This window comes from Salvia hispanica, chromosome 3 (assembly GCF_023119035.1).
Source record: "Salvia hispanica cultivar TCC Black 2014 chromosome 3, UniMelb_Shisp_WGS_1.0, whole genome shotgun sequence".
Lineage (NCBI taxonomy): Eukaryota > Viridiplantae > Streptophyta > Magnoliopsida > Lamiales > Lamiaceae > Salvia > Salvia hispanica.
In genome coordinates, this window is record NC_062967.1 from 28206529 (window position 1) to 28321083 (window position 114555).

The 114555-nt window shown below is 35.7% G+C and overlaps 14 protein-coding genes and 1 non-coding gene across 20 annotated transcripts in view; 8 read left to right on the forward strand and 7 right to left on the reverse strand.

Annotated features, from left to right (window-relative positions):
* Positions 1 to 3787: 3787 nt before the first annotated feature.
* On the forward strand, positions 3788 to 6448 carry LOC125214510 (ADP-ribosylation factor GTPase-activating protein AGD7-like). The gene is made up of 3 exons (XM_048115567.1): positions 3788 to 4810; positions 4903 to 4992; positions 5637 to 6448. Exons 1-3 carry the CDS (start codon positions 4019 to 4021, stop codon positions 6159 to 6161), a joined length of 1407 nt encoding a protein of 468 aa, XP_047971524.1. The 5' UTR covers positions 3788 to 4018; the 3' UTR covers positions 6162 to 6448.
* A 2046-nt stretch (positions 6449 to 8494) lies between these two features.
* Positions 8495 to 12041, reverse strand: LOC125214004 (transcription factor bHLH145-like). 2 transcript variants are annotated; one of them, XM_048114837.1, is made up of 4 exons: positions 11885 to 12041; positions 10392 to 10994; positions 10175 to 10309; positions 8495 to 10090 (listed from the first exon to the last, which is right to left on the reverse strand). In XM_048114837.1, exon 4 carries the CDS (start codon positions 10071 to 10073, stop codon positions 9054 to 9056), a length of 1020 nt encoding a protein of 339 aa, XP_047970794.1. In that variant the 5' UTR covers positions 10074 to 10090; positions 10175 to 10309; positions 10392 to 10994; positions 11885 to 12041; the 3' UTR covers positions 8495 to 9053. The 2 variants fall into 2 exon arrangements, with proteins under 2 accessions (XP_047970794.1, XP_047970795.1); XM_048114838.1 differs by having other exon boundaries at positions 10392 to 10991; positions 11885 to 12024.
* Positions 12042 to 24938: 12897 nt separating this feature from the next.
* On the forward strand, positions 24939 to 25428 carry LOC125216686 (histone H4). The gene has a single exon (XM_048118446.1). It carries the CDS (start codon positions 24988 to 24990, stop codon positions 25297 to 25299), a length of 312 nt encoding a protein of 103 aa, XP_047974403.1. The 5' UTR covers positions 24939 to 24987; the 3' UTR covers positions 25300 to 25428.
* A 197-nt stretch (positions 25429 to 25625) lies between these two features.
* Positions 25626 to 29812, reverse strand: LOC125216685. Its single transcript, XM_048118445.1, has 3 exons — positions 29194 to 29812; positions 27396 to 27563; positions 25626 to 27308 (listed from the first exon to the last, which is right to left on the reverse strand). Exons 1-3 carry the CDS (start codon positions 29746 to 29748, stop codon positions 25785 to 25787), a joined length of 2247 nt encoding a protein of 748 aa, XP_047974402.1. The 5' UTR covers positions 29749 to 29812; the 3' UTR covers positions 25626 to 25784.
* Positions 29813 to 37237: 7425 nt separating this feature from the next.
* Positions 37238 to 40190, forward strand: LOC125214275 (heat shock cognate 70 kDa protein 2-like). Its single transcript, XM_048115218.1, has 2 exons — positions 37238 to 37517; positions 38322 to 40190. Exons 1-2 carry the CDS (start codon positions 37304 to 37306, stop codon positions 40052 to 40054), a joined length of 1947 nt encoding a protein of 648 aa, XP_047971175.1. The 5' UTR covers positions 37238 to 37303; the 3' UTR covers positions 40055 to 40190.
* A 954-nt stretch (positions 40191 to 41144) lies between these two features.
* LOC125213681 lies at positions 41145 to 43654 on the reverse strand. The gene has a single exon (XM_048114351.1). It carries the CDS (start codon positions 42763 to 42765, stop codon positions 41263 to 41265), a length of 1503 nt encoding a protein of 500 aa, XP_047970308.1. The 5' UTR covers positions 42766 to 43654; the 3' UTR covers positions 41145 to 41262.
* Positions 43655 to 53608: 9954 nt separating this feature from the next.
* LOC125211177 (dof zinc finger protein DOF2.4-like) lies at positions 53609 to 55198 on the forward strand. Of its 2 annotated transcripts, XM_048110883.1 has the most exons (3): positions 53609 to 53764; positions 53954 to 54873; positions 55000 to 55198. In XM_048110883.1, exons 1-2 carry the CDS (start codon positions 53714 to 53716, stop codon positions 54833 to 54835), a joined length of 933 nt encoding a protein of 310 aa, XP_047966840.1. In that variant the 5' UTR covers positions 53609 to 53713; the 3' UTR covers positions 54836 to 54873; positions 55000 to 55198. The 2 variants fall into 2 exon arrangements, with proteins under 2 accessions (XP_047966840.1, XP_047966838.1); XM_048110881.1 differs by having other exon boundaries at positions 53954 to 55023.
* Positions 55199 to 60803: 5605 nt separating this feature from the next.
* TRNAL-AAG lies at positions 60804 to 60884 on the forward strand. The gene has a single exon. It is a non-coding gene; the product is annotated as a tRNA-Leu (tRNA).
* Positions 60885 to 62267: 1383 nt separating this feature from the next.
* Positions 62268 to 64386, reverse strand: LOC125216165 (transcription factor MTB1-like). Its single transcript, XM_048117806.1, has one exon. The coding sequence runs from the start codon at positions 64145 to 64147 to the stop codon at positions 62492 to 62494; it is 1656 nt and encodes a 551-aa protein (XP_047973763.1). The 5' UTR covers positions 64148 to 64386; the 3' UTR covers positions 62268 to 62491.
* A 7878-nt stretch (positions 64387 to 72264) lies between these two features.
* LOC125216166 (ethylene-responsive transcription factor ERF023-like) lies at positions 72265 to 72978 on the forward strand. The gene has a single exon (XM_048117807.1). It carries the CDS (start codon positions 72349 to 72351, stop codon positions 72853 to 72855), a length of 507 nt encoding a protein of 168 aa, XP_047973764.1. The 5' UTR covers positions 72265 to 72348; the 3' UTR covers positions 72856 to 72978.
* Positions 72979 to 77581: 4603 nt separating this feature from the next.
* LOC125209498 (serine/arginine-rich splicing factor RS31-like) lies at positions 77582 to 80483 on the reverse strand. Of its 3 annotated transcripts, none has more exons than XM_048109096.1 (6): positions 80198 to 80483; positions 79180 to 79778; positions 78866 to 79089; positions 78595 to 78792; positions 78209 to 78455; positions 77582 to 77839 (listed from the first exon to the last, which is right to left on the reverse strand). In XM_048109096.1, the coding sequence occupies exons 2-6, from the start codon at positions 79195 to 79197 to the stop codon at positions 77735 to 77737; spliced, it is 792 nt and encodes a 263-aa protein (XP_047965053.1). In that variant the 5' UTR covers positions 79198 to 79778; positions 80198 to 80483; the 3' UTR covers positions 77582 to 77734. The 3 variants fall into 3 exon arrangements, with proteins under 3 accessions (XP_047965053.1, XP_047965054.1, XP_047965055.1); XM_048109097.1 differs by lacking the exon at positions 77582 to 77839 and adding an exon at positions 77991 to 78055; XM_048109098.1 differs by lacking the exon at positions 77582 to 77839 and adding an exon at positions 77991 to 78058.
* Positions 80484 to 81028: 545 nt separating this feature from the next.
* Positions 81029 to 83074, reverse strand: LOC125215695 (serine/arginine-rich splicing factor RS31-like). 2 transcript variants are annotated; one of them, XM_048117199.1, is made up of 5 exons: positions 82809 to 83074; positions 82348 to 82465; positions 81966 to 82091; positions 81632 to 81855; positions 81029 to 81542 (listed from the first exon to the last, which is right to left on the reverse strand). In XM_048117199.1, exons 2-5 carry the CDS (start codon positions 82453 to 82455, stop codon positions 81227 to 81229), a joined length of 774 nt encoding a protein of 257 aa, XP_047973156.1. In that variant the 5' UTR covers positions 82456 to 82465; positions 82809 to 83074; the 3' UTR covers positions 81029 to 81226. The 2 variants fall into 2 exon arrangements, with proteins under 2 accessions (XP_047973156.1, XP_047973157.1); XM_048117200.1 differs by lacking the exon at positions 82348 to 82465 and having other exon boundaries at positions 81966 to 82078.
* A 752-nt stretch (positions 83075 to 83826) lies between these two features.
* LOC125216863 (serine/arginine-rich splicing factor RS31-like) lies at positions 83827 to 86745 on the reverse strand. Its single transcript, XM_048118637.1, has 7 exons — positions 86660 to 86745; positions 86417 to 86545; positions 85446 to 85578; positions 85057 to 85178; positions 84739 to 84947; positions 84238 to 84655; positions 83827 to 84059 (listed from the first exon to the last, which is right to left on the reverse strand). Exons 3-6 carry the CDS (start codon positions 85477 to 85479, stop codon positions 84280 to 84282), a joined length of 741 nt encoding a protein of 246 aa, XP_047974594.1. The 5' UTR covers positions 85480 to 85578; positions 86417 to 86545; positions 86660 to 86745; the 3' UTR covers positions 83827 to 84059; positions 84238 to 84279.
* A 22023-nt stretch (positions 86746 to 108768) lies between these two features.
* LOC125209769 lies at positions 108769 to 109536 on the forward strand. Its single transcript, XM_048109354.1, has one exon. It carries the CDS (start codon positions 108769 to 108771, stop codon positions 109534 to 109536), a length of 768 nt encoding a protein of 255 aa, XP_047965311.1.
* A 34-nt stretch (positions 109537 to 109570) lies between these two features.
* The window catches only part of LOC125209770 (protein FAR1-RELATED SEQUENCE 5-like), a 10924-nt gene continuing 5939 nt past the window's right edge, over positions 109571 to 114555 (forward strand). Inside the window, exon 1 of the mRNA XM_048109355.1 lies at positions 109571 to 109892. Coding sequence (XP_047965312.1) covers positions 109571 to 109892 — 322 coding nt within the window. The remainder of the gene's footprint in view (positions 109893 to 114555) is intronic.

The window sequence follows — 114555 nt, forward strand, 5'->3', positions numbered from 1 at the left end:
CTCGGTAGTTTGGCGAGCACAAGTGAAGGTGCTCGGTATTTCCCGAGCACAATTTTCTGTGCTCGGTATTTCCCTAGCACAATTTTCTGTGCTCGGTCTTTTTGGTCGGGAAACAGTGATTTTTTTGTAGTGAACTCCAAGTCGATGGGGCACAACAATGGAGAGTTTAATATAATGTGGTTGAATTATTTGCTAAGTGAATTGAAAAAATTGATAAAATTCATGAACAGTCTCATCTTCATATAATTTTTCGGATGTCACGTTAGGTCATCCACAACCCTATCTCTTGTACATCTCTTAACTTCACTATTCATCGAGCTCTGGGGAATTCTAATTGGGCTTAGAGTCGCCTGGGGAGAGAATTATCGCCAATGGAACTTGAGTCTGACTCATGTCTTTAGTTGATATGATTAGAAAGGGACTTAATGCGCAACATCCTTTGAGAGATTTAATTCATGCAATACATCGGATGATGCAATTAGACTGGGAGTGCAATATCAAACATACCAAGGGAAAAGAATTAGGTAGATGACTGGTTTGCTAAACATAGTCTTAGTTTACATACATATTTTCTTTTATTTCAATTTCCACCTAGAGAGGTAGTTAAACTGCTTTTAGCAGATGTTATTGGTTTTTCTTTTTCAAGATTTGTTATACATTCGTAATTTAATTTAAAGGGCTAAAAAATAAATAAATAAGGGATAACACCTCCAACCCTCCATATCTTATCCATCTTTTCCCTTCACTATTCCTGAACCCTTATACACAATTTTGTTTCATTAAACTCTATGAGAAAATTGAGAAAATATTTAAATTAATAATTATTCTGGTAATTTGTCCTTTTTAATAAACTTGTATTAAAGAAATAGGTTCTACTAAAAACGGACTTAATTGACCGAAGTATTGATGGATTATGCTTTCTTATTATTTACTGTTGGAATTTTCCGTTGGCAATAAACTAATGCTGATTTCAATAAAGGAAATAATGTTATAGACTGAATATACTAACCATGAACATTTTATACACTTGTAATGAACATTGTATGACTATCCCTTCTGACAAACATTATATGCATACACCACAACAACAAAACCGTTGTGGACATTTTTTAATACAATTAAAGACATTAATTTGTATTTCTAAATATATCACCAACGCTTCGAAAAGCGTCCATATTGTTAATGCCTCAACTAAAATTAAATGACACAAATGGAAGCGTCCTAAAAAACAACAGATTAAGTTAATTTGTCCAACATTTAGGGACGCTTTCTTTTGCATCCTTAATATTTTTTAAAAACCTTCTAACGCAAGTAATTGTGTCCCAATTTTTGTGTCCATATGTAGTGATAATGTGTATTATAAGAGGGCACTTCATTACAAGTTATATAAAAATTCATTGTTTGTAATTCTGCAATAAGAATTGTTTTTCTATTTAATACACTCCATCTTCGTTCCGTATAATTTTCTTCATAATGTTCCGTATATCATTGTCGGCTTCCTAGTTGTGAAAATTATTTTTTTTTCCAATTAACATATATTTAAAAATATTTAAAATATCCCAAATCAATGATCAGCCATAGAACATGGAGTAACATGCAACCTAGCAAAAGGGTTGTTCGAAGCGAATAAAACCATCATCACAAAAATTAATTTTATGATGTTAACCTCATAATGCTAATTCATTTTTAACATATAGTAGTATGTCTCACATTTCTGTTTTTTTTTTTAATTGGTGAAACCGAAATAACAGTGTATTAGAATACATAACTTCTGTAGAGAAAAAGGTATATCGCCTTGTCAGAAGACATCAAGTCATCAACGATGCGGCAACCATTTCGGAGGTTTGGTGCAAAGCTACCAAAGCCCGAATTCGATGGAGTTTCCAGCCTTAATTGGCCAACGGTAGTCAGCTTATTTGAAGACTCACTGCTAATTTGCTACTACTAGATACGATAAGAGTCCATAACTCAATTCATAAGATATTTTCTTGCTACCACCATATTTAGAGGTGTATTTATTATACTTCATGACTAATTCAGTGTATATGAGTTGTAACTTTAATAAAAGAAAAAGGTTGATATTACATAAATGTGAGAGGGTGAGGGGGCCATAAATAATCCAATACATAAACAACACAATTAACACATGCATATGAATTTAACAATGTATTTATTGATGTAGCTATTATTATACATAATCAAATAGTAAAATAAAAAAATATTCCGAAAAATGGAATGTTAATCATGATTTAAGATTTATGTCGTTGTACAGTAGTAATGTACCGTACGTCGTCGGTAGCGCCCAATATTTTACTAAAATGTGATTAATTCCAAAATAAATAATGAAAATAAAATGCACCATAATGAATGGAAATTTTTTAAAAAGATTAGTTATGATGATTGATTTTTTAAGATTTCGACATTTTATTTTGAATTTACTCCTGTGCTTTAAAATTTGAAATTTGATAGTAAAAAAATTTAAAAAGCATCAATAAATTGTTGGATATTATCAGCAGGTACTGAAGGTAATCAATGTCCAATTAATAATTTGAAGATGTGATGCTAAATTTTTTGTTTGATCGATTTTTTATTTAGAAAAAAATTAATAAGAATCCTGAAATGGAAAGAAGTATTACTTCTCCATAGCTTGACTTACATATTTGTAGTATAATTGTATTCTTGATTCTTACTTACTTGCATATTTGATATTATTATTTATATTATCTTATTAAAATATAAACAATTACTTATTACTATAATTATTGATACCACCTTCAATTTTTTTATTATCATTATTACTATTAGAATAGAAATAGTAGTAATTGTTTTTTTGTTCTTATGAATGAAATGCTCACATGCAGTATTTAGTTTTGGCCCATTACACAAGAATGAAAAACAAATTAATTGGGCCTGGGCTCCATTTAAGATACCTAACCAAATTAGCCCACAATTTAATTGGGATTGAGCTCCATTTAGCCCAAAGTTTCATTAGATCAAACCCTACACTTCGGCTTACAATTATAAATGGGTTTTCAGTGGATCATCGTATATAATAATAAAAAATTGAATGAGCTCAAAAAGACAAAGTCCAATTCTAAAATTCCATCAATTGTTATTAGGTTTTCAATCAAATATTTATTTCATAGAATGACTTAAATGATGGAAATAAATCGAAGTATCAAACGTTATTAAGAGCACATAAAATCAATGAAAAATGATTGAGCATGAATCCAATACTCAAACTCGAAACTAACTCTCGGTTCAAACTCAGTCTGAAACGAACCCTTGGCTCTACCAAAACCACATTACCCCTAACTCAACTTGTCCTAACCCAATCCAAATTTGACTCAATCTTAATGCATGCCCTATTTTATTAAAATAGCACTTGTTATAAATGAAATTAGTCATTACAATGCCATTATATTGTTATGGAAAAAAAATACTCATTTTTAGAATATGCTAATAAATGAAAGTTATAATTTTAAAAAGATAGAAATAAGTCAAGTGAAGTACGTCTAGGCACGCGCACGAAGCAAAATGTGCCTTATTTTTCATTATATACCAACCCCAAAAAAAGGGGTGAAAATCTGTAGAAATAATGTGACACTAGTACCTTATGCCAAAATTGTACCCATATACAGATATCCACCATGAAATCATAGTTATTTGACTTACATTCAAAATCCATGGATTTCCATATCTCCTATTAAATCAATTACAAATAGTAATATCACTATTTGTTAAATGGAGTAAATAACAGAAATAAATAATTCCCATATTTATATTCTTTATTTAATTTCCTGTCAGCTCTCTCTCCCCCATTTGCATCCGCCATTTTCCCTTCAATTGCTTAGACAAAATTGCTTAGATCCGATTTTTTTTCCCTCTCTCTCAACCTGTCAATCACGTTTTCGATTGCGTGCGGTGGCATCAACAATCACCGATTCAATTTTCCCTAAATCAATCCGCACCGTCAATTTTCCGTGAATCAATCCGCACCGACACCTCCAATCATTGTATGGCGGCGTCACGGCGGCTCCGGGAGCTCCAATCGCAATCCGGCAACAAGATCTGCGTCGATTGCTCCCAGAAGAACCCGCAATGGGCGTCGGTCTCCTACGGCATCTTCATGTGCCTCGAGTGCTCCGGCAAGCACCGCGGCCTCGGCGTCCACATCTCCTTCGTCCGATCCGTCACCATGGACTCCTGGTCCGAGATCCAGCTGAAGAAGATGGAGCTCGGCGGCAACGACAAATTCAACAGCTTCGCCTCGCAGTACGGGATCCCCAAGGAGACCGACATCGTCGCCAAGTACAACACCAAGGCCGCCGCCGTCTACCGCGATCGGATCCAAGCCCTAGCCGAGGGCAAGCCGTGGCGCGATCCCCCAATTGTGAAGGAATCGCTCGATTCCAATCGGAACGGGCACAGTAGTAGTAAGCCCCCTTTGAGCGGAGGCAACGGCAATGGCAATTCCGGGTGGGATGATTGGGATAGCTTCGACGACGGAGGGAATGGTAATAATATCAGGAGGAATAACACGGTTGGGGATTTCAGGAGCGGGGGGAGCGGCGGCAGCACGCCGTCGCGGTCGAAGTCGTCGGAGAATATGTATTCGCGGGCGGAGCTGGAGGCGTCTGCGGCGAATAAGGGGGATTTCTTTGCGAGGAAGATTTCGGAGAATCAGTCGAGGCCGGAGGGGCTCCCGCCCTCGCAAGGTGGGAAGTATGTGGGGTTTGGATCCACTCCGTCGCCGGCGCCTGTGAGGAACAACGGCGGCGATGGGGATGTGCTTTCGGTTGTTACTCAGGTTTGGTTATGGGGAGTTTTGCTGATTATGTGTTGTGTTTTAATTGTGGTGTGGATGTGATTGTGATGATTGATTTGTTTTTGCATATGCAGGGATTTGGCATGTTGTCAATGGTGGCTGCATCGGCAGCGCAGTCGGCCGTGAATGTTGTGCAAGCTGGAACTAAGGAGATCTCTTCCAAGGTAGCTCTTTTTTTGCTTTATAGTACTGATTTTGATTGAATATGTAAGCTTTTATTTGTTTGTTTGACTAATTCGATGTGCGTTTGAGCTAGAGGAATGACAAACTAAGAAGATTTAAAAATTCTCAATTGTGTATTTATTGGTGCAAATGCGATGATAAATTGGTGCATACCTGTAAACTTTTGGTGATGTTGATGAATAATGATGTAACTGTGTCTTCATGTGCGGATGTGAACCGACGTTGTTTTGAGCCTAAGAACCTAAGAAAATGACGTGAAACTTTTGGTGATGTTGATGAATAATGACGTACTAACTGTGTATTCTTTGTGATTTTACATGCAATGGACCATTTTTGTTTTATGGAGTAGTATGTATTTTGATTGAATATGTAGCTTTTACTTGTGTATATGACTCACTAGGTGTGCATTTGAGCTAGAGGAATATGTAGCTTTTGATTGTGTCCATTTGTAGAGAAGCTTAATTACAGTTATAGTTTCATTTGAATAGGGAGTACTATAATTGAAAAATAATGCACCAGAAATTGGATGTTTGGGGTATATTTACCTTGTGCCAAAGGTGATTATGTAAAGACAAGGTTAAAGGTGAGTGAGTTGTATATTAAATTATTGATATCTGTTTAACAGGTAAGAGATGGGGGTTATGATCACAAGGTGAATGAAACTGTCAATGTTGTTACCGCAAAGACATCGGAGATAGGGCAGAAAACATGGGGGATGTTTAAAGGGGTGATGGCTCTGGCCTCCCAGAAGGTTGAGGAGTATACAAAAGAAGGCTCGGGCTCGGGATTTGGCTCTGGTTCTGGTTCTGGCTGGCCACGGAATGATACCGAAAACAATGGTTATCATCAGGATTTTGGACAGGGGGCTAAGGGATACAATTCTTCAGTTGGAGTGCAATCATCATCGAGTCAGCAGTTTAACAAAGTTAGCTCTGGTTCATGGGATGATTGGGATGCCAAAGACAGCAAGAAAGAGGAGTCACCAAAGGGGACGACCTTCCAGAATGGAGATAGCTGGGCCGGCTGGGGGGACGACGGAAAAGATGATGGATTTGATGATTTTTATCAGAGTGCGCCTGCGCCCGATAAGAAGACAGGGGGTTATAATGGGAAGTCGGACAGCAACTGGTCCGAGGGTGGGTTTATATGAGGTAAGAATATCTCATTCCTCTCCCCCCCGTTTGTTTGGTTTTTCATATTATTCACTATAAACCATCTGTGGTGGGTTTGTGGATGAAAATGGTCTATAATTGTAAAACTTCCTGTAGTGTACCTGCAGTGCCCAAGATACTGTACGGATCACTTATTTGTGTTACAAGGACAAAAATTTTCCAATTCTAAGATTTATTTTAGACTGCATTTATGATAGTTGGGTCTGTACTTATAATGATTTATGCTAGCTACATTGAATTCTATATATCTTGCTTTATTTCTCAATAATGAGCTGCTTGTTATAAGTTTAGGTTATTGGCCTACCATTTGCCCTTTTGATGTATTGATGGGCTTTCTTTTTGCGAAATTTTTATTTGTTTGAATGACTAGTGGTAAGGAGCTTTTCCTTTCTGTTGGATCTGGAATTATATAGCTGATGTTTTTGGTGTTCCAGTAGATTGTTCTCTGATAAGTACATTAGATGATCCATAGGTTGAATTGCTAGGTAAGTTGGTACACTTTTATCAATTGGCTGCCTCTCTTCGTTACTGCTTTCACATCTAACTCTATGGCTTTTGGATTTGTAATTTGCTTGAAATTGCAGACACCGATGAGCTCATGGTGTCTTCTTAAATTAGGTGTACGTATAGAGTTTAATTGTGTAACTGGTTTTTATCAAAGCTGAAATATGGTTAGAGCTCTGAGATCCCTCTGTTAGAAAATGTTCAGTTCTTATTTCTATCTGTTGCTCTAATTTAGGTATGATTCATTGTTAATTGCACATATTGTTCTGGCAATTTTATCTGTGGTCTGGATCTGTTGAAATTTGAAAATATAGAGACAAGCGCATTCTTTAGTATAATGGTTACTGAATGTATTTGGAGAAGTTGCAGTTTTTTCAAGGGGAAAATGAATTTCTCTGTGAAGAATAGAGTGGGGATTTTGGTGGGAAGTGGAATGTTATCAAGATTTAGAATTGCTTCCCACTTTTGGTACTTCTAGAATTTCTTCTTCTCCTCCCAGCTATCCGGCCCACCTAGAAAAGCAATGCACACCCTCGTTACCTGCTCATCCCCACTGCAGCCCGACCCGAATCTGCAGTTGACAAGTAGGGTAACTGAGTTGGGTGCATTAGCCACCACCCTTTCATTCTCCAATCCCTGCCCTAAACTAATCTCCACATCCTCCCTTTTCCTCAGCTCCTTCCTTTTCTGCAATATGGCAGATATCTCTGTCCGTTATGGGCAGCACGTGGGTGGCCGGAACTTCACCTTCTCCAGGGGAGGCCGTTTCTGCGAGTGCGTTGGACGGTTTCAGGGAGACGCATCATAACATGGTGGTGGTGGTGGATGGTTTGGCCGAGAAGCGATATGTTGATGAGGGCTGTGAGAGAGGGTAAAAACTCCCCAGGCCCTCTGACACCAGTTCTAAATTCTGGTTAGGTTTTGTTGGGTGGGTGACACGTGCGATGAGATGTGGTGGTCCGGCCGGTATATGGCCATTAGTATGGATATTGTCGTCCATGAGGGGTGGAATATGTTAGTTGGGGTTTTAGAGTCTCAACACAAGTCACGTAAATGACGGATTTAGAAAACGGAACTCGTTGAGTCAGATATGGTGAATAAGGTAGTTACTGTCGATGGAAAGGCAGAGGCGATGAAGCTACCGTTGCTAGAAACCAATGGAGCAATTGACAAACAAGGATACAATAATAAGTGTGCATATAATCTATATAACCCATTTAATGATTTAATGGAGTTCGTCCTAAATTTCAATCACCATGGCATAGTTGTTGACTTGGATTTATATCATGAAACGCAAGCCACCACAAGAAATACAGAATAGCACAAGAAAATGTGTTGTCCACATGTTATTACTTTTGTTTAAAAAACTCATTATTAGTCTCTTTTTCTATCCCTCTCACAATTTTGGGGGAGTATTCCGATTTCAGATAAAGATATCTGCTAAATTCAATTTTGAGAAAATATGAATTTGAATCGATCCGAAAATCCTAACCCTAATTCGAAAATACAAAATATTTATAATTAAAATTTGAGTCGGAAAATCCAAGACATCTGTAATGATATGATTTTATTGCTATAAGTTAATAAATTAACTTAGAAATATAGAAATAAAATATTTATTAACTATAATTTGAATTTTTTCAGTTTCAATCATTACCAAACCAAAAGTTCAAATTTCGAAGAAAAAGAATATGATCCAAACCAAAATGTGAGTGGAATGTTATAAATGGAGGATGAACACTAGCAATCACACATCCTTCATCTTTGACTTTGCACAACCAGACAAACAATCGAAACAAGAAGCAAAAATACAAATGATTTTAAAATTACAAAATAGACTTCTCATTGTTTCAGACAAATACAAACACAAGCACGCTGCATTACAACACCCGAATAAAAACAACACAAACTTCACATTTACATCCCAACAAATGCAACAAAAATATTCTCACACAACGGAACAATAATAGACACACACAGACAGAGAGATGGAGCTTCATTTTCGGCCACGAACGAAGACCCCGAACACGCGATGCAGAAGCTCAGCTCGACTCGACTCCACCCCAAGGCCGTGAAGAGCCGAAGAGGAGAAAACGGAGGCTCGGAGACATCAAGAAAACATGGCTGCTGCTGCTTTTTCCAAATCAATCATATCGGAGAAGACTTCAAATATGATCGTCTTTCAAGACGCGATTTTTCACACGCTACCCCTTTCAAGACTCGATTTTTCACACGATGTGCCTTTCAAGATTCGATTTTTCACACAAGCTCTAAGGCTACCTTTGCTAGAAACAACGACTAGTTTATAGACAACGGAAGTTACTACGACGACCTGTTATTTTCGAGGAACGGACAGTAGGCGAAGTTTATAGGGCGTCGAGGGACTCGAGCCCCAAGGCCTTGGCTTTCGCCTTCAACGATCTCAAGTAATGGATTGCTTGATCAATCACAAAGATTGCATCTTTCCCGTTCGAATCAGGGATTATGCTCTGCAGAATGCTCACAGTGTCGAGTATTTCGTCTTTCCTCGACCTTTTGCAGGTTGATGCCTCCTTACGACTACCACAGCTCGACTCAGCATCACTCTCTACTTGTTCGGAGTAGGCAAAGGTTTTCACAGAGCTTGCGTCGTACATGCTTGATGGGATGTCGCCGTTTCCATCCAAAAGCTTTCGCCTTTTCAATGGTACGGAAAAGCTATCGACTTCTTCACCGGTTTCCTCTGCCAGTTTTGGCGCACCGTTGTCAGTCATGGTGCTAGGGGAATGGCCGGTGCTCGTCTCCTCATCCTCGGAGAAATCGCTGTCGTAGTCAGAGCAGAGGAGGGCATCCAGTTCTTCTGTGTCTTCACGCATTTCGCCTTCCGTGACATCTTTAGAGTTTTCTTCGAAACTCTCGTCTTTCAAATCCCTCATCTCGACACCCAAATTGTAGGCGGATGGGAGATTCGGCGGCTGACAAGCTCCAAACTGAACAGGAGCGTGGACCCCAGAGCTGTATAAGAGAGTGGTTTTATCACCGGATTGATCGAATACGAGAAACCTCTTTTGACCGGGTATGGTAGGGGTTCTGAGGCGTTCGACATCAGAAAGGCCCAAAGGGAACTTCTGTCCGGATGCAGAGTCTGGCGCAGGAATGAAGGCTTGGTGGAATTGTTGCTTATGGTATAACCAATTCTGCAACCGATTTGGTTCACTTGCCTTCGACTGTAGGAAACCTGAGCCAGGTACGGGAGGAAGATTTCTCAATGTGGAATCTTCGACGGGGTAAGGGTACCTATGAACTGGCTCAGTATTCAGATAGCCGTTCGTGAAGGGAAATCCCGACAGATTCAGTGTAGATGACAGTAGGTGCTGATCATACCCGGACCCGAAATGCCTTTCCATTTAAGCACACCAATAACCTGATAGAAACGAGCAGAAGTGAGCGATGAGACCACTGAAAACGAAGAAATCCGAGTTATGAAGAGAGGGTAGATAAAACATACCTAAGAATTAACTGATTTCTTGTTGAATCTTCGAGCTAAAATAGAAATATATAAAACAAAATCCAGCTTAACTTGAACGCGTGAAAAGAAACGAATCTACGTGACAGGTTTAAGTAGATGTCTGAAATATTCGGCCTGAAATGCACATGAGAAAGCTAGTTAGCGTTTTTGGAGAAGCACGCAGAGAGTTATGGTCGCGAAATTTTGCGTTACTAACCTGACAATCTTGAAGAGGTTGAAAGCATGCTATTACTCTAACTATAATGGTTGCACTCCCGTCAATTCCACTCTCGTGTTTCAATGCTCGAAATCTTGTCTGACTAGCTGCTTGGCTTACCATAACTACTTCCCCAAAACTTTTTAACTCAAATTCGCAGAAAACTGTCGCGGAAGAGAGTGACTACCAATCCAACGATTCGAATTCCTTATCTCGAGAACTTGCACCACACAAGGAAATGACAAAGGGAAATGACTAAAATCACTAAACTTAGTCGAAAGAAACAGTTCAGATGGCAAGAGAGCTTTATAACGGTATAGAGGTGGGACGAGAGAAGAAAGATCAGCTAATCCAACGTACGTAGCAAGGGATAACGACGAAGCAAGTGGATCCCATGGCAATAAGACTCTATGCTAGGATGAATGTGGGAAAGAAAGAGAGATAAAAAAAAGTATTTGGTGAAACGAAACGAAGGCTTTATAGAATCACACGGCAATACAAGTTCAAAGAGATGACTTTCTGGAAAACATCAATCGAAAGACTATACCACCGCATGCTGTTTCTTCAGTTTGATTGATTGCCACTTTTTTTTACCAACACCTGCTGAAATTTCGAAACACAAGTTCAAAACCAAGTCGGGACATTCAAGAAAAGCTATTCAACGTTCTCTACACATAAATAAACGTATGATGCGGCTAAGTTTTTATACGAATTTGCAACCAATGAGTTCAACAATACAAAACAAGGATAATTAGCCACACCCATTAAATTTCTTGAATACTACTACCTTACAAAAACATGATACAAACACCAAAAATCTCATCTTTACCACTTAATTAACAAAAAGAACAGATCTTATAAACAATTGGCTACAAAAATCTTCTCTAATTTGGTTTTTATAGATCAATGATGAAATATAAACAGATCCCATTATGAAAAATAGAGATTGCAGTGTAACAACATTCTATTCTTTTCAATTCTTTGACCCATGAAATAGGAAAACAGTTCTAATCAAGATAGGTTCTTTTTAATTCAAGAATACAAAACAAGGATAATTAGCCACATCCATTAAATTTCTTAATACTAACCTTACAAAAACATGATATAAACACCAAAAATCTCATCTTTACCTCTTAATTAACAAAAAAAGAAGAGATTTTTATACACAATTGGCTACAAAAATCTTCTCCAATCACCCTAGCTGTATGCAAAAACACCTTCATCACTAAACTTCTTCACACGCTGAAACTAAGCATTAAGACTGCATAAACAAATGGATCTAAAAGTAGACAAATTCTTACAAAAGAATCACAAAACCCAACCTTATTATCCATTCCCACTTCCCATTAATTTTTTCTTTATTGCTCCAAAGGAAAACCCCAATAAACCAGATCTAAAAATTAAGCCAAGCAAGATTCAAACCACAGGCACATCACAAAATAACAGTTCACAAAAACCTTAAACAATGAAGAAATAGTGAGAAGAAAACTCACAGCCCACAAAAGAAGACAGCACCCAAAAAAGACTTATCCTTCCAAAGAGACAATCTACCAAGAAAAATCCCAAATCCAGAAAACAGCTGAATTTCTTTTTTAGAGAGAGAGGAAAGCAAGAGTGTGTGTGTGTTTAAGTCAGTGAATAGAGGAGAATTGAGACTATATAGACACACAGTTTAACAGGGAAAACTGCAATTGGTAAATTTGGTTGTGGGTTTTTACTTTTTTAAAATTAATTTTAGTACTATAATAATTGAATTTTATGAATTAATGTGCCAAACGTGTGAACAATCATGGACTTGTTTGGCTTTGTGTGCGTGCGTGAGGGGTCTTGTGGTGGGGCCCGCGGGTGGTTGTAGAGAGAGAAGAGCAAAGCATGATTCCGCCAATTGTTTGATGTGATAATTAACAATAATTAATCACTATGCTTTGGGCGTTTTCTTTGGGCAATTAAGAGCAATCAATTTATCTTTTCTCATGGCGTGTGATTCTTGTTCTTGCTTTTCCTTTTTTTTGGTGTGCATGTTTTTGGGTTGGAAGGAAGTTATAGTACTAGCTGATACTAATTTGTGAAGTCGGACACAGTGAAAAACATTATTGTGTGCATCGAAAGATAAAGGATGGTTGTAGTTGACAAGTGCAAAATGACCGTGGCTTAAGACCGAATGTGAATCTCAATTTGTTGTTGCGTTGGAATCGGTTGCAACTCTGAAGGCCGGTGGCAAGGATCAACTCCTCTATTCTACATGTATATGTAAGTCTTAATGTCGATTATATTGTAATAATAGTCATATTATTCATCGAAGTAGTACTACTTTATTATCTACAAACGAAATGGTTGTCCGTGATAAACTATGGTTACGTGGCAGTGCATGTAACACTATCACGTGATAGATTTTTTGATGTATAATGAACATTCGCATAAATCCAGCACAAGTGCACAACATCACAACAAACAAAGTAGCAATAAAACCACAATCACATAAACTCAACATCGGCCAATAAATAAAGACAGTGAGCAAACGACGAAACATAAAAGAGGGAAGAAGCAATCAAAAACGCCTGTAAAACTAGATATCTGGTCTGAACTTTCGGACTCTTTGTTTCTTCGTCTCTCTTAGCCCACTATCGTGTGATAAATAAACTTTAATGTCTGTATTTTCCATAAAAATATCATGACAAAAATAAAATGGCCATGAATAATTTTTATGTTGCAAAAAAGTATAGCTGTTTGACAGGTTGTGTTAGATAATGTATATATTATGTTTTATTTATTTTTGTAACTTTCAAAGTTATAGTTTACCTTATTAAGAGCATTAAATTTTACTAATTTTTCTTTGGTGTATGGTAGTTATAGTTGGGCTTAAAATTCTTTTAGTTTAACCGTAACACAAATCTCAATTTTTTATCTTCCGACTCAAAAAAATAATGTAAAATCAAAGTTTATTTTTCTTATGTGTGTGATAAAAAGGGTTGCAACAACCTCTTGTAAATTATCCACATATTTCCTAATGGATTATCTGTTTCTACACATTCATTTAGATAATAAAGTAAATTATTATAAGCTTCGATGATTGAGAAAAAGGGAACACGAATTGTTGATATTATCTGAATTGTCTACAATTGTCTTAATCAAACCCAAATGTGTTTGATATTCCACTATATATCATCGTCATCATCATTGAGAATTTGATAATTTCTTGTTGCTTTTTTTAATGCAATTCCAATGTAAGTTTTGGATAGCCTATATATGTACAATCACATAATTTACATAGTTTTTTTATTACTTGAAAAATCAGACCGATAATTAAATTAGTGAAACTATCAATTCATGCATTAACTGATCGAATAGGTCTATTGATTAGACCAGATATTATACAGTAGTAGATATTAAATATATATTATAAAAATATTACTATAGTTTTATGAAATACAGTAACAAGAAGAAAATGTTAGAGTGCAATTTGTTTAATCTTAATTACAAATCATTTCAAATATCAAATAATAAACAAAATGTTTTTAATGAAATATCTTAAACATAACAAGAAAATGAATAATTTAGAAAAAAAATTGGTTTAATGTAATCTTTTGACAATTAGTTGCTGACACAATTGATAAATTGAACAATTTTTTCATAGTACTACACAATCCAAACCCCATCTACTTAATCAAATTGAATCATCTCAAACGGAATATTAATTAAACAAAAGACTATTATATTGCAATAAAAAACCGACATTCAATTGTCTAGCTCTACTCTCAAATAACCCTATCTCTCAAAAAAGAAAAACAACAAATTAAATACTACTACTATGTTATAGTAGTACTATATTTTAGCATAAGCAATGAGATCGAACAATCTAGGCAATAATACAAAGCCCAGAAAAGGGAATGAGGATAAGGCATCCTATGAAGACCAAATCATCTATTCTTGACCATTCAAACCATTAATCATAAATTTTAAAAAAATAAAGAAGAAAAGAAAAATAAAGTGTAACTTTATTTTCTTTTTCATTTTATTTTTGTGGGATATAATATTCTGGTCCAGTTTTAAGGGTATTGTTAAAGCTATTTTATTGAAATTCGTCATCAATTACATCTTACTTTGTAGACTACATCAATATTTGGAAAGGGAAAATCCAAATTGGCCAATGAATTAATACTACTTTCCATTGATGTGATTTATGGCCTTGTTTGAACCATCGAGTTAGTCATCAATTTCGTGTCCCAAATTAGCAACACTTTATTCAAATGTGTATCATGGTCGATCTTTTAGCATCCCATTATATTTTACTATTAAATTGAAATTTATTAGTATGAGAGATATATATTATATTCGTATTACATCCAAAGATATATGGATTGAATTATGATATATTAAATTTAGTTAATTAAGATTGAACCATTAATTTCAAACACAATAAGTTCGAAACAAAATTACTTTGTTAAACAAAAGACACACTCTTGAATTCCTATCTTTCTTTGTAAGAAGTGTTGTTGTATTGGAAATTATTTTTGGAACATTTTGACATATACGGAAATACAGAAAGAATTAGGTTCATCTATAGGATTCGATCAAGTTTAGAAAACGATTTACGTAAAATGTAAGTTTTTGTGTTGTTGTGTTTATCTACTCAGCATATTACCTGTTATAAATCCAGATCTTATTCTTATTCGTTTTTTGCTACGCCTAGTGAGTAGTGACAAAAAAAGAATCTTGACATTGGATAATGTTGATTGCATGTTTCAAATTGTTTCAAATTGTGAAGTGAAGATCAAATGTAGATTTTTTTTTTATTTCTTTGAAAGTAAATATGGATTTTTTTTTCTCCTACTTTTTCTTTATAAAAAACTCGATGGAGGTTTCCAATTTGATCAAAACCAACTTCAAACAATAGGGATCATATTATTGCTCGTTAATTTTTGTTTAAGTATGTCAATTAAAATGTCGACATTGGATAAAGTGACATCAAATATTAATTATCACGGTCATATAAAACAAGAAAATGTAATAATAATTGGTTTATAGTAGGCTGCGGTTAGCTAAATTCTAGAACCTAATTTGATGTGTTCACTTGACTAATCCCAATTTTTTTTAATAACAATTTGGGAAAAGAGCAGATTCTCTTTCAATTGGCTTTGACCATTAAAAAATTACTATTTTACTCTCAATTAATATTTGTTTATTCATATATGTTAAGTACATACTAATGATCTCATAGTATACGTACGAAAAATAAATAAAATATAGAAATCAAATCCAATTGAAATACAAGATTCCATGAATTTTACAATAATGACATAATTATCATAATGTGGTAGGTTTAATCGACAATGATAGTCAAATGTGATTTTTGACTACTCCCTAAATAATACCCAAATAAGGTCACCAAATACCAAGTGACACATACACAAACATTTTTTAGGAAAATAAAAATAAATCCAGCAATTAGGTGATGGTATGGTGCGACACACTAGTGGAAATAGGGTTTTAAATAATTCCCAAACAATAACAAATAAAATATTTAATAGGGTTAGTGAACCAAATGGGCCATCCATTAACTAAAGTTTGGAAAAAAAAGATCATTAATATAAATATAGATCAAGGTTTAAATTAATGCAAAGGACAATTGTCCAAGAAATTAAATAATTAAGACGACCATGATTCATCACCTGAAAGGAAAATCTTTTGTACAGAGTAGAAGATCTTGGGGCAGAAATAATAATTATTATATTTGTGGAGGCCTATTGGGGTAAAGTGTTGGGTGGAAAATATAATATTGGAAAATAAATATAAAAATATAAAAATGTGTATTTAATATCGAGAAATTCAGGCCTTGTTGTTTGGAGTGGAGGGAACAATACAATCAAGTTCATAGTGTTGATAAAGTGCTCCACATTTATAGATTCGCGAGATGTTTTTTTGTTAATTGTTATATACATACATATAAACTATGGTACTAATATATAAAAGGAAAAGGGCAAAAGGGATTCCTCTAGAGTCTAGGACCATGTCTTATATATTTGAGTCTTATTAAGAGATAATTATTTATTATTTATATTAATACCAACTAGCCAATCGCATCGATAAACATTAAGTACTTTTTTTAGATAAAAAGAAAAGCTCGAATCACTTCAAGAACGACGAGCAAAGAAAAATAAAGTCCAATACAAGCAAATCAGACACACATGAACAATGATACAATAAAAGCGAGCAAAATCATACAAAACTAAATGTGATGCAACTAATCTAACAAGTTCAAGACGGACACCATATACACAAAATATTGAACTTAAAACAAAACGTCGCATCATCAGATGCCTCACCACAATTTGCCAGAGGTCAACAACTTGCTAGAACAAGAAAGATTGTATCAAAATAACACCTTTGCATCAACCAACAAGAAGAGAATTGATTCTTCAATTTTGATATCGAAATTATTTGCGTTGATTGGTATATTTGTTGATAGAAGCTCTTCAATTAGTCTCCAAAGAGTTTTTTTTTCCCCACAAATTGCATATTTTTATTAATTTGTGCAATAGTTGGATTTTATTTCTCGTTTCCCACAACCGTTGAAGTCACTTTCAAATTCACTAGCATTTTTAGTGTTTGATGTACGTAAATTAAAAAAGCACAATATATAAGTATATTCTATCTGAACATCTATACAGTTTTCATGCAATATAAAAGGGCCAAAAAGAATTTGTCATATTAACTCCACCAATTTTTGCACTTTATCATCTTTAACTTTTTTGCAACATTATTTAATCATCTAATAATGAAAGTAGCGTAAAACACTCGTAGTTTACATGACAAAGTGCTATTAACAAAATATACCAATTTTCAGTTTTGTGTAACACCTTTGTGAGATTGTTTTCATTGATGAGTTAAATATTTCTTAGTGTCTAACTTATTTTGCAAGTTAAGTAATTTATATACATTGAGAACCCATTTAGTATAGATGGAAGACTTGACTTGAGGAAAAACTCAACAAGAGTTACAGGACCACGAGGTTTATCATGCACAACTTCAAGTCTGATTTATCTTTCAAGAAAGGCTCAACACAAAGTTTCTATGGACTTGTCGACGATGAAATTAGGAATGATAAATACTCCTATGTATTTTGCCAAACAGAATCGAATACTTCCGACATATATTTCCCTTTTCATTGGGATCAATGATCAATAATTTGAGTGACCTTTGGAAATGGACTAAGTTTAAGATGACTGGACTCACTTCTATTAATGTTAGACACTTAGACTAGACGATGAGCTCGTGTTCTTTGTTGTTCATTTTTTGCATATAATACTTTTTTTCTTATTGGTTTTGTGTTGAGATTAACGTCAATACATCAGTCTAAACCACCATATATTCCTTGTTCAATTAATTAATTCAATATATAGATTTGATCATATTTTTTTAAAATAAAATGATAAAAAAAAGTTAGTTGGAATATGGTAAAGAGTCACAACATATGCTTAGCTTAGCCACCAAGAACACAGGAACATGGCCCCTCTCAAGCCATTATTATTGACTTGAATTTATTTCTTTTTTCCCTTTTTAAGAAAAAAAGTCATATTTCAAATCAAAATTAGCACAATTGGTCATATTTCAAATCAAAATGAGCACAATTATATCAAATTATCATTCTAATCATCTCAAATTTTGTTAATTACTGCACGAACTAATTATTCTAGTACTATTACTTTTTGCTATATGCAGTTGTTATTCAATCAAGACTTAGGTGATGAACCCAAAACATAATGTAAAAATCTAAATTAGTTGGCATGTACAACCAAAAAAAGTTATCATAATAACAACACTATTGAAAATATCCCTTTTCAATTTGCAATTTTTTAAAAAAAACATATATGTGAGGATTATGTATATGTTTGATTTTTTCCAACATATGTTATATTTTCTCTACAAAATAATCCAAATGGTATGAGTTATGTTTGGAAGACAAAAACAAATTTCACACAAAGTTGTTCAGGGATTCAATTACCATAGTGTTTCTACCTATTCAACTATATTCCGTTATAATGTTCAATATATTCAACTAATATCAATAAATCTCCTTCTTTAATTATATGTAAATAAACAACTCAAACTATCAAAGAGAGTAAGCAAGAGTTCAACAAGACAATCAACAAGGATATGCTACATCAAAATAAATCCCTACAAAGTTCTACGCAGATCGAGGAGCACCCCTGATAGTGCCAAATACACTAAGTATGAAACGAAACAAAACAAAATATACAACATAAACTTAGGAAAAATAACAAACGCATAATCGATCAAAAATCCAATCAAAGGGTAGGACTCATACATATACATATATGTTCTCTTGGTCTATATAAAAAAAATTAACTTCATATTGAAACAATGGTTATGCAAATATAAATTCCACTAACACCACTATATACTCATGAAATATCTTTTACATATAATATAAATAATAAATGTATATAAACATGCACGCGTGGAGTGGGGTTGGGTGTGTTTGAGTAGTGGATTGGATTCATTGGAAGTAAATGGGAAAATTAGTTGTTTGGCAAGAGAAGAAAAATACTAAAGTTGGGGGGTGGGGCATTAATCCATGGAGCCATTTTGTTTGTGGATTCTCCAACAAAAACATCCACGCTTGGAAAGCAATTTAAACCCATTTATATAAATATATTATATCCATATATGTGTGTGGGTGGGAGAGATAATTAAAATATTAAATAATTTGCTTACTAATTATTTAATATATTCACCACGATTAAAGCACCGGAAAAAGTGCCAATTCATCCGCTGATTGCTTATTATTAGTATATTAATTATTAATACTACTAATAATTAATTTCACTATTCCATCCACTTGGTCTAGCCTTTTTTTTTATGTCGTTGAATTGCTAAAGAAGCCATTTCATTGGGTAGAACAATCAAGTCGTTTTACACTTTTTACAAAATTAAATGAGAATTTTTAGTTTGAACAAATATCATATGACTATTTTACAAGTTTTGCTCTAGAGAGACAAATAATAATTCTAACTCTAGTGGTATACTATAACAATATGTTTAACAAATGAACAAAATATTACAAAAGTAAAATAAAAATAACTTAATAGTATAAACTAGAAAATTTACTATTGGTAGTGCTAGAGATATATGTCACACTAAAGAAACTCATTTTTTGTCGGTTTTATAATAAATTCAAATTAGGCATATATTCAATTAAATAATCACATTTAAGAGGCAAATTCCTTAGATAGAAAAAAAAATGACAAAATTCTTTAATGACATTTAATGTTGAAAAGATACATCAGCCTCCTCATATTTTCTTATTGAGTGAACATATCATGATTTTTTTGTTATTAAAATAGATGATGAAATTGTTTAATAAACAACCCAGAAATAAAACTCTCAATTTGAATTTGGATATAAATGGGTAAAGTCGAAATAGATTGGCCCATATATCTTCAGCTACATACGAAGGCCCAACAAGAAAGCATATGTCTCCAACTGGAGTATTCACAAGTTGGGCTCATTTGTACATTTTTGAGAATCCTAAGATTAAAAAATTGAGATAAACAGCTAAGATAATAGTATAATAGATTCTTTTGTGTTTAATTACTTATATTAATAGAGAAAATAGAATGTGATGTATTCATGTGTATATTGTTTAATATATAAAAGTAATGAAGTACTGTATTTGTTTTTTCTTAAACTTTGCATATAAAAAATCGAAATCAACACAAATATCAATGGAAGAGTATAAGACCATCATGAGCAATCTGAATGGGCAACGTCCTATAGTGATCCACTTTATCAATGCAACAATGGCAGATAATCATAAGAAAAAAAAAATTACTGTCCAAAAACCAACAACAATTATTAATAATCTGGGTTAGACGGTGAACAATAATGGATCGTTTTATCATTCCAAAAATGATGAATAATTAAAGGGTCAACAAACGACAACAATCATCAACACCAGTCAGACTACGTCAAAGAAGAGTCAAAAATCAACATCAATCATCAACAATCCAACCTGATGACGTCCAATAAAAGGCCATGGAGTGCATAGGCATAACATGGGTGAATACTATTGTTGGGGACATCTAGTAGAGGACCATTGTTGTCGGCGATGCATAGTCCGCCTTCGACATGGGTCGTGGCAGCAATGTCGACACGTAAGAAAGTGATGACCATCGAGAGTAATAATTTGTCATTACGAAAATGACAACAATGGAGTGCACACGAGGAAAAGCGAACAAATAGAAACCCCCTACCACTACCACAACTCCCTTTCCTCTGTCCTTCTGTCCACCTCCTACCACCCACTCCACTTTATTGCCACCTACCTCTATTATAGAAATGAGATACAATGAATCGCACATGGAGGTGTAGATCAATAAGCCTGCAGAGAACAATGCCCGAAGATGGAATGAAGTGCGAGTCTTAGAGCATCTCCAATGGTCGGCTAGCGACCGACTAGCCGATTTTTCGCGCTGGCCGATCGGCTAGCCGAACCATTGGAGGCGGCCAGCGCGAAATCGGCGAGCGAACCGGCGTGGGCTGGCCGATCGCTCGGCGCTGGCCGATTTTTGTTTTTTGTTTTTTTTTTTTAAAACCTATATAAACGCGATTTTCATTTCATTTTCATTTGCACCACTTGTTTTAAAGAGTTTTCTCTCTCTCTAACTTTCCGTACAAGAGCATCATCGAGCGATGAGTAACGCGGGTGGTAGTGGTGGGGATGCCGAGGAGTACGAACGGAGGATGAACGAGGCTATGAATGCCTACATGAACCGCGAGATGGAGCGGTACATGCGTATGGTGGAACAAATAGGCGATACCTCGCCCTCCACGGGTTATCCACCGCCGAGCAGTTGATTGATCGGGATCACACCGCCGCACATCAGCCGGCCGTACGACGACTACTTTTCGTGAGAACCCGCGGTTTCCCGCCAACTTGTTCCGGCGGCGTAGAATGCGCATGGAGTTGTTTATGCGCACGTTGGCGCATTAGAGCGTCGATATCCGTGTTTCCGCTTTGTGTGCACGATGCGGCTGGCAGACCCGGCCACACCCCTATTCAAAAGTGCACGGCGGCAATCAGGCAGTTGGCCTACGGAGGCGCGGCAGACATGTGGGATGAGTACCTCCACATCGGTAAGTCGACGGCCCTGGAATGTCTGAAGGATTTATGTGGGGGCGTGATAAGCGTGCTGGTGAGCAGCACCTTCAAGCCCTACTCCCGAAGATTGTCAAATTTGATGCGATGCACGGGGAGAAGCATGGGTTCCCTGGATGTTAGATAAAGATAGATTGTATGCATTGGGAGCTGGAAGAACCGTCCGACCGTCGGGGAAGGGGCCTACACGACCGGCTATTCAAAGAATCCCACGATAATCCTCGAGGTCGTAGCTGATTACACGGCCGTGGATCCGGCATGCGTATTTTGGGGTAGCCGAGTCGAACAACGACCTCAACGTCCTGAACTTGTCTCCCCTCTTCAACGAGAAGTGCCGGGGCGCTCGGTCCAGCCATCTCATTTGTGGCCAACGGCAACCGGCATGATATGGGATACTACTTGGCGGATGGGATATACCCGGTGGGCCGGTCTTTGTGAAGATGATCAGGCAAACAAGTGATGAAAAGAAGGCCTACTTTGCGGAACGACAGGAGTCGGCGCGCAAGGACGTGGAGCGCGCATTTGGTGTGCTCCGGTCTCGATGGGCGGCAATTAAGAGTCCAACGCGTTTGTGGGATGTCGGATGTGTTTCCTGAGATAATGTACGCCCGCATTATCCTCGCACAACATGATCGTCGAAGACGAAGGCGTACAACCGACTAGTTGGGCCAATGATGATGAAGCCGGTCCAAGCCACGGAACGGCCACCCCTAGTGTACGACGTGGGTACCTCTCGATGAAGCCGGCCGCCTCAAGGAATTTGCCAACATGCGCCAAGTGGATGCTCATATTCAACTCCAAAAGGATATAATTGAAGGGTTGTGGGCACGGAGGATTGCACGGCGATAGTTTTTTTTTCTTTATTATGTACCTTTTTAAATGTAATTTTTTTTTTATCTATGTACCTTTTTTAAATGCAATTAATGAATTTTCCCGTATATGTCTCGTAAATTTAATTCCGTAATTTAATCGTAATTTTAATTCCGTAAATGTAGTATTTTTTGAATTATTTTTATTGGGCTCGGCCTATGGCTGGCCTAAATCTGATGTGGCAGTGGATTGTTAGTGATGCTGACGTGGCAGGGGGAGAAACTGCCGGCCGATTTCTGGCCGAAGTACCATTGGAGATGCTCTTACTTGAGTAATGAGCATGCGTGAATATTTAACCCATCCACCAAACAACTTGATATTACTGTTGAGCCATTAGAGCATCCCCATCCGTGCTCTTAGCTAAGAGCACGGAGGTGGGCCCAAACCCACTTTTACTCTTTGTCCTTAGCTAAGAGCACAACACCCACATCCGTGCTCTTAGGTAAGGACAAGCTCAAGGGTCCCACCATTATATTATTCAATTTAAATAAAAATATTTCCACAATATTAAAATGCATTAAAAATACCCGAAATACTATTACAAATTACAAAATAATTAAAAATTACATAATTAAAATCCTAAAAATTAAAAATTACACAATAAAAATCAATAAAATTAAAAAGACGCACTACTCGTTGCCGAATTTCGCCCAAATGTGATTGATTAGATCTTTTTGTAGCTCAGTGTGGGCTCTTGTATCGCGCATTGTGTGTCTTCTTTCGATCCTCTCGTTCACCGTCGTATGCACACCTCGACGTGGGGGAGACCTCGCGGTTGAGCTTCCGGCTTCATCCTCATCGTAAAAGTTTGTCGCCATCGGTCTTTCGTCAGCTATAATCATGTTGTGCAAGATAATATACGTGTACATGATGTCAGCGATATTCTTAACATACCAAAGCCGAGAAGGGGACTTCACAATGTTGAATCGGCCTTGAAGGACACCACAAGCTCTTTCGACGTCTTTCCGAGCAGACTCTTGACGCTGCGCTAAAAGAATCCGTCTTTGCTCTTGTGGATTGCTGAACGACTTCACAAAAGTCGACCACCTTGGGTAGATACCATCGGCGAGATAGTAACCCATGTGGTATGCATTTCCGTTGACGGTGAAGTCGATCGTCGGTGCTACACCATTCAAAACATCATCGAAGAGTGCTGAAGAATATAACACGTTCAAGTCGTTGTTGGATCCGGCAACACCGAAATATGCATGCCAAATCCATAGGCGGTGGTCGGCGACCGCTTCAAGGATAAGCGTTGGGCCGCCACCTTTGTGGTCGCTTAAGTGTTTCCCCCTCCAAGCAGTCGGGCAATTCTTCCACTTCCAATGCATGCAGTCAATGCTGCCTAGCATACCGGGAAAACCGTGGACTGTTTCGTGAAGACGAAGCAACCGTTGACAATCGTCGGTGGTGGGTGCCCAAAGGAATTCCTCGCCGAAAGAAGAACGAACGCCGTCACAAAAATTCTTGAGGCATAGGATTCCAGTTGGTTGTCGGATGGCACTAGTACACTTTTGCAACGCCGTGAGACTTTGCCGACCGGTTGCATCTGCACCTTCTTGAAAGTATTCAACGCGGGTGGACAATGTGTTGACAATACGCATAAACAACCGTTTTGACATGCGAAAACGGTGCCGAAAGTAATCTTCTGGATACCGCGGCTGGTCGGAAAAATAGTCGGCAACGAGCCTTTCATGGGCTCCCTCTCGATCACGAGGGATGTAGCGACGTTTTGCTCTAGTTAGTCGAGGAGGAGGGGCGGGGGTATTGGCGGCGACATAGGCTTCATAGGCGGCACGATATTGTTCATAATATTCTTGTTCTTCGCGCTCCGCTTCCGCAATGAGATTGGCGAAATCCATTTTTGAATTTTTTAGAGAGAGCTTGGGTGAGAGGAAGATGTAGATGATTTAGTATGAAAAAGTAAGTGGATGATGAATGTGTGTATTTATAGATGATTTTGGGATTAAAATAAATCATAAAAATCCAAAAAAAAAGGTCCGTAAATGACTCTATTTTTTTGGAATCCAAAATATTTTAATTTTATTTTTTGGTATTATTTTAAATTATTTATGAATTTTTGAAAAAAAAAAGAAAATCAATTCATACAATCTCAAACTAATTAACTTGGTAGACGAAACAGGCGAAAATCACCAGCATGTAGAAATAATAAATGGAACAATTGTTGTGGATTCAAGTACCCAATAAAGTCGCAATTGAATTTGACAAAACTTAAATTAAAAAAAAACCAATTTAGAAATTATGGAGTAGTAATAATTTATTGTTTAACCATGGCAATAGTGACAAAATCAGTTAAAAATTATAGTTTAAAAAACCGAATCCGAGTCATCTAGTGGGAACGTCAGATCTAGTCTTATCCACGGTCAACAATAGATAACTAATCATCACACAGATCGACGATTAAAACCTCAAGATCCACGGTCCCAATCCCTTACCCCCACACTCCATCTCCCTATAAAATCAATATTCCATCAAAATTTCAAAACTAATTCATTCCCTCTTTTTCTCAAACACAAATCGAAAAAAATGTCGGGCCGCGGCAAAGGAGGCAAGGGATTGGGCAAGGGAGGCGCGAAACGGCACCGCAAGGTGCTCCGCGACAACATCCAGGGGATCACGAAGCCGGCGATCCGCCGCCTGGCTCGCAGGGGCGGCGTCAAGCGCATCAGCGGCCTCATCTACGAGGAGACTCGCGGCGTGCTCAAGATCTTCCTCGAGAACGTCATCCGCGACGCCGTCACCTACACCGAGCACGCTCGCCGGAAAACTGTCACGGCGATGGATGTCGTCTACGCTCTCAAGAGGCAGGGACGCACTCTCTACGGATTCGGCGGTTAGGTTTTAGGCTTAATTGATGTATAGATGAATCCAATCGGAAGGTTAGGGTTTGTGTTTTCCGAATTAGGGGTTTATGTTTGTGCCGCTTTGATTCCGCAAAAGCTAATGAAATTTCAACGTTTTCAATGACCTTGTGCCTCCTCATTGCTATAATTCTATGCATTTTTTTGTTATCGAATCACATTTCCAGTCAATGTTTGATTTTCGTTGATTCAATTCGATTTATTCGGCTCAGATCTGGAGCTGTGTAGAATGTTGAGACGTTCAATTTTGTTGTTTTGATAAAGGATTTGAATGTGCTAATGATTTGCATCAGTATCATTTTAAGCTGTGGAGATGTGAAATTGTTTGATATTTATATGCAAATGGAAAATGTATGAATGTTTGTTTCATATAAAATATTTGAATCTTGGCATCATAACTGCACCAAGTGTTGCACACATATATACTAAATTATTGAATTTTATCTAGATAAATATGTTGAGTTAATCTACCAATGATCCTATATCTCTCAAGCAAAACGTGATATCCTCCATCTCTTTCATCAATGAAGAGATGCAAAATCTTGTTGCATTCAGATACCGAATCACCATTTCCCTTTGATTTTTATCGTCTTCTCCTTCGTCCTCTCGAGCAAGGGAGGCCTCTGTATGTTCTGTCAACGGAACACCTGGTTTTTCTCGACTGCATAGCTTCCCGGCCTCCATGTCTTCTAAGACTGCTTCCGGCTTAGTGACGATCCCTTGCTCGAGATGTGTATACGCAGAGCTTAAAGTCTCCTCGAATAGTTGCACCTCGTTATTTATCTGCTCCTGAAATTTGCTTCCTGATTCAGTCTCAGCTAGCTTGGAAAGCAGCTCAAGATTGTGGGTAATGAAGCACAGCATATCCACGGCGTTGGTGAAGGTTCGAACGAGCTTCTTGTAGCAAGAAGCCCGGAAGGGGAGGAACCAGAAACTGGGCTCCGTCTCTGCATCTGCTACTAACCCTTTCAGCTGAGAGACTAGTTGATTCAGATGCTTTTCCCTCTCTTTCATATCAAGAAACTCATCACTTGTTTGGTTTTTCTGCATTCTTGTTCCTTTTACGCAGTCTTGCAGGGCGGAAGCTGTTAAATACGCGTGGTTCCTGGCTAGCGTGGCTGCTGTGGTCGGCTGCAGGAAGAGGTCCACGACAATGAAGGCCGTTATGCCTATAAAAACCTCTGTGAGGCGAGCGATAGCAAATTCAGTGGGAACACCGTAGTTCTTCCTCCCGAGTATCACCAACGCTCCTATGGCTGCTGACACTCCGCCTGTTTGCCCGAACATCCTGCTGTGTCGCAGAGAGGTTGTGACGATGATCCACGGAACAAGCGCCAGAAGCCTCAGCACTTCGTAATGGAAGAGAAAACAGCATATCACTCCATACACCGATCCCAGAGCCGTCCCCTGCAGTCTTGAGTTAGCCACCGTGAATATCGCCTGCCTTCCTTCAACGAAGCTGATGGCGATCGTGAGGCCCGCCCAGCATCCGTTCTCCTTGTCGAATAGCAGCCCCAGCAGCACTGCAAGGCTGAGGCTGAGCGAGCATTTTGTCGCGAACATCAGCCTCTCGTGGCTGGGAATACATCGCTTGAATCCTGTTTCTGTCTTCGTTGGAGGCTCAGCATTGCAGCACGCAGCCTCGTTGAGGAACATGTGTATGCACGAGAGGTGGAACGAGAGCCATCCGTGGTTCGGGGATGGGAGCTTTGGATCGGGCAAGGATGATGAGTTTGGCACGAGTTCTGTTTCGACTTTGGAATTGAAAGGAGAGTAGCAACGAAGCTGCTCGATTCTCTCCTCGATGCGTGTGGATATAGCTTGCGTGAATTCGGAGATTTGTTGCTGCTCTGCTCCTTGAAATGGAGTGGCTGTAGCTGAAGAAATCAAGGAGTATTCTATTCCTCTCATCTCAAGCTCCATGTTTTGGAGTCTCTCTCCTAGCTTGGTTGGTTTCCTCCATGGCCTTTCCCACCATAATCCATCCTAAAGAGAGAATGGTTGAGTTGATGATTCTTGAATATGAAGGAGTAATTTTGGGAGAGGTAGTTATTTAGTTAGTTAGTTAGTTACCTCGGAGATTTTGATACTTTGGAAAAGCTTGGATCCGGTTTCGGACAAGGGCTTGGATTGTGAGATGAGTTCGATCTTGGTTAGCTTGTCCGTTGCGGTTAGAGCGCGTAGGTATAGGTTCATTCTCTGTGAAGCATTCTCGGCGTACAATCGGCACAACTCTTGCACCTGTAGTCAAAGAAAAAAATATTGTTCGCTTAAGATTGTCTAACGAGTTAAATGTAATTTGCTATTTTGACTCAATAATAAACAAGTTTTGTAACTAGTAAGTAGCAAGAAATTTTTTTTCTTTAGCTACCTTGGGATATGTACAATTTGACTAGGATTGTAAAAAAATTATTCTATTTTAATTAATGAAAATATAAAAATTAAATAAATTATTTATGTATATATATGTTGAAGAAATTGAATTATAATAGTAAGATTCATTGATTACTAAAATAAGGTACTTCATAATTTCGAAAATTAATTTAGTTACTAATGACACATGCGTAACTGAAATTTTATCATTAGATAAAGACCTTAGGAAAGCAAATTTAGATTCTAAATAAAATCATACGTAGTATTTTGGAATCATGCTCTAACACGTCAAAGTGGACAACATGGCCGAATAGAATAACTGACTTTTTAAGAACGACAAATAAATTAAACGAATTACTATTTAATTTGGTTTGATTTTGTATATTAAATTATTATATATTTCAATTCTTAAATATATTAATCTTATCTTAAAATGATGTCAAGATTAGAAGAAAAATAATATTTCCCCCGTCTACCAACTTTAGTCTCATTAGTGGACAACACGAGTTTTATTGAAAAATTGGTAAAAATATAAGACAGAAATAGATAAAAAAAAATTGGATAAAAAAATAGATAAAGTGGACAAAGTAGAAGAGAGAAAGAGAAAGTGGCAAAAAAATAATGAGACGGATATATAAAAAGTTAATAATAAATTGAGAGTAATTTTCTATAATTTGTACTCACTCCTTTAAAAAATAACTTTTTATATATTAAATATAGAGAATATATTTTCTAAGTATATATTAGGAGAACTTAAAAAAAATGAAATTTGAATTTTTTTTGAGATAAATTATAAAGAAAATGTAATATTTATCTTCGAACAAGAGAATATTAAAAAACTAATTTATGGGAGTACTATTTTTTATGAGAGGAGAAAAGGTATATATATTGTATGTACCTACTTGCATACATACCACATAAATGATATACTCATATATTGTGTTTTCACGTCTTGTTAACCATAGTGTAAAATCCAAAATTTAAGATTCCATTATTAAGGTAAATCGAAGAACTACGAATTAATGAAAAAAAGAATGTGATCAAATGAAAACTCTAAATATTGTACTAATTCAAAATTATGATATGAATCATTAAAAAATGTCAACAGATTACAAAAAAGCATCAATAGGAAAATGTCAACAGAATTTCAACGGTAGTCAATGATTGAGATGTTGTGTTGAAATTGTGTTGATATTGGGTTGACATTAAAATCTTGAAATTTTATGCTGTGTTGATGTTGTATTGAAATTGTGTTGAAGAGTTTTGAGTTTGTACAATATATAAGTTTGTATTTTATCAATATCCAATGAAAAAAATATGGATCATTTTATTCAATTAGTTCACTTTCCGTTAGTAAATTCAACAACAATTTTAAGTAAGAACAACTCCTACTATATTCAATCAAAATAATAAATACTCCTACAATATTTTATAGTGACGAATTGTGACTTGGATATCTTTTATTCATAACACACAAACATACCAAAAACCACCATACCTTACTAGAGGCTCGGCTCGGGTACGGCAGGAGCAAAGCGAAGAGCGCCGCCACTGCTCCCAGCGCCGTGCTCGCGCCGAGGTACACCGGGTGCATGTACCCCCCCGTGGACCCATCGCCGAGCACGGCCGCGCAGCTGACCAGCACGATCTGCCCGAACGCGATCTTCTTCGCGGTCAGGTGCGTGCGTTCCGGCAGCGCCACCGCGAAGGCGGCCGCGGCCACGACCGCCCCCGCGGCCAGGGGCGGCATCTGGGCCGCAGGTCCCAGCAGCCAGCGCCACAGCACGGCCAGCGGCACGACCTGCGCCGTGGCGCAGAGCGCGTGCCAGCACCCGCGCAGCGCCTCCCCGGCCGTGGCGTCCGAGATGATCGTCACGGCCGTCAGGTAGGAGAATGCCGCGAACTTTATGTGGCGGGCCCGGAGGAACTCCGGGCCGTAGAGCGTGGTCACGCCCACCGCGGCGCAGGCTGCGGCGGTGCGTGACGCGGAGCGCAGCCGCATGCGCCACGCGGCACGGCGGCGCTCCGACACTGTGCAGGTGGTGCTTCCCATTTGGGTTATGATCTTTTTTCTTTTCCTCTTTACTTTTTGGGTTTTGTTAAGAAGTAACGTAGTGTTTTTTGGAAGGGAAAAGGATGGAGTGATTCTACCAAGAAAAACATGGATGGACTTATTATTTATAAACGTGGTTGCTGCGATGCGGTTGGACAAGTCTGACAAAATTGTTTGCTGGCAGTAATAGTGTAAATATTTATGTATAAATTAAAGGAGAATATTAAAAATACTTTCTACCATTTTCGCCACCTAAACTATTAATAATATTCAAATAATCATAGGTGAATTGTCGGAAAACTATGAATTTTGGTCAAATGTTAGTGAGTCTTGCAACATTGAGAATTAACTATAAAAACTGACGTTTTTCTTGATTTTTCTACGTGGTTTAATTTGGGTGAAATTTTATTTAGTGTAAATTGCTGGAAAATTATTGACCAAAATTCATGAATTTTTCGCAATTAACCTAATCAGTCATAATTAGATATTTTGATATCTAGTCGCACCACCCATCCGGGTTTACCCCACATGCGGTGCTGATTGGGTGACGGGGTAGAGTCGCGTGGTATGCTCTCCTCAATAACCCGCAACGATGTAATAACAATTGATTAGTTCAAATCATCGCCCTAAACCCCATTTCAATAATCAGAATATTTTTTTTTATGAAAAAATCATCTTCATTTTAGTTTCAAAAAGAATATAAGTATGTACATGAGTGCCATTTGGCTGCTACCGAGCCAAAATAATTAACAGTTTTGCCACCCAATTATATTATGATACACATGTGAAAATGAAAACTCTAAATATTGTACAAAACTTAAAACTCTGATTTGGATTATTAAAAAATATTAGCAGATCACAAAAAAACATCAATATGAAAATGTCAACAGAATTTCAACTGTAGTCAATGATTGATGCTTGTGTTGATCTTGTGTGTTGACATTAAAATCTTGAAATTTTACACTTGTGTTGATATTGTATTGAAACTGTGTTGAACTTGTGTTGAGAAGTTTTGAGTTTGTATAATATATAAGTTTGCATTTTATCACTATCCTATGAAATTATGTGTATTATGTGGATATTATTGATAGTACAAGATAGGCCTGTCAAAATGGATATTGGGTATTGGATACCCGATATCCAAACCCGAAAAAGTCGGGTAATTGGATATCCGAAACCCGATTTTTCGGGTATCGGATCGGGATCGGGTAGTGAGATTTTTGGATTATCGGGTATCGGGTAAGGGTTTAGGGTTTAGGGCCCGATACCCGATCGGGTATACCCGAATTATCCGATTTTTTTAAAAATTTAATAAATTATGTATTTATTTGGATTTTTAAAAATATAAGCAATTAAATATACTTTCTTTATTGTCTTTTTATGATCAAAGTGTTGAACATTATTCAACAACACTATGTTTACTTAACAAAGTGATAAATTCATTATAAATTTTTATGATCAAAGTGTTGAAAATTAAATTGTTCATAATTTTTATTATTATAAGATGTGAATCTGTGATTTTATTTTAGTTAATGGTGGTAAGGCTCATTATATCAAAGTGGCAATGGCGCATTGCTCAGTTAATATATGTAGCTACTAAGTTTAAAAATAGTGGCGTTATATAAATTCCGTTCAATTTTGCGTAAATAGATAGTTTTATTTAAATTTATTTTAATTTTATTTTTAAAAGTTTAAAGTTATTTTCTCTTAAATACTACTTCAAGTTTGTATGTTTGTATTTCTATAAGTTTGTAGATAAAATTCTTAAAAAAATTAAAATTAAAATTAAAATCAAAATTGGGACTGGATACTCGATTTTTCGGTACTGGATACCCGAAATAAAATTCGGATCGGGTATCGGGTATTAATTTTAGGGAAATTCGGGATCGGGTACCCGAAATTTTCAGATCGGGTATCCATGGATACCCGATTTGACAGGCCTAGTACAAGATATTTTTGAGAGATGATTTTACATGTATAACAATTAAAAAACGGTCACATTATTGGAAAAAAGTTGCATCATTTTTACTCGTGTGATTTCGACATATTCAATATTTAATATGCTTCAGAATCAGATTGGTAATTAATTTACTAGATCGACAAGAGTTGGTTTGAGGATATATTGAATCTAAACAGCAATATTCCAATGAAATGGGACAAGATGCTCTTGTTTTGCAATATAGTTTTGTTTTTTCTAATATTTAAGATTTCTTTACTTTTACTTATAATTCTTTTAGGAATGGTCGTATCATCATTCTCCACCAACCCCAATTCTTCATAGCTATTATTCTATATTCCATCATTTTAATTGGGTGAAAATCAGTATATATTTTCAACTAAGAAGGAATATTCCTCAACTATTTGGTTCATTTTTTTTATTCTGAAAAAATCCTAAATATTCATTCCTCAAAGTTTTATTTGATTTTTCAATTATTTTTACTCTACATCGCACACCCACAAACACAAAAATAAATAAATAAATAAATACTGTATATAAATATGTAGCATAATAAAGACCGTTGGTCACAGTGCACACATTTGGCAATAAAATTACAACTCAAAAGAAGTCTGGGGCTTAGTTTATGCTAAGCAGTTGACAATATATTTTTTAACCTTTTAATAAAATATTACTACGAACTTATAGTATTTCAAAATAAGTTAAATGATTGAGCTTAGTTTATGTGATTGGAAGAGCTTATATAACTAATAAAACACGGTTTGTCATATGCATTAATTATATGTTCAATTCGGATGTCTTTTATGTTTTAAGTGTTACGTAACATTTCAAAAATTATATTATAAATATCTACATCCCGTTGTTTGGTAAAATTAAGTATAATTAAAAGTTTCTATCTCGACCTTGAATATTTGAAAGAGTATCGTCAGCCCATGAGAGCAGGAAAACTCAATGATACTCCCTCCACCTTTGATGGAGTTACTTCTAGTTCCATTATAATTATTTATTTTGTTCTCGTTAGTCAACCATTGTTATCGAAACCGCCGCACGTATTCTCCCATCAGATATCGACGGCAACCTTCTTCAATGTATCTCACCCCACAAGTGTTTCTTGAACTCGCCATTCTTGACTCATACCGAGCTAACGAAGTGCGACACAAATGCTCACATTGTAGTGCATTAAGCTTGAGTTGTAGATACATTATGCTTGAATTGTAATTTGTAGATACATTAAGCTTGATTTAAATACATATATGAACTTAATTTTGTTGTATTAAACCAAAAATTAAGGATGTAGCTAGCTAAAAGAAAGTGTTACTTGGATCTAGAGCACAATGGGATGATCTCGAAATTTCTCGATCAATCAAATAATAGTAGTAATAGTTAATATCAATAGTACTAGTATTATATAGTATGAAGATTGCCTTGTCGGTACGTTATTCTAAAATTGTATTGAATCGTACAACTGTTTGGATATTAGTATGCCAATGATAATTACCATGATCATCATTGTACTAGATATTTCTTTTATGATAAATGGATAAAATATTTATTATTTGCATGAAAAGTTTGGAATGCTGATATTTAGCTAACATTCACGTCATAAATCATGTGTGAAGAAATTAAAGTATTTTCTTATTCAACTTCAAGTTAGGATTTTACAATTGAAGGTATCAAAAGATTCAAAACACATGAAAAATGTTACGATTCCCCCTAAACGATTTTCATAATATATGATCCACGAAACTCAAAGCCGATGCTACCTTTCACTTGATTTTTCAAATATATCGATACTTTCTTCTGGCAAAATAAACACAAATAATAGCGAATATAAACGAAATAAACAAAGAATTGTTTATGCAATTTAATATAGTGTAATTACGCCAAAGGACGATGTTAAGCCATATATATCACTATATAATTTTGGGATGCAATTTGTAGTGAAAGATGATGTACATTGGAAATTGAGTAATGCCTAAATATGCAAATTTATAAACTTGTTTTCAGGCTCCATACTGAAATACAATTTCGTCTAAGAATATTCAGTGTGATTATTTAGTATGCATTGGAATACACACATAGAAGCAAGCTAAACAAATATTTAATTCGTATAACATCTAATTAAATGTATTTTCTATGAACCGTAATACGTATATTATTTTATTCAGTGCGACAGAGGCAATCCATACTTATGATTTATTCAAAATAAAAAAGTATATATGAACTTATGTACGGATATAATTCATATGAGTGTCTCGGTCTTGCTATTAAATCATTAATTAAGGTCCACTAAAAATAAACAACTCTCACAATAATATTTATTGAAGTGAAGTCGAAATTAAGTTGTCAGAATATAAAAAGATGTGGTTGTGGGTGCGTTCACTTGATCCAAGCATAGTTGTGCTTCAATATAATAATCTACTAATAATATACAATCTCATATCATTTATGTAAAAGATTTAAAACATATCAATTGAAATTGATTAGCAACATCAAGTGCAATGTTCAAGAACAACAACAGCTTAACAAATTACACGAATAAACACAATAACTAAGAGTGAAAAAGGAACAAAGGCAAAGGATATGACATATATACCTACCATCAACACATAAAGCATGGAGTAAAAGAAACGAGCAACTACACAGTCAGCAAAGATCGAAAGAAATCACACCACCACAAGTTAGTCCACCAAACACCCCCCCCCCCCCCGCACCCCTAAATCCGCTACTATTGATATCCATGTATCTTACATGGATAATAATTTCAAATATTAATTGAACTAATTTCTCTAAAGGGAAGAGGATCTTGATTTAATGCATGATTTGGAAATGTGGATTGCCTCTGTCACAAGGAAACAATGATTTCCACAAATTCTTCAACTAGAGAGAATTTAAATGAATAGTTTGATTGGACAGTATATGTAAGTTGGGATGAGTTACTTGGCTATGAGTACATCAAAATGATCATATCCTCTCATTCAAAATAAAATTCGTGCACCTACATTTATTACATAAGTCTATGTGGCAGCTTCGCGTTGATCGTGCGGCATATCTTGTCAGAACATCAGCAATGCAACTACTCTGTACACTCTATACACTACTCTGTACACTCTACGGTGTTATTCGATTTTCTAGATAAAATAATACCAAAATATATAATATAGGTTGAATTGTGAGATTATTTTAATTAGAGAGGATTAGCTTAGACTAATTATCTCATGATTATCCATCCATAATTAAGTTGTGAGATTGAATCTCATGAACCAAACACACTTACATACTACATATTTAATTCTGATATACAATCTTGCAAAACGAACACCTCTCCTTACATTTCGTAATCGTATTTTGTGTTCATGAGTTGCAGGAGAATAAGTGTGAGTGTATGCAATATGCATTCTTTGCGTCCATATTGGAGGAGAATAAATACTTGGTAATGTGTAGAATTGATTTTATACATAAAAATTGAATAGTGTGAGTAAAATAATTTTAAATATTTTTATTGTATGTACCGATGATAGATGTTAAGTGAAATGCTTGAAATAGCTGGTATACCACCATAATGAAACTGCCTTTTATTTTTTTTATTCGGATCGGATTTATGTTGGCTTCGTTGGGAGGCTGGCATAGTTTGTTACGTCAGCTCCAAAAGGAGTTGTTGCCTTGGAATTGATAAAGTTCCGTGGAGTTCATAATTGCATAAAAGAAGTCAAAGTAGTGGCTGCGGCTAAACTCCTCTTCATAGGAGAACAAGCCGACCCGACCCTGAACTACAGTATTTCCTAAAACCAATATGTCCGCACTTGGTTTCTTTCCTTTCTTGAACAACAGTAGCTTTCCTTGTCTTTTTAATCCGATAAAGTTTGTTTTGTTCCTGTAGCTAAAGGCTTCAAAGGCATAGCTGCTCAAGGCATGAGTTCCCGAGACTGCTGCTAAAGCATGACATGAATAACAAATAGACGGGAGGCGTGAGGAAATTGAACATTTTGCCAAAGGGCCATGGCCACAACTATTATATAAGGCAAGGCTTGGAAGCAAGCATTCCAGCGAAACGATCCTTTTTTGTATCATAAAAATAATTTTTTTTATTTAGTAACCTTATATCTCTAATGAGATGAATTTTTCAATAACTATACTTTAATTATATTTTATTTATGTCCCTTCTATTTTATCAATTATGGATTATAGTCCATGATACAAGTAACACTCATCAAATATGTCAAGTTTCTCCGATCATGACATGCCTACTAGCTACTACATGGTTTCTCCACTAATTAGGGGTGAACAATTAGATTTCAGATAGATTCGATCCGATCCCGAAATTCAATATTTTATGAAAAATGAGTATGATCTGATCTGAATTATATAAATATTCAAATCCGATCCGAAAAATCTGAAATTGCATAAAAACCAAGAGTGTAAAATTACGAAAATCCAAAACAAAAAGTTAAACTTTTTTGAAAACTTATACCAAAATATGAAAATCTAATATACCAAACACGATTGGGCATATAGTAATAAATTTTATACTAATATATAGATAAATATATTTCAGATTACAGGAATTTAAACCACTCAATATGTGATCTGAACATTCGAAATTTTGAAAAAAAATCAATTAGTATAGAAAATTCAAACTAATTTTTTATTATGATTTAAATCAAACCAAAGTAGTATTGTCAGAGGTTAAGCTTCAATGCCAGACTTATGATATCATTCATTGTAATTTTGGCCATCGAGTAAGTTGTATAACAAAGAAATGTTTCTAATTTTAGAAACATCACTCTGAAATGAACATCCAAAAAAAAATAAGTGCGATGAAGAAGTATTGTTTTTCGAATAAGATCTCTGTTAATACTCCCTTTGTTTCTGAAAGTATAAATATTTGGTTAGACACGAGTTCTTATGTATATTTGGTAAATAAGTGAGAAATATAATGTAATATAAGTAGTGTTAGTGGAGATTGATTAATGTAGGTATAAGAGTAGTTTATGTAGTACTACTTTTTATGAATGGAGTAAATACTACTCCCTCCGTCCCAGATAATTCGTCCCAGTTTTCCATTTCGGTCCGTCCCACATAATTTGTCCCACTTCACTTTTACCATTTTTGGTAGTGGATCTCATATTCCACTAACTCATTCCTACTTCACATTTTATTATAAAACTAATATATAAAGGTAGGACCCACATTCCACTAACTTTTTCAACCCATTTTTCATTACAATTCTTAAAACTCTTGCCCGATCAAAGTGACCCGAATTATCCGAGACGGAGGGAGTAATTATTTAAAGGAAAATATAAAATAAAAAAGTTTCTAAAATAAGAAAAAAGAAGAAAACAAAAAATGAAGCGCGGCTATGTTCAAACCGTTCAAACCTAGCACTCTCTACGCGCAAAACCGCAGCCCATCTCCCACCGTTCGATTTCCAATCCGACGGCTCTCAGCAATTAGGGTTTGTTTCAGAACATTCTAGAATGTCAAACCCAGCTCCCTCCCTCACATACAAATACCAGCTCTTTTCTGTAGCCCAGCCTCTCAATTCAAATCTAGTCTTCCTTCACATCTCTCTCCCAATTAGATCTGTAAACTGCTACTATGTCTGGAAAGGGAGAGGGTCCGGCCATCGGGATAGATCTCGGCACCACCTACTCCTGCGTCGGTGTGTGGCAGCACGACCGTGTTGAGATCATCGCCAATGACCAGGGAAACAGAACCACGCCGTCCTATGTCGGCTTCACAGACTCCGAGCGCCTCATCGGTGACGCTGCTAAGAATCAAGTCGCCATGAACCCTATCAACACTGTTTTTGGTACGGATTTTTTATTTTTTTTATTGATTTGTCCGCTAGATCTTATTTGGATTGTGATTTAGTTGATTTATCGCGTTTCCTTGAATTTCTAGTAGTTTTCTATTGTCTACATATATATGTTCGTCGATTAGTAGAATTATCTTAGTAAGCATGATGCTGAGCATGATTTTGTCTGTTAGATCTGTTTTGGATTGTGATTTAGTTGATTTATCTTGTTTACTATGATTTGGAGTGGTTTTGGATCGGTAACATGCGTATCTGCGTCGATCTGCTTTGTTTGTTTAGTATGCCAAGGATTTAATAGCTGCAAGTAGAATTTATCTTAATGGGTATAATGCTGAGCATGAATCTTTGTTTTTATTAAATCGCCTTAGATCTGATTCAGTAGGATGTCGATTTTCATCTGACGCATATGCTATTGTAGTTTTTAGTAGTGACTATGCCGCGATTTTCAGCTGCAACTATGTTTTGTGAGGGTGTAAATTAATGTAAATCCAACATAAACCATCTGTTCACAACCATAACATCAAAACTAGATATTTTACATAGGCTTAATATAGTGCTTTGTTTATAGCTTGTGACCTTGGATTAATCGGATATCTAAGATTATTGCTACTGTCAGTTATAGTTAGTTTGTATTCATTCTGTTAGTATGCACGATTGTTAATGAATGCTTGAATGAACGTACGATCTATGTTGGATTGTATTGTATGAGAAGGGTTTCAATTTTTCAGTGTTTTATGTAGCAGAAGTTTCCTTGCTTATGTATAGGATGTTGATTGTTCCATTTTCGTTGTTTTTCAGATGCTAAGAGGTTGATTGGAAGGCGTTTTACCGATGCCTCTGTTCAGAGCGACATTAAATTGTGGCCATTCAAGGTGTTTGCCGGACCTGCTGAGAAGCCCATGATCAGTGTACAATACAAGGGCGAGGAGAAACACTTTGCTGCCGAGGAGATCTCCTCCATGGTTTTGATGAAAATGAGGGAGATTGCTGAGGCATACCTAGGTTCAGCAGTGAAGAACGCTGTCGTCACTGTCCCAGCTTACTTCAACGACTCCCAGCGTCAAGCCACCAAGGATGCTGGAGTTATTGCTGGCCTCAATGTGATGCGTATCATCAACGAGCCCACTGCCGCTGCCATTGCCTATGGTCTTGACAAGAAGGCGACCAGCGTTGGCGAGAAGAACGTGTTGATCTTTGATCTTGGAGGTGGCACTTTTGATGTCTCTCTTCTGACCATCGAGGAGGGTATCTTCGAGGTGAAGGCTACTGCTGGTGACACTCACTTGGGTGGTGAGGACTTCGACAACAGAATGGTGAACCACTTTGTTCAGGAGTTTAAGAGGAAGAACAAGAAGGATATCAGCGGTAACCCAAGGGCTCTGAGGAGGTTGAGGACAGCTTGTGAGAGGGCGAAGAGGACTCTTTCGTCCACTGCTCAGACCACCATTGAGATCGACTCTCTGTACGAGGGTATTGATTTCTACGCCCCCATCACCCGTGCTAGGTTCGAGGAGCTCAACATGGACTTGTTCAGGAAGTGTATGGAGCCAGTCGAGAAGTGCCTAAGGGATGCCAAGATGGACAAGAGCACTGTGCATGATGTTGTCCTTGTTGGAGGATCCACTAGGATTCCCAAAGTTCAGCAGTTGTTGCAGGATTTCTTCAACGGCAAGGAGCTCTGCAAGAGCATTAACCCCGATGAGGCTGTTGCCTATGGTGCTGCAGTCCAGGCTGCTATCTTGAGCGGTGAGGGTAACGAGAAGGTCCAGGATCTCTTGCTTCTTGACGTCACACCCCTTTCCCTTGGATTGGAAACCGCTGGAGGTGTCATGACTGTCTTGATCCCAAGAAACACCACCATTCCCACAAAGAAGGAACAGGTCTTCTCGACCTACTCCGACAACCAGCCTGGTGTGTTGATCCAGGTCTATGAAGGTGAGAGAACGAGGACACGTGACAACAATCTCCTTGGTAAGTTTGAGCTCTCTGGCATCCCACCTGCTCCCCGTGGAGTCCCCCAGATCACTGTCTGCTTTGACATTGATGCCAACGGTATCCTCAATGTCTCGGCTGAGGACAAGACCACCGGCCAGAAGAACAAGATCACAATCACCAACGACAAGGGCAGGCTCTCCAAGGACGACATCGAGAAGATGGTCCAGGAGGCGGAGAAGTACAAGTCTGAGGACGAGGAGCACAAGAAGAAGGTCGAGGCTAAGAATGCGTTGGAGAACTACGCCTACAACATGAGGAACACCGTGAAGGACGAGAAGATTGCCTCCAAGCTGCCTGCTGATGACAAGAAGAAGATCGAGGATGCCATTGAGTCTTGCATCCAGTGGCTCGATGGGAACCAGCTGGGTGAGGCTGATGAGTTTGAGGACAAGATGAAGGAGCTCGAGAGCGTCTGCAACCCCATCATCGCCAAGATGTACCAGGGAGCCGGAGGTGAGGCGCCGATGGACGATGATGATGTGCCGGCCCCCAGCGGCGGCAGCAGTGCCGGACCCAAGATCGAGGAGGTCGACTAAGTGGTGGTGGCTGAGCCATGTGTTTGAATATCCCCTATCCTTTTAAAATTTTTGCTGGACAATATTATATTTTTATGCTGCTTTTTTTGTAAGAATCATGTTAATGCTCTTTTAATGAGTATCATATTTTGGATTCTATGCTGTTGACTTTTAGTTTTCCATATCTTGCCTCGTAACTTATTGTTTAGATTTTTATATGCTGCTTGAAATATGCTTTTCCAATTGGTTTATCTTATTTTCTGCTTATAGTAATTATAAGCCTCTGTTGAGTACACTTCGAAACTAAATATAAATTAGCGTTACCATGAATCTGTTTATTGGAATATTAGCTTTGTACTTAGCTTAATGAAACAATTCCAACTTTGATACACGTATAAAGGAAAATGTCAATATTTGAAAATTATGTACTATTTTTGTTAAATTTTGCATTTTTTTCTGTAATTAAATATCATCGGTAAGGTTAATAGTAATATTTATAATTTTATTAATAATTTTTAAATATTGCTGAATAAATCAAGATTCATATTTATTATGATAATTTTGTATAATGAGAAAACACTAAAAAAAACTGTTTGTTCTATGAAAAAGACCACAAAGTATGAACCATGTATATTATTCAGAAAGAAGATATTTCAATAAATGCATTGACTCAGCCTCCATAATTGGCCTTCTCATACAAAGTGAGAAAGAGAAATGCATCTTTTGCTCTCCCCTTTAATTATTCTTTTCCTTGCAGTTTCTCCAACCAACCAACTTTGAATTATTGAAGAAAGTGGAATATGATTTATAATTTCAGGGCCCCACACACATCCAATACGACAGGTGGAACTCACAAATAACAAGACTCCCTTATCATGTCATACACATGTTTTTCTCAACATTTGAATTTAATTTTTTTTGATATTATCTCTCAATATCTAGGATGGAACTTCCACCACTAGCATTCTCCCAAGTGTCAACACCATCTCTCTATCTTTTCTCATCACAAATATTCTACTAAAATATATGGAGTATACTCATCAAACTAGTCTAGTTAAAGAATGTATACATAAGTGTAGACACAAAAATCACAGAGAAATGAGAGCTGATAAATTCAAATATAATTTTCCATAACAAAAACAAATTACAACTTAAATCAAACTAGATTTCAAGAGCTTCAAAAACCGAATATATAACAAATCATAATATAAAGCATATTCCATTCGATTTCAGGTCAGTTTGAGATCACTACCTCCTCTGTGGTGAGGACGAAGACAGACGCGCACCTCGTGCTCCTCGTGCCCCTCGCGCAGCTTAGGCACCAATATCTCGAGCACTGTCCCCGGGCCATCGTAGTACGCTTCTATGTTGGCGTCTTCGGGGATCCGAGTCAAGAGCGGGATTTCTCGAACAAACTCCCCGGGCGGGCAGTGCTCTGACGACGGATCCGTCAGCTTGAACGTCCGGTTGTGCCTCTTGACGAATGGCGCGCGGGAGGTGCTCGTGCACGAGACCTTGATGATCCCGTGGGTCAGGGTGTTCCTCCAGGAGACCTTCACGCTCGGGAGATCCACGAAGGGCAGGCTGATGACGATGAGATAGCCCTCCGCGTCCTCGTAGACGGTCTTGGCGGCTGTGACCGGGCCACAGGCGCTCCTCAGCACCCCGCTGAACTCGTGCAGCCAGTGAGGCCCGTTCGGGTGAGCTTCGGGATCCGGGGCGCGGTCGGGAGGATTCACGGCAAGGAAGCAGTCTTCGTCGTTCCCCTGTGGGAAAAAGTCTTTCTTCCTCTTGTTGTTGACGGGCGAGAGGTCGAGGACATCCCCGTTGCTATGGTTGTTGATTGGCTGAGTCGACAGATTCAGCACGGATCCGTTGAGGAGCTTCTTCGCGTGGGAATGCGGATTCGCCTTTACGGGAGCGGATCTCTCAAGCTCGAACTCAGTGTTAGGCAGATTTCTCCACGAGCCATAGTCGCTAGCTTCGGGTGGAATGGTGAGGTTGGGTTCCCTCCCGGTGAGCTCGTTCCATCTCTTCCGATCCTCTTCGTCCAGAGCCATGAGATTCGGGGAGTGAACAACCTCAATGCCGTGAACGCACTGAGGGTTCGAAAGACCCCTATAATGCTTACGCTGCATCCTGTGAGACCGAACAAAGCCCTTATCGACGCTAAACGGGAAGGGACGCTCTCCTTGACGAGAATGTCCGTTCATATAACTGCGCAGCTGCATCTTGCCAAGCGCGTTCTCGGGCCTCTCCTTGAACACCCACATATACATGTTTTCCATATCATGCTGAACCATGAAAGTATCAAGCTGCAGATCAGACTTATCAAAACCCGAAACCCCATTACTGTCCCTCACTATCTTCGCCTTCGATTTCTCATTCAAAACAGGCTTAAAGTAGAAGCTGAAGAAGAACCAAGCACCCCAGATGCTATCGACCCTCTTCGCACATTTCCTCCCGACCTTGGGGGCAACAAGGAAGCTCTCTGTCTCGTACATTTGAGTACCTAGGCCGACATCAAGAATGTCGCACGCCTCAGGGTTCCAAGGCTGTGGAGGCTCGGCCGAAAGGGGCAAGTTGATGTCAGGGGCCCCGGTCAACAAGACTTGCCGATTCATCTCAAGGTCGATTTCCTCGTGGGAAGACGAGGCGCTCGAATCCATGGACAGGATGGTTGAAGGGTGATGATTCTCCATTGACAAACCAGTTAGAAGTGCATCTCCCATCACATAAAAACACAAAAAGAAGCCTTTTTTCGAGAGATTCAAGGCGCTGGATCGACTAATTTCACCCCCAAATAAGAATCTTAACAAAATTCAATCCTTATATGATGTCAATCCCAGCTGCAAACTCCCACCTCCATTAAAACCCTAAACTTGTTCATATCTAAAACTCAAGCAAAAAGGCGACTCGTCCCAATTTTGGATTGCACAGAGCTAGAAAAATCAAGAACAAGCTCCCAGAAAATAACAAGAAATCAGAAACTACTAAAAACCCCTAATTTATATCAAGAGAAATCAAATGAAATCCAACCAATCTCCTCAAACCCTCCAAACACAGGCCGGAGACACTGAATCAAGCCCATCAAATCCATATTCTACCTTGTAAATATCAAATATACGAAGAGAGAGAGAGAGAGAAAGGGGGAAATCTCTAAATTGAAACTATATCTATAAAAATTGAGATGTATATTACCAATCTATGAAGCCCAGGCCCAGGAAAAGGACCAAATCGGAAGGGATCTTGGAAGAATACCTCTTGGGATAAGCTTCCACAACCAAAAATCCACAACAATTAGGGCACGAGGAGGAATCAATTGTACTCAAAATCCTCATCTTTTTTTCTCTCCTACCAATAATTCAACCTATCACCCTTCAACGAGGAGCTAATTGGAGCAATTTTCACGAGAATTAGCGATGTAGCTTGAGCAAGTTTGGTGCAGAAACAGTGAAATAGTGGAACATGGGGAAAAGGGGGGGCGTAAAAAGAGGTGATTTTGGAGAGGGAGAAAATGTAAAAGGTGAAATGAGAGTGGTATTTATAGAAGGAAGAGTGAGGTAAAAGCCGGCACCGAATATCGCCGGGCTGAATCGCGACGGCGCCGTTTGGACGTTGTTAAGGTAGATGACTTTTGCCTTTTCCTTATCTATTTTGTTATTTTCTATTCTCATTTGTATACTTTATTATTCCTTTATTTCCATTTAATTTTTCATAAATTAAGATGTTTGATAGTGAAATTGAAAGAAAAAATGGTTGAAGAATTAATAGAGAGAGGGAACATCTTTTTTGGTCCACGAACTTTGCCAAAGTATTATTTTAGGTCTGTGAACTTTGAAAATACCATTTCAGGTCCATCAACTACGAGTTAATATCATTTGAAGTACTTTTTTACTATTTCCAAGTATTTTTAGACAAAAATACCCTTGATACCTTAAAGAGTATATATTTTTAATAAACTTATCCTATACTCATATTTTTTTATAAATATCTTTACTATATATTTTTGATGAATTTTCTAAATATAATTTGACCTTCAATATTATCACTTAATTTTGTGATATGCAAGAAAAGATCCTTATTCAATTTTTTTTATTATTGAAGAAAAGTTCTTTATTCTATTTTAAAATTCTTTAATATAAAAAATGGCAAAACACATTCTTAGGTCCTTATACTTTAATCAAATTGTTCATTAGGTCCTCGTACAATTTTTTCGATTTAATAGGTCCTTATACTTTGATTATAAATTTTATTAGGTCCTTATACAATTTTTTATTTTAAGATATTTTTTACTTTTATCTTAGATAATAATTTATATTTAATTAATTAAATTTAATGAACCTTTTAATTTTATTATTTAACTTATCTTATGATTATGAATATTCAGGGAAACGTATTTTTCAATATAAAATAAATAATCAATTGAAAATTCGGATAGTTATACTAAAAAAACACTTCGATTTTAATCTTCAATCATCACGGTTAATCTTTTTATTATTCTCTACAACTTATTGAGATTATTGGATAACAAGATGATATTATCTTTATAGACTATGCTAAGTTAAATAATGGAATATTAAAAAGTTCATTAAGTTTAATTAAATATATATTATTATCCAAGATAAATGTAAAAAAGTCCCTAAAATAAAAGATTGTACAAGGACCTAATGAAATTTATGATAAAAGTATAAGGACCTACTAAAACGAAAAATCGTACGAGGACCTGATAAAAATATTGTGAAAAGTATAAGGACCCAGTAAAACGAAAAAATTGTACAAGGACCTAATTAACATTTTGACTAAAGTATAAGGACCTAAGAATGTGTTTTGCCTATAAAAAATTGAAGAAAAGCAATTTTACTTGCATGTCACATAATTAAATGATAGTAGTAATATTGAAGGTCAAATTATATTTAGAAAATTCATCAAAAATATATTGTAAAGATATTTATAAAAAATATGAGTATATGATAAGTTTATTAAAAATATATACCTTTTAAGTTATCGAGGGTATTTTCGTCCTATAAAACTTGGAAGTAGTAAAAAAGTACTTCAAATGATAATAACCCATAGTTGATGGACCTGAAATGATATTTTCAAAGTTCACGGATTTAAAATGATACTTTGGCAAAGTTCATAGACTAAAAAAGATGTTCCCTCTAATAGATAATGGTCACACTTTATAAGTTTTTAAAAAAAAAAATTAAAAATCGAAGTAGACCAAATTTGTAGAGTGAAAAAAAGAAATTAGTATTTTTATGGAACGAAATACTATATGAGATCAGATTGTCATATGAATCAAGAAACTTAAAACGATGTTTACATTCGTATTTAGATTATATTTCGAGCATGTTTGGTAGCTTTCATGGATTCTAATGTATGGTCTAACTAGAGATCGTGTTTATACTTGCTTATTGTTTGGTTTATTTTTCTTGCTGAAGTATTGATATGTGATACTTAAATTCAGCATGTGTTTGTCTTTATTTGCAGTGCCAAGATTACTTTGTTTTTGGCTAATCATCCATTACACCTCAACTTGATGATTTCTTATCTATCTCTTAAGGTCGATTGATTTTGGCCGCTATCTTTTCAGGTCGATTGATTTTGGCTGAAAATATCTTCAGTGAATGAAAATTAATGTTTATATATGTTAATTAAATATTTTATTTGTCTCTCATTCTTAGACAAATAGTTTTTCAAACAATAACATTAAATTCAATAGTAATTTAATTTTTTTTTAAAACCCCATCTTAATTTGTTCAATACAACATCATTCTATTTTCTTATCTGATAAATCAAATACAACCATAAATAGTCATCTTAATCACATGTTATGGATTGTAATCTTATTTTATTCCATACTCCATAAATACAATTAGTTGTCAAACCGACACCAACTAATTTTGTTTTTCCCAAAATAAAAAACCGAAAATGTAATATTGTAAACGTTCATGCATCTGTTTAATTGTTTGAAAATTCACATGTCAATCCCCATCATACTGTTTTTCCTATTTGGCGCATATGATGGTCCATATACTAATTGGCCATTTCACATAATTTATCATTACATATATATTTCGTGTCGAGATATGAATGCACCTAGTATCCATCAGAGTTGTTTTTATATTAATAGAAAAAAAAGATCGAACCGGCGTGCGGTGAGCAAGGTTAAAGACAAGTGGTAAAAACCCAACCCGCTAAATCAAAAATGAAAAAACACAACATTCCGACCAAACAATAAAAGGTAAACCAACATGTGCTGAAGAATTGTGGATACTTTTACCGTACCACATGAATACGATACAATTATATTGATATAATGTAGAAAAAGAGTAACGATATCCAACCATAATGTGACTCGACCATGATTCTAATTCAAATAAAATTGATTCACTTGAGTTCACCTTAAAAAACATAATTTTTCTTGACTATTATTTCCTTTGGCTTAGGAATGAATGTAAGGGTCTTACCTTTGAATTGGTTTGCTGACGAAAAGTATTTTCTTAATCGGAATTGGAGTATCTTCGACTTGCTTAGGACTTATACGCCATTCTTTTTTCCCTTTTGTTGTTGGTTCTCAATTAATGGAGTACAAATTTTTTTTTTTTTTATGTTATTGTACCATATATTTGCCTACGTACTTTCTAAATTCATGGTCACCACTTTTTTATAGTTTAAATATTTTCTTTTACATATATAAGCCATCTCTCTATAATAAATAGAATATTTGAGGGACTTGATTATGCCACTCGTTCTCAATAGCATAATCTTTAATTATTTAACCAAAGGTAGGGAAATAGATAATAAAATATACCAGACGGCAAACTGCACTAATACACATAAAAAAGTAAAAAGTATACAAACCAATTATAAACAAGTCACATGAAACGAATAAAATATACAAATCAAATTATTAGTTGGACAAAAAAATCGTGTGCGTGATACCCAACCCATTATTAAATAGACAAATTATAAATATATATTAGGTTGCAATAATTAAGGTGAGTAGTGTTATTCAAGCAGTACACGTCTCTATGAATGAACCTTGATGGGCAACATTTGATGGTTTCTAATACTCATTGCCGTAGATAAGACTCTTTTTGATTTTTCTCTCTTTTTGAAAAGTGGATTGGCTTTTCTATAATGCTTGGCTCTTATTGATTGGTGATACTAATAATATACAAGTAAGATAACAAGGAAAATAATGTCTACCTTTTTTGGATCCCCTTTTATCAAGATATATATTATCGTATTCTATTCATCCATTAAAATAGAAATTTTAAAGAAAACATAAGTCTTAATGCAAATTTAATAAAATAGAAGAGAGTTAAAAATAAAAGGTAAATTGAAGTATTATTAATTTTATGATTATAGGTATATTGAATATATGTTTGGAGTTGATCTCATCTATCAATATTGTGCTTATTTCTCTTCTTTCAAGCATAGAAAATGATATTCCTCCTATACTATAGTCCAAGTGCTTTACAAGTGTTAGAGATTTAAATTGTCAGCTAAAAGAACTTGGTACAGTAACACCTTAGGCTTTAATAATAAACCACGATCCATATATAATGTTTTAGAAGTGTGACATAGCATTGAGCTTAAAAAAAATTGTAATAATACTATTTATTTAATTTCTGAACTTTTATATGTGTGTCGAGCAATATAATATAATACCTATGTACGTGGATCATTGGCCGATCTAGGTGGGGCTGAAAGGATTGATTGATCTAGAGAACCTATATCACCGATCCACAATGCGACAATTCTGCCTCAATCTTTAATTAAGAGTTAGGTTCATTTTTAATCTTTGTCCATCATCCATTGTTAACAATGACTGCCACACTGCCCTACATTCCGGTCCTAACAATGACTTTTGTTACTGTTTCAGGTTCCAACACAAGGGTTTCATTTTTTTATCCGTTATTGCCTTGGATATCTCGATTAAAGAGTCATTATAAGGTTAAAACTGAATGTGTTAATTAATAAGTAATATAGACTCTTTTATACAAAGTGACATATTTTTATTTTTAGAATAAACACGCGAATCAAAATGATACATTTTTAAAAACAAAAACATACCATTCTCTTTATTATCCACCTAACATAATAAAATAATGTAGTATAAAATCTTATATGCCAAAAATAAAAAATTTAGACGAAGGGGCAAGGGCAAACTAATCTAACTCCACCAAGGAGCCAAGTGCCCAACTCTTCACTATAAATAGATTTACCCTATAGTGACAAATATCTGATAAAAGATTTATGTGACGTCAACTAATTTGAGATTGTTACACTTGTAACATAAAATGGATCAATAATTACAATTTACAAATGTGCTGACAATCACACACTGACAACTTAATACACATAAAATATCCATTATCTATTGGTATTATATTATAGTAATTAAGATGTACTTGCTTACGAAAGTCCAATATTCATTAACCAATGAAACCAAAAAGCACCATATTAATTTCCATTAAATAGCCATTAATTTCACGTGAAATTACTATATTTCTCATTAAAAAAAGCAGAAAAGCACAATGGGACGTTTGAAAAGTGCAGTCTTATTAGGATTAACACTTAATTAGTTGCTAATTACTCATTCCTTTTGTCATTTTGAGGTGATAATTACATTTAGTAGTTATCTATAGTTAGTCTTTGATTGTAATCGTGTCATTTGGCGACAGCCCCATTAATAATACATTAATTAATTAATTTCTCCACATGCTTAGTTTGTGGAAAAGACATGATCTGAAGCTGTAAGATCGCACTGGAATTATTGTTAATTTTTAATGATTAATTATTAATCAAGTTGATTAAACTAATTGCAACTAGATTCCCAAAATTTAGGATAATCAGATATCACCTCTTCTTCAGATTCAGGTGTTTTCTCCACATAACATGTTTCCTACTTTCCTATGACTTTCATTTAGGTCAACTAGTCGATATAACTATATTGAACGGGGAGTCATGTTTGAGATTGTTTCGTTACGAGATTGATCAAGATCTAGATCCAAATCCAAGTGCTATATACTTTATTTACTAATGAAGTTAACAATATGGACAAGAGAAATACTCCCTCCGTCCCATTAAATATGCAACATTTGGAAATCGGCATGGGTTTTTATGTAGTGTTATTTTGTAAGTTAATGAAGAGAGAGAAATGAAAAAGAGATGAAAAAGTAGAGATAGAGATGTTTTTATTTTAGAAAACGTTTCATTTTTAATGGGACAAACTAAAAAGGAAAATGTTTCATTTCTAATGGGACAGAGGGAGTATGAGTTTGGATTGAAATTTGACCCGTCAGATGATGAGATAATCTGACATAAGTTTTTCACACGATAAATAATGTATAGCTCTTGAACGTGGTGTCGACGACGTACACATGCTACCGGCCTAAGTATGGATTTTCATCCTGATCCATTGAGCCGAATCGACTTCTCGGGGCCGGCCTAAGTATGGATTTTCATCCTGATCCATTGAGCCGAATCAACTTCTCGGGGCCCGGTGGCTCGGATTCAGCCAGACGCTTTACAAATATACCCTTGGTATAGATGGACTAATAATAGTCGTCTTTACAATTATTTTGTTTTTGGTGTTATCCGAATATAATAATTTCAATGAATTGATGAAGCTAAAAAGTCAATCGAGTCATTATTTATTTTGAAATAGGATATGTTTATTACATTAAATGAGAATTGTGTATGAGGACAAAAAAAAATTCTAAATGAGAACGGTTAAGAGCGTGTTAGTTTCGGCCCACCTTCGGCCGGCCCATAAAGGGATATCACTATATGGGCTCAAAAATCAATATTTTACCCTCAAAATTTCAAAATAATACTGTAGTATTATTTTCAGGAATGCTGTTCGAATCTATCATGTCATCTTATGATTTAGCTTATCAATTTCAATTTCAATTCAAAATTTAAAAACTATCAATTTATATATTCAATATTTAGTGGTTGTATTGATTCTATCACAGATTTTTCAACTATATGCTAATCTTTGCAATTTGTATTAATTTAGTCCATTATTTTCAGATAATTGTTTCTAAAAATAAAATATTTAATATATTTCCACACAAAATTTATCTTTGTGGGTGAAAAGTATCAAATTTGTGACAAGTCGCCATCGGGGCCATATTACACAATTATAAAAAGCCAAATTATGTTTATTTTTTATACGTTTATATACCAAGACACAAGACAATTTGGAAAAAAAAATTATCTTTTTTCTTTATCCCTTTTAGCCAACATAGGTGAATAATTCGTACAAATTTGGAGACCACATAAAAATGTGCATGTTCCATAGTGATTGTGACAAAAGCAATTTTGGAGTCCACTTGTTTAAATAATGTATTGTTGATAAGCCCAATTATTTATTTTGGTGGGACTCCCATACGCGGCGACAGCCTATTTGTGGAGCAAGAACCATTGTGAAAGCGATTGGTGGATTTTTGTACTATTTTATCATAATGTTTTGTAATAATAATAATTCCACGGACAATAGAAGAGGCTCTAAAGTTGAAATATTGGAGGGATGCGATGAGAGCATAAATGAAAATGTTGAGAAAAATGTCAAACTTCCATGAAGGGTAAAAGTGTCATTTCCTGTTGACGGATATTTACTGTCAAACGAAGGCTCGATGAATCAAATAAGAGATTTACGATTGGTGTAAAAAGGATATGCGAGGTAGGATTATTTTAGAAAACTTTACTCATGTAGCAAAGGTGATTGTTCTGGAGTTAATATCTGTTCCAATACATAAAGAATGAGCCATTCACCAATTCGATATCATGAACGCTTTCTTATACGACGAGTTGAATAAGGAATTATATATGAGGCATCATTGAATTTTGGAAGTAGAGAGATATGTGGATCGAGGAGGAACAAATTAAGTCGTTTTAACATAATTGTACTAAACACGTCGAGGCAAATATATAACTTATCAAATGAAGATAGATTTTGACATGCTTTGTTTGATCTGAAGGTCTATCAGCAAATAACGACCAAATCAGTGAACTCTGAAAGTTTTTAATTTTTTTGTGACAAGTATCGATAACAATTGCATCAACTTAACCCAAATGAGTTGGGGAATTGGAACAAATGTACTCCCTCCGTTCCATAGTAATGGATGCGTTTCTTTTCGGCACGGAGATTAAGAAAAATTGTGTTTGGTGAGTTAAGTAAAGGGAGAATAAAGTGGAAAATGAAAAATGTAGAGAGATGAAGAAAGAAAAAAAGTAAGAGAAAGTGAAGTAGGTGTGAAAAAATGTGTTGACTTTTACTAAAAAGGGAAATGACTTTATTACTATGGAACGTACAAAAATAACAAAATGACTCTATTACTATGAAATAGATGGAGTAAGAAATTGAGAAAAATCAAGGTCGATGATGATACAATTCAGTCTTCATTGCAAGAACTCAATACAATACTATCATGTTTCGAGTTTCGATCTAATTTTAACATCTCTCTCTGAAAACATGATGCATCATATTTTTTCTTTCCATCCTTCTGCACATCTTAATTTACCAAAATAAAAATTTAGCCTTAAACGAAAAGGCAAATTCCAAATAATAAAAACTCAAATACTACTACATTTAACATGGATCTTATATTGGGCCAAATAAATTTTGGTGGGCTAGGGCCCAATGAAAAGTTTCAAAGAAATTTAGTTCTAGATTTTTAGTTACATAAAAAGGAAGAACCATTGGATGCCGAAAATAAAAAGAAGTGTTAAATTTTCACAATTTATATGCTACAATCAAAAATTTTATATGATTAAAAATAATCCTATGATCTCGATTCTATTCATAACTGAATTGATTAAAGTAACATAAAGTTGTAGTAACTATTTTTCTCATATATAGGACCCCTTTTACTTTTAACGTTACACTGAAATCATGAAACACATTACTTTCATGAGTTTCTTATATAGTTCTAGTAAATTAATTAGATCTTTCTCATATACTTTTATATGATGTAATAAATTACGAAATAATATACTTATAAAAAAAGAATATAATTGACAATTTTATGAAAGTGGAGGTGGGGTAGCCAATAAAAATGTAGACAGAAGAAATTAAAGTTTCATAAGGTTGGGACACACTGTTTATTTCCTCCAAAGCAACTCTCCTCAAGATTGGCCTTTTCCCCCCTTTTTATGTGCTATTTCAATTTTCTATACAAACTATTACTACTAGTTTATGAAAATATACTTATTTATTGCATGAGAAAAGCAACACCAGTGTTTGTTCCTTTGTACATAATTGCATGGAACCATATTTCAAGTAAAAGATAAGAGCACCTCTTTAAAAAATAAAATATGTAATATTAAAGACAAAATGAAACGTTTTGTATCTTTTTGTGTTAAGCCACATGACATGGACTTGCCAATATCCATAACAAAGAAGTTTTTTACTAAGAGAACAAAAATGCTAAAAACTATCAATATGTGATTAGTCCAATCTCAGCTACATCAGTTGCGAATCAGCATCGACAAAAAACAAACAGAGTCTAATAACAAGTATATAAAGAAAATAAACGATGGGATCATAAAAGCCGCACACAAAGCAGACAAGGGATCGAGAACAACAAGGAATGATATTAAGAAAGAAGAATAAGCTAAAGAATATATACATTCAAATAGATTCACATACAAATCTAGTTCATAATTCCATTACAATTCTCGAAAATGTAATTTTTTTATTTTTTTTAGATCAGTTGGACTAGTCTTTCATCAAACTGGATCAAATTTGAAGCCTAAGTATACTAATGTGTTAGTCATTTTTGTTGTTTTCGAATATGATGATGTGTTAGTCAAGTTTCAGTTTAAAATGAAAACCAACTCTTATACTATGATAGAAGTTCGTAGGTTTTCATCTTAAAACTCAAAGGTAATAACCAAGAGATTCATTTAGCAATTTCAGTTAACACTTAAAGGTGATAACCAAGAGAGTCACGTAGCAATTTCAATTATCACTTTACATTGATGTATAACATTTGTTTGTTTCAGGTGTCCATAGTCAAAAAATGAATATTGTCCCAAAATAAATATCCAATTTCACTGTTTCATAATAAAATACCCCGAATTACCGTTTTGTCCTTGCCTCAAGCAAAAAAATTACTTAATGCAATAACTAAGAGTAAATTAAGGACTAAATTATCCACTCTCTTGATTTACAACTTTAGCTACTTATTCAAACAATTCTTCTATCAAAAGTGCATATTCACTGTTCCAAAAGTTCTCAAACCATTTGAAACACATTAACATAGTAATGGAACATTACATATGCTCCAATTTTCTTTACTATATAATAATGTGGGAATTTCTAACATGGATGACGTGGCAAATAAGACCAGATTTCTCCATGCAGCAACCACAAAAAGAAGCTTAAAGACTAAGTAATAAATAAAACACCAACCTCTCGAAACCCTAAAAAGCAATCAACAATACCAAACTCGACAGTGAAAACAATTTAGTAACATAGCTTTATTTCCATGAAAATCACTGTATCTATTCTATATCTATCTATATATATACAAGCATAAAGCTCCCTGCTTTATTTTTAGCTCCTATATTCTCATTCTTCATTTCTCTCTCCTCTCTTTTCTTTCTCAAGCAAGCTTCTAGTTGATGTGATTCTCCACTTACAAAAGAGAAGAAGCCATGGTTTTTTCTTCAGTTCCTCCTTATCTTGATCCTAACAATTGGCATCAGGTTAGGGTTTCTTTCTTTGTTACTATTAATTTCATTATTTTCCATGAGATCATAAGGCAATAAAGCAGGAATTTCAAAAGATAAATATTCCCATCCCCTTTTCTTGATTTTTTTCAATTTAATTTTTCGTAACTTGTTTGTTACATCTTTAATTTTGTTTTTCATTATCTTTCCCTTTCTTTTTTGCAGCCACAAAATCATCATATAATTGGGAGCAGCGGTGGAAGCCACCATCTGCTCCCAGGGCAGGAGGCTGGTGCGCAGCAGCCTCCTGCTGCCGGGCAGGGGCCGATCCGGCCCGGCACGATGTCGGAGCGGGCGCGCATCGCGAATGTGCCGATGCCGGATTCGTCCCTGAAGTGCCCGCGCTGCGAGTCGACCAACACCAAGTTCTGCTACTTCAACAACTACAGCCTCTCGCAGCCGCGGCACTTCTGCAAGACGTGCCGCCGCTACTGGACCCGCGGCGGCGCGCTGCGGAACGTCCCCGTCGGGGGCGGCTGCCGCCGCAACAAGCGGACCAAGTCCAAGTCCTCCCCGGCCGCCAGCGGCGACCGCCAGGCCGCCGCCACGTCGACCTCCGCGAGCACCGTCTCGACCGGCGGCGCCGCGGCCGGGATGCTGCCGCAGTTCCAGCCTCTCCGGTTCATGTCGCCGCTGAGTCAACTCACCGACAACTTCAGCGGCGACATGGGCTTGACTTACCCGCCGCCCGGGACCCACGAGATGGGGTTCCACGGCGGCGGGGTGATGGCTTCGCTGCTGTCGAGCGTCGAGCCGTGGCGGATGCAGCAAGTCCAGCAGTTTCCCTTTTTCGGGGGTTTGGAGGCCTCGCAGCCGGGGAACTACCAATTCCCCGGCAGCGAGGCCGGGTTTCTGAGTCACGAAGCGAGCCGGCCGAAGTTTTCGAGCTCGCTTCTGACTCAGCTGGCGTCGGTGAAAATGGAGGAAAACCCTAATCTGTCGAGGCAATTGATGGGAGGAATTGGGGGAAATGAGCAATGGAATTCCAACACGAATTGGACAGAGCTTTCCAATTTCAGTTCTTCTTCAACGAGCACTCCATTGTAATCAATGATCTCGAACATGGAAAAAAGCCCTAGAAATTGGTAGGTTTTATTTTATTTTTGGGTTTTTTTGGAGCATTAATTAGCTTAATATTTCTACTTGATATGTACTTGCTGAGATTAATGTTTAGATGAATGTGTGATTTCTTGTAGTTTTTTCTTTCTTAGAAATGGAGATGGTTTTCCATTGAATTAATGGGTGACTGAAGTAAAACACGCGCGCGCGCACTCATTCATCGATCAAGCAAAATGTAATTTTGTAACATCTTTACTCGGTTACTGAATAATCGAATAAGTGATGTCACTGAAAGACGTTTTTACTATTTTTATAAGATGTGACTTTAGGGGTAGTAATTTTTCCCCCTTATCTTCTTGTTTCCAAACTTTATAGCGTACAACAAAGGATTTTATTTTAATTTAGATTTTATAAATCACATTTGATTGAAATGTAGGGTAAAATTACAATTTAGGAAGTATTTTCAGATATAGAGTTCCTTTTTTCATTAATGGAGTGCACACTTTCCAGATTGGCAAGCTATTAGTACAAATGTGTGTAAAAATGTAAAAATATTTGATGGATGATAATGTAATTAATTACTTATTAAGACAATCAAGCTATTTTTTCTAAGTGAGCTCATTGATTAAGTGCTTGTAGAGATTATGGGGAGAATGTATTATTTATATGTATTTTGAATATATCTTCCATATGTGGATTGTTAACAAATTCATTCATCAATATTGTGTGGCAATATTGTTCATTGTTCTATCAAAACTATAGTCTAAAGAACTTAAAAAAAGAATACTACGATTAATTGGTTTGAAAGTCACAAAACTAAAAGGCATTGTTTGAGAAGCAAACATGTTTTAATAGAATAAAAATATATTACTATGATTTTTTGGTGCTCACTATTAACCAATGATTTTTTAAAGATTAGTATAGGAAGATTAAAATGTATGTATACATTTATGTAGAATCTAACTATTGCCATAATTTAGTTAGTAAACATTGTAACTTAATTACCTCATTTAATCTTTAAACAAATTTGAACTAGTGTATTATTAGAATAAACGCAAATATATCACGAATATAAAAGGCGAAACATAAGGACTTGTTCACTCAATTCGGTACAATGTGTATAAATCCGGTGGCGATGACAATCTACAGATTTTCACTATATAATTTTCGGACCTAAGATAGGTAAAACAAATATATATAGGCAAAAATAATGAACTCTAGTTCTAGCTCAGATAATATTTTTATTAAATTAAATATAATTGAACATCAGCCCATAAATTCACCATAGTCGAAGATTAATATTTAGTTTCCTTTGAGACTTCATAGTCAACAAAGCATTAAACAACATCTAATAATATTTCTTGAAAACAAAAGCTCAAACTTCAATGCCTTGAAACCCAATTATTACCTAAGGATTACATCGTACCCTAAAAAACCTAGAAAAATCCAAACTATTCACTTTTGACCAAATTTCTGAAATTTCTCATCAGAAAATCTACCTAGAATTTAGTTGTGCTCACTCTCCCTAGGAAACTTCTCACTCAGATAATGTCGAAATAATGTTTTGTTTAAATAATTACTATGACCCTTTTGGCTTTAACAATCAATACTTACATATACATACATTTATGCATAACGTGATCAAATTTTTACAATGATTTCCCAATAATATTTTGCCAAGAATGTGTTTGATGTTTTGTATTTTTCTACAAAATCGGACAAGATTCTTAAAAGACCATGCGCACTCAATTCCACACATATATCATTCTCTCCTTCCATTTCCAAAACCCCAAAAAAGCATTCAATGTCCCAAAACCCCATAAAAGCTTCTAAAGCTTTAAGAGAGAGAGAGTCACATAAAGAGTTGAATGGTCGAGTGAGAGATCATGAAGACAACAAGTCGAAGGAATTTCTTGTTAAATTTTTTCTTATTTATGGGAAAATTCACAAAAGAAATCCTTAATGTTTGGTCAAATTCTCTGCTACTTTGAAAACCAGCCAGAAAAATTAGGAAGTTCGGATTTGTTTTCAATGATCACATGTTGAAAAATTATGACCATCTATGTGTAATATATATAGTGTTAACATTGTTTTGTAGACGGCATTGTTTAATTCTTCGATATGATTTCACCAAAAAGTTTTACCATTGGATAACTAATAACAAATTCGAACTTCACATATAGTTCTAGTTGATTTTCAAAGTTGTGGGATAGACCAGAATTTGACCAAAATTCATGACCTTTCCGGCAATTTAACCTATGTTTATTTTCATTTTTAACATAGAAAATTTGGGTGGTTGATTTTCTAAGTTGTGGGATAGATTAGAATTTGACCAAACTTATGTTTTTTCGACAATTTGATTACCCTTTATTTATTTTCATTTTCACATAAACACTTTTTGGTACGCGTGAAACACTCTCTGTATCTATCATGTGTGAGTGTGTGTTTTGGTCTTAGGTACTGAAAATGCAAGGCACTGTCAGTTTCCTTTGTGAATAATAGAGTCATGCTTCTGACAATAGAAATATGTTCTATCATATGCTTCTTTTGTTACCTAATCTTATTTTAACTTTTTTATTTACGAAAAAGTTCGCCAAATGTCAAATTAGATAAGTGAAATTTACCAAAAGAGATGAAGCATTAGTAGATAATGTTTTTTTTGCTTTTACTCCTTGAGTGTGTGTGGCATATCTTGCTTGAAACTATCCCTTATCTATATGATGGGTATATTTTTGTAATGACAGAATAGTGGGAAGATGCAACTTTTGAATTAATTAAACTTTATGCAATTTAATTAAGCATCATAGTAATAAGGGAAAAAAATTCTTCTTACTACTATTGAATATTCAAACTAATTCATCGGAATATTGTAGTAAGTATACAATATTCTAACAATAAAAGTCGTATGAAAATATGACTAAGCATTTATTCCTCCCAATATTATTTAATTATAACCACAGTAGTGAGAAAACAGGAACTTGCTTAATGTGAATTCCATTCGAAAAGTCTTTTTCTGAAGAATTACGTTATTCCAATGTATATTCTGTTATTAGAAAATATAGTTATCATTTTATAAGCATATATTCATGGTTGACTTGTGACTTGAAAATTTTTTGTTTGAGTCTTTTCAAATCAACTTTATCTTTTGATACAAAATAATTGCTAAGAACAAAATATCTGCGAACAACAATAAAAGATGACAAAACCACTGTAAAATATATATAAAAAATTATATCCGAAATTACTACACAAAAAAAAATATCAATCGAACAAAAGAAAATAGAAAAAAATTGACGTAAAGGGCAACACACATCCTAACGTTCACCATCAACTTCATCCGCGAAAGAGATGTGTATAGGCATATCCAGAATTTTAAATTTAGGCGCGATAAATAATCATGATAACCTGGAGTTTCGAATACATACTGATCATATTGTTATTCTTATATTATTATGTTTTGTTTTCGGAATATAGTTGTATCTCTTGTTTCTATGTTCACCACTGCACACAAATGATAATATTTGTTGAATGCAAAATGATAGCATACAATTATTTTGAATAGTGTTTTTACTTTTTGAAATTATTGTATGATCATATTATTGTTTCTAGATTATTACACATGCTATTCATGACACGAGACACTAAGAAATTATATATACTATAATGAAATCTAAAAGAGCAAATTCATGATGAAATCCAAAATCATGCATCAATCTAACACAATTAAGATAAAATTTCTTTACCATAGAGACAAGGAATCTTTGGAATTTCACTTTTTGTAAGAATCAAAGCTGCCTACCAACAACGAATAAAGTCACTATTCTCAAAATAAAGCTCTCTATCTCTCTCACAGCATATACATACAGACACACATGCATATATTCAGAGATAATCATGCAGATTTGATTATTTGTCGGTTAGCTGTCATAATTATTGAATGACTAACATTGATTAGATTAAAGCTAGGCTGCTGTTATATGTCCGGCCATAAAACACTTTATTTTTTATTAATTTTAATAAATAAGTAAGTGATAATTATTGATTTAATATTGGATAAATTATTGAAAATCCATGAAGTCTTGATCAAATTATAGTCTCTCCACAGTTTTATAAATTGGAAAAATCATGAAGTTTGAAATATTTGTAATTATCTAGTGAAATTTTTTATGAACTTGCATCTGGAATGACAGAGAAGAAAGCATACATGCGTGGCAGTGAGTTGAACGTGTCATTTATTCATAGTACAAAATAACAACATCATCGTTTAATAAAAAATATCAGCAATATATTTATTACACATAGGTGATCGAATTTTTTCGTTGTGCGATTGTTGCTAATAAATCCAAACTTCATAATTTTTCCATTAAAATTTACAAGACATGCCAGAATTCGACAAATTTCATAATTTTTCAGTCAAAATTCTTTTATGAAAAGTATAATATCATAATAAAAAGTACTGGTATTAAGTGATTAAATATTTTATTAAATCATCAATGAATGAATCGATTTTTATTAGAATCATTAATTTATTCAATTATGTCTTGATCCAAGATTGTGTCACGCACATTAATTTACGTAAACAAAGTATTTAATTATGCGAAAGCTACTAATTAATTATTACTATTAACAGAGATTTGATACTCCATTTGTTAGGCTCGGAAATCCAAGCCAGATCTTGCTAGTTAGGGAAAATTTTCCACAAACAAAATAACATAATTGTAGTATAGTATCATAGCATAATTAAGCATAAATTCTCACACACACTGTGGGTACTGTATGTGGCAGAAGGCATGCAGCTTTATCTTTTATAAACGTTCTTCTGAATAATGCATCTAAACTATAGTACTAAGTTCATCACATAGTTTGAATATATTTAAATCATAGTATAGTATTACAAAATTCTAAATAAGTATTGTAAATCGTACTCCCAACTCTGTTTTTTTTATTTTTGATAAAATGTCCACCCTTCTTTATAATTTATTCTCACATATATCCTTATTTAATTTACAAAAGAAAAAAAATACATATATAAAGCATAAACTTGCATATTTGCAAGTGAAAAATGCATATAACAATACATAAATATGTCTATCACCGAACATTAATTATTTTGTAGCATTATCCATCATGATTGTGCCATTTGTTTGGTAGGAACTAGGAAGTGAGTAGACGAATATGTGTCTCCCCCAATTGCTGTTATACATTACTATAAAAAATTATGGACCACATATACTTTTTATTATTTTGGGCTCATTAAATTGACTATACACAAAAAGTGTATGCAGGTTTGGGCTGAAATTTGGGCCATTACCATCTTGCTTTATAGAAATTTGACCCAAAATTATTTGCCAAAAATCAATTTTACCTTCTTGGAATTTCAGTTTATTTCGCTTCTTTTGTTAGGGAAAATCATTTATCACAGTTTCTTTTATTATTTCTCATTTCTAGGACCAAGAAGACCTCAAAGTATTAGTGGGAAAAGTCCAAAATATTTTGTAAATATAAAATAATTTATAAATATTCACTTTTTACATAAAAAAAAGCTCCAAGTCAACCACCTGGCGAACTAAGGTTCGACACAACAAAAACATGAAGACCACTAACAAGTGACAACCTAAAACCAGCACCAACCACAACAACAAAACGAAACCTCAACTAAGTCACATACAACAACATTCAAGCATATACTAATTACTACAACAACAACCAACCTGTTCCAACAAATTAGCATTGTAAAAGTGACAATCAAGAATTATTGAGACAGAGATTACTCAATTACTCCTACAAAGGTTATATATAAACTTATACGGAGTACTATATTTAACGTTATTTGTCGAAGAGAGAGTTACTATAGTGTACTACATGTAAGCTAAGATGTCACAAATGTACAATTAAAGAAACAGAGAATAGTTTTAAATATTTTAAATATAAATTGTTAGAATAACATCACAAAAATGTTGAGATGGCCGAGTTGGTCTAAGGCGCCAGATTAAGGTTCTGGTCCGAAAGGGCGTGGGTTCAAATCCCACTCTCAACACCCATTTTTATATTTTTTATTTTAATACTCAATGGAATAATAAAAGTTCGAATCTATATAGTTTGAAAAAAGCATCAAAATGAGTAATAATATTACAACTTTTGCATTTTTAACTATTCTTTTATCACTTACTCCCCTTTTTCTTTTCTTTTTTTCTACTTTAGCATCAAATGTAAATTAATAAAATATAAAATCTCATATTCAAGCCTCTAATTTGGACATTTTTATCTACACTTACTCCATTCATCAAGTTTCCATTATATAAATCACATGTAGATTCATATAAAACATAAAGATATCCGTATATGGATGTCAATTTAGTCCGAAACTAAATGATTTATTTATCCTATATAGATTTGCTTTTATAATCCAAATATCCAATATTATATCCAGACTACTTGGGCAGTTGGGCTTATTACCTGAGCAGGTTGATGGTCAATTGGGCTGAAAGATTATTTGTTTTATAAAAACAAATTGATAATTAAATCTATAGTAGCATAAATTTTACTACTACAATATATGTTTACAAAAGCATTTGTAATATCAAAATATTCTTTTTATGAGATTAGCATTAATAAAATAAATTGACACATGGTTTAAACATTTTCAATATTTTTTCCAATAGCGTTTGAACATTAAAGTTGTTTCTTCATTGGTTTCAACAATTGCCAACGTATTAATAACTCGTGGTTAAACCGAAATAGGATCGCAAGTTACAATTTTCGAACCAAAACCGTCTCCCAAGAGCTAAACCAAACCTAGAGTTCCTTTCCACCAATCAGATTGCACAACTTTTAGAATTGTTGTTTTGGCCCAAAGCCAGAAAAACCATTGATATTTGAAAAAATTTCACTAAAAATTGGGGAATTCGGGAAAACACGCCATTGCTTATGCCGGGCTGGTTAAGGTATCAATTTGTTTTTGAACCTGAACAGAAATTGGCAGTTCTTGAACCGGAACTGGATACAAGAGAACCACATGACTTTTTAACGCATATCTGTCAGTTTTATTACGGTTTACACAGGATCGTACTGATAAAGAAGGAAAAGGAAAAGGAAAAGGAAAAGGAAAAGGAAAAGGAAAAAGCTGTTAAACTAATCATTCATCACTCATCTTCAACCTTAAATAGTTAATGTAGTAACAAATTTATTCTTTAACAAATCTGAAACCTCCATTTATAGCAAAAAACAGAAGTTTGTAGAATAAGAGATCTACTGTATCTAGGTAGTTGTCAATATGGTATCATAGAATCTTACAACCTTCAATTCATCTAAAAGTCAAATTAAGCTTGAAAAAATGTTCAATAAATCAACTATTTATAGTAATTTCAGACAACATAGATTATGTAGTATTACACATTACTCATTCAAGCAAGTAACAAGCTGACAAAGGAAACGATGTTTGAAATTGAGAAAATATAGGTCATAATTGAATTGAACTTAACAAATCAATAAATCTTGAAAGCTATGTTCTTACAACAAATCTATACTATAAACAGATAAAGACTTTGTTTTCCTAACAATAATATCTGCAAAAGATTTCCATATTGGTTCTCACTGCCTAATTATTTTGTAAAAAACATTAAATACCGGTATTTACCCGACCGACTACGGCTGCTGCTGATCGCGCGACATCGCTCCGAGCAGCTTTTCCTTGGTTAGCCGCTCTGGTGCATCTGATTTGACGACAAAGGTATGGAACACTTTCTCGCTCCCGGAGGCAAATTTTGCGTCTACTATGGTCGCCCGAGCATCCTTGATTGCTCGAACGAAACTCGACACGGGGTGAGCATCGAGCTGACAGCTCACCTTCAGCGTTACTTCGCCTACGCCAGCTTGGATGTCGATGCTAGGGGGTGGCCTTTCCGTATTTGGCTGAGTTTCCGCCTCTCCCGACACCCTCCCGTTGGAAGATTCCAAGCCCTTGAGCTTGTTCTGAAGCTCGGTTATGTAAGCAATCGCATCTCCCAAGAGGGAAGCTTTGTCCATCTTGGAAATATTCGGAACCACCGCTCTCAGCGCGTAGAAACGCTGGTTCAGCTTCTCGCGTCGCTGCCTCTCCGCCTCCACGTGATTGAGGGGCTCCTCCCTCCCGTTGGCGGGCTTCCGGCCACGCTTCCTTGGCCTGTTGTCTTCTGATACCAGCATGCTCTCTTCGATACACGGAACTTCAATGTCAGAGTGCTCTGCCTCTGTGCTCTGTGGTCGCGAATTCGCGCCAAAATCAATCTGCATTTGCGCTGGTTTCCGGTTCTGCCCGTTCAACCCGTTCAACGGATGTTTTACTTGCCTTGGAGGATTATAAACCTCCACCGGGGTTGCAGGCTTAGCGTTCGCGTACTGTCTCCACACCAAACCGTTCCCGTTCCCATTAATCGTCCCATATTCAACCTTCCTAACATCGCCATTCCCCTTCAATTCCACACGACCAGAGCATAAATCTTGCCCGAAAACCTTAGGAACCACTTGCTCGACTACAAAACCCTTGGACCTCTCATTCACCGCAACTTTCTTGGACTTAAAAATCCCCGACAACGAAGAGAAAGACGACCTAACGGCCCTCAACACCTCCACATTCTCCGGAACACACCTAACTGAGCCCAACTCCACCACACCAATATCCGTCGGAACCAACACAACGGTCTGCACCCCCGCATTCCTCGCCAAAAATGAGCGAACGCAATAATCCACGGGCGACTTAAACGCATCGCTCAACCACAAATGCTCCCCCGAGCTAAAACACCTCCCCGGCCCCCCTTCCCCTCGACTAAACGAAAAATACATCGACGCCAAGAAGAACATCTCGGCATCCGTCACCCTATCCAACCCAAACGCGTAGCTCTCGTCCTCGCTCCCCCCGAACGAGATATGCAGCTTCTGCAGCACCCGCTTCCGCATCCGCTGCTGGCACTCGTCCTCCTGCCGGAGCCTGAGGAACCGAGTAACATCGGAATCCTCCTCCTCGTCCCGGGGCTCCCGACAGCACCCGTCCCCCCACCCCAACACTAAATCCCCAATTTTTGACCTAGAAATTTGCCAGAAAATTGCGTAATTCCAACTGAAATTGGACAAATTGGGATGTTCTACAAGATCTGAGAGCTTATTCTGCAAATTCTCATCATTGCTAATCGACATTAAAGAGCATTCCGCAGAAACCTTGTTTGAAATCAAGTAATCGAATGCTTTGCTACCTAAAACGGCAGAAGCCATAGCCCTATCTTCGTCGGTCCACCTAACACCGGCCATACTAGATTCTCTCCTCATCAAACACACCAAATCAAAGGAAAACACCAAATTTCTATCTAAAATAATTCAGCAAGATTAAATCTTTTGCTCAGATCTCAAAAATTAACATGCAAAACTAAAGAATCGATGAATAATGGAAGGGATTGGAGGAATTTACTTACCGATTTTGGGGGGTTTTGCGGTTTAGTAAATTGAGAGAGATGGGAAAAGAATAGTTTGAATAAATTAAGTGAGAAAGGGAGAAGAAAGAAGGTTATTCGGAAATGAAATTTTGGTTATTTTATTTAATTATTTAAATTGTTTTTGCTCGTGACCTTTTTTGGCCTACCTCTGCATGTGTATTACTTTTTGTTCAAGTTAGATATATTGGTAATATTAATTTGGTGATAAATTCGATTATTTGTTGATTTTTGGAGTGATTTCAAAATTTAGTGATGTGATTAGAGAATCGGAGGGTGGGAAGCGGGACACGTGGCGGGGAGAGTGGGACACGTGTGGAAAGTGGGAATCATGATTCTCACACGTTTCACGTTAGGCCAGAAAGGCTCTCATGTCAACGAACGTGAAAGGCACGTGACACGATGGGAGTTTCGAGTGTAAGAAGCACGTGAGCCGCATTTAGTTACGTTTTTCCATGCTTTTAATCTTGTTTAGTTGCTTTAACGTGTAGGTTGTGTGTGGAAGGAGGTTTTTCTTTATTTGGTAAAGTAAAATGCTCGGACCAAAAGAATTGCATACTTTAATAATAAATACAAACAATAAAATATAAAATAAACGCTAATGTAAATTTTAAAAGTAATAAATTTCATTTAGACAATAAAAATTCATAACACCTCGACATCAAGAAAGCATCAAAAGAAGGAAAGTCACACCTATAATTAACATCGAAATAATTATCCTAGTCGGAGTCTCATTGTTTTCGCATTTGATATACGGATTTAGTTCAAAATTGACAAAATAACATAGCTATAAAAAATTTATTACAGCATTATTAGTAGAAAATGAGAGATGCTCCATTAGATTTAGAAATTGATCAAAAGTAGGGTAAAATTAAAATAGAAAAATAGGAGTTATAATTATGAACAATAATAATTTTATACTCTTGCTATCCTATCTTATTTAGAGCATTTCTTTTCGATATAGTATTAAGAAATAAGTATTTAGAGAATAAGTGTAGAGAGAACAAAGGGAATTAATCAAAATATAGAATTAGAGAATAATTTTATTATTAAAAAAGGAAACTGCTCAATTATATACCGTCGGACGATTAAAAATGAATACGATTGTACTATCATAGATAAAGGTACATTATTATATAAAAACTATACTATTATATACAAAGAGAAAGTAGTAATTGGAATCTAATAACCACTATTTTATTTTATATTAAAATATACTTTCATATTAAATCTCCTATCGAAATTCACTTTGAAGGTGATGGAGAGAATATCAATATATAAGCATACGTTTAGTGTTCCCGTGACCCTTATTCATAATTGCGAAAAATTTAATACTCCTAAATCGGAGAAGATGAAGATAAAACAATTTAAATTTAAAGCAAAACAAAACAAAATCACAACTAGTCAATGCAAATCACAAGGTTCACGTGCCCGTGGTCCCCATCTTATTGAGTTATTAATTTGAACGTGGCTACAATATTCAATTACTAGTAAAACATTATTTGTCTTGCTTATTTAATAGCTATTCATTTCGTCCATGACTATGTTGGCATATTAGAAAGAAAAAAGTATCGAATGGCTTTATAATTTATAAAGAGAAAAAATATAGTTTAGTGGTGGTGAAACCATCGGAAAAAAATAATGAAAAGGAAAGTGAGATATCTTGAGCAGCAATTATATCTATTTTATGTAGAGAATATTCTAGAAAAATATAATAATTGATTAAATTTAATGTTTATTAAATAAATTATTTTGAAAAAATATAAATACTCAATTTATTTTAGCTAGGAACCACCGTCACAAAACCAAAAATAAAGAGAGATTTGTGTGGGAGAAAATAAAGTTTGATAGTACTACCATTTTTCAGTTAATAATTAATGAAATTTAATTCGATCTAATCTAGTACTCCTACAAAGGATAAGCACGAGTAGATTTATTTGGCAAGGGGTACTATGCTATGCATCTATAGTTTTATAGTACATACTTTTAATTAGGTTTACCTATATGTCTAAAACAAAGTTAGGTTCAATTATAATCTTCCTAAACTGAAGTCAAAGTCAAATAAAATTCAGTGGTTTGAACATATTTTCATATGTTTAGCCAAACACAACAAGTAATATTATGTTTAGTCCATTAAATTTGTTGTTAGTAATGTTGATGAGAAAATTTTCGCTTTAAATTCAACACTTCTATCTTGTTGAAAAACCTATTCAATTTTTAAGTTTAGAAATTTTCTGTTTTTCTTGCATGAATGTGGAGCTAAGTTTTTTGGTGTTAATCTAAATATTGGAATCTAAAATGGATCGTAAATAAATATTATGACGTGGAGACATTATATAATAAATGGTTTTATAAAAATAATTGAGCCCATATCAAATTTAGGACCTATACAGAAATTAAAAGTACTAGTACAAACAAAGTGTTTCAAATTTGATAAAGTAAGCCCATGTCAAATTGAGCCCACATAATCCTTTTTTTCTTTTGTAGTGTTAAAATTAGCATATAATCTTTTCTTAAATTGAACTCAACAAAATTTCGAGTGCAGCGACTTTGATTAAGCGTAACTTAGTTAATAATAAGCTCCTCTTTCAATAATTGGTCAAATTTTCAGTCACCGCACTAACAAAAGTAATTGAAAATCATTTAACAAAAAGGCAGAGAATACATATGTCATATTCTAATACTTACGGCACCCTAATTTAAAATTAAGAACAAATCTTCATTCTTAGTTTTAAAATAAGTGAATGAGATTAAATCTTACGAATCTCAATAAATAGTAGACAAAATATCAACAAAAAGGTAATATCATCATTATGTTATCATATGATAATTTTCGTGAATGTTTTTTTATATCAACATAGTGTATTACAAATATCTACAATATGACATAAGAATATCAACACTAGTACAAGAAAATATCAACACATATTTTTTGAGATTTTTACATGGTTTTATTGAGATTTTTTGATGTATTTGTTGATAAAAATCTGGTTTTCAACATTTATGAAAACTAAAATAAAAAAGATCAAATTTATCATCCGAACGTCGTCGGAACATATGCAATTGAGATCTCGTTGGAATCCTTATAAAATTATCTTTAATTTGATATATTTTTTGCGAAAAAATAATTTAAATGGAGAGAGTTATGTAAATTTAAAGTTTTAATATGATTTTAATGAGAGGGAATTAACATATACCCTCTAATTTTATTTATTAATTTTCTTAATTAAAAATATAATCCATGTGACCTTATTTCAACCACTAGATCTTCTAATCTAATGACTAAGATTTAGTCTTAGTTAAAGATTGCTAATTAGTTAGCAATTGATTACTTCCCAGAACACGTATTGAATATATCCATTCAACCAGTAAAATCGAACATGCCAAGAAAAATCAGCATCTATTTTCATTAATACCGTTTAAGTTGTAACTGGAAAATTATGGTCTCAATAAAAAGTTATTATCTTATACTTTATCACTCCCTCCATTCCATAAAAGTAGAGCCATTTTTCTATTTTGAGCATTCTATAGTAGTAAATTATTATTTTTTAAGTAAAAAGTAATACATATTCTCGATCTTACTTTTCCCTCTCTTTTACTTTATGATCTTTACTTTTTCTTCTCATACTTTATTATCTTTTTATTTACAAACTTTTTTTCTTAATATCCGTGTAAAGAAATACCTTCAATACTATAGAATGAAAAAAATATAAAATATTATTTTCTAATACATATGCTCAATGCGTGAAGCATATTCTAATAGGTCACAGAGAATACTCTACATGCGGACTCTGCCATGCCAAACTCGGATTGGACCGTGTCAAATACAGACTAACCCATTATTTTCAATTAGATAAGAATACTTTGATTCATTGACACAATCACTTTTACTAATAAAAACTTCACTTTTAATCACATGTTTTTCTTATAATTAAAAGAGTGAACTTAAAAAATGGTCCCTGAATTATGGGTTTATTTCGAAAATGGTCTCTGGACTTTAAAAATATCACCAGTAGTCTCTGAATTAAGGGATAATATCAAAAACAGTATTTTGAGACGAAAATGCCCTTTTGAGGGGTTTTGAAGGATTTGGGCAATTTGGTCTTTTTACACTTTTAACATTTTAAATCTGATATTATTTTAGTTATGTACTAAATCTGATATTATTTCAAAATTATCATTCTTCATCCCTTTTGTCATCCTTCACTTTGTTTCTTTATTTCAATATTAGATTTAATTTTACAAAATTAAATTTTAAATTTCAATTTTTAAATAGCAATAATTTTTTTTAATTAAAACTATTAATTCATGGACACTATAAATATTGATTGAAACTATTAATTTTTGTTATTTAATATAATATTAAGCTGAATTGAAGAAGTACAGAAAAATAATATTAATCGTGATGGAAAAATAAGAGCTATTCTATTTAGCCTTCGTTCGGTTGTTATAATTGCTTGTGATTGAATATTATGAAGTCGACTAAAAATTTTGTATATGAGTATTTTTGTTGAAATTTTCTAGTCATTTTGATTGATTGTTTTCAAATTAATAAACGAAAATTATATTAGTTTTACATTAGACGCATATTTATTTCAGAATAAATCATGTTATATTGTCTATTTATGATTAAAGCTATCAAATATTGATTAAAACTAAGACGTTATATCTTATTGATTAAATATTAGGACACTATCAAATATTGATTATGACTAATAATTTTTGTTATTTAATAATTTTTATAATTAAAAAAATTTATTGATATTTAAAAACTGAAATTTATAATTTAATTTTGTAAAATTAAATCTAATATTGAAATAAAGAAACAAAGTGAAGGATGACAAAAGGGAAGAAGAATGATAATTTTGAAATAATATCGATTTAGTACGCATAACTAAAATAATATCAGATTTAAAATGTTAAAAGTGTAAAAAGACTAAATTGCCCAAACCCCCAAAACCCCTCAAAAGGGCATTTTCGTCTCAAAATATCGTTTTTGATATTAACCCTTAGTCCAGGGACTACTGGTGATATTTTTAAAGTCCAGGGACCATTTTCGAGATAAACCCATAGTCCAGGGACCATTTTTGAAGTTCACTCTAATTAAAAATAGATAGTTATTTTTATTTATAATAACAATCACTTTTATTCATTACAATAATTACTTACACAACAGTCACCACTTTCATTGCAAATGTTATTTTTTTAGAACCAAAAGATCATTTTAGAGTGGATTCGAGTTAGGTGCGATTTCGGTCCAGGCGATCGGGCCCGCACGAAGAGACTAGAGAAAGAAAGCAAAGGCACATAGATCTCGTGGTGGCTTTTGCACATGTGAAGCTCTTAACGGGACCAAACTCTTTTGAAGCATTTATGCCTCAAGCCCTAAGGTCGGTTTCAATAGTTTAACTCATTCATTTAATTTTTTTAATTCTTGTTTTTTTCCTAGTGGTCACTTCAATTAATCATGCATAATGCCAATAAACTTTTTGGCCCACCCAACTTCTGTGTAAAAAAATTTCTTCCATTGTATTCATTGTGATTTAATCACTATAATTTGTGGTCACTTATATTGAATACATTTACTATATCATACAAGTGGAGTGTTGATAGATTTGATCTGATCTTACCTTATCATCTTTGTCCATTTATATTGATTTTTGCAACACGTGCACATTATTTCTAATAGAGTTTGTGTATAACTGCTGTGGATTAGGGGTGCCTCGGGCAGATACAGAGCTTAATTTTTCTTTAGGATCGATCGAAAATACTATAGTTGACTTCATTTTAAAATATTTCCTTTAAACTTACGTTTTTGCAATTATAATTTTATTTTTCATTATAAATGGAATAACATTTCTCTCTTCAATTCGTTCACTTTATACCGCAAACCATTTTCACTCCTATAACTATCCCCAAACTTGTGTTCATCATATTTATAAAATTGGACAGATGACAATATTGGAGTACATCATGGCTAAGCTACTAGCTATCACTTCTTCTAGAATCACAAGTTTTTGTGTTAAATCACTCCCAAAGATCCAAAAACAATACAAGAATTAAAGATGCTGAAAACAAAACAAAAATATGAGAAGAAAGAATCAGCACAAGTAATCAAGTTTGACCACAATGGAAAATACTTGTTGTGTAATACTCCCTCCGTCACAAGGTATTAGACCAACTTTCCTTTTTGGGATGTCCCAACATATTAGACTCATTTCTTTTTTTAGCAAAAAATATCTATCTTATTTTATTCTCCACCTACTTTTTTCTTCTCTCCCCTACTTTTTCCCTCTCTCCACTTTAACTATTTAAATATCAATTCCTTAAATCATGTGCCCAAAAGAAGTGAGTCTAATACTCCGGGACGGAGGGAGTAGTAAATATTGTGTATGAATTGATTACTTCTCACTACCATGCGTTTGTCAATCAATAATAGGAGCAAATTCAAGTACAAATCTTCAATAAAGATCTTTCATTACCATTTTATTATTCACACGTACTGTATACGATTATTTATACGATTATTATGAATCGTATTTCAATCGATAAATAGCTGCCATCAATTAATAGATTTAGAATTCGAATCATCGGATATTAATTATTCTGCGACTAATAATAATTTTTTATTAACGTGTGCTCAAAAGTTAATTATGAGTATCATTTTTTTTTGTCAAAAGTCAATTAAGTTTTTGACTAAGTTTTACTGGGGAATAAGTGGACATATATAAAAAAGACTAAATCTATATGTAGCTGGCCATAAAATAATATTTTAATAAAAAGACAAATAATGAAGTAATGATTTTATTTAAAATTGAAGTACCTTGGTAGTACTCTTTACTTGTATACGGAGTATACTCTAAAGAGATATTTTGACTTCCATGTAGGGATATAATAATAATAATCATATTATACTTTTAAGTAAATGAAAAATTATAACAAATCTTATGGCCAACTTTATGTACTATCAGTAATAAATAAATAAATGAATGAAAATATGTAAAATACACCAAGGCAACTATGACAGCTGTGCTACCCTTGCTACAAATTTACAACCACATTAAATGATAGGTCCATCTTTGAATAGTTATGAGTCTTATGACACTTTTATTGGCAATGTTTATTTGTTACACTCATGTCATGTCACTATTAATCGGTTATTCGATAACTTAAAATAACTAATCCAAATCTTAAATTAAATTCTAAACTTAAACTCACTGGTAACCTAGGTCTTAACACTTAAGAGGCTACCTAAGTCCATATTAACTAGTATGGTACTACTTTCGTTCACGAAAAATAATTTTATTTTATTCTTATTTTGGATAGTCCATCAAATTTAGTCTTTATTCAATTTTAGTAAGTTATTTCTCTCTATTTTGGTAGATCTATTTTCTAACTAACATTATTAGTACCACTTTGATCTCTATCTACATTTTTCGTATACTTGCCGAGTTTGCATTCAAACTCACATAGTCCATCAGATTATTTTTATGAACGGAGGTAGTATAAATAATTAACAGTGTGATACTAGTAGAGTTATTTTGCCATTTTGGTGCGCTCTATAGTAGTGAAGTCATTTCCCTTTTCAGTACTAAAAGTTAACGCATTTTTTCTCACTTACTTAATTCTCACTTACTTTATTTTCTCTTATTTGATTCTCTCTTCATGCCTCTACCTTTTTTATTTTCTAATTTATTCTTTCCTTACTTGACTCACTTAATACAATTTCTTAAATATCCGTGCCAGAAAGAAATGTGTCTATTATTATTGAACGAAAAAAGTAATAATCGACTTTAATTTTAACCAATAACCGATTTGTAAATCAACGCTGTATTCTCTTATAATTTTAATCGAACGAACTACTACGAAGCACCTTTTAATATTACGATTCACGACCAGAAATCACATGTCCCGAACAATCATTTTCCCAATAAATTAAAGATAGAATGCTCCCCTTGAATCTATTTGATATTTCTCTTATGAAAACATGGTATCAAGAACCACACATGCAAATGGTAGTAGCATCTTCACATCATAAATATGGAGAGGAGAGAGAAATTAGAGGATGCTCCATTTCCACCTCTCCTAATGCAACCTCCCACCCATCCCTCCCCCTCCGTCTACCGCGGCGTGCGGAAGCGGCGCTGGGGGAAATGGGTGTCCGAAATCCGGGAGCCCAAGAAAAAGACCCGAATCTGGCTAGGGTCTTTCCCGGCTCCCGAGATGGCGGCCAGGGCGTACGACGTGGCCGCCTACTGCTTGAAGGGCGATAAAGCGCAGCTCAATTTCCCCGACGACATCCACCTCTTGCCCCGCCCCTCCACCAGCGCTGCCAGGGACATACAGGCCGCGGCAGCGCTGGCGGCCAACATAGCCGCGGAGCAGACTGGCGTAGTCTGTTCCGCGGCTGAAGGGGGCGGGGAGGATTTTTGGGCGGAGATTGAGCTGCCGGAGTTGATAAGTGATCATCATGAATATTCGTCGCCGGAGAATTGGTGTTGGAGTTCTACCTATGGAGAGTTCAATGCTGATGCTAAGTTTATTTAATTATATTCTTTATGGTTGTGTATGATTTGTTGTATATTTGAATAAATAAGTGAACATATGTAGTTTGATTTGTTGTATATTTGAATAAATAAGTGAAACATATGTAGTTTGATTTGTTGTATACACATACACATTATATTCATATTTATGTGGTTGATTGTATTTATATTATTCATACCCAATTGTGATGTAGGCATTAGTTAGTTTAGTGATGGTTTTAGTGCTAATTGAAATAAAAAAAACATGAAATTTGGTCAATCCATCTCGTAACTTTAAAAATCAGTAAAAAAAATAATTATTATAACATTTTTTATTACTATCCCTTATATTGTCGATGTAAAGTATGCATATCTTTAATTGATTATGCGTCTAAGTAGATGTTAAATGCGTTGTCAAACCATTAAAGATGGAGCAACAAATCCAAATTTTAACCGTCACGTCTATACGAAATCTTCGAAATGAAAATCACGTGGACAATTGCGAACAATGTTAAACTTTATGGTTTTACCAACAATATTGAAATTGCAGGACAGATAAGATTCAATCAAATTTTATGATTTTTCCCTTGCAATTATTTATAAATATAATTGATTCTACCTATATATACGAAGTTAGATAATTGTGTGCAAATGATATTGTTAATTATCTCAACTGCAAATGAGATTGGTAAATACCATATTCTAAGTTCTAATAGATTGATAATCATGAGCGATCCTTTGACTAATTGATAATCCTTTAACTAATTAAGACAGAAATTTGCTAGAAGTAAGAGTTATATTTTGATGTATAAATGAATAATTATATGGAGTATAAATCAACTTTTTTTTTTCATGTGTAAAAAGTTTTATGATATATCGTTGTCACACACCAAAATTTATGAAATGTATCTATTTGAAGACAAAAGTAGTACTGCCGCGAAAGTAACATCTTTTTCTAGAAGTACTATTAACTATTACTAGTCACACATTAATTGATCCACAAAGGAAAATAATTGGGGTATGTGACACATAGTATCATCAAAAGGTGCACATGGAATATAAATTATAAGAAGAAATACAATCAATGTTTTATATTATGATTGCCTACTTAGCCATAGGGGCCATAGGGCATAAATAATAACAATACATGTGTATATTCTTAATTTCAAATATTTCAATTTAAATTTCATCGTCATATAAATTGAATTAGATATGTATACAGACATGTCTAAGATGGGTAATTAATATACTATGAATGAAGTACGAACTATTATAGGGGCGAAATCAGATATTTATCTTAGGAAGGGTAATAATATACATCTAAGAAAATTTTGAAAAGGTGAAAAAGGTCAAATATGAGTAAATTTTAATGAATTTAGTGAAATGAAGAACAAAAAATGTGGGAGACATTTACCCCTCATATAGGCTACATGTGTCTCTCCCATCGTATTACTATTATAGTTGAGATTTATCGATTATATATGCGAAAAATATTGCATGCCGTAAAAATAGTGTGCAGAGTATTTACACACTTAAAAAACAGACAAGATACGGACAAACAACATTGACAATACATGTACTATAAAACAAGAAGCCAAATCAGCCGAGAGGTACCCGACCTTATCGTTGGTGCACATCTCAAATAAGATTTTTTAGACTTACATGCATTATTTATATATGATAAAGTTCAAATGAGAATACTTTTTATCAATAGAATTAGAATATACTCCTAAAAATTATATTTGGCCGTTAAATAATAAAGATCCACAGTGAATGCATCCCTATTAACAAAATAATTGAGGAGAAAGTTTAAACTTTTGTTCATCATGGTATATGTTTATCTATCTCTTTTGTTGTGGTAGACTCTATCACAATTATATATAATATTGAATGGAGTATTTTGGATCATCATTAATAGGTGAGAAGACTTTGGGCCAGTTGGGCCGGTAAGCCTATTTGGGCTATCATGAGCACTAATTCGACTGGGCCGGCCCTTTTTAATATGGATTTGACCAGGATTGATTAACATGAATATGAAAGTATCCATATCAAACTCATGAATATTAAAGTTGACATCTTATATCACTAATTTATTTGACTTCAATTTGAGCAAAACTTCATCAAATTATATATTAGTGTAGGGAATAGACCACCAATATTGATTAACAAAATTTGACCAAATTTTATAATTTTTTGGCAATTTATCCTAAAATTTAATAATTTTTGTGATAATTTATCCTAATTTCTTGGATGAAATATATCATCAATAGCTTTAAAAAAATTGAATTACAGCACGCACGGACTTGAACCATTGATTCCTTTTGTAATCTTACTGCCCTATCATTTTTTGTGTCGAATTTGAATGATGACACAACTAATTAAATTAAAATAAACTATGTGTCAATTTCCTTGGACGTGGCCACACCTGAAAGATCACTTTCTAGCAATTATATGACTAGTTAAAAAACAAAAAAAAATTCATGAATAAATTATTTTAGGCACCCTATGTTCTGTAACGTATCTTGAACCATAAAACTATAGAAAATTAAATAATTAGGATTTCCATGATCCAACCACAACTTCTTTTCATTGTTATATCAAAGTCTAATTGCCATAAATTCTACTCGTAATTTACATAAAGCTGGTCTCATTATATTTTACTCGTAACTCAAAAATCAACTGAAAAAACCACAAATATCAATTTGTTTAAGTAAAATATATAAGTGAAATTGTATCTAATATAATAGTCCCGAAACCATACCTGAAAGAAATAACGAGATAAACAATGTTTCCAATTAATAAAATACCAACGTCATTTCGATAAAAAACATCCACAATATATATCACATAGATCTATAGTTAAAACTTCATGATTTTTTTGACTAATTAAAAAAATTACAGAACAAACCAAAATTTCACCGTAATTTTAAGGAATAGTATACCACGTAGATTTAAGTTAGTACTACAAACTAGTATGATATTAGTATATATGGCCTTAAACCAAAAAAATTGGTGTATCACCAAAATCCAAAGACAATGTACGAAGAGGAATCCTATCATCATCTCCCATCATATAACAAACTCGCCGTGGTCTGGCCGGAGCGCCGGTCTGGGACGGTGACGCCGCCGCTTCGGTGCCAGCCGGGTCGGCCCAGAATAATCGTCCGACCCGAACCCGCCAAATGCCTTGCAGAATTACCAAAATGCCCTTCTCGACGGCCCCAAGTTCTCCTCGGAGCTACGTGGATCATGTGCCGGCCGGGAAGAAGGGCGGCTTGTTTGGGAGGAGTGGCGCCGAGGGTAGTTTGGGGTTTTCGCCCTCTTCGTCTACTCCTTTATGGGTAAATATAAAATTCTCTTTCATTATTTTCTCTATCTAAGTACTTCCTTTACCAGCAATTTACATGTTTTCATTTCTTATTTTGATCTGGCTGCAATATTATTTGCTTGATTTACTATGTGATGATTTTATCGAAAAAGATGGACGTCGTGGTATTTATTTCAATTAAGATTATTTTTCTAACAATTCATATCGTAAAGTGTACCCATTTTAAATTTAGGTTCAATTAAAGTATATACCGGGATGACCAAAATGTAGTATAGGTTTAGTTTTTAGTTTATATTCTGTCAATCAATCCTTCCCGGTTCACGTCTTTAATGAAAAGCTTCTTTTGTAAGTTCTTGCATAGAGATTCCAAAAATTACCGAATCCCAGACTATACAAGAAATTGGTTGAACTCCAAAATGACATTTTCTTTTGATTTGAGTGGGGTTGGGTTAGGAGGGTCTCTTATTGCCTTCATATATCAATTTAATTAAAATATACTCCTAGTATTCCTTTATCTTGTTTCATTTCCACTTTATTATGTATAAAAAGTATAACTTATTTTCCACTGAACCTTTATCACTTGCATGTATTCATATTTCTTAAAATTCAAGTTGCTAAAAAGCAAGATGTCTTATCAAGGAATAATATTGCTTTAATTTTATTAAAAATGCAATTCATTAAATTCGGCCTTTGAAGCTACTATCAATCACGATACGGCAGCTCTGCCCAATCCATAATGCTGGGATTATTTTTATTTTTTGTCCGCCATTAATTGTTGTCACACCTTTTTTAGTATGATTTGCTCATAGAAAGTTCAAGTCCAAACGTATGGACCCATCTCCCTAACTCGTCATTGTTGCCTTAAATGTTTCTGTCTTCCTTTTTATTGATGAAAAAGGTACAAGTTTGCCAGTTCATGTGGCTAAAATGAAACCTTCATAATTAGGGCAATTGGGAAAATTTAATAATCATATCTAACTTTCTTGTTCTAGAAAACATGCCATAATTACACTTGTCAAAATTCAATATATGTTGCTTTCATGCTTTGTTTTGTCAATGTTCAAGAAAAAGTGAGATTGTAATTTAGGTTCAATTTGGATTTCATTTTGTCTATTGATTGTTTGATCATTTTAAGATTTGTTTCTTATGAAACTTGGATGGTTTTTTAGTGCTTAAACATTTATTTTACTAGTGCAGGCTACTATGCGTGAAGGTTTGAAGCACGCTATAACGTGGAAAGGCACAAGAAAATGCAATTAATGTACTTATTATGCACATGTAAATTAAATTTAGATATGTTATATCATGTCCTCTAATGAAATAAACTAAATGCAAGAAACACAGTTGTTTTGTTGAGAGGCCCTATAACTCGAAATGACAGTCTAACCAACGAGGATGTTTGAGAGCCAACTCGGAGTAGTGACCTAAAAGTGGTATTGTTTCAAAGGCATTTCAGGTAAAGAAGTAACATAGTTTTTCTACAATTCTAAACTGATCATAAGCCAAAATCAGCTAAACTTCACTATGTGATTTGGTGGAATGTTTTGATCAGTCGAAAAATGGAAGAGCCTTTCTATTCTTGCACGCACGCACGCACAGCAGATGACAGCGGGGCTGCACACGTGCACAGTCCCGATTGCAGAGAGATTCGCAGATATAAAAGGAAGACACATTTGTTCTGGAAAAAAAAAATCAAGATTGTCAATATTGAAACCAGCAAACTTGATAGTATTAAAAGTAACAAACCAGCAAACTTCATAGTGAAACTACAGAACAAGTTCATACACATTCGTCCACGTGACATTTACTTGACACTCTGAAGTATGTACCTTTCACCCGTTTCGATTGCTGCTTACTACTTTCTAATCATAGTCGCAGGTTTTGCACGGGTGACCTACTGTACAAGGGAAAGGATAAGCAGGTATAGATGAGGACTGAAAGAGAATTCTATTAGAAATTTGGACATGGTAAATTTTTTATTTTTATCAAAGATTGGACACAAACACAAGATAAGAAAAAAAAACACCAAGACAGTGCTTATATATACCTTCATATCACGCGCCGGACTCTTAGCCCTTGGATTTGAAGGATCCCCGTACCTATCATAAACACGACTTGCTCGCCCACGGTCAGTACGCCTGGCCCTTTGATTTGAAGGACCATTGTACCTATCATAAACAGGCCTTGCACGCACACGGTCAAGAATCCTGGCCCTTGGATTTGAAGGACCTTTGTACCTATCATAAACATGACTTGCTTGTGCACGGGATGGTTTTGAAGGACCATCGCACCTCCTATTGTAGTGCCCAAACAGAGAATTCTATAAGTAATATACACATGTAGATCATAAAGACACACATAGGCATCCTTTCTCAGGTGGACAAGATTGGATACAACGAAATGATAAGGAAACAAGCACCAAGACTATAGTACCTATCATAATCTGTGCCTTGAACCAACCCATAATCAGGACCTGTTCGACCATGGCGGCATGCTGGAATGGATGACCTTAAGGAAGCATCATTTCTACGCCTTCCGTTTTCCCCTCTAGGGGGGCTACCCTCTCTACTGCCCTTTTCATCAGCACGTCGGAAAGCATAACCAACAGAAATAATTCTATCGAATATCTTACTGAAAATTCACACGTTAATTTATCAGCCCACTAGGAAGAGGTTAAGATGAAGCAAGTTAACATATCCATTACCTCCCATGGGTGCGCTTCAGAGCTTCTGTGGCATTTTCCTGAGTTTCAAATTGCACAAAAGCATAATTCTGACGCATGGATACATTAAGAACCCTCCCATAGCGCTCAAAATGGCTTTTTATGTCATGATCTCGAGTACGAGTAAGGTCAAAGTGTATCACAAAAAGGGTTTTATTTGGTCTTGTTTTTGATTCTGAACCATCATGATGCCTACAGCACTCATCCTAAAAAACAAAATAAAATGCGAGTTCACTCCTAGGAACCTCATACATTCCTTTCAGAAACAAATCAAATAAAATATGGATGCAACATACCGTAGCCCATTCAACCATTAATTCCCGTCTCTCATTCCCAAACAGTATGCCATGAAGACCACGGATGGCAGCTTCCGCATGATTTTTATACTTGAAATGGACAAAAGAAAAGCCTATATGTACTAACTAGCGTGAGTACACTAAGAGAAATACACAACAGGACTGTTTATCACTCCCCCGAGCTCACAATAGCATCACTAAGAGAAAAACGTTTGCAACCAACAAATAAATAAAGAACACAGGAGTGAACATGGGACTGTTCGATTGAAAGTTAGGAGGTAGTGAACTTGCATGATGGACTAAAGCAGTGTGTGAGTGATGATGAAGGCTAACTAAAATTATAGCCATGGGAAGTCAAGCAATCATTGATAAGCATAGTTTTCACCAATTTCACAGAGATGTTCTATAAATGGAGAAATGTGAATGATACAACTCATGGATAAAACACATCGATCCCCTATCACTATTGTGATCAGAAACATGTGCAACATTTCCATTTGTGTGTGAGAGAGATCCAGCAAGCCCTTCTTGCATTAGAGATTCTTATTGCAGAGTAGATGACAACCCGATATAGAAGATCATTTTCCACGGCATATGTCCTGCATCAAAACAAACACTTAAACACGGTTCCCTCAAGTCCTCAACAAAAATTTGGAGGCATCGTGCCATTTTATACCGACACTAAGCTCGTTTCTTCTTATCCTTTTCTTCGATTTTTACCTCACAATAGCCGTCATGTATAATAAATTAATCATGTCAAGCCCAACATTGCAACACACAGAGCAAGAACATATCATTGATTGCAGAAAGAAACACATATAAAGAAATCATGAAAAATTTTACCTACAATCACTCAATGCTAGTAGTTCAAGTGTGGAAAACGGAAAAACATCAAACAATTAGATCTCTATTTCAGTCTCAATCACTTCAAATCGATTACGGAGTCAATCAAGAATCTAATTCGCACACCACGAAAAATCGAGCTGTGTGCAAATGCAAAAGTGCGTATTAACTATACCTTTTTTCACGACAATTCGCTCAATTCTTCCGTATCTGGAGAATAAATTTTGCAAGTCCGACTGTTTAGTAGTCTGGTAGTCATAGTTGCGGCAAAAGAGCGGCCACACCATCCCTTGCGAAATTCCGCCTTCCAAAAACTGCAACAGAGAAGAAATCACGCAAATTGAAGTATATTGTGAAAGATTTGATGTTATCTTCAAATTCGATCAAGAAACAAAAAAGCCCTAATTTCGATTGGGAGAAAAAATGAAGGGAAAATGTGGAGAGATGTTGATGAAGTTAGTTAAGTCGGTTATATTTGACATAAATGGAAAGCCACTTTTTATTTTGTTATACACAATTCATAAAATAGACTTAACAAGAGAGTAATAAAATTAGTAAATAAATTGGTATACATTAGGAATAATTGTGATTTGTGATAATATTATAAATGGAAAAGAACTAATTTCTATATAACTATAAAAATGTCTGTTTGCCCCTTCATTTGCCCCGACGTTGCTCTAAAATTTTTAAAAAATAATAGTCATTTTCGCCTTAGAAAAAATGAAAAGAAAATTCGGAAAGGATGGTAGTTAAGTCGGTTATATTTGAATGTTTGAACTTTGATGTAAATGAAAGCCACTTTTTATTTTGTTTTACATAATTCCCAAAAAATAGGCCTAATATGATAGTAGTAATAAAATTAGTATACAATGGATGAAGGCCGATTCACTCATTTATATTTAGGCCTAAGACGATTACAACTATGAATAGGATTGGGGTTAACTATTTTCCAAAATTTCATTATATGGGGGAAAATGAAGTGATATTCCCAAATTAGTGCAAACAATTAAACAAAAAGAAAAATTGAATGATTTTTAAACTTACAAATCAACAAACTTCATATTGAATCTGTCTATCTACAAACTTTTGAGGTTTTGAACAACAAACTTTCTAAACTTTACAAATCAACAAACTTCATATTGAATCTGTCTATCTACAAAACAACTTCACACAAATTTCATACGTTTGTTTCTAGTGCTACTTACTACTTCCTCATCACTGTCTCAACCTTCGCACGGGACTTTGCTCGCGCACGATCAGGACTCCTAGCCCTTGGATTTGTAGGACCCTCGTACCTATCATAAACAGGACTTGCTCGCAGCACACGTTTAGGACTCCTGGCCCTTGGATTTGAAGGACCAGCGTACCTATCATAAACAGGACTTGCTCGTCTGTGGCGGTATGCTGGACTAGGTAACCTCGAGGAAGCATAATTTCTACGCTTTCGCTTCTTTCTTCTGTGCCTATCATTATCTTCCTTAAAAGCATACTCAACACGAAGAACTGTATCAAATAACATACTGAAAATTCACAAATTAATTTATCAGCCCACTAGGAAGACGACGTTAAGAAAAGGTTGAAACGAAGCACACATTAACATATTCGTTACCTACTCTGGGAGAGCTCCAGGGCACTTGTGGCATCCTCCTGAGTTTCGAAATGCACAAAAGCAACATCCCTTGACATACGTACATTAAGAACCCTCCCATAAGGCTCGAAGTGTTTTTCAATGTCACGATTTTTAGTACGAACAGGGTCAAAGCGTTTCACAAAAAGGGTTCTAGTTGGCCTTGGATTTGATTCTAAATCACCATGACGCCCACGACGCTTACCCTAAAAACAAATAATAATGCCACTGATTTTGAATGAAATAACTCTCAAATAAGTCTCATTTATATTCTGTAAGACTTAATAACACAAATAAAAATGTGGTGGCTACGTACCACAGCCCATTTAACTTGCATTCTGAGTCTTTGAGACCCAAATGGATTGCCTTGAAGTTCTCGGATGGCCTTTGTCGCATCATTAACATCCTCGAAATAGACAAAAGCATATTCTACAGGTACTAACTAGCATGAGTAACAGATGGTATAAAAGATAAAAACATTTGCAACCAAGAAATAAATAAAGAACAAAAACACTTCAAAATTGGGAATGTTTGATTGGAAGTTCGGAGGTGGAGAACTTGCATGATGAACCTAAAGAAGAGTGTGAGTGATGACTAAAATTACGGCTATGTGAAGTCGAGCATCATTGTCTAAGTCACGAATTTCTCACAGCGGTGTTCAGTAAATGGAGACTTGTGAATGATACAAACTCATGGACCTTATTATGATCAGAAACATGTGCAACATTTCCATTCGTGTGTGAGAGAGATCCGGCACGTGGATATCCCTTGCATATGACAAGCCAACATAGAGGCTCATTTTCCATGGCATACGTCCTGCGTCAAAACAAACACTTAAACACAGTGCCATTTTAAACCGACTCTTCTTTTCTTGTTCTTCGATTTTTACCTCACAATAGCCCAGATAGTACCACCAAATTATCCAACCAATTGCATCACACAGAAAAGAAATAGTATATCAAGAGACAAATTCACATAAATCATGAATATATATACCACCAATCACTCACAATAAAGTGGAAAACGGGAAAACATCAAACAATTAGGTCTTAATCACTTCAAATCTATTACGGAGTCAATCAAGATCAAGCTAAACATCAAATTAATTCACACTACGAAAAATCGAGCTGTGTGCAAAGGAAAAACTGCGTATAACTACCTGATTTCATTTCAATACGCCCAATTTTTCCGTATCTGGAGAACAAACGGTCCAAGTCCGACTGTTGAGTATGGGACTCATAGTTGCGGCAGAACACCGACCACATGATCCCTTGCGAAATTTCGCCGTCTAAAAACTGCAACAGAGAAGAAATCACGCCAATTGAAGTATATTGTGAAAGAATCGGTGTTACCTTCAAAATCGATGAAGAAACAAAAAAGCCCTAATTTCGATTGGGGAAACGAGTTGGAGAGGTGAAGTCCGTTGGTTTTAAAAATATTTGGCGCAAAATGAAATTTTCTTTTTGATGGTTAAATTAAAGCCTTTTTAAAAATATTTTTGTTATGTAGTAGTAACCCACCTATTGGGAGGCAATGTTTATATAATCAAAATAATATTTTTGGGGGGCAATGTTTGTAAAATCGAAATACACTCATTTTTGTGAACGTACCAAATTAGGGAAGAAAACCGATTCACTCATTGTACAAAGTAAGAAGAGATCGATGCGACTAAAGAGGCGCTAGAATTTCAAATTGAGAAAAAATTCCCTAGTGTAGACATATCATTTGACAGAATGAGTTGGTATGCCCAACGAATAATTATTTGATAAGTGATACTCTAAAAAAGTTATATTCCAACTATACATAATTTGCACTTATATTTTGCAAAAAAAATATAATTATATATCAACATGATTTAAAAACTATCTATCAAAATCGAATCGCCCATTTTACAAAGGAATAAGAGGATCGATGCTAGGTCAACAAAGAAGGAACCGGAGAGGAGCTAGTGATGGACAATAATGCTTCACTTAAATACAATTAATCAAGGAAGAACATACAGGTTTTTGATCATATGCGACTAGGGTTTGGATCGATTGAGGGAAGACACAATTTCTTCACTGGGAGAGGAGGAAGAATCAAGAAGGGGCTAAGGTTTTCAATTGGAATGGGAATACAGACAGGATTTGAGCGTTCATACAATTTATATTAAGCCTAACATGATTCATTAGAATCCTCCATGAATACCAGTCAATATGAAAGAAGTCTAATAAGTAGGAACGACCCAAAATGACAAAATGAGCAAAGGACGAAGAAAGTATTATTTTGCACATTGCTAGCAAGATTTGTATGCAAAGATAGTTAAAATTGCAATAACATAGCAAGAAAAAGGAGTTTCAATCATAATCTTCCATTCGACTGCTGCTCACTATTTCCTCATCACTGTCGCGGCCTTGGCACGGATGACCTACTGTACAAGGTAAATGATAAGCAGATGATTCAACAAGTATAATACTATACTCCATATATTTAGATGATTCTGAGAAGCAAAGACTTTGTAAAAATCTTATTTTTGTAAAGATTGGATACAACCAAAAGATAAAAAAAGGACCAAGATATTATATACTAGTATATATAAATATATGTACCTTCTATATTGCGCACAGGACTTGCTCGCGCAGGGTCAGGACTCATGGCCGTTGGATTTGAAGGGCCATCGTACCAATCATCAACAGGACTTGCTCGCCAGGTTCAGGACTCATGGCCGTTGGATTAGAAGGACCATCACACCTATCATCAACAGGACTTGCTTGTACAGGGTCAGGAGTCATGGTCCTTGGATTTGAAGGACCATCGCACCTATCATCAACAGGACTTGCTTGCGCAGGGTCAGGAGTCATGGCCCTTGGATTTGAAGGACCATCGCACCTATCATAAACAGGACTTGCTCGCACAGGGTCAGGACTCATGGCCGTTGGATTTGAAGGATCATCACACCTACCCTTTTCATCATCACCCGGCCTTGGAGAAGCATACTCAACACGAATAAGTCTATCAAAAAGCGTACTGAAATTCATAAGTCAATTTATCAGCTCACTATGAAGAGGTTGAGAAAAGGAAGAGATGAAGCAAGTTAAAACATTCATTACCTCTGATGGGTGCACTCCAGAGCTTTTGTGGCAATTTCCTGAGTTTCAAAGTCCACAAAAGCATAATCCCTAAGTTGACGTACACCAAGAACCTTCCCATAAGGCTCAAAGTGTCTTATTATGTCATGATTTTTGGTAAGAATAGGGTCAAAGTTTGCCACAAAAAGGGTTATGTTCGGTATTGGATCCGAAGGCGAACCACGGTCATTCTAAAAAACAAAATATAATGCCAGTGACCAAATAATTCTCATTTGTACTGTGTTAGACTTAATAACAGGCGCATAAGTGAAACACAAATTAAATGTGTAGGCTACATACCTTGGCCCATTTAACTACTAATTTGCATATGTGAAACCCAGGCTCAGATAGTTTGCGACCATTAAGACCATGGATGGCATTTTGCGCATCACTTTCATCCTCGAAATAAACAAAAGCATAGCCTACAGGCACTAACTAGCATGAGTAACAGAGTGAATATACAATAGGGCTTCTTATCGGTCCCCCCAGCTGACAGTAGCATCACAAGAAGAAAAACGTTTGCAACCAAGAAATAAATAAAGAACAAAACCTGATAAAATGGGAATGTTTGAATGAAAGTAAGGAGGTAGAGAACTTGCATGAACTAAAGATGTGTGTGAGTAATGATGAAGGCTAACTAAAATTACAGCCATGAGAAGTCAAGCAATCATTGATAAGCATGGTTTCACCAATTTCACAGAGACGTTCAGTAAATGGAGACATGTGAAGAGAGATCCGGCAAGTAGATAGGTAGCCCTTCTTGCACTTATTGCAGAGTAGATGGCAACCCAATATAGAAGATCATTTTCCTTAGCATAGGTCCTGCGTCAAAACAAACACTTAAACACGATGCCATTTCATTTGTTTTGGAGGCATCCTGCTGCTCATTTATAAGACTCTTCTCTTCTTATCTTTTCTTCAATGTTTACCTCACAAGTCACAATAGTCATCATGAATATACTCAATGCTAGCTAGTTCAACTGTTCAACCGATACTTTTCTTATGTCTCAGCCACACACTCAAAAAGGGAAAAGCATCAAATAAGCACACAATTGCCATCATTTATTCATCTATTATGACATGAATCCCAGCATTGTTCAGATATTACTTCCAAATTTTCCAACCAATTGCAACAAGCATATACTTTGATTGCAGCTCACACTTTTATTTCTCAACTATAAACTGGGACAGGGAAAATTTTCTAAACATTTAGGTCTTCAATCACATAACAAGAATTAATATATTGTTTGATTGCAGCAAGAAACACATACAAATAAATCATGGACATATTTATCAACAGGCACTCAATGCTAGTTCAACCGTTCAACCAATACTTTTCTTATTTCCCAGATACAAACTGGAAAAGGGAAAAGCATCAAACAGGTGTTACTTCCTATCTTTTTCCTACGGCGACACTAAGCCTATCTTTTACACACACAACTCTTCCTATGTTTTTCTTCGATGCTCACCTAACAATAGCCGTCATTATTCATCTATTATGACAGTAATCCCAGCATTGTTCAGAAATTACTTCCAAATTGCCCAACCAATTGCAACAAGAAACGCATACAAATAAACATTTAGGTCATCAATCATCGATTCCAATCGATCAAATTAGTTCGAGCGGTGAAAAAATGAGTTGTCTGTGAGTATTAACTACCTGTTCGCATTTCAATTCGCACATCATTTCCATATTGGGAGAACAAACTCTTCAAGTCCGACTCTCGAGTCTGGTACCCGAAGTTGGTGCAATAGATCGGCCTCATGATCCCTCGCGAGTCCGAAAAAACTGCAGCAGTGGAAGAATGAATCACACAACGCAAGATTTGGTGTTGCCTTCAAAATTACTAATGAAGAAACCACAAACCCTAATTTCGATTGGGATAGGAAATCAGCACATTACCGAAGAAGAAAAGGGGCTAAACTCCGATGAGTTTTAAATTTTTTTGGCGCAAATGGAAACCCAACTCCTTTTGTTCTTATATACTCTTCTATTAGTATGTTTTTTTTTAATAAAAATAAATTGAAGGTCACAATCCGATGATGCGAATATTAATATTAGGCCAATACACGTACACTACTTTATCAATCTCTTAATATCTTTACGAACTGAAAGAGACTAAATGTCAAGTCAACAAAGAAGGAACCACGCCACCTCAAGAGACTAATATCTTTGATCGATGGCATAGTGCACAACACTTTACTATTGAATCTCGAGTATTACAACCGTGAACATAAGAAATGAGGCTAAGGTTTGGATCTGTCGAGGAGAAGATATGATTTCATCATCGCCGATGAATTTAGTGATTATTCCACTTACCGATTTGTACATACCTTGGACACTTATAACTGATATGTATATATCTTGGAGGGTGCTATATATCAAAAACTAACAATCGATCAACAATTTAAAGTTGCTTAATATCCAAAGTCAAATATCGATCCCCTTGACCTTTGATTCTAAATGGATGAGTCTATGCCAATAATCTATCGCTAAGGTTTTTTTTTTTTTTATGTACAGTAATGCCAATTTTTTTATATAGTAAATGTTTTAAATAAGGGTAAAAAATTGCAAATACATAATAAAAAGTGAAAATTGAATATGTTCTCAATGTTGGTTAAGGGTTTTTCTAATACATATTGAAAATTGAAACACTTCAATCTTAAACACTTATACTATTCACATTTATTATTTCCCCTGAATCTTAGCTATATATTACAAATAATTTATAATTTCATTATGTATCAAAATTTACATAACAACTAAAATAACAAAAAATCACATAATTTAAATCCTGAAAAACTTAAGTTGGAACGACCCCAAATGACAAAATGAGCACATTAAAGGACAAGAATTGCTATTTGCTAGCAAGAATTGTATGCACAGAGAGGTAAAATTGCAATTACAAGATAGCAAGAAAAGGTGTTACTACAAAACTACTTCATACATTCGTCCAAATACTATTACTTCACACTAGTCACACTACTGCTATTGTATGTTGATTTCATAAGTTTCAACTGCTGCTCACTACTTCCTCGTCACTCTCGCGACCTTGGCACGGATGACCCAACGCACAAGGGAAAGGATAAGCAGGGTGTAGACGAGGACTGAAAGAGAATTCTATCATAAACAAGACTTGCTGGCAGAGCCCTTGGATTTGAAGGACCATCGATCATTAACAGGACTTGCTCGCGCACGGTCAGGGGTCCTGTACTTAGCACAAACAGGACTTGGTCGACTAGAGCGGTATGCTGGACTGGGTGACCTAAAGGAAGCATCATTTCTACTCCTTCCGCTATCTCCTCTGCGGCGACCATATCCATTACCCTTTTCATCGTCATCCCAACTTAAAGCAGACTCAACACGAATAAGTGTATCGAATAGCTTACTGAAATTCACAAGTCAATTTATCAGGTCACTAGGAAGAGGTTAAGAAAAGGTACAGGAGATGAAGCAAGTTAACATATTCATTACCTCCTGCGGGTGTGCTGCAGAGCTTTTGTGGCATTTTCCTGAGTTTCAAAGTGCACAAAAGCATAATCTTGATGCATACTTACACTAAGAACCTTCCCATAAGGCTCAAAGTGCCTTTTTATGTCATGATCTTTAGTACGAATAAAGTCAAAGTGTGCCACAAAAAGGGTTTTGTTTGGTATCGGATTTGATCCTGAACCACCACGCTCACCCTAATATTCTCATTTGTGTCGTGTTAGACTTGATAACACAATTAAAATGTGTAGGCCTACATACCTTGCCCCATTCAACTATTAATCTGCATCCGTGATACTGAGGCCCAGATGGTATGTGTCCATTAAGACCACAGATGGCATCTTCCGCATCACGTTCATCCTCAAAATAGACAAAAGCATAGCCTCAAACAGAGGGAATACACAACAGGACTGCTGAAAATAGCATCACTAAGAGGAAAAACATTTGCAACCAAGAAAACATGGGAATGTTCGAATGAAATAACTTGCATGATGAACAAAACAAGTGTGTGAGTGATGATGAAGGCTAACTAAAATTACGACCAAGGGAAGTCGAGCAATCATTGCTAAGCACGGTCTCACCAATTTTTCACAGCGATGTTCAGTAAATGGAGACATGTGAATGATACAACTCGTGGACCTCCTTATGATCAGACAAGTAGATAGGTAGCCTTCTTGCAATAGAGATTCTTATAGCAGAGTAGATGGCAAGCCAATATAAAAGCTCATTTTCCATGGCATAGGTCCTGCGTCAAAACAAACACTTAAACGTGGTGCCCTCATGTCCTCTACAAAGATTTAAATTTCCTGCCATTTCATTTCAAGGGATAAAGATTTAAACATATAAACACCTTCCATTTTATACCGACCCTATGGACACCAAGCTCATTTATACCACTCTTCTTATCTTTTTCTTCAATTTTAAGCCAAATTGTCCAACCAATTGCAACAAGAAACACATACTCCATAAAAAAATCAAGAATATATTTATCAGCCGATACTTTTCTCAGCTATAAACTGCAAACATACACTCATTTCCAGGAACAACAAAATTCTTTACATCCACCATTTTATACTACTCTTCCTATCTTCTTCTTCTTCAAGGTTGTTTACTCACAATAGCCATCATTTATTCATCTATTATGACATTAATCCCAGCATTGTTCAGATAATACTTCCAATTTATCAACCAATTGCAACACATACAAATAAACAGGCACTCAATGATGGAGCTATAAACTGGGAAAGGGAAAAACATCAAACAATTAGGTGTATGGAATCGAAGAAGATTAAGAAAAACATCCAATTAGTTCGCAAAACTACCTGATTTTTTGTCAAGTCGCACAACTTTTCCGTATTGGGAGAACAAACCCTGCAAGTCCGACCGTCGAGTCTCGAACCCAAAGTTGCTGTTGCGATTTTAGTTATGGAAGAACTGAAATCGCAAGCTCAATCACACCTACGCACGATCCACAGCGTAATCGACACAACAACTCCACAATCCACACCACAACACCACCAATCAATGCCAAATCAACAAGATCAACACCACAATTTATACAAAAACAGAGAACTCAAGTAATCAACTAATAACACCAATTGCAGAATGTAATACAGATGATTTGATAGATTCAGATGATCAAATAAGAACAAAGGAATTGAACGATAATGAAATGCGAACTAAACTAAGATAGAAGTGCTTTGGATCCACGATCCTCAGCCCGAGCTCAACGGAGAATCACCGGATCACCGGATTCTCACGATGACCCTAGCTCGCAAGCTAACACACTATTTTCATGACTGCAATTGAAGAAGATGGCCTCTGTATTACTCCTCATTTTTGCCTTCTCTCATTTCTGTTTTAGCAGCTGACGTGTCACTCCAGCTGGCACATAAGTTTTGTGATCGTAACAATCCATCCCCCTTAAGATTCCTTGTCCTCAAGGAATCATGGAGACAAGCCTATTGACCTTCTTCTTTATCATGGCTGCATCTCTCAAGCACACAAGGACTCCTCTTCTTTTCTGTTTGGCTTTGCTGATTCCATTATCACTCTCATGTTGACGTGGCTTATTCCTCTCCACCGCAACTTGTATGACGACGATGAATTTGTGATTGCAACAATCCCTTCCCCCTAAGATTCCTTGTCCGCAAGGAATCATGGAACCAAGCTTCTTGTGTCTCATCTTTCCTAACTTCATATTACCAGCTAGTGGCACCATAACCAACTCCGTAAGCACGGATGTAGCAGGCTTCTCACCCATATGAACATACTTTCGATTGATCCCATGACTCTCATTGATAACTCTCACTGAAATTTCACCGGAATCCTCTTTTTCCTCTGTCATTAAGCCTGCAAACTTCCTACAGTTAGTCCACAATTCTCTCAATTTGGTCATATAGTCGACCCTCTTCCTGAGCTCCTCCTTGGGTTTACTAGAGCTGATCTCCACTATCTTCTTGATAGTCCATCCACATTTTCTAGTAACCAAACAACAAGAATAGTCCACAACAAGGTCGAAGACATCAACCTTCTCAACATTGCCGACAAGTACATTTCTGATCACCCTGCACAACTCCTCAAATTTCGTAACCAATTTTTTCCTCTTTGCCTTCCAAGTGTTGTCGATCAGCTGTGTAAACATCAAAGGAGAAGAATTTCCCATGACATTTTCTGAAGCTTCATCCTTAAACTCCTCTGATATAACCTCATAAATCCAGTCCTCATTTGCTTCATTAAATTTCCCTTCCAAATTTCAGAAAGAGTAAGTATATTCACCCTCCTCACTTTTGGCAGAGCTTATTTCCTCACTACCCCCATTCCCTCTGCAGGCCTTCTTAGTCCTAAGCACTTCCAAAACATTTTCCTGCATACGAGTAGCTTTAGTCATGCCCCATCCCTTAAAGACCAAACAACTTACAAAGAAAACAGTCATGAACTTCATCTTTCCCATAGGTTTAGTAACCCAAATGGACAGCCACTTCAGTGAATGATGATTACTGCTTTTGAAAGCAGAAATCAACATAGTCTTAAATACCAAACTTGCAATAAAATTGGTATAGGACATCTTCTCCTTATGCTTCACCTCCATTGTCAACCAATTTGATACTAAGCAACCATGTTCACTATACAATTTGATATTCCTTATCCTCAAGAAATCATGAGGACGAACTTCTAGAGCTCCTTCTTCTAGCTTCATCTTTACCCTTGGCTTAGGATACCAAATGAACAGCCACACAGGCACACAACAATAGGCTAAGATAGATAAAATAATAGTCATCTCTCTCAGTGAGGCATTTTGTCGAGCATGAGATAGACATTCAGTTCCCTTGAGTTGATTCTGCTCTAATTCCATGCCCTTTATCACCCGGAGCCCCATGGCAAGGGGGCGTCGCCCCCCTTGACCCCCTGACTCGCTGACCGGGCAGCGAGACCCCGTTCGGCTAGCTGCAAACTAACACAAATTCAAGGCATACTAACATTTTTTATGTATTTTTTTAATAAATTAGTGAGGAGTAGAGTGGGGCGGTGGCTCGTGTGTGGAAGCCCGGATTTTTTTTATCTATGTAACTTTTTTAAATGCAATTAATGAATTTTCCCGTATATGTGTCGTAAATTTAATTCCGTAATTTAATCGTAATTTTAATTCCGTAAATGTAGTATATTTTGAATTATTTTTATTGCGCTGGCCTATGGCTGGCCTAAATCTGATGTGCTTGGTGGATTTTTTAGTGTTGCTGACGTGGCAGGGGAGAGAATGGCTGGCCTATTGCTGGCCTAAGCACCATTGCGGATGCTCTAAAAACTGCATCAGTGAAAGAATCACACAATTATGCAATGCAAGATTTGGTGTTACCTTCAAAATTGATTAAGAAGCATAAACCCTAATTTCGATTGGGATAGAAATTAGCACATTGCCGAAGAAAGTGGAAAGGAGCTGATGAGTTTTTTAAATATTTGGCGCAAATTGAAATCGGTCTTTTTAATTTGTTTATGTTATTTTTTGTGAGATAATGTCAAAGAGATTAATTTTGGGAATCCTAATGTAATTTTTTGTGAGATCAGGTCAAAGAGATTAATTTTCTGAACCTACCATACTCGCTCAATTCACTGATTTCTCCAAGGGGGAATAAGTCCCTTTGTCCCGGAATAGTTGTATTTAGTTATGACACGGTTTTTAAAAAATTGTAAAGAAAAGTAAGTTGAATAAGTCATGTCGAATATGAGTCTCATTTATATATATTAGTTTTATAACAATATCCAATACTCTAGAGATTGCAGTAGATTGTTGCTGTCTAGCGTTTATACTATTGCAGTCTAGCGTGGTGTAACAATATCATTTTAACGCACCACTTCTGATCAATATACATAATTGTGGGTGGTGATGATGGGTTTAGAATATTTATAAAAATAATTAGGGAATTAATTAGGGAGTAAAAAATCAGAATTAAAAGTTTACTTTGGTCAAAATCGAGATTAAATCCGTTGACCGTTAGTTTTTAACGGAAATGTTGACAGAGGACCAAAATGATCAAATTTCCATATGTTGGACCAAAAAATCCAAAAGATAATGTGTAGGACTCAAGACCAATTTTGGCCTTTACTCTTTCTAAAAAATTGTAAAGAAAAGTAACTTGAATAAATCAAGTGGAATATGAGTCTCATTTATACATATTAGTTTTATAACAATATGTGACTGAAATAAGTTAGTGGAATGTGGAGTCTGCTTACCATTTATAATAAAAATGAAACAAAGATTCTTATTGTAGGACGGATCGAAATGACAAAACAAGACTCTTATTGTGGGACGAAGGGAGTAAACAATGAAGGAATCATCCAAAAAAAATGTTTGAGTTCAATTGATTGGGGAGGATTTAAAAAATTTTACACTGTTAGAGATTATTAAGGCTACTCTGAATTAAATTGGAAAAAATCTGAAAATATTTTCCTTACTAAATATATCTTTTTTTTTTGTAAAGATATATCACTATCAATAAAATTACATGTACATAGATAATAGTATATGAAAGTATTGAAGATCAACATATAAATTTGCAGTTAATATATGGAAATATAAATTTGTAACAATTTGTGAAATAATTTTGCATACAATTTAGGTGTCCAAGAAATAACTGATCACGTTTATTATGCTATCTTGTTATATGAATATCTTCTGCATAGATTTAGGTATATCTTGCCAAGAACACTACTACTATTATCTACTCGTTTCTCCACTCCCTTCATCTATACTTCTGAGATTCGAGTCATTGTCTTCCGTTTTCTTTTTCAGTTCTATTTTTTTTTGCAAAATAAAGAATCCTTTACACGAAGATTTATGGATGGACATCCTTGAAAGACCCCCGATTAAAAGTATTACGAGATGCAAGTGTGTTTGTAAGTCATGGCGCGATCTAATCAAAGGCAGTAGGTTTGGAAAGTCGTACGCTCCAAAACCATGCATGGCTATGGCTTTCGATTATCGAGACAAGATGGGGTATGCAGTCGTTGATGAGGCATGCCAGCCACTTTTCAGATTCGGCTTGCCTCCTCCTTACGATCAATATCCAACTATTGCTAGCCATAGCCATTGCGTGGTAATTGATTCGGTCAATGGTTTGCTTTTGTTGTGGGATGGACTGGATGCTAACGATGATATTCTTTTCGTAGTTAATCCATGATCGTGCCTCCAGAATTACGAGGAGCAAAGATAACATCGGATTATGCTATATTTTTTAACGGAAATATTAATTGGTTGGCATGTGATATCGAGAATAATTTATTGGTTTGTAACTTTGATCTTGAAAACCGAGCTCTATGCTAGTTTTTCTCTGCTTCCCCTTCAAAACTCCAATGATGCGATTAGATTCTATTGCGGATATCAACTATGCATTTTGGACAATCGACTATGTTTATGCGATCTGACACATCCTAGACAAGTTGTTGTTTGGAAGATGAACAAATATGGAGATACAAACTCTTGGATAATGGAATATACCTTCGACCAATCTCCGATAGCACCACGAGGTAAGTCTAAAATTATTAGACCACTCAAAGTTTTGGCAAATGGTGACTTATTGTTCAACAGGGATTCGAATCTATTTATCTATACACATTATATGTTGCCTAGCATAATTATTTATACTCCAAGTCTTGTTTCACTACAGGTGACGAGGATTCACAATATTCAGTCAAAGTGTTTATCAGTTAGGAGTTATTATGGTTTTCTATAGTATAAATTCTTTACTTTCTAGAGTTTAATATATTTAAATTATTAGATTTGAAACTTAAGGACAAAGCGTACAGTATAAAGTTGCAGAGTATATACTTTTAAGAAAATGTACAAATAAAAATATAAAGAAAAAAAGGAAACAGAAAAAAGGGAAAACAAAATAATGCGTATAATAAGGAATTAAGGGGGTATATTACAAAGAAGACAACTAAATCTAAGGATGATTAATTCACAAGGCAAACAACTAAATTTACGGAATAGCGTGGATTTGAGCTTTCTTTCCAAATAAGTGTATTAGGCTATATATTAATTCAAAATACAAAATATAATTCTGAAAAAGATATATCAGTATATAATAGTATATGGAAGTATGGAAAAAGATCAACCCAATAAAAAGGGGTGTTTATATATGAAAATATGGAAATATAATTTTGTATACAATTTGTGAAACTAAGGAAATCTCATAAACCTAGGAGTACAATTTAGGTTGCCGAAGGAAATAACCACGTTAATTAAGTCATCTTGTTTTATGAATATCTTCCCGAATCGACAAATCGTATATAGTATAAATAAGCGATCTTGTGTTATGAATATCTTCCCAATTAAATCGGCAAATCCTATATAGTATAAATACTAGAGAGTTTCATAAAGAAATACTTCTTTCGCTCCTCCCATCATCTAATACTTTTTCAATTGCCTTCAGTTTTCTTTTTCAATTGCTACTTTTATCTTTTCTGCAATACAATGACTGATATACACGAAGATTTATGGATGGACATCCTTATAAGACTCCTGATTAAAAGTATTTTGATATGCAAGTGTGTTTGTAAGTCATGGCGCGATCTAATAGAAGACATTAGATTCGGAAAGTCGTACACTCCAAAACCATGCATGGCTATGGCTTTCGACCATCGAGGCTATGCAGTCGTTGATGAGGCATGCCAACCACTTTTCAGATTCGGCTTGCCTCCTCCTTACGATCAATATCCAACTCGTGATGTGCATCGTATGGTAATTGATTCGGTCAATGGTTTGCTTTTGTTGTGGGATGGACCGGATGCTAACGATAATATTCTTTTCATAGTCAATCCTATGACTTGTGAATATATCGAGCTTCCTCCTCTAGCTACACGCAGGTGCCTATTTGGATTTGGAGTGACCAAATTAAGTGGGCAATATAAGATTTTATGTGTCGATGAAACTAGGTTTTGTCACGTGTATACTCTAGGAGGACTATGTTGGAGAAACATCCTAGCCGCTGAGACAAGTCAATTGCTTGACCTAGAAGACTTGAGAAGTTTCGTGCCACCAAAAGAACTTGAAGGAACAATAACGCGATTTGATTATGCTATATTTTTTAACGGATATATTCATTGGTTGGCACGTGATTTCAAGAATAATTTCATGGTTAGTTGCTTTGATCTTGAAACTGATCTTTTCAGCTGTTTTTCACTTCCTTCCCTTCGAGCAGGCAAAAGAGCGATTGAATTCTCTTGGTTCTATTGACTATGCATTTTGGATGGTCGACTATGTTTGTGCGATTTATTTCATTCTACAAAAATTGTTATTTAGAAGATGAACAACTATGGAGATAAGAGCATCCACAGTGGGGGAGCCGCGGCTCTCGGCCCGGGCTTGGGCAGCCCGCGGCCCCCCACTACTGAGGCGAGGGCAGCCCGCGGCTCGGGGGGGTGGACGAGAGAGAGCCGAGCGCTCGGCCAGGCCGAGGCTCTTGGGCAGGCGGCTCGGCCCGCCACTTGCAAGGGCCGAGAGCCGCGGCCTGCCCACCGAATTTCCATTTTTTTTTATTTTTTATTTTAAAAAAAATTCGAAAATTATATTTATAAATACTATATTCATTCCATTTTTTTTATCTTCCTCCATTCTAAACCCTAAAAATTTCTACCATTTTCAAAGTCTACAAAATGCAAGGTGGAGATGATTCTCCCGGCTATGGAGAATCGGGATTTGCCGCCTTTTCGTCTTCCCAACCGTGGAGATCGAGTCCGACCTCCCCTCCAACGAACCTGTGGAGTCCACAATCGCCGCCGCCGTGGCAACAGACACCCCAACTCCGGGGTCAGTCCTCCTCTCAGCCGCAGAGGAACGTGGGTCGTCCCCAATCGGGGTTCGGCGACTACCGGCCCAATATGGACGCGATAAACAACCCTTCTCAGCAATTCCAATCCTCCCAATTCCAATACACCCAATCCCCTCTATCTGAATCTGATAGATTCACGTGGGAACAGTTGATGGGAACACCACCAGATACTCCGGTGTCCGGTACTCAAGGCGGTCGCGGGCGAAATCAAGGCGTTGGGGGGCGAAACGGCGGCGGAGGTGGGCGAAATGGCGGAAATGGTGGGGGGCGAAGCGGCGGCGGTGGTCGAACCGCCGGCCGCCGTGGAGAGCAGAGCACCGGAGGAGGTGGCGGCCGAAGTGGTCGGCGAGGCGGCGGTGGCGGTGGCGGTGGCGGTGGAAGCCGGCGGTCGACCTACTATAGCAATGAAGAATCCATTGCTGTAGCCAGAGCCTGGTATGCGGTCACGACCGATTCTATAGTCGGTACGGATCAGACCGACGTTTGCTTTTGGAATCGCGTTCTCGATGTGTACAACGAATTCAAACCAGATGGGAGCGTCGAGCGTACGGCTAGCCAGGTCCGGAAGAAGTTCGGAAGGATTACTAAAGCGTTGAAGAGGTTCAGTGGCATATACGAGACCCAACTCCGCCTTGCTGAGAGCGGCCGCACCGAAGCCGACGTACGAGCGTTGTCGTATCAGTTGTTCAGACGACACCGAGTAGTCGGGCGGTGTGCGTCATTTTTTTTTGTATTTAAAACATTGTCGTTGTATAATTTTACCCTATCTATAATACTACGACAATCTGGTTTCAAATGTTTTTAGTAATTTTTAAAGTATGCATTTTTTTTAATTATGCATTTTTTACTTATTATATGCATATAATTTTTATTCTAGGAATATTAAAATATACCAAAAATGTATAAAAACAATTTTAATTGTTGAAATAGAAAAAAAAATGGTGGCCCGGAGGGCCACCATTGTGGTGGCCAAGTTTTGAGGGCAAGGGCCAAGTTTCTTGGGCATGCCCAAGAAATGTGTTTCTTTCTTAGACCAATCAAAGTTTTGGAAAATAGTGACTTGTTGTTTAGTTGTGGATCGAATCTATTAATCTACTCCAAAAACACTGAAGATATTGGGACACATGTTGTTCTTAAACACTGCGCCTATTATATGTTACCTAGTATAATTATTTATACCCCAAACTTTGTTTCACTCAATGCGATGAGGATTGTTTCACTCTAGATGGAATACCCCAAACTTTGTTATCACAATATTCGACATTAAGTATTAGTAGACGTTTATAAGTTAGGAGTTTCTACTCCGTCTAGCAGTCCCATTTCTAAATGGCACGAGTTTTAAGAAAATTTTGGAGTGTGTAACAAATAGGATGTGACAGTGGAATTTTGGGTCCACTTAAAATATTTAATTTATAAATTCATCTTTTATGGTGCAATAATTTTTTGATTTTAGTTTTTTTTATCACTGTTTTTATTCCAAATTATCCCACAATCAAAGTAAACAAAATTCACTAATTGCAGTCACAATACGAAGATTTAAACACCAAGAACGGAGCCAAACCAAACCAAACCAGCTCAAGGCAATACACGCAGCAAAAACCACACTTTAAATCAAACCCAATCTGAATCGATTTCAAAAGATGAGATTAATGAATCAAATCTAGCACCAAACTTAAATCAAAGATCAAAAACCGCAGAGAGGCAACAAGAACAGATTTTTCAAGAACAATTTCTTTTGAAATTAATACTCCAATACAACAATGTTTTGGATCTTTGTCCAAATCAGGCACAGAACCAGTCGAAAAAACCTAATTACACTTAACACAACAATTAATTTTAAGAAGAGGAAGGGGATTAGGGTTCGCCGAGAGAGAGAGATAAGGGACAATTTTTGGACTGTATTCCAGAGAGAAGGAGATGACCGATTATGGTTCGATATGGGGTGGAGGAGGCGGTGGGCGATGAGGAGACGTGGAGGCGGCGTGGTACGGCGGCTTGGTAGAGGCAGCGTGGTGGAGGCGATGGCGATGGCAGCGGCGCGGTGGAGGCAGCGTGGTGGAGGATTAGGTTTTCCGAGAGAGAATGGGAGAATGAGAGAGAGAGAATGGAAATTAGGGAATCAATTTGGGGGGTTTTTGGATGGCATTTTTGAAATTTAAGTGAATGAGTAGGGTAATTAGATTGTCCAAATATTGTAAGTAGAACCGGGACTCCTATTCCCGGACGTTCCAAAACGGAAAAACGAGACTTCTATCGCTTGATGGAGGGAGTATTTTTGTAATAATTAAGTACTCCATTTAATAAGAATATTTTATGTACTTCATAGTATTTTGTATTATTTTTCGATTTATTGCTCTATTTTGTTCTCCTAATTCAAGTTTTAGCTTTCTTATTTGACATTTGTTTAGGATAATTCTTGAAATTTTACTAGTATTAAGATTTAGCACAAGCCACAAAGTTAGACATCAGTACTCCACAAGCCACAAAGTTAGGTTCGTAAATGGAGGGAGCAGAATATATATTACTCCCTCCGTCCCACTTTAGCAGTCCCATTGACTTTTCTGCACTCATTTTGTAAAAATGATAATAAATAATTAAAGTGGATAAATAATAAATTAAAAAAGAGAATAATATAGAGAAGAGTCTTATCTACATTATTCTTTTTTTTATTTTATTATTTCTCCACTTTAACTATTTATTATCATTTTTACAAAACGAGTGCAAAAAAGTTAATGGGACTGCTAAAGCGGGACGGAGGGAGTACAGTACTAGCTTGGTTTTGGCGGACTATTTTTTGAAATCTTTGGGGCGACGTCGGGGCAAATGAAGGGGTGGACATGACAATGCCACTGATTGAGTGGATCCATTTTTGTATGAATATAGAAATTAGTTCATTTCCATTTATAATAATATCACAAATAATAATCATTCTTAATACACCAATTTATTTACTAATTTTATTACTCTCATTTTAAGCCTATTTTTTTTATGAATTGTGTATAACAAAATAAAAAAGTGTCTTTCCATTTATGTCAAATATAACCGACTTAAGTAACTTCATCAACATCTTCCAACATTTGTTCTCCAGATACTACGGAATAATTGAGCAAATTGTATTGAAAAAAGGTATAGTTAATACGCACTTTTGCATTTGCACACAGCTCGATTTTTCGTGGTGTGCGAATTAGATTCTTGATTGACTCCGTAATCGATTTGAAGTGATTGAGACTGAAATAGAGATCTAATTGTTTGATGTTTTTTTCCCGTTTTCCACACTTGAACTACTAGCATTGAGTGATTATAGTTATAGTTAAATATTTTCATGATTTAATTTTATGTGTTTCTTTCTGCAATCAGTGATATATTCTTGTTCTGTTTGTTGCAATGCTGGTATAGATTGACATGATTAATTTATTATATTGTGAGGTAAAAATCGAAGAAAAAGATAAGAAGAAACGAGCTTAGTGTCGGTATAAGAGGAGAGACTGGATGGGAGAGAGGAAGAATTTTTATTAATTATCCTTGAATTAATAAAATTGGATTAGTACTAATTGTTAATTCCCAATATAATTACATCGATAACTGTATTATTATTATTAACTAGTTTTAACCCACGTGCGATGCACGACGGAATATTTTTTCTGTCATACACGGTTTTAAATTCTTAATTGATTATTTAAAATAAGAAATAATATAACTAAATAATATTTAAAAATAAAAAAAATATATACTGTACTACTATATAATAACAATTCAATAAATATATGCTCTTCAATTCATTTTATACATAAACACATAAAATTAAACATATTTGAAATGGAGTAAAACAAACACAATTATTTGGACAACGATGAAGAGACTATATCAATTGTTGACACTTTTGAAAAACAATCCTTCCTATTTCTATACTAAAAATAATGTAAATCACACTTTTAACTAAATAATAAATTGATAACTCATAATATATATTGAAAAGGTCAAAATTATGACCATAAAAAAATTCAAATGATAAACTACACAAAAAAACATTACATTAATTGGTTGAATTAACACTATTATATTAATGAATAATGATAACTCTTTTGAACGTTTATAACGTTTATCTTTATTTATTGCACTTTTAAACGTGGTTTGTTGGAACATGAAACATATATACTCGATCTACTATTTTTTATACTACTTTACAATTTTAAATACTGCAAAATTTCTTTTTGTAAAAATATAGTTCTTAATAGTATAATATACTATCTTACTCAGCATGATCACCTATAGATAAGATAATTAGATTTTAATATAAAATCAGTTGTATCCTAGACTAATTAAGTGTCAAATCCTAATTTCAACAATAATATTATTAGTAAAATATTATTTTTTGTGACACCACTTAATATAATTATAGCGTCAGTGACAATATAAATATACAAATGTAATAAATTGTGTTAAGAAGAAGATAAATATTATACATGTTTCGAGTTAAGGATGTTACAATTCTTCCATCTCTAAGAATTGTAAAAAATATTAGGATAAAATTCTCGAACCATATACACGCGGTACTCTAACTATTGTAATCAAAGAAAAAAACAACAATAAATGAAATGGAAATTACAATGAAAATTATAAAATAAACCGAACTATAAGTTTGTTCGAGAAAAAACCTCTTTCCGCAAGACAAACCGTAATAAGGTAAGAAGTGACACTCATACCATCCTGTCATGGAAAATACATTCTAAGGATATTACATTGGTTTTGTCTCCACGTTTGATGAATTCATAGACACACGACATCGTACTCGAATGAGTGACGAAGTATTGCTAGGTTGTAGATTATCAAGGAAGATGAATTCCATGCTTTCAACAAATAAAATAAGACAATGAAGAAGTGATTATAATCTTGCGCATACTACATATTTATAGTGTAGATGAACAAATAAGAGAGGATGACCGTTACTTTTATGCAATTGATTATGATATTGTAATTGATTAGTGGTTAATTTTTTGAATTAATCATTTGACCGTCATATTAATGTTTATTGACCAACAGTGTAATCAAATTTATAATTTCGTATGTTCTATCAATATAATAATATTGTACAGTAATTGATTAGTTTGTTCATTTGAATGTAACCATTTCAATTCATATGAATGTAACGGTTTCAATATTGGAGTCATTTATATTTCAGCCGTTATTCCATATTTTATTAGCGGCTATTTAAATATTTAATATCACACCCTGTATTTACAAATATTTAAATTTATACTCAAAATTCACAAATATTCAAAAACTGCCCAAAACTCGCCTTTTATATATGTAAATATTATGATTCCAATATGTTCAAACTTATTGTACACGAGTCAAATAAGTATATAAATATTGGAGTCATTTATATTTCAGCCGTTATTCCATATTTTATTAGCGGCTATTTAAATATTTAATATCACACCCTGTATTTACAAATATTTAAATTTATGCTCAAAATTCACAAATATTCAAAAACTGCCCAAAACTCGCCTTTTATATATGTAAATATTATGATTCCAATATGTTCAAACTTATTGTACACGAGTCAATAAGTATATAAATGTGCATAAAACAGTTAAAAAGGAAAACAAATTACACCCTTGATTAGGCATTATCTAACGGTTGATGTGGAAGCCACATAAAATGAAATTAATTAATAAAAAATAAAAAAGGTAAGAATGGGAGAGCAAAAAAAACGTCAGTTATGCACCTCCCATCATTCACGTTCTTTTATTTATCCAGGAGATTAGTTTTTCTTAATTATCAAACTCAAACCCACACCGTCAAAACTCTTATATGCGCCGATTTTGAAGAAGAAAGTTGTAGTGTTATTGCTGCATAAAATTCGAACAACCGTAGTTCTTCACCTTGCCTTTATCCTCCACTACCTTCTTTTGGAATTGATCCATTTGTAACTTAATGATGGACACAGTTGTTCTTTCTATCCTCTAACATTAGCTCCAAGATCTTTTGGATGCCAGCCTCATATTTGTCTTCCTTGGTAGGTGGCTCCACTCCTTTCTCTTTCCCTAGATTGAACCCTGCATGAGATTGGACAAAATTATGATTATTAGCATGAGATACATGTGGATGTGGGTAATTTCCATTATAATTATTAAAATTACCACCCCCCTGATTAGGGCGATAATTATTATTATTATAAAGCCTGTTGGGATCACCCCCATTGTGGACATATTTGACATCTTTGATGACATTCCCCTCTTTGCCTGGAGCTTCTAATTTTTCAAGTCTTGCTCTGATGAATGCCAATTCTTGGGATGTCTCATTCCCACATGAATTATCCAAAGTAGTAAAATTATCCGTTTGAAGATATCACTCCAAAGTTGATATGGATCCATGTATTTTGTGATCCATTTCCCAAGGATTTACCCAATTTGTAGGTGATTGATCTAATATTTTTGTGAAGTAGATTTTCTATTGTATCAATAATGGCAACCCAACAAGAATTTAGGAAACTAAGATGATCAAAACAAGAAGTAACATTGGATAGAGTGGAAATTGTGATACATAGTCATTGATGAGGCAAGCTAAGACACTTACAACATACTAACATGCATCCATGGCTAAATCTTCAAGGGAACCACAAACCTCAAAGCATACCTCTACTTGATCCATGCTTGAACTAGCAATTGATGGAAATCCCATGCTTGAACTAGCAATTGATGGATTCAAGCAACCTAAATCTAGGAATTGGATAGAAACCCTCTCCAAGAGGAAACAAAGCTCTCAAGCATATAATTCAGCAAAAACCTAAAGAAAAGAAATGACATCAAGAGGTATTTATACTATGGGTCCAAAAATAGAAAGTTGGCCCACAAAATCTAAAAAATCGGCATAATCGCCCGGTCGGGCGTTTTTCACATGCCAAAATGCCCGGCCCGGGCGTTTTCCCTGTCCCCGGGCGTTTTGCACAGTAAAAAATGCCCGGCCGGGCGTTTTTCCCGAAGCTCCCGGCCTTCTCTGCGCGACTTCCGTAAAACCGCCATAACTCCCTCATTCGGACTCCGATTGGGATGTGCAAGATACCCACGCGAAGCTGTTTCCAAGATGAAGACAATGGTGGCAGTTTCATAGCTTTCGGATATCATCTCGATAGGACGGATTTCGGTTGAATCCAGCTGTAGCTGAAATCCTTGACGCACGGCCTCCATGATCGTATCATCCTCCCCTTCTTGGAAAGGATTTGTCCTCAAATCCGAGCCTTCTCTATTCCTCGCATCCTCGGGAGGCCCTCTAGCTTTATTGGATCCTTGGAATTTCTTCTCTTTCATCCTTGGGCCCCAATCAACCCATGGTTCACGCCGAAGGGAGGACCCTTGACGTCGAGCACCCGTGGTCATATCATCCTCCCCTTCTTGGAAAGGATTTGCCCTCAAATCCGGGTTCCGTACACCTATAAAATAGCACGAGATCAAATCAAATATCCATGTAGGATGATAGAGATTAAGACCACTAACGACTCTAATAGAAATCACCATACCACGACGGTGGACACACTCTAACAAGCTCAAAACTAATACATAAGCTATGTTGAAACAAATACCCAGGCAATCTTTTACATTGAAGTCCCAAACAAAACCATGTGATGCATAGTCTTTGACAAAATGACAATAAAAGATACCAACCCCACTAAACGGCTTGATTGTCATGCAATGAAAACAAGTATTATGCCAGACACAAGCTTCACACAATTTGACTCTTTTTGCCTCAAACATTTCCACATTATCTATACCCATGTCTTTCAACATCTTCACAAAAGATTTGGCATTCTCATCAAGACAAGGCATATACAAGAAAGGGTCCTCATATGGTGCAAAATGGAAAGTTATCAAGAGAGGCCTAAGCACAAAAATCTTATTCCCACGCTCATGCAACGAACAATCATTTTCAATCATTAACACACCATTCTTGCTCAAATAAGAAGTTCTCTTCCATAAATTGACAAACTCTAGGTCAGGATATAGAGGAGGTTTATGATAATTCACATTAAGTTTGCAAGAAAGTGTCTCAACCAACAAACCAAGTTTATTACAAGGGATCTCACTCAATTGTCCCAACAATTTCAAGAAATGATCAAAAATATATGAGCAATGCATCCATATACCTTCATGCACAACATGTAGAGTAAGAACAACATCATGCATGGGGAACTTATGAGAAGCAACATCAAGTATCAAGAGAAATGTTTCCAAATTACCCCCACACAAATGCTCCAACAATTTTAAAATAATACCACAAACATGAGAACGATGCAATTTTATGTCATTAATCACAACACCATCAACAAGAGACATATGAGTGGAAAAATCCTTCACAAAACGACCATAGAACACTCCAATCCCATTGAAGGGTTTAACCACTTTGCAATGAAGACATAGCAAACACCAAGTTCTAAAGTCATTATCCACGTTACTCTTCTTGGTCTTACTATCCTCACCCACATACACATGAAGCTCAAAATTACCAACAAATGAAAGCTTAGGCATCTTAGCATACAAGGAAGTCACTCCAACATTCAAGGTAGAAGCCACAAGAGAAATGTCATGTCTCTCAATGCTTGATTTTACCAAGAAAGGATCAATATATGGTGCAAAGGTAGATTTAGCATTCAAAGTTTCAAGCTCATGAGACCACTTTTTACACAAGACATCAATAACAAATTTATCAACACAAAGGGGCTTCTCTAATATAATCTCATTCAATGAAACATCACAAGGAGATAAGGATAGTGCACTTGAACCTTGGGCAAGGAGTTCATCCACTTGCCCTCGTTCCTCTTGTTCCTTCTCCGGGTGAGTAGTTTCCAAGCCATGTACAACATGATGCCTCACTTCCATGCCTTCAATTAAATTTCCTACAAATTCATGAACACAAAAAGACATAGAAGAAGTGTTAGTGGGTAAGGGTTTAGTTTCCTCACCAAGGGCAAGAGGCAAAGGATCATTTGGTGCCCACCCAAGGTTGACCTTAGAATCTAACAAGCACCCTTTACTCACTTGTGCTTGTGGTTTTTCTCTCATTTGATATTTTTCTTTTCTCTCACCCCCACCACTCTCTCTTGACTTTTGCACCTCACACTCTTGTCTTTTGTCACGCTCTCTTGGCTTTTTAGACTCACATTCAATCTCAAGCCTTTTCTCTCTCTCTCGTTCTTTTTCTCTACTAATTTGGATTAAGCTCATCGAAGAGGAGATATTTCCATATACATCAAGAGACTTATGTGAGATATGGAAAGAAGAGGATGTAGTCAAATTACTTGATGAGTTACCTCTTTGGTTTGTGTCAACACCACCATGTGGGTAGGTAGGCCTCAATCGAGCTCTATATGAGACTTCTTCTTCAATTGGCCTCTCAAACCCCTTATGGCTAACTTGATCTCTCACCCTCCTAGAATACCACTCTCCATGAGACTTGGGAGCTCTTTTCCCACTATATCCTCTATCAAGCCCATCTCCATGGTACCTTGATTCATAGTCACCTTTAAAACGGCCACGGGCACCATTTCTTCCCCCAAACCGATCATTCTCCATGTGATTGACTCTATTTCTATCATTCCCCCGTTGCCATCCCTCATACACCACTTCTTCCATCATCTCCTCCGGGGAAACATTAGGTAGATGGTTACCCCTAGAAGTAGGAGTCCTAGATGTGCGGCCTCCCTTCAAGGTGTTGAACTCCTCAAATAATGTGTTTTGGGCGGCAAGCATGCGGGCTTCGGATTCTTTTGATCGAGCAATGGAGTCTTTTGCTCGCACATCCATTTGGATCATCATCTCTTGTTTGAATTCCTTCATCATACGGGCCATCATGCTCACAAGGTCCCCATTGGGTATAGGGTGAGTCATGCTTGTTTCCTCCCCCTCCGCACTTGTCCCCGCCATTTTGTTGGACCGGGTGCGAGGAGGCATAGAGTAAGTACCTACAAATCAAACAAACACTAGGAACTAGTCCTAGAGGTTAGTAATAAAAGAAAGTAGAATTTAAGAAGATGAACTCAACCTTGATGTCCCAAACCCCCTCAAATCACTCCCCAATAACTCTCGACAAAGGCTTAGAGTATTGTGAGAAAGGTGGATTCACTCACACTCACAACTCCAATTCCAAGATTTAAGTGCTTGAGGTGGATCAATCAAGGTATACTCCTTGGTCAACAAAATCAAGAAGACAAAGCCATAAACAGTGCAAAATTATGCACATTTCTCACAAAACACGTCAGAATACCAAAATAGACAAAATATGCAAATAATGGACGTGTAGAGTGACTTTGACATTAAAAACGGACCAAATAATGGTCTTAAATCAGTGCAAAATCTGAGCGTATCACTGCTCACGGTTGCGTTCGTACCGTCGGCACAGACGTGCTCTTAGCTAAGAGCATCCCCATCCATGCTCTTGCCAAAGAGTATGGACGTGGGCCCGGACCCACTTTTATTTATTTTTTACTTCCTGCTCTTCCGCAAGATCACAACACCCACATCCATGCTCTTCCACCGCTCAAGGGTCCCACCATTCTATTATTCAATTTAAATATTTCAATTACTAAAAATATTTTCACAATATTAAATTGCATTAAAAATACTCAAAATACTATTACAAATTACTAAAAAATTAAAAATTACATAATTAAAATCCTAAAAATTGAGGTTGGAGAGTTATTTGGTATATTGTTGTTGAAATGAAGGTATTTATAGATGAAACTTGAAAGTGTGAATTTTGGGATAAAAATAATGAAAAAATAAATTAAAAGTGTGGAAAAAATGAATACTATATTTTATTGGATTGTGGGAAAATATTTTGTTTATTAAATCTGAATTTTTAAGATTTTTTTTAATTAAAAAACAAAAAAAAAATGATAAACCAACGGCCAATCAGAGCATGTCACGTCGGCTGCTCATGCTCTTGCCATCAGCACGACGAGTGCTCTTATGTGGGCGCTGACGCCCAATCGCCCTTGCGCGATTGGACGTTATTTTAATCCGTTAAAATGTAGTATTTTTTTTCAAATCGTGAAAAATAAAAAAATATTTCCCACTTCCCAAAAATAGAGCCGTTTTATGGCCATTTTTTCAATTTTTTCTTTTAATCCCAATTCATCCAAATCATCTATAAATACCCATTATTCATCACCCATTTCTAAATCAAACTATCTCTCACTCATACTTCTATCATTTTTCTTCATACAATTCATCGAATGTATCCGAACGATCAAAACCAATTGACTGCGGAAACGGAGCAAGAAGAACATGCATACTATCAACAATACAAGCACATCTTTGAGTGAAATTCGGCCAGGTGTTTTTTTTTTTAGAATTTAACTATGCGATTTCAAATTTTTAGAATTTTAATTATTTCCTTTTTTTAATTTTTTAGGAGTTTGTGATAATAATTTGTTTTTTTTTAAACGCATTTTAATGTTATGAAAATGTTTTTAGTAATTGAAGTATTTAAATTAAACAATTGAATAATGAGATCCATGAATAGTGAAAAAACATGCCTTAGCAAAGAGCACGATTGAGAGTGTTGTGCCTTAGCTAAGAGCATGGAATAAAAAATAAATAAAAGTGGAACCGGACCCACAACCGTGCTCTTAATTCCTCCCCCACTTGAACGTGTGTCCGCTGTTGCACTTACTTTTTACTACTATTATTTTTAGACTTAGTAATGTACCCTCATTTTCTATCAATACATATAATTCACATTTATATATACAAATAAGATTTATATTCTATTAAATTTTTTAACTCAGTTTTTTTTTTTAAATTTCTTAAAACTTGTATTAAACCCAAATATGATCATTAATGACAAACAAACAATTAAAGTACCGTTTCCTCCATCTCACTCAAAGATGTCCACATTCTTAAGAGCATCCACTATAGGGGAGCCGCGGCCGGGCCACGCCAAAGCCGCGGCTCCCTATAGTGACAGGGATGCGCGGCCGTGGTGGGGGGGGGTGCCCACGGGAGCGCCACACTTGTGGCCGGGCCGCGGCGCTTGGGCGTGAGCCGCGACGCTCCTATTGCAGCGGCCACGGGCCGTGGCTCCCCTTTTTTGATTTTTTTTATATTAATTCTATAAATATACCCATTTTTTCAATTTTTTACACCATTCCAATCTCCACTCTTTTCATTTTATCACCAATTCTACTTTTGAAAAATGAGTTCCAACGATGAGTTCCAACAATTGGTGGATAGGGAGTTCGATGAACTCGTTCAAGAGGTGCAACGGGAAGCAGAAGAAGAGGAGGCGGCGGCGGTGTTCGTTCGCCCGTTCTATCATCGGCGGACCATCTGCCGTGACCATGTCGGGGCAGACCAGCGGTTGATGGAAGACTACTTTGGCGATAACCCCCGTTACCCAGCAGAGATTTTCCGTCGCCGCTTCAGAATGTCGCAACGGTTATTCATCCGTATAGCGACTACATTGGCGCAGCGGTACAGGTGCTTCACATTGCGCAGTGATGCTAGCGGCCGACCCGGGTTGTCGACATATCAGAAGTGTACCGCTGCAATTAGGCAGCTTGCCTATGCCGGACCCGCTGATATGTTCGATGAATACCTACAGTTGGGTGAAACAACTGCCCTAACGACGCTGATGCAGTTTTGTAATTGTATCCAGGCCATCTTCGGTCCGGAGTATCTACGGAAGCCAAATGCCGATGAGTGCCAGAGATTGATAGATATGCACGGGAGAGTGCATAATTTTCCGGGGATGTTGGGCAGCATCGATTGCATGCACTGGGAGTGGAGGAACTGCCCGGTTGCTTGGAAGGGGCAGTTCACATCTGGATTCAAAGGGAGACACCCAACAATGATACTGGAAGCTGTTGCTGACTACCGATTGCGAATCTGGCAATGCATATTTTGGTGTCGCAGGGTCGAACAACGACATCAACGTACTGGATTCGTCTCATCTCTTCAATGATGAGTGTCGGGGTGAGGGTCCGACGGTCAGATTCATGGCCAACGGGACGCAGTACAACAGGGCATACTACTTAGCCGATGGGATATACCCTCGTTGGCCCGTGTTTGTCAAGACGATCCGACAGCCGGTTGGGCCGAAACAATCCTATTTTGCGGCCAAACAAGAGAGTGCTAGGAAGGATGTTGAGCGTGCTTTTGGTGTCCTCCAAGCGCGATGGGCCATTCTACGGTGCCCGGTTCGACAATGGCACGAAAATGATGTCGCCTCCATCATGTATGCATGTATCATATTGCACAATATGATAATAGAGGACGAAGGATATTCTGCAGAGAACTGGGCACCGGAAGAGGGTGCAAGTAGGGTCACGGTATACTGCAAAGCATGTTTCGAGCAAGTTTCGCTCGAATAGAATCTTGCTTGTATACGTAAAACTCTACAATCCACTTTTAACCCGATTCAGTATTATTCGAGCAGTCTCGCACGAATAGAATCACTATTATTATTACATTGTGTTTGCTTGTGCATTTATAAGATGTCTTACAAACATTTAAATGCATAATAAGTAAACAAAGCCTAAGTCTTTTGCTTAGTAGACCGGTTGTGGGCGTCGTCCACTTTAAGGTAACACGGTCAGATCTATGCAATGCTTTGCAAAAGAAAAAGAAGAATTTCACAACCTAGATAGGCTTTGGCTACCTATCGTGAAAGGTTGCAATGTCAGTCCGCATATTTCTAAGCCTTACTGAAATAAGATGACATTGGTGTGGTATAGCACTGAACGGATCTAACAACAAGACGTGTCTTTATGCTATCTACTGAAAGACTAGGTCTTGATAAAATACTATTTCTTAATCTACATATGTTAGCATTGAGCATACGGTATTGATTATGCACTACTTTGACTTATCAAATGGTGCGGGTTTTTCGCAACCCAATAATCCCGATATATTGGGTAGTGGTGATTAATATCTAGCGGTGCTAGGATTGCTATTATGTTGAAACGTGCGCGAGGTGAGTCTCGTTTGACAATGTCCTCAAGAGGAGCTCGAACAAGGTTTTATTATTCGGAAAACTGGCCAGTTGGAGTTTTATTACTCTATGAATAATAAATAAATGTTTCTTGCTAAGTCCACTCTTGGAATTAATAAGATATTAATTAATTAAGTCCATAGCAGACATTAATTAATTAATGGACATTTATATCTTAAGCGCGAGAAATAAATAAACAAAGTGGAAACCCGGATTACTTGTAATTTCGGATTTGGATGGGGAGAGTTGCTGGGGTTTGGTGCCCCTTGCACAGCGGAAGACTTGTACAAAACAAATAAATCAGACGTAGGATCTATTTGACCGATTATGCGATTAATCTATTCACATGTTAAACAGATAATTGCATGCTAGAACGCGAATAATTCATGCTCAAAGAAAGTAAATCCTAAAACATGAATTCTACGGTTTAGAGTTACCGATTTGATTCTCCAAAGAATCGACGATTGCTCGCGCCTTCTCCACGTGATGATCTTCAATACTAGACCACGGATCTTCTCTCTGGTTCCCGAACTGTATCTCGATATCAGGGTGGGCTGATCTTATCAAAACACTAGGACTCGAATAAAGAAGACAGAAGAAATCCTTTTGGGAAAAGGAGTGGAATTCGAAAATTCCTACAGCTGATGGGGCTGATATTTTCGAAAATTTCAGTAATGAAAATTGTGATTATTCTGTCTCCTTTATTCTCCTATTTATATTAAGTTCCTTTTGGGCCCAGACAGGGATCTATGGAAGGTTTTGGATATGGGCTCGCCCAATTAGCTTTTTACTAATTAAATTGAACCCACAATTTAATACAAGCTTATATTGGAATATTACGAGCAGCCACTACAGAAGTAATATTGAACTCTCCCCATCCAAATCCGAAATTATAAGTAATCCGGGTTTCCACTTTTATTATTTATTTCCCGCGCTTAAGATATAAATGTCCATTAATTAATTAATGTCTGCTATGGACTTAATTAATTAATATCTTATTAATTCCAAGAGTGGACTTAGCAAGAAACATTTATTTATTATTCATAGAGTAATAAAACTCCAACTGGCCAGTTTTCCGAATAATAAAACTTTGTTCGAGCTCCTCTTGAGGACATTATCAAACGAGACTCACCTCGTGCACGTTTCAACATAATAGCAATCCTAGCACCGCTAGATATTAATCACCACTACCCAATATATCAGGATTATTGGGTTGCGAAAAACCCGCACCATTTGATAAGTCAAAGTAGTGCATAATCAATACCGTATGCTCAATACTAACATATGCAGATTAAGAAAAAATATTTTATCAAGACCTAGTCTTTCAGTAGATAGCATAAAGACACGTCTTGCTGTTAGATCCGTTCAGTGCTATACCACACCAATGTCATCTTATTTCAGTAAGGCTTAGAAATATGCGGACTGACATTGCAACCTTTCACGATAGGTAGTCAAAGCCTATCTAGGTTGTGAAATTCTTCTTTTTCTTTTGCAAAGCATTGCATAGATCTGACCGTGTTACCTTAAAGTGGACGACGCCCACAACCGGTCTACTAAGCAAAAGACTTAGACCTTGTTTACTTCTTATGCATTTAAATGTTTGTAAGACATCTTATAAATGCACAAGCAAACACAATGTAATAATAATAGTGATTCTATTCGTGCGAGAACTGCTCGAATAATACCGAATCGGGTTAAAAGTGGATTGTAGAGTTTTACGTATACAAGCAAGATTCTATTCGAGCGAAACTTGCTCGAAACATGCTTTTCAGTATACCAAACCTAACAATCTCCCACTTATACTCAAAACATGCTTTCGAGTATACCCACTGCCAAAAACTCTCCCACTTATACACAAAGCAGGTATTGATTCTAGATATATCGAACTACCATTCATTTCACAAGGTGAAAGAAAAATCTGCTTGGTTGTTCTCTGATAATATCTTTTTCACCATAATGTCTTTGTTGCGTACTTGATCTTTAATTAATTTCATCCCCATATGTGATTGCTTAGCTTAATAAACTCGTGTGTCCTTTGAGTTAGCCTTCACTAGAGTAATAAAAAAAATACTCATAGGCATACTCAAACTTACGATTAAAGCTATTAGGAAGATATTCCTAAGGTAAACATATATTCAGAGGATGACTTACTCGATCACTGATTAGTCATAAAACTAAGACAGTGTAACCCCAAGGACATTACATGAATGACTGGTAAACTAGAATATAGTTACTAGTCTTTCTCAAGCACTAGGGTATATTCATTACCTCAATCAAAATCCTTTGCCATGGTCAATATGATATATACTTGCTATGCATAAGCATAACTAATATTAAACTTAGTACACATTATAGCATACATGAGACATCTATCTCCAAAACTAATCTCATTATTCTTGATCTCACTAAGTGTCAAACGACACACGACTAGAGACAAGACAATTCCATCTTGAAAAGTAAGACCTTTGCATGGAAATTCTAATGCTAAAACGTTCCAAGCAATGTGTAGATATAGGATTCCTAAGAGAATCTCAACATTCTTTCTAGCATCTTAAAAGGACTTAGATGCTAAGAATGTAATTAGTTTCTCTTAAATCATTTATCTTAAACTGGGTAGACAACCAGTTTCCTACGCCAGATGTCAATCTTAGTTGTTTGCAACTTTTGTAGATTTCATCATCGTAGAGTACCAATAATACCATATGTAATGCACTTTCAACTTCCTTGTGCTTACAGCACTGTTAAGGACACAAGTCAAATTCCAAACATTTGACAATTTTGATAAAACACATATACTCTGATTTAGATGCTTGCCTAAGACCACGAAGGTCTATATAAGCTTCCAATCATGCGTTTCTTGCCCTTAATTACATATCCATTAGAACGTTCTAGTAGATGATTTCCTCAAGACTTCTATTTATAGAAGGCTGTCTTGACAATCATAATACATACATTCTAATTTATGTAAGTTCTAATAGACAATAGGATCGAATAAATCCTGGCACAACGATAGCGAGAAGATAATTCTCTTTGGGCATAACCCATTGTCATTGTCTAGCCATTTGAGATCCACATTTACACTTGCAAAGATACTTGCTCCCACTGACTGACACAGCCTGTAGGTAGTATTGCAAGTCTTGTAAAACATGTTGTCTATCTTAGATTGTAATATGGAATCTATCACCTTTTCAAAGATGATTATCCAAATTAACCAATACTACATTGTAGTTAAAGGGATTATGTTCAAGTTAATCTAAGACTGAGTCTTACGACACTCTTAGACCCATGAACTTGTTGTGTTCCAGTGGAACGCTCCCACTACGATATGGTTCTTACAATCTTAGGTATTGAAGTTGATTTTATTAGTGCAAAAGTTTCTAATGGTATGACTTCTTGGTAATGTGGAAAATCCGATATCTCTCTCTTTATTTTGAGAGTTATCACGTTGTTAGGCTTGTAGTTCATCTCTTGATCTTCATACAAGAATTATATCTTTGAAGATTACAGAACTTATAACCTTACATCATTTGGGACAAACCTTAAAACATGCCTCAGTACTCAACTCCAATTTCTTGGACACTTTTCCAACACGTGTTGGAACAACATTACACCTTGAGATGTGCTAGACTAGAGACGCTCTAGTCCACAACTCGTGTTTTGTAGAAGGTACTGATGTTGGTAGTTTCTTTAATGTTTATCCCACCAATGATAAGATTTTAATGAGTACAACTCATCACTTAATCAAACTTGTCTTAGAAAGACTTTGATTCCTTCTTACATAACTATCCCATTCATTAGATGAATGCTTGGATTCGTTAATGGAGATTAGACTCCCACTACTGATCATAACCCTTTGCTCGTCTTCTTATGGTGTAAACCATTAAGACTCGCTAGTCTTTCTATGTTGCACTTCTATAAGTATTCTGAATCAAACGATTCTAACTCATAGTGCATCAAACAGACATTTCTCGACTTTCAAGCTATTTAACA

Coding starts and splice junctions, on each gene's coding strand:
- LOC125214004 (XM_048114837.1), bottom strand. CDS start 10,073: ATGGAAAGGCATTTCGGGTCCGGGTATGATCAGCACCTACTGTCATCT.
- LOC125214510 (XM_048115567.1), top strand. CDS start 4,019: ATGGCGGCGTCACGGCGGCTCCGGGAGCTCCAATCGCAATCCGGCAAC. Junction 4,811..4,902: donor TGCTTTCGGTTGTTACTCAG/GTTTGGTTATGG, acceptor TTGCATATGCAG/GGATTTGGCATGTTGTCAAT. Junction 4,993..5,636: donor CTAAGGAGATCTCTTCCAAG/GTAGCTCTTTTT, acceptor TCTGTTTAACAG/GTAAGAGATGGGGGTTATGA.
- LOC125216863 (XM_048118637.1), bottom strand. CDS start 85,479: ATGTCTCCATTTACTGAACGTCTCTGTGAAATTG. Junction 84,948..85,056: donor TAGTAGTTAAATGGGCCAAG/GTATGTAGCCTA, acceptor TTTGTTTTTTAG/AATGACCGTGGTTCGCCTTC. Junction 84,656..84,738: donor CTGGAGTGCACCCATCAGAG/GTAATGAATGTT, acceptor TATGAATTTCAG/TACGCTTTTTGATAGACTTA.
- LOC125216166 (XM_048117807.1), top strand. CDS start 72,349: ATGGAGAGGAGAGAGAAATTAGAGGATGCTCCATTTCCACCTCTCCTA.
- LOC125215695 (XM_048117199.1), bottom strand. CDS start 82,455: ATGGAAAATGAGCCTCTATGTTGGCTTGTCATATGCAAGGGATATCCA. Junction 82,092..82,347: donor ATGTTTCTGATCATAATAAG/GTCCATGAGTTT, acceptor TACTCATGCTAG/TTAGTACCTGTAGAATATGC. Junction 81,856..81,965: donor TGCAAGTTAAATGGGCTGTG/GTACGTAGCCAC, acceptor ATTTGTTTTTAG/GGTAAGCGTCGTGGGCGTCA.
- LOC125216165 (XM_048117806.1), bottom strand. CDS start 64,147: ATGAGGAGAGAATCTAGTATGGCCGGTGTTAGGTGGACCGACGAAGAT.
- LOC125211177 (XM_048110883.1), top strand. CDS start 53,714: ATGGTTTTTTCTTCAGTTCCTCCTTATCTTGATCCTAACAATTGGCAT. Junction 53,765..53,953: donor ATCCTAACAATTGGCATCAG/GTTAGGGTTTCT, acceptor TCTTTTTTGCAG/CCACAAAATCATCATATAAT.
- LOC125213681 (XM_048114351.1), bottom strand. CDS start 42,765: ATGGGAGATGCACTTCTAACTGGTTTGTCAATGGAGAATCATCACCCT.
- LOC125216686 (XM_048118446.1), top strand. CDS start 24,988: ATGTCGGGCCGCGGCAAAGGAGGCAAGGGATTGGGCAAGGGAGGCGCG.
- LOC125214275 (XM_048115218.1), top strand. CDS start 37,304: ATGTCTGGAAAGGGAGAGGGTCCGGCCATCGGGATAGATCTCGGCACC. Junction 37,518..38,321: donor CCCTATCAACACTGTTTTTG/GTACGGATTTTT, acceptor GTTGTTTTTCAG/ATGCTAAGAGGTTGATTGGA.
- LOC125216685 (XM_048118445.1), bottom strand. CDS start 29,748: ATGGGAAGCACCACCTGCACAGTGTCGGAGCGCCGCCGTGCCGCGTGG. Junction 27,564..29,193: donor CGAGCCGAGCCTCTAGTAAG/GTATGGTGGTTT, acceptor CTTTGACTACAG/GTGCAAGAGTTGTGCCGATT. Junction 27,309..27,395: donor AAAGTATCAAAATCTCCGAG/GTAACTAACTAA, acceptor TTCTCTCTTTAG/GATGGATTATGGTGGGAAAG.
- LOC125209769 (XM_048109354.1), top strand. CDS start 108,769: ATGAGTTCCAACGATGAGTTCCAACAATTGGTGGATAGGGAGTTCGAT.
- LOC125209498 (XM_048109096.1), bottom strand. Junction 78,793..78,865: donor CTGAAGCGCACCCATGGGAG/GTAATGGATATG, acceptor GTGAATTTTCAG/TAAGATATTCGATAGAATTA. Junction 77,840..78,208: donor GTCCGGCGCGTGATATGAAG/GTATATATAAGC, acceptor TTTTTTTTCCAG/AACAAATGTGTCTTCCTTTT.